At 43.2% G+C, this 107305-nt stretch overlaps 1 protein-coding gene across 5 annotated transcripts; it reads left to right on the top strand.

Annotated features, from left to right (window-relative positions):
• The first annotated feature begins 14565 nt into the window (after positions 1-14565).
• RNF112 (ring finger protein 112) lies at positions 14566-106666 on the top strand. Of its 5 annotated transcripts, none has more exons than XM_033944374.1 (13): positions 14566-14700; positions 23942-24268; positions 28641-28856; positions 29777-29899; positions 41741-41845; positions 50403-50453; positions 54449-54505; positions 63827-63913; positions 71407-71503; positions 74936-75051; positions 91213-91263; positions 91579-91605; positions 105981-106666. In XM_033944374.1, the coding sequence occupies exons 2-13, from the start codon at positions 24005-24007 to the stop codon at positions 106371-106373; spliced, it is 1587 nt and encodes a 528-aa protein (XP_033800265.1). In that variant the 5' UTR covers positions 14566-14700; positions 23942-24004; the 3' UTR covers positions 106374-106666. The 5 variants fall into 5 exon arrangements, with proteins under 5 accessions (XP_033800265.1, XP_033800261.1, XP_033800262.1 ...); XM_033944370.1 differs by having other exon boundaries at positions 91579-91653; XM_033944371.1 differs by lacking the exon at positions 14566-14700 and adding an exon at positions 14919-15071 and having other exon boundaries at positions 91579-91653.
• The last annotated feature ends 639 nt before the right edge of the window (positions 106667-107305 follow it).

The following is a 107305-nucleotide window of genomic DNA, read 5'->3' as shown; positions in this document are numbered from 1 at the left end:
ATAATTGTGTGGACCAACCTATATCAGAGAATATTAAGGAGCTATATGTTGTGCACCTAACACAAGTTTTACCACATGGTAAACATTAACGTGGACCTCTTTTCTGCTCCAAAAATAGCAGAGTACAGTAAAAACCCTGCTTTAGCTCTTACTTCTGGAGTCAGTGGGATCTGGGCATGACACAAGCAGGTGGAGGAGTGACTGCGACAGCCAGTGCAGAAGTTGGTTCTACAGGCTATCTGTCACAAACACCAATGGCTAGGGTTACTACATGGCTCCAGAAAAAGAAGGACAGATTGAGGCAGTCCAGATTTTAGAAGTAAAACCTGGATTGGCTCAATCTGTCCTCCTTTTTGCTAGAGCCTTATGGTAACCCTACCAATTCCATGCCTGCGAGTCCACAGCCTCAAGAGGAATGCTAAGTGCGACTGCTTTCAGGAGTCCAGTATTGTGGCTGCTTTCAGTGGAGGTATGGCAGTGCTTCCCCCTCATTTTTAATCCGCCAATGGTACAAACTTTGACAGTTCTGATGATATAACACCCCCCCCCCGATACATACCCTCCCCCTACCATCAGCCCCCTACAGGACCTAACCAGGGGCCATCTTCTATGGGTATTCTCTTGCTGCTACCACTAGGGGGAATCCTTCCATATAAAGTTTTTATTTGGAAGAATGCACCCTAGTGGAAGTAGCATGAGATTACTTGCTAGGAGGCATAGTGGCCATTTGGGTATAAGCAGAGGGGACCACTGAGCTACAGAATCTGAGCCCTTGGTGGGTCCACAGGGCTCAGAGGAGGGGGAGGTGTGCCTCAGGGGGGGCGAGGGGGATTGTGCCATCTGCGGTCCTTATATGAAAGAATGCCCCCTAGCAGTCATATCATGAGACTACCACTAGGAGGCACGGTGGCCACTTTGGATCCTGGCTGGATGACAGGCAGGGATGACCTGGCAGGGAGCAGAAGAGGAGGACTGCTCCCACTAAGGATCACTGACCTAGACAGAAGACACCCCTTAGCCTAGGTCCTGAGTTTCAAAAGTTAGGGGAAAGGTGTGCCTCTGGAGGGGAGAGGGTCTGGTCTCTGGAGGTTGTGTCATCAGGGGTGTTGAGGTTTATGCAATTGTGGCAGGGGAGGGGAGGAAGATGTGTTGGGAGGAAGTGTGACTAGAAAATCACACAGGGACAGATATTGTGCCTTTCCCTGCAAGCTTTGTCCACATCAACGCCTCATCCTGGCGAGTTCTATCCCTGTCCTTGTGAACTCTGTCTGATCCCATCTGCACAAGCCTCAAACAATTATGATTTTATATTTAATCATTTTTTTAAAGTATAAAAAGAAACAATATTCTGTAGAACTGTCATTTTATAAATCACAAACAATACAGAACAAGGATCAACAAAACCCCTACCTCCCTTCCCCCTTCACAAAAATTCCCTCCACTACTAGGAAACTGAACAAGCCAAATTATTACAGAATGCTACATAGAAAATTCATGCTAACAGAATGCCTCAGTCATACACAGAGAACACAAATGCCAAATACATAATAGCTGGCTGAATATGATATACATAAATTAGACCAAAATCACAAGAAGCCACACCTTGTATGTAGTACAGCACCAAAGAAATAGAAAGCTCCATTTCTTCCTATAGTATGCAAAATATAAGATTGCACATGCTAGGGATGGTGTTAGGGGAGTGCAACTAGAACAATTGCCCCCGGCCAGAGACAGCTCTAAGTCTGCTGGACGCTGAAGGCAGCATGGCCTGACAATGAGCACGGGAGTCCCCTCCCAAATTTATGCCCTGAGCCCCAGCTATGTCTAACACCAGCTCCGGCAGAATACACATTTCAAATCTGACATATTGTAATCACAAAACAGAAAATAAAATTCTTTTTTTCTATCTTTTGTTGTCTGGTCATTTTATTGTTCAAATCATGTTCGTCCCAGACTCTGGATTCTGTTTTCTTTTGCCTTCTCATAACTCACTCGCCAGAGTCTCCGAATCATTTGACATTTCTTCTTTCGCCATGCTCATTATCCATCTCTCATTTCTGTGTACCTGTCATTCCTCATGTTCAACATCTGCCTTTGCTGTGTCCCTTATACTTCCCTTTCCAGTATCCCCTGAGTCTATATCCCCACTTTCATCATCACAGTTCTATGTCCCTATCTCCTAGCATCAGTGTTCCTATGCCCTCCAAGTCCAGCATCTCCCTTCTGTGTTCCTGTTCTATCAACTTCCCTGTGTCCATATATCCCTCCCATTTAGGCATTGCCCCTCTATGTCCATAAACCACCCCCATGTGTTCTTGTCCCTGTGCTCCCCTCCATGCCCATCATCTCTCTTCTGTTTCTGTAAACCTCCCTGTGTCCAGCTTCTCCTCCTTTCCTCTCTACACCAATGTTTCTCTGCCTCTCTCTTTCCTCCCTCCCTCCACTGTGTATTCAGTATTTCACTCCCTCTTCCTTCATCCCCTTGATTTGGCATTTCTCTTTCCCTTCCCTTTTCTGTCCTCTTCCTGCAGGTCCAGCACCTCTCTCAGCACCCACAAGAGTTCAGCAACTCTCCTTCTTACCTTCCCTCCAGCCCCCCTCATCTGAATCCAACATCACTCTACCTTCCCTCCAGTCCCCCTCTTGCAGTCCAGCATCTCTCTCCCTTCCCTCTAGCTCCAACCCTAGGTTTAGTGTGTCTCATAAGAACATAAGAATTGCCGCTGCTAGGTCAGACCAGTGGTCCTCCTGCCCAGCAGTCCGCTCATGCGGCGGCCCCTAGGTCAAGACCAGTGCTCCAAATGAGTCCAGTCTCACTAGTTTAGCATCAACTTGTCCAACTTTGTCTTGAAACCGTGGAGGGTGTTTTCCCATATAGCAGACTCCGGAAGAGCGTTCCAGTTTTCTACCACTCTCTGGGTGAAGAAGAATTTCCTTATGTTTTTACAGAATCTATCCCTTTTCAACTTTAGAGAGTGTCCTCTCGTTCTCCCTACCTTGGAGAGGGTGAACAGTCTGTCTTTCTCTACTAAGTCTATTCCCTTCATCATTTTGAATGTTTCGATCATGTCCCCTCGCAATCTCCTCTTTTCAAGGGAGAAGAGGCCCAGCTTCTCCAGTCTCTGTACGGCAACTCCTCCATACCCTTAACCATTTTAGTCGCTCTTCTCTGGATCCTTTTGAATAGTACTGTGTCTTTCTTCACATACAGCGACCAGTACTGGATGCAGTACTGCAGGTGAGGGCGCACCATGGCTCGGTACAGCAGCATGATAACCTTCTCCGATCTGTTCGTGATCCCCTTCTTGATCATTCCTAGTATTCTGTTCGCCCTTTTCGCCACCGCAGCACATTGCGCAGATGGCTTCATGGACTTGTCGATCAGAACTCCCAAGTCCCTTTCCTGGGAGGTCTCTCCAAGTACCGCCCCGGACATCCTGTATTTGTGCATGAGATTTTTGTTCACAACATGCATCACTTTGCACTTATCCACGTTGAACCTCATTTGTCATGTCGATGCCCATTTTTCAAGCTTGATTATGTCACGTTGCAGATCTTCGCAATCCCCCTGTGTCTTCACTACTCTGAATAACTTCGTATCGTCCGCAAATTTAATCACCTCACTCGTCGTACCAATGTCCAGATCGTTTATAAAGATGTTGAAGAGCATGGGTCTCTCTCTTCCTTCCTGCCTCCTCCATGGGTCCAGCACCTCTCTCCCTTCTCTCCAGCCAGCCCCCCCCCCCTCCCCACCTAGCAGGACCAGCATTTTTTTCTTCCTTTCTTTCCCTCCAGTCCCTCCCCCCCAGTTCCAACACTTCTCTCCCTTCCCCCCAGCCATTGATTCAATGCCTCTCTCCCACTTCTAGCCTCCTAAACATGGGTCCATCTCTTCCTTTCCCTCCAGCCCCCCCCCTTTCGCGAGTCCAGCACCCTCTCTCATCTCTCCAGCTCCCCCACAGGTGCGGCAGCAATGGCAGCATAACACAGCAGCCTCTCCCCTGTGGGTCTAGTGGCAACAGCACAGCACCCCTCATGGGTTCAGCAATGGCATCAGTGGTAGCACAACATCGCTCTCCCCTGCAGGTCCAACAGCAGCAGCAGCAGCACCACCACCACCACCACTACCACATTATTCATAATACCTTATAGAGCTGCTGCCGCTAACAATGATCTGGAGCCTGCTCTGGAGCCTTCCCTCTGATGGAGTCCCTCCTGATGGTGTTACCATGGGTTCCCACATGTCCCTGTGCCATTCTCTAGTGTGCACCATCACAGGAGTGCTATGCTTATTTCTCTTTGGACCAGCATCATATTATCTGCAGTGGCAGATAGCAGGGGTGACTACACTATCTGACACTGCAGGTAATGCGGTGCCCATGCTTTGGCTCTTTGCTCTGTGCAGAAATGCAGGGTATGCTGCCTGAATTTATTGCATAGGCTTTGCTCTTACTGCACATTAACTTGTGTGGTAAGTGCAAATCCTTACTACACTTTAGTAAAAGAGCTCCCAAATCTTTTGAAAAAAAAAGATTTCAAACCAATCATCTTATCCCTTTCAGAAATATCTGCCACATCAAAGGATCTCTCCTCCATGATTGTCCCTTGACTCTCTTAGTAGGAAGGTAATAGCGATTAACAATGGGGCTGCTATTCAGCCCATGCGAACAGCAGTTTGTAAGCCACTGATAGTTGCAGGCTGAATTAGGTCCGGATGTTCAGTGCCAGGCCATGACCAAGCATTATTATTGAATATCCAGGTCAACACAGCTATCTTGAAGTTACCTGGTTACCAGTGCCTGGGTAGCTCAGCAGATAAAGTTAGGACAGCCTTTTTGCTATCCTAGCTTTATCCACTTATTCAGTCTGCTAACCAAATAAATACAGGTATCACCACTAACCACTAGATAAATCCCAGTTCCACCCCTGAACTGTCCCAGCACTGCCTGGATAGTGCCTCGGTGGTCAGAGGAGATATTCCACTAACTGCCCAGTTAAGTACTGCTAAATATCCCCTCCCGATGGGGGCTCAGTGAGGTTTAATTGGGCATGAACCCTCTTGAAGACCAGGCCCAATAAGAATATTGTCTTTAGTAATGACAAGACTTTCTTAAAATAGTTCTCTAACATAATTTCAGGTGACAAGTGTACAGTACATAAGGAAAATTTAAAAATGCAGATTATTGAATCTAAGTTGATTGTTCATTGCCTTAATCTTTGTTTGAATTATTTTATCTTGCCTGGGGGCAGATTTGAATGATTTTATCCTGACTGAGTAGACAGGTCTTTCCTGTTAAATTATGGAGGTTTTTTTCCTTCCTTTAGTTTTGTTTTAAGATTGTAGGCCGCCTAGGTCTTACGAAGTATGGTGGTATATCAAATTTTTAATAAATATACACAATCCTTCCAGTAGCCCCAGCTGCCTGCATGGCAGAAATCTGAGGCTCCAAGGCCACAAACTGATTGATGTGGGAAGAGGGAGCACTGGCGGTCAGGCTGTTCATGCTGCTGCTGTTGTAGGAGGTCTGAAAATTGATGTCTCCTCGGGGGGTTGTCAATCAGGAAGTGCTGCACAGGGGGATAGGAGGGATGTAAGGCTGCTGCTCAGGGGGTTGGGAAGGAGGGAGGGATGTAAGGCTGCTGCACAGGGATATCAGAGAGAGGGATGGATGGAAAGCTGCAGTACAGGGGGATGGGACTTTTTCCCAAGTCTATTAATTTATCAATAGTTTGTCCCAAGGAATCATATAATTGAGCTACTGAAGTCTTTAACATACCCTCGGTTCTTGTTACAAATCTTCAAATATCCTAAAGAGCAATAAGAATTTCCTCCCCTCCCCCCTGAGACTTGATCTTGGAGAATCCTGGCACTTAAGGAAAGCAATCAACAAAGGTTCAGATGTAGTTCTCTGATCTGGGGTGTTCATTGGGCACTCTTCATTCTACAGGGAAACCAAGATACATGCTTTCAGGAAGATGGACTAAGGACTGTTTAAAAATTCTGGGACAGAACCAGCTATGGTCCAAAGATCACTCATTCATTTTGCCACTTGCTTTCACTTCCACAAACTCACAGTTCAGTCCCAAGTTTGTTCTGAACCAATAAAGTTTACTGAAAATCTTTGGTAGTCAAGGCAAGAATAGTGAAATCATTAAGGATGGCAAGTACAAAATAGTAAAAAGGCACAGTTCACCTTGGTTTATCCCCTCCACCTTAGGGTATGAAAATTCTCCCTTTTCTCTCTTATTGGATGAGACTTAGAATTTTAATAGTCAAGGGCAGAAGGATTCCTTTTATAATTTACATGGGGGAGAGTAGGGAAAACAATTACCCTAGAAGGGAAAAATAATAGCCTCAGATTTAGATGCATTTAATTTCAGGCCATTAGCTGAAAACCAGTCTGGACAGCAGTGATTGCTGAAGGTGATTGAAAAGTTAAGAGGAAGGAGGATCTGAATGTCATCAGCATAGATATAGAAGGAAAGTTCAAGACACTGAATAAGAAATGCAAGAGGAGTATGAGGGAGTAGGTGATATTGTGTGTTCCCACAAGATCACTCACTTACTGAGACTAAGCTACCTTAGAGTAGGTAGTCACATCTGCTGCATCAGAGGGGCAGAGCTCACACAGGGAAGTGATTAAATACCTGAGGTAGAACAGAGGTGGGGCCCTGAGTCAAGAGCTCTCTAAGGCAGTGTTCTTCAACCTTTTTACACCTGTGGACCAGCAGAAATAAAAGAATTATTTTGTGGACCGGTAAACTACTAAGACTGAAATTTTAAAAAAACATTTCAGCCCCGTCTTCGCGAGCTCGGTCCCCACAAACCATCTGATCCCATCTGCATAAGCCGTAGTTATGATTTTATATTGAACATATTTTATTAAAGTATAAAAAAAAACAATATTCTGTACAATTGTCATTTTATAAATACAAACTAGTCTTTAAGCCCGTTACATTAACGGGTGCTAGCATAGATGTGTGTCTCTGTATTTCTTTTTTCCTTTTTCTTTCCTTAGCTGCTTTCTGTCTGTCTGTTTCTTTCTTTCTGTCTCTTTCTTTCCTCGGCTAGCTACCACCACCCCTTGCCTGCTCCCCCTGTCCAGCAATAGGCCTCCCTTCCTGTTACCTTCCCCCCGTCTAACAGCACCTCTTCCCTGCTCCCCCTGTCCAGCAGTAGGCCTCCCTGCCTGTTACCTCCCCCCCCCCCTGTCCAGCAGCAACTCTTTCCTGCTCCTCCTGTACTGCAGCACCACTTACCTGCTCTCCCTGTCCAGCATCTGGCTGTTTAGAAGAGGAGGGCAGACAGAAGAGCAGCAGAGGGCCTTAAAGTTCTCTCTGGCTGTGGATAGGTCTGCCGCTGCCTGGAGGAGCTGAAGAGCGGCTACCCAATAAACTATCTACTATAATAAAATGCTAAGCACACATGCGCACTCCTACCTGCATGTTCCGTGATCCGTATGTCCGTGGCAGGTAGGAGTGTGCATGCGCGCTTACGGTTCTATGAGCTTGGGAGGAAAAACGGCACCACACTCGCAGACCCCAAGGATGTTCTCACCAAAGTAATTTTTAAGTTCAGTGGTAAGTTATGGAATTTACCACTGAACTTAAAAATTACTTCGGTGAGAACATCCTTGGGGTCTGTGAGTGTGGTGCCGTTTTTCCTCCCAAGCTCATAGAACCGTAATCGCGCATGCACACTCCTACCTGCCACGGACATACGGATCACGGAACACGCAGGTAGGAGTGCGCATGCGTGCTTAGCATTTTATTATAGTAGATATACAGAGCAAGGACCAACAAAACCCCTGTCTCCCCTCCCCTTCACATATATCTCCTCTACTATCAAGAAAACTGAACAAGCCAAGTTATTACAGAATGCTACAAAGAAATATCATGCTAACAGAATACTGCAGTCACACATGACAGGAATAGTGTTAGGGGAGTGCCCCCTGGTCCGAGAGAGCCCTAAGCCAACTGGAAACTAAAGAAGTACTGCCTGGGCTTTGCAGTCCCCAGTTATGTCTCTAACAGGATATATATTTCAAATCTGATATATTCTAATGACAAAATAGAAATAAAATTATTTTTTTCTACCTTTTGTTGTCTCTGGTTTCTGCTTTCATCTTCTATTCACTCTTTTCCTTCCAGCGTCTACCCTGTCTTTTCAATCCAGCATCTGCCCGTTCCATCCACTGTCTGCCCTCTCCCCCTTCCAAATGTATCTGACTTCTTTCTATGTCCCTCTTCCCTTTCCATCTCTCCTTTTTACATCATTCATTGCAGCTTCACTGCTTTCATTTTTATCTCTCCTACACCAGATCTAGCATCTTTATCCCTCTCTCATTTCTCTGCTGACCCCCTTTCCAGCATCAATCTCTCTCTACTTTCTCATTCCTCTCTCTCCCCTTTCCCTCATCTGATCTCTCCATTCCACCCTGACCCCTTCCCCTCCTGTAATCTCCCTGCCAGCTGTTTCCTTCCTTTTTTCCTTCTCCCTTCCCTCCTCCCCCTATCCAACAGTAACTCTCTTCCCATACCTTTCCCTCTTCCCCTCCCAGCAGCATCTCTCCTTCTACCTCCCTCCAGGTCTAGTAGCAGCTCACCCTTTATCCAGCAGCTTCCCAGCCTCCAACAGTGGCTTCCTCCCCTTCCAGCAGTTCTCAGTACTTGCCTGCAGCAGCGATTTACTTAGGAAGCCTTGGGTCCGTTGCCGCCTCTAAGCAAAGAGGAAGTTGCCGGTGAATCACTGCCCTGGCAAGTACGAGAGCTGCTGGGAGGGAAGACAGCCACTGTTGAAGGCTCCCCTTGATCTTGCTCCCACGCACGCTGACCATCTCCCGTCCACCTGCAGCTCTACGTGCAGCTCTCTCCCTTCCACCTGCACCTTCCCCGCGGCCTTCTTCAGCAACTCAGCAGGGGCGGCCATCTAGACAGGCTGCCGACGTCAGGACCTTCCCTCTCTGAGTCCCGCCTATTTTGTTTCAATTTCCTGTTTCCGAAAAGGCGAGACTCTCAGAGGGAAGGCCCCGACGTCGGCAGCCTATCTTGATCGCTTGATCGCCCAAGGCTGGTTGGAACAGCAGCCTTCCGCCATTACCACTGCAGTCGGCAGGAAATTTAACCGCCAACTCGATCTCGCCGGCCCTGTGCAGACCGGCAGGAATTTTCTGCGGACTGGCACCAGTCCATGGACCGGCGGTTGAAGAACACTGCTCTAAGGGAGTGGCACCTAAGGCTACAGTACCTGAGGGGAGTGCAAGGGAAGAGAAGTAGCCAGAGATAAGTGTTTCCCTGGAGTGGGAAACTGTAAGCTGTTAAATCAGCTTCTTGGAGTTAATGATACATGGATAGAAGACTGACAAGATAGGAGAGAACCTTGCAGGATGTTCCTAAAGTATATACATTTGGGGCTCCTTTTACAAAGGTGCGCTAGCGTTTTTAGCGGACGCACCGGATTAGCGCGTGCTACCCAATAAACTACCGCCTGCTCAAGAGGAGGCGGTAGCAGCTACAGCGCGGGGCATTTTAGCATGCTCTGTTCCGCGCGTTAAGGCCCTAACGCACCTTTGTAAAAGGAGCCCTTGGTGTGTGTCCAGAAGGGACCTGAGATGACATTAGTTGCCAGAGTGTGTGGGTCTAGCTAGGAGCAAGCCCCATGAAGAGTACTGTATTTTATTTATTTATTTAATTCATTTTCTATCCTATTATCCTCCATGCGCTCAGAATGGGTTGCAAGTTAACATATATAGCATACAGATAAACGGTTTACAATTGCACAAGAATGCTTTTCAGCCACCCATCCAGTACAAATAAGGCATGAAATAGGGGTATTAAGGGCTGAGGACTCCATACCTGTCAGTTTTGAGGCAAAACGAGGGATTTAGAGAAGTTGGAGAACTTAGAAAAAAAATTGGGAAATCCAAGATGGCCACAGCGTGTTTGAGGCCAAAAAAATAGTTTTCAAATGTCACCTCAGGGCTGACCAAAAATTTAGAAAATAGGTCTTTGGTCTCCTTCCTCTAAAATCCTAACTGCAGAAACAGTTAAAACACACTTTTCAAGACACCCCCCAATTTTCCACATAGGCCGTCACAGCCTATACTCACAGACTATGTGCTAGGGAAATGGTGCTGCAGCCTGCTTCAGCTCTCTTAAGGTGTAGCTGGATCTAGAGAGGTTCTCTGCCTCAAGCCGTAGGTCAGCTCTGAGCAGTAGTGGCTCGTGGCCAGTAGGGGGTGATGTCTGTGGGACGGTAATGGAATGGACATCAGGACATGATAGTGCAGTATTTTATCGAATTTTTCTAAACAAGAGCCTGTTTTTCGTATGATTCTGGGTAACTCTAGTTAGATACAAGCATATGTGTTAGTAAAGGCCACGCCCAATAGAAGCGTACGAAAAATTGGTGAATAAAAATCTGAATATGGATGTAACCAAGGCCAGAAAAACACACTATTAGGCTAGATCATAAAGGAAATCAGGATTAAGAACTCCATCTTGTATTAAGAATTCCATTTTGGGTTCTGTCTTCTTTGTTCTCTCTGCTTTTCTTTGTTCAGTTTTCCCGCTTCTAGCCTCGTGGTTCTAATTGATACCAGATGTGCCTTAGACTGGGTAGGCAGAGCATATTAGATTACGTATCCCAAACTGAGATATGAGGTATTAAATATGAATGAAATACATAGAATGAATGAAAATACATGGTCTGAATGGATGTGAGGCCCCAAGCAAGTGCTGAATGTGTGGTATGAATGGATTTGTAAAAGAATTTGTATTAAAAGTGAAAGGGTTTATAAAAAGAACACTAAGGAAAAAATCCTGGACGCACCATCAGGAAATAATTAGAGTCAGACACATATCAGTCTCTAGCATAGAAAGGGGGAAAACAGCCCCTCCTTTTCCTCTAAGGCTGACCAGGTTTTTTTAGGTGTAACATGAAACTGTTAGTTGTTCAAATCAGGCTGAGAATATCTCAGTACCCTTTTTAACAAATGCTGATTCTTTTAATATACCTTGTTTGAAAAGGACAAAAAAGAATATTGGATATGTAATAAAATGTTAATGTATATTCAGAAATGAATGTAAACAAAACAAATATGATTTCTGAAACTTTTAAACATGTAGAGGAATTTTCTTTGTCTAACTTTTAAGACCACCTCTGTTAGTTTTGATTGGTCCACACAGCCAATGATGTCATACTGAACTTACGGTATATAATGAGGAGCTTCGAAGTATCGAGTTGAGCTCGTTATCAGAAGGCCAGCATTTTGGCAACTATAACGACCTCCCGCTAACACAACTATTCTTTCAACTATTCTTTTGAGTTTCATGATGAAAAAATAAAAACAATAAATAAATGCGTTATGCATTCATTTTCCATATTTTTGTTATTTTTCACACCTTGAGTGAAAGCTAGCAACTTAATTGGCAACTGCAGCTTTATGAGTGCGCTGGCGTCCAATGCCCATGCTCAGCTTCCGTGCTGAGATCTTCAGGCTGCCAGTCAGATGCTAGAGTGTCATGGAAAAAAAAGGGGGGGGGACAAAGTTGGCATCCTAAGCACCCTGAAGAACTGATATTGATGCCTAACACCCTGCATTCAAGCTCCTGACCAAGACAAGAAAGTGAGGAAGTGCTGAGGGCCCAGAACCCTGAGCTCCACAAATCTTCAACAGGCTGGCAGTACTGGTTCCCAAAGGATACACCTGCCAGCTGAAGACAAACAGCTGGTCCTCTTTAAGCAGGCAGTGGAGTCCCTTGAATCAGGATCTGCGATACTGCACAAAAAGTTTGTGAACAAGACGAAAAGCTGAATAAAGAAATAAACAGAGCAGGTCAGAAAGATACCTTCATGCTTGCTGCAGAAGGAAAAACTGAAGGGGACAGCAGAGAGAAAAGAGTGGTCTCAAACACAAACCCTTTGCAGGGCCACATTTTGGATTTGTTGGTACTGTACTTGGAGGGTTGCAGAAAAAGCACAATTACTTACCATAACAGGTGTTATCCAGGGACAGCAGGCAGCTATGCTCATGTATGGGTGACATCATCCGACAGAGCCCCGATGCTGATGCCTCACAAGCAGACTTGCTTGAAGAAACTAGAAGTTTCGAGTCGCCTGCACTGCGCATGCGCGAATGCCTTCCCGCCCAGTGCACAGGGCGCGTCTCCTCAGTTCAGATAGCTAGCAGAGAAGCCAATCAGGGGAGGTGGGTGGGTTGTGAGAATAGCTGCCTGCTGTATTTGGATAACACTGTTACGGTAAGTAACTGTGCTTTGTCCCAGGACAAGCAGGCAAGTATTTTCACGTATGGGTGACCTCCAAGCTAACCAGAATGGGATGGTGGGAGTGTTGGCAATTTAGGAGAATAAATTTTGTAATACTGTTTGGCCAAACTGTCCATCCCATCTGGAGAAAGTATCCAGACAATAATGAGAAGTGAAGGTATGAACTGAGGACCAAGTAGCAGCCTTGCAAATTTCCTCAATAGGTGTCGATCTGAGGAAAGCTACAGAAGCTGCCATTGCTCTGACTTTATGGGCTGTGACTTTACTGTGAAGTGGTAATCCAGCCTGGGCATAGCAGAAAGAGATACAAGCCGCCATCCAGTAGGAGATCATGCATTTAGAAATTGGATGTCCCAACTTATTTAGATCGAAAGAGACAAAAAGTTAAGGAGCAGTTCTGTGTGGTTTGGTGCGTTCCAAGTAGAAGGCCAAAGCACGTTTACAGTCCAGAGTATGAAGAACTGATTCTCATTGCTTCTCTACATCCTTCTACCTTAGATATAGCTCCAGAAAAACAAGTTCAAGAAATCTTTAATAATAAAACCCTTAGTTAGCGCCTGTGCACTAGGATTGAAACTTCATGCCTCCGCATGCCAGTACAATAGAACCGCCGAGCAGGGAAGCGTCTCAGCGCACGATAAGGGTACAGATGACTAATGAAATGGTGAAAGGTGAGGTGTTGGGACTGGGATCAGTGGGAGGCAGGGTCCGGGCATGGTAGAGGCGGGCCATGGGTGGGGTCAGGGTCAGGGTCAGGGTCTAGGTGGGGCTGGGGTTACAGAGATGCAGCTTTTGGGGCAATCCACTGGCAGCCTGCCCAAAGATTCAGTGCAGTGGCCAGGGAGGAGGTAGGTGGGGGAGTCAGGAGCTGAAGAGAGTGGTCTGAGGATACCATTGGGTTTGAATTGGTGCCGGGTACAAGAGAAAGGGTAAAAAAGGCAGCAAAGCTGGGTGGGGGTGGAATATAGGGACGGGAAGAATGGCCTTGGAGGCAAGGGAAGGAAGGATAGATAGGGATAGGAGGCAGGGTCCGGGCATTGTAGAGGCAGGGCATGGGTGGGGTCAGGGTATAGGTGGGGCTGGGGTTACAGAGATGCAGCTTTTGGGGCAAGCCACTGCCAGCCTGCCCAAAGATTCAGTGCAGTGGCCGGGGAGGAGTTAGGTGGGGATAGTCAGGAGCTGGAGAGAGTGGTCTGAGGATACCATTGGAGGGTGGGGTTTGAATTGGTTCAGGCTCGTGGGGTGCAGTTGGGTGAAGAGGGTTAAAGTGGCAGATGTTGAAATGGGGAGGGGGAGAGTTGCAGTACTGTGGGGAGGGGCAGGGGAGAGATGAGACAGAAATTGGTCCTGGGGTGGGGTACAAGAGAAAGGGTAAAAAAGGAAGAGAAGCTGGGTAGGGACAGGAAGAATGACCTTGGAGGCAAGAGAAGGAAAGATAGATAGGGACGGGAGGCAGGTAGAGGTATGGGCATGGTAGAGGCAGGGCATGGGTGGGGTCAGGGTATAGGTGAGGATAGGTGAGGCTGGGATTATGTGTCCTCTTGTTTATCTTCACAAATATTGTAACCCTACCTGTATCGAGAATGCATACCAAAGAAAGAAACTCTATTAGTCTAATAGTGATACCTATTGACTGGTTAATGGCTAGCATCTATTCTAGCACCCGTTAATGCAACGGGCTTAAACACTAGTCAAACCATAATTTGTTTTTTTGTTTCATTTCATATATATATATATATATATACACCATACGGTTAGCAGATAGCTCCATATACTACAGTGCTGTTGCATTAAGACGTTGATGAGGAACATATGGGACAACTGTTCACATTTTAGTCTAGTGGTGTGGGCCAGAAGCCTGCAACTACTGTTTTCTTTTCCACTACAGAGCAGCCCAAATAGCCCTTTGGCAGTTCCACTGATTTCCATCTTACCTGGGACCCCTGATGAAGGCGTGTTTACCGAAACATGGGCCGTGTCCGGTCCCCTGGTGTGTTTCAAGCTGTTGTTTTTAATTGCATTTGATATAATAAACTGAGCCTGCATCATTGTATGTGCTTCAGCAGTTTTTCTTGTTTTGCTTTCGTATCCTCCACTGCAGACTTGGTTGGTTCTTCTCTTTTGTGTTTTCTCCGTTTATTACTGTTTTCTCACCATTGCCTGCCTACTGTATTCCTAAAAGATGGAGAGGGATTACTGAAACAGACTGATCGAATATAGAACGTTTTCAAACGGCAGGAAATATTAGTAACTCCATCCTCCCTACAACTCTCTGCTCACAAGTACACAAACTGGAGGCTAATGGGAGATGGGCGGGACTGGGCAGAGAAAAAAGCGTAGCGAAACCATTTTACGGCAGGAAATTGTTTTTATTTTCTTGCAAAGGATATATAGGCCAACAAACCACAGGAGGTGAGTGGGAGATATATATTTTGGGGAATAGCTCAACGTTTGCAAGTAGCTTTGCAGAGCTGTTTTGTCTTTATCTGATCAATAAAAAGACTCCCCCACACACACGTCTTTATATTTTTTTTCTTTAATTTTAACCAGCTTTTTGTATTATTTTGGCAAATCTTTATTTAAAGTTTCCTGAATCTGAATCTATGAGAAAAGTCAGATGCAGCTAGGAAAGAAACAAGGAACTTCGTTTGTTTTCTTCCTCGGTAGGAGGACTTAGCAGCTGGATATCCACAGCACTTAAAGACCGCTCTAGACACAGTGGGTTAAGAAATTGGTTGATCCTCCCCTTTCATGCGTAAAACAGGTGATCTGAACCTAGACAGGTAACTGAGAGACACGTAAGCAGAAACTCTTTTCTCTAACCCTCCCCAATACATTTTCGGACTATATTTTAAGATACAGTCTTTGTGTTTTCCAGTGACTATTTGCTCAAAAAGCAGGCGACTCTGTAAGTACTTTGTACTTCCGGCATCTTTAAAAGTGAACACGCCCCTAGCCAGTAAGTTTAAACTTTATTACCACGCAAAGCTGAAAGCTTGTCTGTTTTTAAAAGGCTATTTACAGAGCAATCTCTAGCTTCAGGTATTTGCCTCAGGGAGCATATTTGATGGGTGCATTGCTGGCTCAGTTGGTTGCTGTGCCTTGAGCCATGTTGCTCAGTCACCTACCCACCTCTACATCTGCATCAGTGTGTTTCTGCCCTGCTTGTCTTTTCTCACATTCAGACTTATGGTGGTGCCAGTAACCTTGCAGAGAAGAGAGCACAGCAGTGAAAGCAAAACACAATCTCATCTTTGTGAAGGCGCCCTTGAGCTTTTGCATCCTGAGCCAGTGCCTCACCTGGCCCATGCCTTGAGTTGGCCCTGTGGCTGCCCAATATTGGTGCAGTGGAACAGCTAACAGCTGAGTGACGCTTTAAAGATGTGAGCATGATGCAAAGTCTTTGAGCATCTGTATGTATTCAAAACCTGTCATATCCCATATTGAAAGAATGTGCTCTTTGCAAGAGGCTGGATGCAGCAGGCCTTGAGCATGTTTTTAGTGGAGCATTTATAATAATAATCTGACCGAAGGGTTCACTCATGTACTTCAGAGTTAAGAGCCACCCAAGCCACCTGTAAATTATTTTTAGCAGCCATAGTATGTGTCCTCATCCAAATCTGTTTTTCAAAATAAAATACCTCCCTAGTATATACATGCCTCTTGCAAGCTACATAAGCAATAGTCTAATCCCGGAGGACCATTTTAGCTGTCTCCCAGAGCAACAAGGGGGGTCTGTCATATGTTGAGCATTATCACTAACTAATGTTGCCACTTAGTCACCAGCAACGTTTGAAATTGAAGATCCCAATACATAGGGAGCCCGGAAACCACCACTTACAACCCCTCAACTCAACCAAGATCCTCTGGAGCTCCATCAAAAGTAAAGCATGGTCTGAAAGCATTGGGCTGCCAATGTGCATCCATGAAACTCGGAAGCACCACCTCCCCAACCAACATATAATGAATACCGAACATAGAGTGGTGCGCTTGGATGGTGTAGTTGCCAAACATCTACCAAATGAAGAAGGTTACAAAAAACATTAAGCCCATTAGCTGTCCGAAAGTCTGATGATGGAGTCCCATTCTTATCCACACTGGGTTCCATAACTGCTTTAAAATCCCAGTACCACCAGGGACAAATGCAAATAAGGCATGCACACTGCCACAACAGCCTGAAAAAAATGCCATATAAAAAAGATTAGGCCTATAGATAGTCACCAGTACCAAATCCAACCCCTGGATTTTAAGATGGACCAAGACAAGTTGCCCCTGCGGATCCCGCATCATAGTCAAAACGCAGACATGTAAGGCCTTGCTGATTAAAATCTCCACCCTTGCACTATGGGTAATCCCTGATGCATAAATGACCTCCCTAATCCATTGACTTAATTTTTCATGTTCAGAATCAAATAGATAGTTTTCTTGTAGGCATGCAATAAGAACATCCTATTGGCACTACCCTACGAACATCTGAAGCAAACTTCTCTATTGGATCTTACCATCAAGATGGTGTTTTTGGTGGCAATTACCTCAGCTCAACAATTGTCATAACTACAGGCTTTGTGATGCTGAGATTCCTTCCTCAAAATTTCAGATTCAGTCCCATCTCTCTTACCGAAAGTGGTTTCCAGCTTCCACATCACTCAAGAAGTGTGCTTGCCTGCCTTCAATCCCTCGAGATCGAAAGAGAGTGATTGGGTGTTGAAATTGTTGGATGTGTGTACTCTTACTGTGGGATCTAGAGGTTACAAATGAATTTCGACTGTTGGATCATTTGTTCGTATTGGCGGAGCTGCCCGTAAATGCCGACCTGCCTTAAAAGTGTCCATTTCCTGATGGATCCGTATGGCTATTTCTTCAGCCAATATCAGAAGTGGAAAGCATCTGCCTGTATCTGTGAAGGAGCACTCCACTAGAAGCGCTTCATCATGGGCAGAATCTTCAGCAGAAAAAAATCTGTAGAGAAGCCATTTGGTTCTCTCTGTATATGTTTACAAAGTTTTACAGGAAAGATATGGCAACCAAACAGGACTCCACATTCAGATCATCCGTTCTGTTAGCAGGCTCAGTTGTCCCACCCTAATGTCAAGGGACTGCTTTGATAAGACCCACAGGTTCAGGAAGAATGTCTGTCGCACTAGAAGGAAAGATTAGTCCTATCAGATGGTCATTTGCATGCTTACTGCCTCGATTGTGCTGGGGCATCGGGACATTTTGTTTCTTTCCTTTATCCAGTTTTAACAAGGATGGAGGATGCAACTGCCACGTGGATAAATCTAGGGGGGTATCTGTAGAATCTTCCACACTCTTGGTGCATGTTGCGCTCAGGTTGGTGACTTGTTTGTTTTCACCTTATGTATTGCGAATGGGTAAGTTTTGTTTTATCTGTTGTATGTTACTGATATGAGCAGAACTGACATGTTTCTGGGGGAGTCCCTGTACCCCTCCCTATTCTGTTTCCTCTCCAGAGCTGACCATCTGCTTTGGTAAGAACTGAGGAATTGGAGGACAACCCAGAGGGATGGGAAGCGGAGCAAAAGAATGCTAATGAGGCTCTCTACAAGAGTTCTCGCAAGAAAGGATTGACCAGCAGGTTCAGGAATAGAGTGTCTGTCAACTAGAAAGAAGATTATCGAAGTAAGAACCTATTCTTTCCATTTGGTTCAAAGAAGAGATATTTAACATCAAATAAAGTAATTAAATACTAGGAAGGCAATTTCAAAGATAAATTAGCTCCTAGAAACATCAGGAAATATTTGTAACTTTTTTTGCTACAGGATTGATAAGGTAGGATGTGATTGTTCTGGATTTGCTTTTAAATTGTTTACTTTGATTTGTTGTTCTCTTCTTCCCATGATGTGGGCTATATTGTTTCTTTAATAAGTGTTTGGATATACTTAAATACCTAGCCTTACTAGTTTTGATAGTTGTTTGGATTATTACAAAAATGGATGTAAAACATGGTGCAGAGGTGGGTGTTAGATTTATATAAAGGATCTTGTATTATGCTTATCTGATTTGGATAAGAATTATGAGGGACGTTAAATAATTTATCTACCTCACTAGGAAAGAAAAGTTAAAAAAAAATTTGTTTTTATTTTTCAATATAGTCTCCTCGTAGTTCCATACAGTTCATCCATTTTTTCTGCAATGACATTAACCTCTTTGAAAAGAGTTCTTCTGTTTGATCTTTAGACTAGGATGTCACAGCTTCCTTGACGTCTTCATTACCTGCAAACCACTGTCCACAGAGAAATTTCTTCAAAACTCGGAACAGGAAATCCAAGGGAGCCAGGTCAGGACTATAGTGTGGATTGTTCAGCTGCTGAAACCCACATTCTTGGATGGCAGCATGCGGTTGTTGTGATATGTGTACCGGTGCATTGTGAAGAAACAGAATGCCTACTATGAGTTTTCCTCGTCTTTTCTCCTTGATTGACTCCCATAAAGCGATCATGGTGTTGGCATTAACTCTCCCCGGTTATGGTTGTTTTGTGTGGCATGAACTCCAGAGTCCTCCGTCATCCCAGAAGACAGTTGCCATGAATTTGCCTGCTGATTTTTCTGTCTTGAACCTTTTTGAGGTGGGAGATGCTTATGCTTCCACTCCACTGACTCCATTTTGGACTTAGGATCTCATCTCCAGTCACCAAATGATGAAAAAAATTCACTTGGTCTTCATGGAGCATCTCCAAGTTCTCCTGACAACAATGGATCCTCGTGGCCTTCTAAAATGACATCGGCATTTTTGGAACCCATCTTGCACTAATCTTGGATATGGCCAAATTTTTATGAATTATTTTCCAAACTGTACCTGCCCATTTTTTCAGCTATTTGGGAAACCTTAATTTGTCTGTCAGACAAATTTAAATCCTTGACTTTCTTGTACATTTCTGTGGAAGTTGCTTCCACAGGCTGTTGAGTGTGAGGATCATCTTCAATGAACTCTGTACCCCACTTAAACTACTTGCTCCAAATTTTTACTTTATAGGATGATGGAGTAGACTCACCATAAACTGCAGATCTCCTTTGGCTTTTTCCCTTTTTGTGAAAAATGTTATCACTAAAACGCTGCTCCAAATCTAGCAGTTTCTTTCTTGATTTGCACGAGGACTCTCCTGACATCCTGTCTCTTGGAATGATAGACTCACACTGAGCTGTAACTGTGCATGAGTAACCTCGAGACATGTCACAACATGCACAGACTTGTTTCAACATACTTGCTACTTTCTTTCATACTCGGGTAGATAAATTATTGAACGTCCCTCATAAGTCCTACAAGTAGTTGAGCTTCTATCCTTGCAGTGTGGACTAAAATTTGAAAGGACATGGTCTATAGATGCAGAATGCTCTATTATGTAATGCACTAGTGATGACTTTTATGCATCTTCTGTGGAACAACATCGTCTCATCGTTGTATCTGATCACATCTAGTCCTGGTGCCTATGTTTGGGTTTTTTCCTGCATGGCAATGGGTTTTTGTTGACATGAAAATGGCCTGATTAATGGCAATGAGATTAATGACGTATTATATCAGATATAGATGGGAGAAGGATATATTCTCTATATCCCTTTCTGTAGACTCACACTTCTAAGAATATAAGAAGTTGCCTCCGCTGAGGCAGACCAGAGGTCCATCTTGCCCAGCGGTCCACACCCGCAGCGGCCCCTCAGGCTTAATTGCCTGAACAGTGCCCCTGACTAATTTTGTAACTGCCTCTAATCCTATCCCTATAACCTACCTCTACTCTTATCTGTACCCCTCTATCCTTTTGTCCTCCAGGTACCTATCCAAATCTTCTTTGAAGCCCTGTAGCGTGCTCCTGCTTATCACATCCTCCGGTAGCGCGTTCCATGTGTCCACCACCCTCTGGGTGAAAAAGAACTTCCTGGCGTTTGTTCTAAACCTTCCCCCTTTCAATTTCTCCGAGTGCCCCCTTGTACTTGTGGTTCCCCATAATTTAAAAAATCTGTCCCTGTCCACTCTTTCTATGCCCTTCATGATCGTGAAGGTTTCTATCATGTCCCCTCTAAGTCTCCGCTTTTCCAGGGAGAAAAGCCCCAGCTTCTTCAGTCTGTCAGCATATGAGAGGTCCTCCATACCCTTTATTAGCTTAGTTGCTCTTCTCTGGACTCTCTCAAGTACCGCCATGTCCTTCTTGAGGTACGGCGATCAGTACTGGACGCAGTACTCCAGGTGCGGGCGCACCATTGCACGGTACAGTGGCAGGATGACTTCCTTCGTCCTGGATGTGATACCCTTCTTAATGATGCCCAACATTTTGTTTGCCTTCCTTGAGGCCGTGGCACACTGCGCCGACGCCTTCAATGTTGTGTCTACCATCACCAGTGTTCTCTTTTTGCGGGCGTCTCTCTCACTCGCACATCTCTGTTAGTCTCTTATATCGCTCTCCAGCCTTCACCGTCTCTCATACACACATCTCCCCCCTCCCTGTCTCATTCTCATATCCTCTTCCAGTTTTCACTACGGTACTTACTCTTCTCACCCTGCAAATAGTGCGTTTGCTACCTTCCTGTTGCTGCCATTCTGCTCTCTGTTAGCTTGATTAGCGCGGTGCGAGAAGTTGGGGCAGGTCTTGCGAGATTCTAAACCACGAGACCTGCCCAAACTTCTCACACTGCGCTACTCAAGCTAACAGGGAGCGGAATGGCAGCAACAGGTAGTAAACGCGCTATTTGCTAGACTTGCCGAACTTCCTGCACTTAAGCGGTCTAACAGGCTGGGAGAGAGAGATGGAAGGGTCAGCGGTAGCGGGGGAAGCATTTCAACTAGGGCTTATTTTGGGGTAGGGCTTATATTAAGACCTACCCTGAAAATCATGCTATTTTCGGGGAAACACGGTACTTTTAGGACCCCTGAGGAAGGAGTGTTTTTCAAAACACAGACCATGTCAGGTCCCGGTTTGTAATGCATATTGGATCATATACTTTGGATACATACAGTTTATTGATTAAAGACTTGGTATCTTGTACATCATCTCTGCAGCTTTCTTCTTTGTTTGCTGTTTGACGTATTACTACAGTTACGTTGGATTTTTTTGCTTGTATACACCATGCAGCCCCATCACTCTCCCCTTTCTCTCAAATTCTGCTGCCTGCATGAGCATGGACCTTGATGGCTACACACTTTGGTGTGTGGTATACACTTCAGCCTTGGCGATACTGCTGATTCAGTGACCTGCTCTGTATGTGCAGTGAAACTGCACTGACAGGGTTGAAGTTAGGAGCATGACCCTTCCTACGCAGGGACCCAACCCCCAACCGTGCATCACATGTTGTACTGACGCTTGAGCTGACATTTGTCACAGAGTTGAAACAAATGAAAAACAATGAAACACAATATTTATAGTAACTCCCTCTCAACATTGTTAACACCAGTTAGTGAGGCTGTCTTTGAAAGGATAATGTCTCACAGGATCGATCCATAAGACCTGCGCTGCCCACTGTTGGTGATGGGATACCGGACAGGATAGAGCTTGGACCTGCCTCAGTTTGGACAGTTGTTAGGGTGACCATGACCATCATTGCCTAGACCAGCGTGGCACCAGAAGCTGCTGGATGAGACCCACTATCAAGAACAGCACTTGAGATTGGGCATGTAGTTCCTGTAGCAAATTTCAATGCACAAAGGAGATTTGCTGTAGGTGCTGTTGGACCAGGTCATGGATGGTGGGTCCAGCCAAAGGGCCTGACCCAGCATCAGGGGTATGGGTCTCTCTCAGGGGAGAGGGAGGTGTCTCATTTGCTACCTCCTCATGCCCCTCCAGGAGAGACATGTCAGCCCACATGTCTTCCTCCTCCTGCTCCTCCCCTTCCCTTGCAGATGGTTCCTCTTGCTTCCTGGGAGATGGCCTCATGCTCCAGAGGGGAGGTGGTGGCAGCAGCCAGTTGCTGAACTCAGCATCAAACCCATACACCCAAAACTTCAGAGTTCCTCGAGGATCAATACTATCATCAATTCTATTTAATCTGTTTCTTGCCCCTCTACTGACCCTTGCACAGTCTATAGGTATCACAGTCTTTGTTTCACAGTCTTTGCACATGCTGAAGACATACAACTCATTCATCCCATTCGAGTGACATCCAAGAAATTAATAAAAAATTAGACAAGCCAATGGCTCATTGAAAACATACTTTCGCTCAGCATTACCAAAACTAAAGCACTCCTTTTTTCTAGCAATGACAAAGAAATTTTAAAGAATCATGTTTGCATAAGAGCGATACCAAATAAAATGTCAGTCTTGGAAAGTCCATGTTTATTATTTGTCATTTGTTCCCTATTCATATTAAAATTTTTAATGTACAACGCTTTGTATTCCAGGAGAAGCGTTTTATTAAATTTTAATAAAGTATGAAACATCTATGATTGCTTTGGGACAAGGCAGGCAGAGTTGGTGAAAGGCACTTAAAACAATAGAGTACCCAAGCCCAATGACCCTCTGAAATGTGATCAGAAGGAAATACTTTCCACAGGTTTTCAAATATTGGGATTTCAGAGTTTCACAGACTTTAGTTTTCTTGATAAATGTGCTGAAATAGGTTTCAAAGTCCAGTATCTAATATCTAACAAGGTGCTTCTGTTCACAGGAGATTTAATCAATTGATTGTATTCACTCCTGTTTAATTATTTTGAAGTTTTAATGTAGAGGGAGATTCAGCAGAATATTTAAAGCAAATTTAAAGATAATTTGTGTTAAATATAGAAACTTCAACTCACAGATTGTAGTTATGGTTTCTTTGTTTTGCAGTTTCTAATCACGATATCCTTTGATGACTTGATTTGATGAAGATCACGGAAAGCTTTTTGTTGTAGATGCAGCTCAGAACAAAAGTAGAGAGAAATTGTGCTTGCTTGAAAAGTGCAGGGAGGCAAACGGTTGCCTTTATCCAATCAAAACAGATAAAAATAACTAACCCCTCCCCTTTTACAAAACCATAGTGCGTTTTTTAGCGCTGGCCATTGTGATAACAGCTCCGATGCTTATAAAATTCCTATGAGCATTGGAGCTGTTACCAATGTAGCAGGCACTAAAAAAGTGCTACCTTTTGTTAAAGGTGGGGAGGGTAGTGAAAGAAAGCTCAAAATAAAACTTAGGACTGGTATGCCAACATAGACTGAGCAGATGTACAAATTTGGCCAGTATAAAAACAATTTAACCTGAATCATAAGAGCCTGATGTGAATACAGCCTCTGCCAGCCCACTCTATGTTAAGGTACGATATATAACTCTTTGTTGTCCTTACTGGTGCATGATTTAAGGAGGAGCAATGGTGAACCCATAAGCTGTTGTTTTCCCAAGAGGAATCAGTGAAGAAAGCAGTTTTCTAAGGGGTAACAATATTATAAAGCTGTAAATCTCCACAGAGACAACATTTCTATAAAGATGATTGCAACCAAAATACTTCTTTTAAAAGATCAGGAGCTGGAAAATGTAGGAAAGGGAGAAAAAGCTAGGATTTTAAAAGGAAAAATGATTTTTCCTTGTTTCCAGAGACTTGGTTGGGGATGAGGTCATAAAGGAAGGGAGCATGACTGTGACCAAGGAGATAAGATGATCTGTTTAAGAAAAAAACAAAAACAAAAACATACAATACTTCCTAAGCTTATTGTTCCATTTTTTTTTGACAGTAACTGAGTGGATTTTATTCCCTGATGGAAAACTGAGCAAACTGTATCCAAGTTCTTTTCAACATGAAGGACTTTGACAGGCTGCTGGAGTCCTTGTCTGAGGAGATCACTTGCTGCATCTGCCTAGAAGTATTCAAGGATCCTGTGTCCATCCAGTGTGGCCACAATTTTTGCCGAGCATGCCTGGAGGAACATTGGAGTTCTGGCAACTACCGATGTCCCGAATGTCGACAGATCTGCCAGGGGAGACTCATGTCAGCTGACTTTCGGCTGAAGAGCCTAATGGATAAGATCAAGCAGGCTGAGAAGGAAGAGAAGTCATCTTTGGTGAGTCTGTCTTATTTACTCTGGCTGGTAAAAATCCACTTCCCTTGGAGTAGTCAGTCGTCATTAAGTTGAAAGATGGTCACTGTTCCTATAAAACAAACTCATCCAGTTTCCATTGCATTTCAATAGAGCATTATGACACAAAGGGTGACCACATCAGATGACTGAAGATATGGCAATGGCAATTAACAGTAGGAAGGTACTATGCATAAGCAAGTATTAACCAACAGAAAAGCAAGTTAAAAAAATAGCATGCTTCCAGCACAACACAAAGTTAGTGCTTTGTAGTATCTCTTTGTGTTTCAATATGTCTAGTGTTCTCTAGCACCAAAGAAAATAAACTCTGTCGCAGAGTTAATTAGAATATCACATACAATAAAACCTTGGTTTACGAGCATAATTTGTTCCAAAAACATATTTGTAATCCAAAACACTCATATATCAAAGCAAATTTCCCCATAAGAAATAATGGAAACTCAAGACGATTTCATTCCACAACTCAAAAACTTTAATACAAAATACTATATGTACTTGTATTGCAAGACCTTGCTCATTTAGAATAGAATAGAAAAGAATAATCACTACACTCCCTCAGCGTCAGAGGGAGAAGAACCATTGTGATGAAGTGATGCGTGTATACTGTATGTACTCGTATTGCAAGCCTTCTCGTTTAGAACAGTCACTACACTCTGGCAGTGCCAGAGAAAGAACTATTGGCTTAGTTGTGATAATGTGATCTGTGTATACCGTATGTACTTGTATTGCAAGACCTTGCTTGTTTTTAAAGTTAAAATTTAATAAAATGTTTTGCTTGTCTTGCAAAACACTTGCATACCAAGTTACTTACAATCCAAAGTTTTACTGTAATTCTGAGGAGAAGGAGGGTTAATCTGTCAAGCATTATTAGTGCCCCATTTCTGCCTACCTCTTTCAGAATACAGTTTATGTAGGCTTTTTTTCACTAATAAAGCAAGTTCTTTCATTCTACAGTGTTCTCAAAACATGCAGCTAGTTCCCAAAACAAAATGCTATCAGCTATAATACACGCACACCTGTCAGCTAATGGTTGAGACAATATTCATCTAAGACCTGCTGATTTCATTGTACTAGAGAAGCTGATGCATACAATTCTTCATTGTTTGGTGTGATCCCCCTCCCCCATGCTATGCCTGGGCTTTACTACCGTGTTTCCACAAAAATAAGACACTGTCTTATATTAATTTTGGACCCAAAAAAACACACTAGGTCTTATTTTCGGGGAAACACGGTAAATAACAGCATTTCTACAGGAAGATAAATATCCAGTTCTGGTTTTTGAACTTACATCTCCCAGGGTGCAGTTGTGGGACCTGTGGTCCTCTGTCCATGTAGGGTTGGCACTGATGGCACCAGAATCAGGAAAGTGCAGCATCTTTGTATTTCGCCGAACCCCCGCTGACCCTTCCATTGTCTGGCGCATCACTGTGATGTCATCAGCAACGTGGCACACGGAACGCCCCGGCGGGAGAAGGCCGCAAAGCAGCCTGATTAGATTGCTGCTGATGCTGCCATTCGCAAGGTATATCCGTCTTGTGGTCGGCGGCGTTCTAATGGGAGGGAGAGATGGAAGTGTCGGCGGGGGTTCGGAGGCGTGGTGAGGAGGGGCGGGGGAAGCACTGCTGCCAGCAACTAGGGCTTAATTTTGGGGTAGGGCTTATATCATGCTAGGGCTTATTTTTGGGGTAGGGCTTATTTTCGGGGAAACGGGGTAATATCAACAAGTTCTCACTTTGTGTGCCATAAACAATATTAAGATTCTGACCCTTTTATTCTTTAAACATGGGCTCTTATGGGTGGTAGGGGGGATCTATTCCTTCTCACGTACTAGCTGTAAAAGGATCACTTTCTCAACTACCTTGAATGTAAATGGTAGATTTGATACAGGGTAGCAGCTAGCTGTAAATGTAGGGTCAAAACTACCATTCTTAAAGTTGGGTGGGTGTTGGCCTCTTTCCAAACTTCTGGTACCTGACTTGTATCCAGATTGGCAATTATCATACCAATAAACCAAGGATGGGGACACAAGTAAGGATGGCAATGGATTGAACTAAAGAATGACATGGGGAAAAAATTTGTCTCCGTCACCGCCTCGTCCCTGCAACCACCATCCCTGTCACCGCCCCGTCCCTGCGACCACCATCCCTATCACCGCCCCGTCCTCGCGACTACTGTCCTCGCCCCGTCGCCATCACCACAACCACTGTCCCCGCGATCACTGTGCCCGCCACGTCCCCACGACTACTGTCCACTCTCTCCTTCCTAATGTGAGGAAACATGAACGATCACGGATCGCTTGGTCCAGAAGCACCCTCCTGCCCGATCGCCGCATCCTGCCATCTCCCTCCCTCCACCTCAACTTAGGTGCCTGCCGAGTCTGACTTTAATTCTTCTCCCAGCCACACGCTTTCGATAAGCCACGCGCACGGCTGCTTGAGCTGTTGAATCTTCTCCTCTGACCCAGCTTCCTGTTTCCGGTTGCATCAGAGGAGATTCAACAATTCAAGCAGCTGCGCACGCGCGACTTATTGAAAGTGTGCTGGCTGGGAGAAGAATTAAACTCAGATTCGGCAAGCACCTAAGGTGAGGTGGAGGGGAGGGAGATGGCAGGACGTGGGATGCGGTGATCGGGTGGGGATGCTGGACCGATCGATCCATGCTGGCTTCACTGCAGAGACGAGACCATTCACCGCTCCACGGGGCGGTGAATGGCCTTGTCCCCGTCCCCGCAGCGACCACTAATTTTCTCTTCCCATTTCGGCGGGTACCCGCGGCTACTTGTGGCTAGCCGCCGGTAACAACCACCGTGTCATTCTCTAGATTGAACCACAAAGTAGTAGCCCTCTTAGAAGTCAGTGCACATATACCTTACCTTAGGTGAACATAACCATTTTATTCAGGTCAAGTTCATGTTTCCTATAGAATTTCCTAATTGCTGTTACTATTGATGTAGCATCACATGCTTCCAACTGTAGCATCCCACCAAATGATGTCCTATACTCATTTGAATTGACTGGCCGATACTTAAAGTAGAGTATTAAGTACTAAGTATTAAGTACTAACATAGTATACTAACATACTTCGCCATGTGCTCACTGATATCTTGAACAGAGAGCATGGAGATATTTATCTTAATGGCCAGCACAACACTGTCGACAAGAGCCTTAATTTCATCAGGACTGGAAAGCTTCCGTTCATTACTAATTTGCCTGTTTTCTTTTTGGTTGGACATTCAAGCAACGTTAACCAGTCCCCCTCTTAAATTCAAATTTTTACTTCTGAGTTTCCTAATACTGTCGGTATGAGATATACTTGATAGATGGCGTTTCAGAAAGTCCAGTTTCCAAACATCATCCCATATTTTTCCAGTAGAGAATTTTCCAGTTGCTTTGGCATCTTGACAATAACAACACACAACTCCATCGTCTTCGTCATAGGTAAATATTTCACATAGTCGAACACGCATTATATTTCGAGATTCCGGTGTCTCCGTTTCAACAATTTCTTCAAGCCATTCAGACCTAAAAACTGTTGCAGCTCTCTTGCGTTTTACACTTTTCACCATTCGCGGTTTAGACATTTTAAAAGTTATATCTGGTTGCAATTTAATAAATGAATACAGTTATACAACCGCAGTACCACGGTGCACACTACGATTCCACGAAATAAACAATATGACGGAACTTCAGGAAGTCAAAGAATTGGAAGTGTTTCATATCCTATGGGCCAAAGGCTATGGCCCTATGGGGCACGTGACGTGTCAAGTTCAACTGCCAAAGATAACGGAATCATGTGAATGACTTAAAATTTATATTATAGCGCTTCAATAAATGTGATAAATGGGAAATCGGAACACTGGTCTTCTGCAACATTTCATTTTAGGCAAAAATTTATTTTTTTGTGCATGCTATTTTAATTTGTGTGCGCGGGTTCGGCAAGTTGTGTGCGCGTGCACAAGTGCACAGCTTAGAGGGAACATTGATTAAGAGCATGCTTCTGGAACGAATTATGCTCGCAAACCAAGGTTTTACTGTATATGTGTTTTGAGCAAATAATAAGGCAGCCTTTTATGATTTTTTTTCTTGCTAATATCTGTAAAGTTTGCAATCTGTAGATGAGTGAGGTTATCCCAACTTTGATTTCTGAAGTGAAGTAATGCAGGAGCCACAGTGTAGGACACGCTGCTGCGTCTTCTACTACTACTACTTATCGGTTCTATAGCGCTGCCAAATGTCGCAGCACTGTATATTAAATCTGTAAGAGACAATCTCTGCTCGAAAGAGTTTACAATCAAATCAAGACAGACAAACTGACTCTATCCTTGTTTGTCTTACAGGTGAGGGTTGGTGGATTGAATGACCATAGAGAGCCACTGCAGCTCATGGGAGTTGATGAGGATGGGAGGTTAGAGGTATGTGAGGAAGCATTACAAAGATGCCTGAGGAGAGAAGAAATGAAGAGCTATCCCGTCTGTCTCATCTCCATTGCTGGAGAGCAATGCAAAGGCAAAACATTTCTGCTGAACTATCTGCTAAGGAGGTTACGTAGAATGGTAAGAGGAAGGTGAAAGGAAGAGGAATTGGAGGGGGGAATTGAAAGGATGAGGAGGTAGAAGAGGCAAAGATTGATATAGAGAGATGAGATAAAGAAAAAAATGGATCCAAAAACATGTGGGAGGTATCAACTCTCGTCTTGCATTTTATTCATTGTTGGTGCTGGCTGTGAGCATCTTATCTTTCAAAGGTAGGCAGCTTGAGGGTTATGTAGATTTTGTTACGTTTTGAAGGGGTGGAGGGGGGTCATGAAGTACTTACAGGTCCTCCGGGACCATTTTTGTTTGGAGGCTACCGATTATTTCCAAATCACTATAATTCCAAAGTAAAGAAGCCAAATTTCAATCTAGACATGCACTGACAAAAAAAGCTTCAAAAACAGTGTGAAAGCAATGTGACATACACATTATTTGAGGGAGGAAAAAAGCCACAGAACACATCAGGAGCTAGTTTATACTTTTGTCTAGAATAGGTACCGTATTTCTCCATATTTAGGCCATGGCCTATATATGGGTTTTGCAAGCCGGCCCAGTGGGTGCGGCTTGCATATCTGGGGCGGCCTATACAGCATTTTAAAATCATCCCTCCGCCCTCCCTTACCTCCCTCGCTGGCGGTGGCCTCTTTGAATCGCGCCACCAACGTTGCAGAGCAGGAGCGATCTTTGCATCTACAGGCTGGCCCCACGCTGCTTCCTGTATGGCTTTGCCGTCAGTTCTCATGGGACTCGCGATGGATCCAGTTTTTTGATGTACTGATTTGATGGTATAATTTGTGGTGTTTAATTAAAAAACAAACAAACCACCCTTTAAAGTTAAAAAATGGATCAGAATTAAGTAGAGAGATGAGAAGTTGAAGGAGAGAGATTCAAGAGAGTAAGAGGTGGATAAGTCAGCATTGCTTACTCTATTTTTTACACAGGAACAAGGTGCTTGCAATCAAGTAGTGATCCAGGATGTCTTTGAGTGGCCTGCACGGACCTCTTCTAATGGGGGTATGTGGATCTGGAGCACTCCCTTTCTGATAAGCCAAGGTAATAAGAAGGTAAGGTGGGAAAAAGTGAACAAATTTTCACATCAAAATCACTCCAAAACTCTTCCACTCACAATGGCATAACAAAGGGGGGGGGGGGGTCCACCCCATGTGCAGCCCATAAAGGGGTGCTTCCAGGTATCATCAGGGTACCTTTTCCGGCAGTGTTCACAATTCACTGCTCTGCTGACGTCAGGCCTTCCATTCTGCCTGTCCTGCTTTTACAGAAGCAGGAAGTAAGTGGGACCATCAGAGCAGAAGGCCTGATGCTGGCAAGAGTAGCAAGTTGTGAAATGCTGCCATGACAAAATGCAAGTTTTTGGAGTGGAGGGGAACACAGAAAGAGAGCCATCTACTGCATTTCTTTGAAGGGGTGAATGAACATGTGGATAAAAGTGAACCAGTTGATATTGTGTATTTGGCTTATCAAAACGCATTTGACAAAGTACCCCATGAAAGACTTCTGAGGAAATTAGAAAGTCTGGGATTGGAGGTAATGTCCTATTATGGATTAAGAACTGGTAGAAAGACAGAAAACAGAGAGTAGATTAAAATGAGTCAATATTCTCAATGGAGAAGGGTAAATAGTAGGGTTCCCCAAGGGTCCGTGCTGGGACCGCTGCTTTTAACATATTTATCAATGATCTAGAGATGGGATTAACTAATGAGATAATTAAATTTGCTGATGATACAAAGTTGTTAAATTGCGATTCTGGTCACCACACCTCAAAAAAGATATAGCGGAATTAGAAAAGGTACAATGAAGTGTGACAAAAATCATAAAAGGAGGAATGAGTGGAGATCACCACAGTGCTGGATCCTGGAAATTCTGCAGGAGAGGTACAAACTCAAGTTCATCCAGATCTTTTTCTTGACTCCCCAGTGGGGAGGCCAGAGAAGGCGGCAATGGTGAATAATAATAATAACAGTTTATTTATATACCGCAAAACCGTGAAGTTCTATGCGGTTTACATAATTTAAAATACATTTGAAATACAATAAAAGCAGAAGGAAATTAGAGAGTAAGAACCAATAGTTAAAAACCCTAAATAATTACATAGTATAAAAGTTTTACAAATTAACTACCTAAGTACTTCAGAAATAAATGTATTTTTAGATGTTTTCTAAATTCCCCATAAATTTCAGTAAAAATGAGCAAAACAACAGTCCAGAGATTGCTGGATAAAGAAGCCACGGAGCCCATTCTGGAGGCAGACTCGAGCTCTGGCAGATACTTGATATATTTTATCGTGCCAAAAAGAGGCTCCGAAAACTGCAGACTGATCCTAGATCTTACGGCAGTGAATGTGGCCTCAAAATCTCGCAGTTCTGAATGGAAATGGTGAGGTCAGTGATTGTGTCAGTGGTACCAGGGGAATTTCTGTCCTCTGGATTTGACGGAGGCCTATCTATATAGTCCCATTTTTCCAGAGCACAGGAGATATTTGAAGATCCATGTATTGGAACAGCACTTCCAGTTCACGGCTTTGCCCTTTTTTGCTGGCTGCAGCACCTCAGACCTTCACCAAGGTGATGGTGGTGGTTGCAGCTCACCTGTGCAGAATGGGCATTCAAGTCCATCTGTTTCTGGACGATTGGCTCATCAGAGCCCAGTCCAAGGAACACCAGGCAATTCACCAGGTTGTCCAGTTGCTGCAGAAGCTTGGTTGGATGGTCAACTTTCGGAAGAATCACTTAGTTCCGACGCAAGATTTGGAATATTTGGGAGTCAGTTTCTCCACGGGAGCAAACAAGGTATTCCTCCCAGAGGCACGCAAGGAGAAACTTCTCCAAAAGAGCCAAGACTTTGAGAGCAAGCCTGCTCTGGCAGCCTGGCAATTCTTGCAAGTTTAAGGTCGATGGTTATGACCATGGACGTTGTGCTCTGTGCAAGAGCCCACTTACGCCTGCTCCAAGAGGTGCTCCTTTCCCTTTGGTGCCCGCAGAGGGATCCGCTGAGTCAGTGGCTCCCTTGGATCACGGAGGTTCATCACAGTCTAGTCTGGTGGTTAAACCCTCTCTCTCTTTCCAGGAGAGTTCCCCTTGGTGATGGACTCAACCTTTATGGCTGGGGAGTGCATTGTGAGAGATGACCAATCCAGGGATGCTGGACCCCTTCCCGGAGGAAGTGGTCTATCAATTGCTTAGATGTTTGGGCAATTCGCTAGGCTCTCCTGAAATTTGAGAGTGCCATGCAGTGCAAGACGGTTCAAGTCTTCTCAAACAATGCAATGGCAGTAGCCTATGTCAGTTGCTAAGGAGGTAACTAGAGACAGTGAAATAAATACAAAAATAACTTTCCCAAAAAGAAGAAAAAGTGCACTGGAGATACTCTATGAGTAAGACCACGTACACTCCAGACAAGAAACATGTCAATATGACAGTATTTGTGTAAAAGGGGAGTTGTCAGTGAGAAACAGTGCTAACCAGTGCCTGTTTGAGAATGATAAACTTAAGCCTAGTAAGACTTTATATGTTGCTGTAACATCACATCATTAAACTCCTCCATTAATAAATTTAATCTAATCCAGTATTTCTGAGTCACACTGTGCCTAAATAGGTTCAAGGCAACTTACAATATAAGGAATTGCAGATGTATATGCTACATATTACAGCAGTTTGATGAGGATCAAGTTATGAACAAAGAAATGGGAAATGGGGGAATAGAGGTTCCATAACTGTACTGGTATAAAACTTGGGTTAAGTATGGGATTTAGTGATATTAGGTATTTGAGTTAGTTGTTTATAGTATGTATGCTTTCAGAGAAGATTTCAAATATATTTATTGAATTTTAAGTAACCAAAACAGAGATACAAAAAGAAAAAAAAAGAGCATAATGAACAAGTGAGCAATGAGGTTCAACCGAACCAACCAGATAACAGAAGAATGCATAATACAGAATACATATGATATGATGTTAATAAATTTCGTTGCAAAAGAGAAAAATCACAAGAAAACCTGGAGGCTCAAAAGAACCCACTGTAGAACCTGGAGAGGAGAAAGAGAGAAAAGAGGGAGAATAAGAGAAGGAGAGGAGAAAGAAGTAGATCAGATAGAAAAAGGAAAATGGAAAAGATGGACCATAATGAAGTAGGAATGAGTGAAGAATATTAAGTAAAGAACAGGGGGAAATGAATGAGAGATACGGGGTGGACATCCCATGCCAACCTACGATAATAGTTAGAGAAGAAAAGGAGAGAGAAAGTTGGACTGAACAAGATCAAAAGAAAATAGAGGAAAGACAACGGTTAAGGAGAGTAGTGTCGGATAGGTTCCCAAATCTTGGAGACACGCTGCAATCGGTTTGTAAATTCAGCAGCTTTTAGTTCATAAGAATGGATCATGAGAACTGTGTTCCACCAGAAAACAACATTAAGCAAATCTGCGGATTTCCAGTTGTGCAGAATCATTTGAATAGTTAAAGCGATTAAGATATTGAGAAGAGCTTGTTGACTGGTGGAGAGGGGATCCGACACAGCTAACGCTCTATAAAGCAAGATATCAAAGGAGAAACCCAATGAAATAGGGAGAATGCGTTGAATAAGACGCCATATTTGTGTCCAAAAGTCCTGAAGGATAGAACATGCGTAAATCATATGATGAAGGTCCCCTAACTCCGAAGCACAGTGCCAGCACCTATTGGAGTCCCTAATGCCAGCCATATACATCTTGTTGGGAGTCCAGAAAACTTTGTACACAAGGAAGTAAAGCGACTGAGATAAACTTGCAGAAGCTGTTGGGCGAATTATTTTGCTGAAGTAATGGTCCCAGTCCTGATCAGATCCGCGCCAAGTGGAGTAAGAAAACCATACATCCGTAGATCTCTTGGATCTAGGGTACAAATGTGATCTGAGTTCTTTATAAAAAAGGGATGTGGTATGACCGAGTTTTAGCGCTAAGTTCGAGGAAGTTAGGAAAGGAGAGGTGTTGTCATATGAAAATATGGATGGTGAACATTTAAGTAGACAGTGAGAGAGTTGAATCCAATGATAGCATTCTGTTGTAGGCAGGTTGAACCTGTCCATGAGTTGAGCAAAAGTAAGGAGTTTACCATTGTCCATAATTTGATTTAAAGTCCATATCCCTTTATCAATCCAGGAACTCCAGTGAATAGGGCGATTACCAATACAAAAAGAGGGGTTGTACCAGAGAGGAGAGCCGTTCGTGTTGCGTCTATCAGACCCGGAAATACGATCAAAATGTTGAATCGCTTGGAGGGTGGCATGTATGGTGGTAGATTTACGAGGTAATGAGGAAGTAGAAAGGAAAGACAAATTAGATAATGGAATCGGATGGACAAGATGCTGTTCGATTCTAAACCAGGCGGCCAGTTCGTTAAAGAGATTAGGATCCGATGTCCAGAGTGAGCTATACCACAGAAACGAGGCAATATGATAGAGAAAAAAGTCCGGAAAGCCCATGCCCCCATTTTCTTTAGAGGCTTTGAGAATTTTAAGGGAAATACGAGGTGGTTTCTTACACCAGAGGTAAGCTGAAAGCTTCACTTCAATAGATTTATAGAACTCCTTGGGGGCTAATCTAGGGAGCATGGAAAGATAGTAGTTGACAGTCGGTGTGATAGTCATCTTGATAGCCTCAAGACGTCCCCACCACAACAAGGAAAGAGGGGACCATCTCTTCACCAATGCATCGATCTTGGATATTAAAGCCGCTAAATTGATAGACATCATGGTATCAATATCAGGGTGAAACAGGATACCGAGGTATTTTAGGGAAGAGCTGGCCCATCGAAACGAGATAGGACCACAATCAGCCAGTGAAGTAGAATCATTAAGAGGCATAACCTCAGATTTATCCCAGTTTATACGATAACCGGAGCAGTGTGAAAAGTCAGACACTATTTGGAGAAGAACGGGGATGGAAGAGGTTGGTTTCGAAAGGAATACCAGTAAATCGTCAGCGTAAGCTAAGGTTTTAATTTGTGAAGAGCCCACAGGAATGCCTATTAAATGCGGATGTTGGCGGATCGCCAATAGTAAAGGTTCGAGAGCTAGGTTGAATAAGAGGGGTGATAAAGGGCAACCCTGTCGGGTACCTCTGCGGAGAGAGATAGGGGTAGATAGAGAGTTGTTGATCCTTAGTCTAGAACAAGGCTTATTGTAAAGTAATTTGATCCACTGTATAAAATCTGGGCCGCAACCAAACCATTGGAGAGCTGCAAATAAGTGATTCCATTCGACCATATCGAAGGCTTTCTCTGCGTCCAATGATATAGCTATCATTGGTTCAGTGGTGGAATGAGCAATGTCTAGAACAGAATGGAAAATACGTGCGTTATCACCAATAAAACGTGCTTTCATAAATCCAACCTGATCCGGATGAATGAGGTTGCCCAAGATCTTATCCAATCAGGATGCTAGGACTTTAGCTAGTATTTTACAGTCAGTGTTGAGTAAAGAAATAGGCCGATAATTGGCTACCTGTGTTTCATCTCTCCCCGCTTTAGGTAAAACAATAATATGCGCTTCCGTGAAACCACCTTGATCATCAGGATTAGAAAAAAGATAGTCAAAAAGACGTTTCAGCCAAGGAATAAGATCAGTAGAGAAGGTTTTATAGAATTCAATCGGAAGTCCATCAGGCCCTGGTGATTTATGTGAGGAAAGGGAGTTTATGGCTTCAAGAATCTCAGTTTCTGTAATAGGAGCCCCAAGACAAGAAGCCTGGGAGCAATCCAAAGAGGGATGGAATATGTCCTGGAAGAAAACAGAGCTAGAAATAGAAGAGGAATTGATGGACGAAGAGTATAAGGCACTATAAAAAGAGGTGAAGAGCTGGGATATGGAGTTATCGTCCGTAACGGAGGCGCCGTCTTCACTCACTAGTGCGGCCACTCTAGATCTTTGCTTACGATTAGCCAAGTAACGAGCCATAGAACGACCAGCTTTGTTGGCAGACATGTAGGTGCCCGCTTTGGATACTAAGAAGTCCTGTTGAGCCCTAAGCCGGGATAAAATGTTATATTCGACCTTTTTTTGAACTAAGTCCGGGGACATTTGAGTAAGATTATTTGTGATCTGCTGGCGTTCCAATAAAGAGATATCCTTCTCCAAAGATTCCATATTAGAATGGTCTGACCTACGCTTCCAAGCAGAGAAACTGATTACTTCACCTCTGAGGGTCGCTTTAAAAGCTTCCCATATGGTAGCATAGGATTCAATGGAAGAAACATTATTAGTAAAAAAGTCCGCGATAAAGCTTCGGAGTTTATCTTGGAAAGCAGAATCCAGGAGAATGGCTGTATTGAGCCGCCAAATTCGGTTGGGGTGTGTATGTTGTAATTCCACATGTAACCCAATGGGGGCGTGATCTGAAAGTATGATAGGATGAATGATAGCAGCACGAATCGTAGGGAGAAGAGATTTAGAAATAAGAAAGAAGTCCAGTCTAGAGTAAGAACGGTGAGGGGCAGAGTAAAACGTGAAGGATCGTTCACCCGGATGTAGTAATCTCCACGGATCGCAAAGGCCAAGATCTTGAATAACGTCGTGAAGTTCAGAACGCATTTTAGAGGGACGGAACTGTGAGTGAGAGTGCCTGTCTAGATTGGTGTCTAACGGAAGATTAAAGTCCCCGCCGAGTATTAAAGGATGATCGGCTACATCTAACAGTACGTCCCTCAAGGATTCCATGAAGGATGGTAAGTCAATGTTTGGAGCATAGATGTTGACAATAGAGAAGCACAAGTCACCGAGCTTGACTGATATTGCAATCCATCGGCCTTCAGAATCCGACAGTTGATGTAAGATGTGAGCTTGTAACGAAGTCTTCATAAGAATGGACACTCCTCTTTTTTTATGGAAAGCAGGGGAAAATGCATGTGTAGCAAACCCAGGAATACGAAGCTTGGAACAGTCTATGGGATTCAGGTGAGTCTCCTGTAGTAAGAGAATGTCATAATCTTTCATTTTAAGATAGTCTATGATTTTCTTGCATTTGAGAGGTTGGTTAATACCGTTGACGTTCCATGATGCTAATTTAAATGCTTTCAGAGAAGACCGTTTAAAATTTTTTTTCTGAATCTGTTGTAAAATGTTTCCATCTTAATGTCAGTAGTTATAGCGACTCCAGTTTTCTGGTTGATGTTGACCAGGAATTGATAAGTAAGTTTGAGTGGCTGTGTGGTTTTTGCATATAGAATTTGGACCATGATAATTTGAAGGTGGTACAAGTTTTGACAGGAAGCCAGTATACATTCTTATAGTAAGGTGAGACAGTCATTTTTTTAGTTTGAATATTAGTCTGATTGCTGTGTTTTGTATCATCTATAGTTTGTTCAGAAGAGTAGAATTTAGATCTATATAGACTGAGGGAGTTGCAGTAATCCAGCTGAACAGTATACACCAGGGCTGCCTAAGTCCGGTCCTCGAAATCTACTGGCAGGCCAGGTTTTCAGGATATCCACAATGAATATGCATAAGAAAGAGATTTGCATACTAAGAAGGCAGTGCAGCCAAATCTCTCTCATGCATATTCATTGTGGATATCCTGAAAACCTGGCCTGAAAGTAGATCTCGAGGACCGGACTTGGGCAGGCCTGGTATAAACATTTGCGTTAGTACAACAAAGTGGCGCTCTTGAAAAAAATGTCAGATAAGTCTTTGGAGTTATACACCCTATCATACGAATCACAAGTATCCAACTTAAGGAAGAAAACCTTTTACAATATGAGAAAACTTAAGACTCGTGATTCGTATGATAGGGTGTAAAACTCCAAAGACTTTGGGGATGTAGTTGATCTTCGGTATGGATCTTGAGGTTAGAGTAATGGTGGAAGGAACTGTGTTTACAGCGTTACAAAACCATAGAACTTTGGTTTTGTCCGTGTTTAGTTTGTTTGTTTGTTAAATTCGACCTAGGTCTGTATTTTGTCTTTTCCATTTGATATTATTAGCATTATATCATTAGTCACGATCAATTGGGGTGAGTAGAAGAAAATCATCTGCGTATGCATTCTCAGTGGTAATTTATGGATGCGAAGGCTGGACACTACAGAAATAAGACAGAAAGAAGATTGACTCTTTTGAGCTTTGGTGCTGGAGAAGGATTTTAGGCATGCTGTGGACAGCCAGAAGAACTAACAAATTGATTCTGGAGAAGATCAAACCGGCTAAGTCACTCGAAGCCCAAATGATGAAGTCATGATTGTCTTATTGTGGTCACACCATCAGAAGAAAGAGATCACTGGAGAAACACATCATTTTTGGGACGATCGAAGGAACCAGGTGAAGAGGGTGACCTGCAATCGGATGGCTGGACACATTGAAAACAACCATGGGGATGACATTGGAGGACCTTTCTGGACTAACATAAAATTGATTTCTTTTTAGATATGCAATTCATCAAGTCGCTAGGACTCGAACACCATTTAATGGCACCTAACAACAACAATAGTGGTGCTCTAGATTTGGTTTGCTGGGTTTAATTCTGGAAGTGTATGATGATAGTTTTGTTGACTTCTTATTATACTTTTTAAATCTTGTTTTGAAAGAAGTCTACTAATATCTGTGCATTGAGTACCACAAACTTACCCTAAAACTGAGGGTGATTTTGTGGTACACATTAGGAGGAATAACTTTTTGATGTGTTATTGCTCTCTATTTCAAGAGTGTAGTGGGGGGTTTTGGCCTCAGCAATATGGAATTTGTATTTGTTGATAGCTGATCTCCACACTAATTTGTGTTCTGGAAAATTTCTCTTTTGCCATTGTCTTTCAGATCTTCTCCAAGACTTTTTCTGCTTTTAGGGCATCTGTGAACCAAGGTGAGGACTTGGTTGATTTTCGGTTTTTGCAATATAATGGTTCAATTGTGTTCCAGCTATTGAGTGAAGCTATGAGGCTGGTTGTAGTGGTATCTAATGTTTTGGAGACCTTGTTCCAGAATTGGCTGAGATTAATCTTACTTCTTGTTAGAGGTTTCCCAGTGGTGGTCTTGATAGTATCTTTTTTCTTATGGAGGTTGAGGCTGAAGGATAATAAGTAGTGGTCTGGCCACAGGACTGTTGTCCAGTTAGTTTCTGTTATAAGCATAGGTGGGTTTGAAGATATGAAGTCCAGGATATGACCTTTGTTATATGTGGGTCCTGATGACTTCAAGTCTAGCTGGCTGTCCAGTAAGAATGTGTTGGAAGTTGGTGGCGATTATGTTATCCTGAGACTCAGTAGTATGTTTATATCTCTTAGTTTGATAAGTCTTGATATACTGACAGGTTAAATCTGAGATGATTTCTTGTATTTTGGGGGCAATGTTGGAAGAGGGTCCTGGGGATCTGTAAATTAGTAGCAATCCAATGCTGCTAGAGTATATGCTTGATTTATCTTCTAACTTGCATATCATATATTCTAGTTCCGGTTGCTGCAAAGTTGGATAGTGAGATTTGTGAGGAACTTTTGTAGACCAAAGCAAACCACCTCCCTATTTGTTTGGTCTCAGTGTGTGGATAATGCTGTAGCCTAGTGGACATAGGTGGGGGAGTTCTGGACTTGCAGATTATTTTAACCAGGTTTTTGTGAAGAAGGTAAGGCTTACACTATTATCTGAAATCCAAATAATTTATTCATAACAAGTTTAAAAAAAAAGTAATCTTATCTGGCAAGATGAAAAATGAATCGACGCTGTCCGACAGGACCCCATTTTGTAGCCGCCTTCAGAGACTAACTGCTTCTTATATGCCACCAAAAATGCCATCATTTTCTTCCATTCAACAGCAGGCTTGTATAATGTGAAATCCCTATAAGCCCGCTGTTGAATGAATGATGGTGTTTTTGGGTGAAATATAGGATGCAATTAGTCCCTGAAGAAGACTACGAAACGGGGTCCTGTCGGACAGCATCAAGATTAATTTTCCATCTTGCCAGAAGTCCCACTGCACGGTCAGAAACAGTATTTACTTATTATGACAGGAGTTGCCATTCAGCAGATTACATTTAATTGGAATAGATTAAATTATAGTTTTTGGTGGAATTCATTATGTCATATATACAAGATGGAAAGAATGTTAGCCTTGCAGAAAGGTAATTTTAATAACTTTCAGGAGGTTTGGAGGCCATTAATAGAATATTGTAATGAGTAGTTATTGGATTATCATTTTTCCCTAATAGATATAATTGCAAAGTATGGGGGGGTGGGATTTCTGATTTGATATTAAATGATTAGATTAATAGGACAGAATATATAATATATTATATGATATATGTACTACATATGAATTAGTAGGATTGGGAGGGAGGGTTTAAATATTATGGTTTAAGTTAAATTGGTAGAGAATCAAATGATATCGTTTAAGTTTAAATGTTATTTTATGATACACTTGTAGTAAGATGTAAAATGAATAAAGAATTTAAAAAAGGAAACAGTATTTACATGAATACTCGATAATGCTCAGGTTCAGTCCTAAAGGGAAAACCAGGTTCTAAGGCTCTTTGTGAACTGGTTCCATGATACCTGTAGTTTCACTAGGGAGTTAATTCCAGGTCACTTACTAAAGTCCTCTTAGAGTATACCACCTTGTAGACAATAGTCTGCCATAAGAAAAGATGACCTTGTGATGTAAATTATGTGAAGCTTTCTGACCCGAGGATGCATATTGTAACTCCTGAAAACTAGTAAAATTTAGCCCAGTGAAAGTGACACCTCATGTCAGGAACATCCATTATGTGACTACCTTCTTGAGATTTTTTTTTAGCAAAAACCTTTTTTGCCTAATTAGCTAATATACTGTATATACTCAAATTTAAACTGAGATTTTTGGGCTAAAAATGGCCCCAAAATGGGGGTTGGTTTATATTCCTGTTAGTGCCTTCTGCCTCTCTCCCACATCTGTTGCAGGCCTCCACTTGGTCTGCAATAAGACCTGGTAGACCAGGACAGGAGGGATCCCTCCCAACCAACTATTAACTATTCCTGTCCCAACCAACTATTAAAAATTATTGCCTCCCTTCCACTTCCCCAATTAGTATAAATACTACCTTTAAAATCCCTGGTGGTCTAGTGGTGACCCGGGGCAGGAGCAATCTTCCTATGTTCCTGCCCCGAGAAGAACTGCTATCTGAAAGGCTGCAACAGTTCTTGCGGCAACCTTACGAGTTCCTGCGGTCTCGTGGTTGCCATGAGAACTCCAGGGATTTTAAAGGTAGTATTTATATTAATTGGGGAGATTGGAGGGAGGTGAGATTTCTTAGAGTTGGGCAGGACAGAACCACCAGGTCTTACAGCAGGCCCGGTGGAAGCCTGCAAGGAATTGGAAGGTAGGAGGGACAGGGTGCAGAGCCTGGCAAGGCAGGGAAGGATGGGGGACAGGGTGCATAGCCAGGGAGGGAGGGAGGGGGGCTGGGTGTAGAACCTGGCAGGGTAAGGCACTTGAATATAAACACCCCACCTCCCTGGTTTATATTCGAGTCAACCTTTTTTCTTATCAAAGCAGTTTGCAATATTGTAACAGTATCGGGTTCAGTAACTGAAACAAACATTACAAATGCACATAAATAATACAAACATATCTAAAAATGTAAACATTATTGGATCAAGAGAGGTACACAAGGAAAAGGGAACGGAATTACCTACACAAAAATTTTAAACCATTAGATATTGTATGTTAGCCAGAGATGCAAACACAGCTTTTAATTTTTTAAACTTCTATCTGCTCCCCTCTCAGTTATCTTTTTCCATTCTACAGAACCTTAATATAATTAGCCTTTCTTCATAAGGGAGCTGTTTTATCCCCTTTGTCATTTTTAATGTTTTCTTGTTATGCTTAATGTCTGTATTTTCTTGAAGACGAAGGGTTCTTCTTTGTGACATTTTGTTCCATATCTTTGCTTTTCTTTGCAGACTGCAGTTTTCCTGGTAGACATGGAAGGATCTTCAGTCATTGCAGGAAAAGGGGATACCAGGTTGAAGCTTGCAGCCTTCGGCACCCTGCTTGGCTCTTATCTGGTGAGTAAAGAGAAGTGTAAGTGGTTAATTTGGGGCATCTCCAGTTTAAGGTCCTGCTGTGCTCTTGTATTCTTAGCTGATTCCATAATACAGTTGCCCACAGCACTGCTCGAAAGCAAGAGAATGAATGGCCTTTATGATAATAACAGGTTCAAATGATAAGGCCAGTCTAGCAATTTGTATTGCAGTGCTTTTGGTTAGAAGACATCAGGACATGAGTCAACCTTTTGCCCAGTAGTTTGTTTGCATTCTTAGAGATTCTGACTGTTGGAAGTAACCATGAATCTTTATTTTAAACTACATAGGGTTTTTCCTTTGTTTTATAGCCTCTACTTGTCACCAGATAGTCAAGCCATTGAAATGGTGGTCTTTAACCATGGATCACAGAACACACATTTTTTTCCAGGAATATATATATATTTTTTCCAAATCTTTATTCATTTTTACATCTCACAACAAGTGTACAATAATATAACAATTGATTCATATAGATCACTTGAAAATCTTTTCTATTATCATCATAAATACATAGATTTAAGTCCCTCCCCCACCCTCCCCTTCCACCAATAATATAATTCAAGTATATTATACATATATTATATTCAAAGATACTGCAAAACCAATAATATAACTATACATCCCCCCTTTTTCATTTTTATAACATACTTTTTGTGCAAAAACGGGGTCTAGTCATTTAAAATGTTGTCAATGGCCCCCAAATCTTTTTAAAATTATTATAGTTCCCTTTTTGTATGGCAATTATTCTTTCCATTTTATATACCGTATATGGCAGAGTGAGTTCACCAAAAGGTATAATTAATTATCCCAGGACAAGCAGGCAGATATTCCCACATATGGGTGACGTCATCGACGGAGCCCCGCAGCGGACAGCCTCGAAAGCAAACTTGCTTGAAGATCTCGAACTTTCGAGTGCTGCACCGCGCCTGCGCGCGTGCCTTCCCGCCCGAACTAGGGGGCGCATCTCCTGAGAGGATCCTCAGTTCGTTTATTTCCGCGGAGACAAGAAGACACGTTTTCTTTCTCTGCAGCATTGCCTTCTCATCACCGCGGCTGTTTCTTTTAATTTAAAGTCGGTCGCTGTGTTAATTTTATCTTCTTTTATTTTTCGTGTTTAAAAAAAAAAAAAAAAGTATATTCTTTTTTCCTTTTCAGTTCGGCCGTCGAGCTTTGGGCCTAGGCCTAGGCTCCTTCGTTCGACACGGACTTTATTTTTTCCATGTCCCGGCCTCTTACCGGGTTTAAACGTTGTCGACAGTGTAATCGGGTGATTTCGGTCACCGATCCCCACTGCCGTTGTTTACAGTGCCTGGGTTCCTCTCATTCCCCAGAAGATTGTCATCGCTGCTTTACCCTCACTCCACGAGCTTTTCGGCGGCGTTGTGCTCAATTTTTTCAACTTTTCGGTATGGAGCAATCTTCGGAGCCGGCCTCGACCGTGGCGGCTGCACCGGTCTCGAAGGCCTCGACTCCGACGACCTCGACACCTGTGGTCTCGAAGGCCTCGACCCAGACTCCGGCTGGAGTTTCGGTCTCGAAGGCCTCGACCTCTTCTACTTCGGTTGCCTCGAAGACGACGTCTTCCACGAAGCCTTCTACGGGGGGTAAGTCTCCGAGTTCCCTTTCAGGTGCCGTATCCAAGAAGCCACCAGAGTCCTCGGCACGACCACTTTCAAAGCGTACCTCCAAGATAAGGGAATACTCACCTTCGAGGTCGCCCTCTTCGGAGCGTACTGCTGCACATACGAGGTCAGAACCTTCTGTCTCGGTGCCGATGCTGGAGGACATGTTAAAATCTATCCTCACCACTCAGATTAATTCTTTGGTGGCTCAACTGGTCCCGTCCTCGACCTTGCCTCGGGCTGACCAGCCTGTTACTCAACCGGAGCTTCCAGTCTCCCGAAGCCGATCCCGGACACCGAAAAACATTTCTTCATCGGAGTCGTCTCCGGGCTCACCTCCTCCGAAGCATCGGTCGAAGCATTCCAGACATGTGGCCTCCAAGCTTCGGAGGGAGTCTTCGACGTTGGATACCGAGGCTTCTTTGTCTCGTTCTTCGAAGGCGAAGCAGGGTTCTCACCATCGAGCCTCCACTCGAAGCCCTTCTCGATCCAGAACCCCATCGAAGCCAGTTCGTCGAGACAGTTCTCCACACACCTCGACTCATTCTGTACCACGTACACCGGGTACTTCTCCATCCAGGAGTCTGAAGAGGAAACATTCTCTTACTCCACTTCACAGTACAGCTTCTTCTCCTACTGTGCGTATGGAATCGGACATTTCCACATACTCTAGAGAAAATTCTCCATCCTACTCAGTACAACATAAATCTCGCAGTGGCTCTCCTGAAGAATCATCTGACCCAAAATCAGTTTCTTTTGCCAAATTTATTTTTGATATGGGTCAAGCTCTCAAGCTAGACCTTCATTCAGACTCTAAATATACTCCTGAGTACTTGGCGGATATGGAGCTTCCCCATCCTCCTAAAGAGTCACTCAGATTGCCTATGACTCCTGTTCTCCAGCAGACCTTCACTCGCAATATGGAGACTCCTTATTCTATCACTGCCATCCCATCTAAATTGGAATCTCGTTACAGAACGGTTCCATCTAAAGGATATGAAAAGTCTCAACTTTCTCATCAATCTCTAGTGGTAGAGTCATCATTGAAGAAAGCACATCCCTCCAAAATTTATGCTTCAGTTCCTCCTGGTAGGGAAGGCCGTACCATGGATAAATTTGGTCGACGTTTATACCAGAATTCTATGATGGCAAATAGAGTTCTGAATTATAATTACATTTTTACGTCCTATTTCAATCATTTTTTAAAGATTTTGTCTTCCTTTTACCCGGATGTCTCCACCAATCGTCTATCAGAATTTAAGAATATCCTTAAGACTCTTTCTCAATTGAGACTATTCATGCTACAAGCTTCCTATGATGCCTTTGAACTCTCGTCTAGAGTCTCGGCATTTGCAGTAGCCATGCGTAGATTAGCATGGTTACGGATAGTGGACATGGATCCTAACCTTCAGGATAGATTGGCTAATCTTCCTTGTCAAGGAAATGAATTATTCGATGACTCTATTGAGGCAGCTACAAAGCGTCTTTCAGAACATGAGCGCTCTTTTGCTTCCCTCATCCGTCCAAAACCTAAACCTGCACCAACTAGAGGTTTCAAACAAACTCCACGTCGCTATCCACAGAAAACAACTCCTGCTTTTTCTAGACCTCCTGCTCGTCGGCCTCCTCCACAACAACGACAACAAAAGTCACAGACCCCTGCTAACACTAAGCCTGCTCAGTCTTTTTGACAATCTCAACTTGAGCATTCAAATTTCTCTGTTTCCAAATTCTCCCCTCCCCATAGGGGGTCGCCTGTCCAATTTTTATCATCAATGGGAGCTCATAACATCAGATCTCTGGGTACTTACCATTATCAGAGAGGGATACTCTCTTCGACTCCTTCAGGTGCCTCCAGATCGCCATCCAAGAGAGTGTCTTTCAAATCAGTCGCATCTTCCTCTTCTTCTTCAAGAAGCTCGGGCTCTTCTTCTCCTGCGAGCTGTGGAGGAAGTTCCTCTCTCCCAAAGGAACTCGGGATTCTACTCCCGTTATTTTCTAGTTCCCAAAAAGACGGGGGATTTGCGACCGATTTTGGATCTCAGAGCTCTCAACAAATTTCTAGTCAAAGAGAAATTTCGAATGCTCACTCTGCCAACTCTATATTCCTTGATGGATCAAGGGGATTGGATGTGCTCCCTCGATCTCAAAGAGGCCTATACTCATATCCCCATTCATCCAGCTTTTCGCAAGTACCTCAGATTCCAAGTAGGAAATCTTCATCTTCAGTACAAAGTTCTCCCCTTCGGACTGGCTTCTTCCCCCAGAGTTTTCACAAAATGCCTTGTGGTTGTAGCTGCAGCTCTTCGCAACCAGGGTCTCCAAGTATTTCCATACCTAGACGACTGGCTCATCAAGGCTCCCTCTCTTTCAGGGGTTATTGTAGCGACCCAACAGACTATTCTCTTTCTTCAAAGTCTGGGATTTCACATCAATTTTCCCAAATCTCAACTGATTCCTTCTCAGTCTCTCCAGTTCATAGGAGCAACTCTGGACACTATCAAACTGAGAGCATACCTTCCACAACCACGTCAGGATGCACTCCTTCAAATTTCTCAACAATTCTTCCAACTTTCCACTGTTCCAGCAAGGAAAATGATGGTTCTGCTCGGTCACATGGCCTCTACAGTTCATGTAGTTCCTTTTGCCAGGCTTCATCTTCGCATTCCTCAATGGACACTGGCATCTCAATGGCAACAATCAGTGGATCCACCAACTCGACTAATTTCCATCACTCCTTCATTAAAGAAGTCTCTCCGTTGGTGGATGCTCTCTTTGAATCTTTCAAGAGGTTTAATGTTTTACCCTCTTCCTCATCAGAAGGTCCTCACAACCGACTCGTCAATGTATGCCTGGGGAGCCCATGTGGACGGTCTTTGCACTCAAGGGCTCTGGACCCAAGCAGACCGGAGGTGTCCTATAAATCTGTTGGAACTCAGAGCGATATTCTATGCTCTCAAAGCTTTTCAGCATCTTCTTCACGACATGGTGATTCTAGTACGTACCGACAACCAAGTAGCCATGTATTATGTAAACAAACAGGGAGGGACGGGATCTCACTCCCTCTGTCAAGAGGCTCTGAAATTGTGGCAGTGGGCGATTCTCCACAACATCTTCCTCAGAGCAGTTTACATTCAGGGTCAACACAACTATTTGGCGGACAAATTGAGTCGTCTTCTACAACCTCACGAATGGACACTCAATTCTCCTACTCTTCGCCAAATTTTTGCTCGTTGGGGGACTCCACAGATAGATCTGTTTGCGTCACCTCTCAACTTCAAACTGCCTCAATTTTGCTCCCGCATCTATACTCCTCAACGTCTCGAAGCGGATGCGTTTCTACTGGACTGGAGGAATCAGTTCCTTTATGCTTTTCCTCCGTTTCCTCTGATTCTCAAGACTCTAGTCAAGTTGAAATCAGACCGGGCCACCATGATTCTGATAGCTCCTCGGTGGCCCAGGCAACCTTGGTTCTCCCTTCTACTTCAACTCAGCACCAGGGAGCCCCTACTTCTACCAATATTTCCTTCTCTACTCACGCAGAATCAAGGATCTTTGCTTCATCCCAATCTACAGTCTCTACATTTGACAGCTTGGTACCTTTCTCTGTAACAGACTTTTCTCAATTCTCTCCGTCTGTACAAGATATTTTACTTGCTTCCAGAAAACCATCCACTAGGCAATGTTATGGTCAAAAGTGGACAAGATTTTCTGCTTGGTGTTCTACACATAATTTACCACCCAGATCTGCTTCATTGACATCAGTTCTGGACTATTTACTTCATTTATCACAATCTGGACTTCAGACTACATCTATCCGAGTCCATCTTAGTGCTATAGCTGCTTTTCATCAGCCTTTGGAGGGCAAATCCCTTTCTGCACATCCTATGATTTCTCGTTTTATGAAAGGACTTCTCAATCTACATCCTCCTCTTAAACCACCTCCTGTGGTTTGGGATCTCAATGTTGTTTTAGCTCAACTTATGAAATCTCCTTTTGAACCACTTGACAAAGCTCATCTCAAGTATCTCACTTGGAAAGCTGTGTTCCTGATTGCTCTCACTTCTGCTCGTCGTGTCAGTGAGTTACAAGCGCTAGTGGCTGATCCACCTTTCACAGTTTTTCACCATGACAAGGTTGTTCTCCGTACTCATCCTAAATTCTTGCCTAAAGTCGTTTCAGAATTTCACATCAATCAGTCTATTGTTCTACCTGTATTTTTTCCAAAGCCTCACTCTCACCCAGGAGAGGCGGCTCTTCATACCTTGGACTGTAAACGTGCTTTGGCTTTCTACCTGCAACGCACTCAGATTCACAGAACGTCTCCTCAACTTTTCATATCCTTTGATCCAAACAGGTTGGGTCGTCCTATATCGAAGCGTACCATCTCCAACTGGATGGCTGCTTGCATTTCTTTTTGTTATGCTCAGGCTGGTCTTCCTCTACAAGGTCGAGTGACGGGCCATAAAGTTAGAGCTATGGCGGCATCTGTAGCTTTCCTCCGATCGACTCCTATTGAGGAAATCTGCAAGGCTGCCACTTGGTCCTCGGTTCATACTTTCACCTCTCATTATTGTCTGGATACTTTATCCAGGAGGGATGGCCATTTTGGCCAATCTGTTTTGCATAATCTTTTTTCGTAAATTGCCAACTTCCCTCCATCCCTTTTTACTTAGCTTGGAGGTCACCCATATGTGGGAATATGCTGCCTGCTTGTCCTGGGATAAAGCACAGTTACTTACCGTAACAGTTGTTATCCAGGGACAGCAGGCAGATATTCCCACAACCCTCCCACCTCCCCTGGTTGGCTTCTTGGCTAGGTATCTGAACTGAGGATCCTCTCAGGAGATGCGCCCCCTAGTTCGGGCGGGAAGGCACGCGCGCAGGCGCGGTGCAGCACTCGAAAGTTCGAGATCTTCAAGCAAGTTTGCTTTCGAGGCTGTCCGCTGCGGGGCTCCGTCGATGACGTCACCCATATGTGGGAATATCTGCCTGCTGTCCCTGGATAACAACTGTTACGGTAAGTAACTGTGCTGTCTGGTGTAACCTTTCCAATTGCTGGTGATATGCTGAATGGCAACTCCTGTCATTATTAATAAAAGTTTGTTATTATCTGATGAAATTTGACTTTTTATTCTCATAGATGTTCCAAATAAAATTGTGTCATACAAAAGAGTCACATGGTTTTCTAATAAACAATTAATTTGAGACCAAATTGAATTCCAAAAGGCCATGATGCAGGGGCAGAAAAATATTAAATGATCAAGAGTCCCTGCTTCCAGATTACAGTGCCAAATTCTATTAGACTTAGAGCTATCTAACTTTTGTAGCCTAACTGGGGTCCAAAAAGCTCTATGCAACAACAAGAACCAAGTTTGTCTCATAGATGCAGACACTGTACATCTCATTCTCCAAGACCAAATTCGTGGCCATTGAGATGCAGAAATTTGATACTTAATCTCAATGCTCCAAATGTCTCTAAGACCAGTCTTTGGTTTTTTATTCATATATCCAGATATCAATTTATACCACTGTGTGGCTTAGTGTCCTAAAAAATCCGCCTGAAAGCACAAGAATTCCAGACTATACTGACTATTGAAAATTTTCCATTCAGGGAACCCCTCCTGAATAGCCTGCTTCAGCTGCAACCATTTAAAACTTTGTGATTTGTTTAGACCATATTTATGTTGCAACTGTGAAAAATCAAGCAGTTTACCATTGGAAATAACATCATTTAAAGTTCGATTTTAAAACCGCCAATTTTGATCTTGGAGTTTAGCCAGATAGATTGATTTAATGATTTATGTATTGGGTTAGGTGATAAATTGCTAACAAAACGTAATGTTTTCCATGTGTCAATCAATATTCTATTCTCTTTATATTTTCTAGGCATTTTTATACTGAGAAGATGAGATAAATGTAAAGGAAACATGAGTCGCCATTCCAGATACAACCAATCTTGGGTGTTTTCCATGAGCTCTGGGAGGACCCAATACATACCCTGGCATAAAATATAGGCCTGATTATACCTATAAAAGTTTGGAAAATTTACCCCCCCCCCTCCACAATTGATTTTTGTAGAGGTACTAAAGCAATTCTAGGCATTTTACCAAGCCAAACAAACTTTGTAAGAATACCATTTAACTTTTTATAAAAGGACCCCTGAAAAAAAACTGGTATCAGGCAGGCAGGCCTCCCCCTCCCCAGCAGACCCCCCAGGCAAGCAAGCAGGCAGGACCAGCTTCTCCCTACTCCCTATTTTTAATTCGGCAGGGCAGGCAGGCAGGTCCCAGCCTCTCCCTCCTCCCTCCCTACCCCACAGGTAGGCAGCAGGCAGGTCCCAGCCTCTTCCTCCTCACCCCCCAGATAGGCGACAGGCAGGCCCTGTCCCTCTTCCTCCTCCCTGACGCCTCCCGCACGTATCTTTTTTTTTTTTTTTTTTTTAACTTCTGGATGCGGCGCCTCGCTGAGAGCGGCGCACCAGACTGGCTGCCTGGTTCCCGTCGCTTCCTCCGAGAACTGCCGGCTGCCTCCTCTTCCATTCTCTCATGTAGTGGCACACCAGGTTGCTTGCCTGGTCCCGCGCTGCTTCCTGCAAGAAGTTTTTTAAAAAAGGTAACACGGGAGGCATCAGGGAGGAGGGAGGCGTTAGGGAGGATCAAGAGGGCCAGGGCCTGCCTTGTGCACTGCGTCCAGCAAGGGAGGTGGGCCGCATTAGAATAAAGTAACGGGGGGGGGGCACGCTTTGGGTATTTGCTACATAAGATGCACCCTAATTTCCACCCACTTTTTTGGGGGGGAAAAGTGCGTCTAATGGAGCGAAAAATACAGTATTTCACAAATATACTTGTGGAAATGTATAGTCTGGAGAATGAGTTTATGAATTAAGAACTTCTTCTGGGATGTTCTTTTTGCAGATCTTCAGTTTTCCTACAAGTATAAGGGAGAGTGACATGGAGTCTCTTGAGGTAAGAAAGTGTGTATGTGTCTATATCTAGGTATGTGAGCTTTGCGCATTGGTATTTTATCATAGCTATTAGGCTGCAAGAATTTTAGACACACCAGTGGTGTCATCCGAACGTTTTCTACAGTATTCTATCCAAACTGAAGAAAGAGGCAGCCCCCTGCTTTGAGACCCACCCATCCTTACTCTTGAGTCTAACTTTATTCTTTTTCTCTGTCCCCCCTTACCTCATGTTCCCTCTTCCCCTTATCCTTTTTTTAATATTTATCTCATTGTAACTACATACTCCCTTCGCTCTTTCCTCTTGGTGTCATATCAGTTACTTATGTACTATTTTTGAATCCCTTTTAATATTCATTTTATATACTGTTTTTATTTTTAAATATATACAGTTGTACCTTGGATTACGAGTATAATCTGTTCCAGGAGCATGCTCGTAATCCAAAATGCTCGTTTATCAAAGCGAGTTTCCCCATAGGAAATAATGGAAACTCGCTTTGATGCGTCCCCCCCCCTTGCGATCCGGCACCCCCCCTGCCTCGAACCGGCATCCCCCCCGCCACGATCCGACCCCTTCCAACATGATTGGGCACCCCCCGACACGATTGGGCACCCCCTGGACACGATCCGACATCCCCCCGACACAATTGGGCACCCCCCCGCTGCTTCTTACCCTCATCTGGGAACTCTAGAAGATCGGACTCCTCGTCTGCTGGGCCTTGAGCATGCTCAGATGCTCAAGGCCCAGCAGACGAGGGCCGATCTTCAAGAGTGCCCAGATGAGGGTAAGAAGCGGCGGGGGGGGTGCCCAATTGTGTTGGGGGGGATCGGATCGTGGCGGGGGGGGTGCCCAATCGTGGCGGGGGGTTGGATCGTGGCGGGGAGGGGTGCCCAATCGTGGCGGGGGGTGCCGGTTCGAGGCAGGGGGGGTGCCAGATCACAGGGGGGTGGTGCCGGATTGTGGGGGGGGGGGGGTGCTCTTAAATCGAGCCATGCTCAGTTTCCGAGGCACCGATTTTGAAAATGTTTTGCTCGTCTTGCAAAACACTCGCAAACCGGTGCACTCGTAAACCGAGGTACCACTGTATAGCATTTTATTGTAAACCGTTTAGATATATTTGATAGACGGAAACCAATAAACTTGAAACTTAACTTGAGACATTGAGCCCTAAGCTCAACAAGGAGGCCTCCTCCTACACAGACTTTTCCATCAGCAGGACTTAGGGTCAGATTCTCAAAACTAAAATCTGCCTTTAACATGCTCGCTAAACCAGTTCCAGCCGGTTTAGCATGCATGTATTTTAGCGGCAGATTATCAAAACGTCTCACCAAGGTCTTTTCCGAGTTTTCTAGCAGTCTCCAATACTGCCATGCAAATGTAGTACAACAAGGTAATTAATATTAAAATGATCACTCCCAGCGATTCTCTATAATCGCTGAGTGATTCTCTAACCTTGTTGTGCCCATTTGCGGCCAACATTTACCGACAGGTCTGAGCTGTTCTTGCCAATCAGCACTCAGGCACTGACAGGAAAGTAAGGTTTTACAGCTCAGACCTCCCTCCCTCCCAAAATTAAAATAATAATAAAAAATCCAAATTGAAGATTGGCAGGAGAGATGCCCACTCTCTCCTGTTGTGTTGCACCACTCACTCCCACCACAGAAATCGAGCCCCCCTCCTCCACGTCAGCAGGAGAGATGCCTTCTCCCTCTCACTACCAAAATCAAGCAACACTCCCCATACATACGCCCCTCCCCTCCATGCCTCTGTCCCCCTCCCCCCTTACCTTACGAAGGATGGCCGGAGGGATGCCTACTCCCTCCATCATTAAGCCCGCCTCTTCAAAATGGCGGGCCTTCACCTCCTCGGTGCATCCTGGAATGTGCCGGGGAAGGGCCTAAGTCTCTGATTGGCCTAGGTTGTTTAAGACTCTTCTTTTCATGTCAAAATTTTCAGTTTTTTATTATTTTTTATTTTGGGCCTACTGGTACTTTTTAGCCTGTTCTTAGGCCAGGAGTGTTGACTCATTTTTGGTAAACTTTCTATTCATCCTCCCCAGACCAGTGAGTCCTTTGACCTTGTGTCCATGGTTTTTCTGCCTAATGGCTTCAAGAGGTGCACTCCATGCCACAGGACCATTTCAGGCAAGGATCCACATAACTGGTGTGTCCTGTACCTAGGTCTTCAACATTGATGCAGTTCTTGCACTCTGCCCTCATAATTTCCTTTGCCAATATTGGTACCAACACTAGCATCATTAATGTACCTTTGATCAACTATGGCTTGTGACTTTGACGCTAATGCTTAGCATTGATCAATGCTGGTACTGACGGCGTCAATAACATCTTTATAATTGGTGTCTACTCTGAGGTATGCCTCGACAACCGACATAGACTGCACCTTCTGTACCCTTGCCATTATCTGTACTGGCACCATCTCTGCAAGAACAGCTGAGAGTGCTTTTGCAGAATAAACTAATTGGGATGTTACAGTTGCACTCTATGCAAGTTTCTGCATTGATACACTCAGTCTCAGCACTTTCCTCAAACTCCATTGGGGCATTGATCTTGGACAATACGACATCGAGCATCTAAGTCAAGGAGGCTTTCATCTGGGGAGCACAGAACATCATCTCGATGCTCCTCGATATCAATCTCAGTGCTTGTCTCAACGTTCTACATCTACAAAGGCTGACACTGAAGAGTACAACTCTGAGCTCTCACCATGCTTTTCTAGGGGCTACCATGACATGTCTGCAGGTGAAACCTACGGGATTCTGTCTGATCAATCTCCACTTCTTTGATGAAGGTCGCCTCCAGAAAGTCTCTCTTTTATAAAGTTTATCAGATAAATGGGGCAGGCGCTTCCAATTGATATGAAATTTGAGGTAGAGCCCAAGGGGGGAGGACCCCGAGGCACCTGAGCCAGTCAGGGCCTTAGGCTCCTCCTTGTGCATCACATGATGCAATGGGGCGGGGCCTAAGGCCCGCATTCGCATCGGGAAGGGCCAATTAGAAGGAGCAGGAGGACTTTGTGGTTCCTCCTGTTCCCACCACTGGAGGCCTACGGAGCAGGAGGGACTGAGCACCCTTCCTGCTTCCAACTTTTAGGTACAGGGGGAATGTCGGGCCGGGCTGGGCCGTGGGTGGGCCGGACCGGGGTGTGTGTGTGTCGAGCCGGTCGGGGGTGTGTGTGAGCCAGGCCAGGCACACATGGGGGGGGATGTTTGGCACGGGGGCACTTTGTCGGGTAGGGGTAGGCCTTTTTTTCTTTTTTTTTTATAGTTCAATAAATAATTACTATAGGCTTTCTCATCAGTTGTTACTTTTTTTTTTTTTATAGGCTTGATATTTTGCGGCCCATTAAAAAAAATGGGGAAAAAAAAGCTGGCAGAAGCCCTGACAGCAGTGACAGGAGGCTGCTTCTCCTGTCACTACTGTCAGGGCTCTCCCTGACTCAGTCCGATCCATGCAGTCGGTTGGGGACCTGCCTCCGATCACTCCCATTTGCATGAAGATGGTTGGTGAATCGGTCAGCCTTCCTCCTGTCGCACACAGATCGGACACAGATCTGAAGGTTAATGAATCTAAGCCTTTGTCTTCTAGAATGTTTAGATGGGGCAGGAATGAGGTAGATTTCATAACTTGAGCCTTTTCCAGCCTTATACAACCACATAGCATAAGAGCAACTAAATGTTATTTCACATTTAGGAGTCTTGTGAAATTTTGTCTATTTGATCTTTATCTGTTAAGTAGATAGGTCATATTTGATATGTTGATTTAGCCAGCTGAGTTTATTTTGGTGGTAATGTAACTAATGGGATTTTGGCCCAATTCCTTCTTTTGTGATCCACCTTGAGCTGCAACTAGGTTAAGTGAAAAAAAGACCATATTAGATTAGCTACAAAGGTTTAAACATTACTGCTAAACAAGTGACTCCCATGAAATACTGGAAGAAGAAAACCTAATTAATTTTTTTCTTGTTTGTCCCATTTTCAGTTGTTTTTTCAAGTGGCCAATAAACTGGAAAAATCATTCTCCTTGAAGCCAGTTCAGGTAAGTGCCCATTTTCTTCTGCTGCTCTGACTTTCTTATCCCCCTCTTTTCCCACACTAGGGCCTCAGGTCCTCATATGAGACAGACCCCCTAATTCTATAAAAAACACTAAAAATTGCACACACAATTTAACCCCCCTTTTTATAAAACCGTAGCATGGTTTTTAGCGCCGGCCGCGGCAGTAACAGCTCTGATGCTCATAGAATTCCTATGAGCGTCGGAGCTGTTACCGCCGTGGCTGGCGCTGGGATGAGTAATTGAAAAACTAATCAGAACTGATAATTGGCATTTTAACAAGCAATTGGTGCTAATTAGAATCAATTACAAATTAATGTGTGCAAATTCAGGTGCAGGTCAAAAATGGGAGCAAAGAAATGGATGGGTTATGCATGTGTTAAAGAATAAAGGCAAATATAGAAAATATGGGAGATTAATCAATAAATACTGAATTCTCCAATGAACTATAGAATTCCTAGGATTTTGAAAAGAATAAAGGCATCCATGCCTAAATTTAGGCACAGACATTTGTGCTTTGTTTTTGTTGATGCAAATGACTGCACCTAAATTTAGTTGCGGTTCCTGGGGGTAAGCACTATTTTCAAGTTTTATTAAGTCTTGATATACTGCTTGACCTTCCTAAGCGGTTTACATAATACAATTTTAAAAATTGAAGAAAATTAAAAAGGGATAAGACATACATGATTAAAATATTTTAAAAGGAAAACTACATGAGACATAATAGGGAAGAGGGTGGGATTACATTGCCTAAAATAAAAAAATAGAAGGGGGGAGGATAAAACCTAAAGTCACATGGTTAGATAAGATTAAGCTCTGGGTCTAAACCTCATACGCGTATTTAACAAGGAAAGTTTTGAGGTTGGACTTGAAATTATTAGAGTTTATTTCCTGCCTCAAAGTTATTGGAAGAGAATTCCAAAGCGAAGGCACTACTACTGAAACACTGCGGGTTGTGTCATAGAATAACTGTCTAACAGAGGGAATTGTAAGAAGATATTGTAGTGATGATCTAAGCATTCTTGAGGTTACGTATGGATTCAAAAGTTTATCCATAAACTCGGGAGAATGGTTGGTTCGCACTTTGAATGTGAGAAATAGGATTTTGAATGTAGTTTTTTGGGAAATGGGCACCCAGTGAGCCTTTTTCAGAAGCGGTGTTACGTGGTCAAATATTTTAGCATTAAAGATAATTTTTTTGCAGTATTTTGAATTATTTGAAGTCTCCTGATTTCTTTTTGTGTAATTCCCTGATAGAATGAATTATAGTAGGCTAAGTTGGAAATGACTAATGAGTGAACAAGAATAGTAGAGATTTGGAATCCAGAAGTGATGTAAGAGAACGGATCATTTTAAGTTTAAAGAAACATTTTCGAACTACAGAATGATGTGTATGTTAAAGGAAAGTTTGTTGTCCAAAACTACTCCTAAGAGTTTAATTGTGGATACAAGTTGGATCGGGGCTGATGTGATGCAGATCGGGGAAATGAGGGTTTCATTTCCTTTGGCTGGAAATAGCATGGCCTTTGATTTGCTGATATTTAAGGAAAGTAGGTTCTCAGAAAGCCAATTACTGATAAGATTCAATTTTTGGTTAATTTCCTGAATAGTTAACTGATTATGTGATTGGTTTGGATGGAGAAGCTTTATATTGTCAGCGTAGGCAAATACTGTAAAGCTGATAGATTGCGCAATTGTCAGAAGAGGGACAAGGAAAAGGTTAAACAGCATGGGTGATAAAATGGACCCTTGAGGAACACCAAAATTCTGCATGAAGGGCTTTGATGTGATATTGCCTATCAGAGAAGTAAGATTGGAACCATTTCAGAGCGGTCCCAGAAATACCTAAAAATATTAGGCTATTCAACAGGATTGAGTAATCTATTGTATCAAGCTCAGCCATTAAATCCAGCAAAATTAGAAGTACTAATTTCCTTTGATCCAAGAAGTTTCTGATTGTAGTGATAAGATCTAGAAGAGAGAACTCAGTGGAGTGGAGTGGTCTAAAGCCGGTTTGGTTAGGGTGCTTAGCGTTAGTTTGCAGGGGGAAAAAAGGTGTCAGTTGATTAAATACAATCTTTTCAGTTAGTTTAGCCAAAAAGGGGATGCTTGCTATCGGGCGATAGAAGTTATCAGGATTGACTCTTGGTTGCTTCATGATCGGTCTAATGTGAGCCATCTTCCAGTGATTGGCATAGTGCCAGTGGAGAGGCTGCTTGATATCAGGCTTTGGATGAAAGGACCAAAGATGGAGAAGTATTTTTTAAGTAAGAATGGTGGCAGAGAATCAGATTGGTTAACTGACATTTTTATAGTTTGAATAGTCCTTTGGATTTCAGTCAGGGAAGGAGCGTTGAAAGAGACGAAGGTGCTAAAAGTTGGGCCTCTCTGGCAAAGTATCACGATGAGTTGTGTTAGAAGAGAGAAGACCGTTACAAACAGAGGAAATTTTATAAATAAAGTGATCTGCCAGATCTCGGGCTGGAGGGGTTGGGGCAGATGCTATTTTGCCATTATTTCCCTTGGATGTAAGATTTTTCGTGATGGTGTATAGTGCAGAATTTTTGGCAGCTGCAATTTTCTTGCTGTAATATGATTTTTTGCTTTCCTGAATCATCTTTATGTAAGATGATGCTTTTTCTTTATAGAGATTAACGGCCTCTTTTACAAAGCTGTGCTGCGCTAACGGCCCCGAAGCCCATAGAGATTTAAAGGGCTTCGGGGCTGTTGCCGCGTGGCTTTGTAAAAGAGGCCGTAAGAGTTGAAGATGAGCAGCAGTGAAGCCAACACCTTTCAAGGGAGCGAGCTTGTCGTCTGAGCAAGAATAGCTCTGGCATAAGCCACTGAGTTTTTTTTTTCTCCGTAGAAAAACTTTACGCTGTAATGGGGCTACTATGTTTATGAGTTTCTGGGTAGCATCTACCCATTGCTTTGTCTGTTCTTCCATTGGTAATGAAGTAAAATCTTCAAAGTGGAGATCAAGGGACTCTTGATAGGTTGGCAGAATTTAATTTTCTAACGTCCCTAAAGCTAACATTCGGAGCAGAGGGCTTAGGAATGAGGACGGGACTAGATATGTTAAATGTGATAAAGGCATGGTTGGTCCAGGGGAGCTGAGAGATACCGAAGAGTTGAACATCTTGAGCTAGTGTGTTAGAGAGGAGAACCATGTCAAGAGGAATGTGTAGGCTCGGAGAATAGTTGGGTTAAGGACAGGTCAGAGGTAAGAGTTAGCAGGTCTGATGTGTGAGGGTTTCCGAGATCGTCAAAATGGATTTTGAATTGATTAGTGAATGAAGAACAAAAGTCAAGTAAGAGTGATTGTAGAAGGAATATAGTCTTTTGAAATGGGTGGAGGAAAGTATATGAGAAGGAAATCAATTGGGGTGGACGCTGACAGCGAGAAATGCAGGGAGTCGAGATGCTGACTGTGAGAGTTACTCTCGAGTTTAATTCTTAAAGAAGATTCATATATAATTGCGACACCCTCCTCTCTTCCTGTCTTGCCTATTTTGTAGGAAATAGGCAATACCCAAGTGGCATGCCTGAGAAAGATAGGCTTCCTAACCGTCGCTTAACCATGATTCCATAATGCATAATATTTTGAGCCAGCACGTAATAATCGGGTCTCTAACTAGGTGAAGTTTACTTTTGATGGAACGAACATTCAGAAGGCCTAGGGAGGTTGTTGTCGATGAGCACCTGAAGGGGGTTGGAGAGAGGAATTGGTTTCAGGGTCCGATCTCCAAAGTAGGGCTTCCGGCCATCCCCAGAAGACTGGGATAGATTTGTCTGCCATAAAGCTGGGGAGTGATAAATGGTCAGGATGGAATTGGCCCAGAGATAGTATGAAAAGAATTGTCCAAAACGACAGCATGATGAAACACCCTTGATTTGTGCCCTCAGTTTGCACACAAAGGAGCGCACTAAGGAGCAGGATAAGCTCCTTAAGTGCGCGCCAGAGGCGTGTGCCTTTGCGGCTTGTGCAGCAAGGGGTTCTAAATTTAAAGAGGTCGTTATCCAGTGGTCTGTACTCTAGAACAAGGGTAGGCAATTCCGGTCCTCGAGAGCCAGAGCCAGGTCAGGTTTTCAGGATCTCCACCATGAATATGTATGAGATGGATTTGCATGCACTGCCTCCTTGAGATGCAAATCTATCTCACGCATATTTATTGTGGATATCCTGAAAACCTGACCTGGCTCCGGCTCTCGAGGACCAGAATTGCCTACCTCTGCTCTAGAAGATCAGAAGGAGCCTAAAAAGAAAAATATTTAACTTTTAAGCACGGTTTAAGAAATAGCATAGGATAGGAGGTAATGTCCTTTTATGGATTGAGAATTGGTTGGAAGACAGAAAACAAAGAGTGGGTTTAAATGGTCAATATTCTCGATGGAGAAGGGTAAATAGTGGGGTTCCCCAGGGGTCTGTGCTGAGAACGCTGCTTTTTAACATATTTATCAATGATCTAGAGATAGAAATAACTAGTGAGATAATTAAATTTGCTGATAACACAAAGTTGTTTAAAGTTGTTAAATCACAAGAGGATTGTGAAAAATTGCAAGAGGACCTTGTGAGACTGGAAGACTGGGTGTCAAAATGGCAGATGACGTTTAATGTGAGCAAGTGCAAAGTGGTGCATGTGGGAAAGAGGAACCTGAACTATAGCTATGTGATGCTGGGTTCTGTGTGAGGAGTCACTGCCCAGAAAAAGGATCTAGGTGTCATTGTTGAGGATACATTGAAACCCTCAGCTCCAATGTACAGTGGCTGCTAAGAAAGCAAATAGAATGTTAGGAATTATGAGGAAAGGAATAGAAAACAAAGATGAAAATGTTATAATGCCCTTGTATCGCTCTATGGTACTGCCGCACCTCGAATACTGTGTGCAGTTCTGGTCGCCTTATCTCAAAAAAGTTATAGCGGAATTAGAAAAGGTACATGTGTGGTATTTCAAGTGATGTAATAAGTTAATCTGTTATTATTTTCTGTACACTTGATGTAAATATAAAATGAATAAAGAATATTAAAAAAAAGAAAAGGCGGGGTACCCTTCCGGACTCTCTCACTTCTGCTCAAATAGTTGTGCTATTGAAGCCCCATAAGGATGCTGCCCTTTCTTCTTCTTACCGCCCTATTTCGTTGCTGAATGTGGAGGCCAAATTGTTCGCCAAGGTTTTGGCTAATCGATTGGCTTGTGTTCTTCCTGATTTGATTGCTTCCCCTCAGGTGGGATTTGTGCAGGGGCGCACTAGTGTGAAAAACATTAGATCCATATTGGCTTCTTTGGAATTTGTGGAGAGGACCCATCTATCTTCCCTTTTGGTCAGCTTTGATGCTGAAAAGGCCTTCGATCGGGTCTCTTGGAACTTTTTATTTGAGGTTTTAACTCGGTATGGCATAACGGGTTTTTTTCAGGATGCGGTTCGGGTGCTTTATCATTCTCCTACAGCCTTTGTTTGGGCCAATGGACTTTGTTCTCCTTCATTCCCCATATGTCGTGGCACGCGTCAGGGCTGCCCCCTTTCCCCATTGCTCTTTGCTCTGTCGTTGGATCCTTTGATCCGTGATATTCAGCTTAATGGAGCTATTTCGGGTATTTGAATTGCTTCTTCCGAATTTTAGATCTCGGCTTTTGCGGACGATCTCCTGGTCCATATCTCGGATCCCATAGTATCTCTTTCCAATCTGATGGCCACTTTTCAAGAATATGGAGATTATTCTGGTTTTAAGCTTAATCTTGACAAATCTCTTGTGTTGGCCACGTCCTCGCCTTTGCGGGACTCTTGGCCTGGGCCCTTTCCTCTTCAATGGGCTTCCTCTTCGTTTTGTTATTTAGGGATCTTGTTGACGCCTCGTACTTCAGCGTTATATCGCGTCAACATTGATTCTTTGTTATGTTCTTTGGCTGAGTGTTTTGCTCGTTGGTCTCCTCTTCCTCTGTCCTTGTCGGGCAGAATCCATTTGTTTAATTTGGTCCTTTTTCCTAAATGGCTTTATACTTTGCAATTACTCCCTTTATGGCTTTTGAAACAGGATATTGCTAAATTACATTCTATGCTTTCTCGATTCTGTTGGGGGGGACGACGACCACGGGTGGCGTTGCGTTACCTGTTTGGCGCGTGGGAAGGTGGGGAAATGGGGTTACCGCATTTTCGGTTATACAATGCTGCCTGTTTGATGCGTTATCTGGGGGAGTGGCTTTCAGATCGCCAGGATTTTACTCCGAAATCCTATGAGAAGGAATTTTTTGCCCCTTGGCATATTCTGTCCTTGGTGCAGACGCCTCATTCTGCCTTACCAGTGCCACTTTGGGGAAGTTTGTTGTTGCACTCTCTACGCATCATCTGGTCTTATGTGTTGGACTCATGGAATGGTACTCCCTCGATTACTAGATACTTACCTATTCAGGGGAATCTGCAATTCAGCCCCGGCATGGAGAATGCTAGTTTTCGTAAGCTGGCGTCCCGGGATTTTACATTGCTTGCCCATGTTCTCCAGGCTGATGGTTCTTTAATGTCCTGGGATGCTCTGGTCCGGTCTGGTGTTTTTGCTGTGGGAGACTTTCTTGCGTTTCGGCAACTTCATCATTATATTCGATCTCTCCCTCGAGCCGCTTTGGCATTTCCTATTGAGGACAGATTTGCGGCACTTCTGGATCCATATTTGGAGGCTGGGTTTACGGTTTCGGGTCTTTATAAGGATTTCCATCGTTTGTTGGGACCGACTGATTGTGCCGTATTACACGCTCGTTGGTGTCAAGATCTGGGGATAGCTCGGGAAGCTTTGGATATCCCTTCCTTGATTACAAGAATCCCGGGAATGTCTGTTAATGCAGATCTCCGTGAGTGTCAATTTAGGGTACTTCATCGGGGCTATTTTACGAAAAGTCAGTTATATTATTCGGGTTATACGGACTCTCCTTTGTGCCCTAAATGTCTCCAGCAACCCCATTCGTTTATCCATGCCTTTTGGTCCTGTGTGAAAATCAAACGTTTTTGGAGGCAGGTTTTATCTTATGTGGAGCGTGTTTTAGGTAATACGCTTCCCTTTTCGGCAGCTGGTCTCTTGCTGGATAAGTATGAGGCCTTCTGTTTATCTGATTTGGGTCAGCGGCAGTTTATGAGACGGGTGGGAGTCTTGGGGAAGAAGGTGATTCTATCTGTTTGGATTGGAGATACTTTGCCCTCTTTTTGGGCTTGGAGGAATCGTTTGCATGCTCTGCTGCTGCTGGAACGGAAGGATGCGTCTTATAGCCTGCGAAGAAAGCGACAATTTCTTCAGATCTGGGATTCTTACCTTTTTTCATTATCACCACGGGCTCGAAGTGACATTCTGAATTCATTGTAACTCTCTCTAAGACCCGGGCTTGTTTTCATCTTTGAGGGGGCACCAGGTATACTTATCTTTCCCCCCTTTTCTTTTCTTTCTTTTTCTCTCTTTCTTCTCTCTTTTTCAGTGTTGGAGTTCACTCTTTGTCTTTGGCAGTGGGTTATCTGAGTCCAAGCCTACTGCACTACAGTTATTTCTTGCTTCAGACTAGGGGGTTTGGGGTAGGGGTGGTTTGGGTGGGATTGTTGGATCTGATATTATGTATCTGATTGTTCTCTTTTGTTATTGTGGTTCTTGCCTGTTGGTTTGTCCTCTGTTATTTGATAATAAAAATTGATTCAACATAAAAAAAGAAAAGGGACAGAGAAGGGTGACAAAAATGATAAAAGGGATGGGTCGCCTTCCTTATGAGGAAAGGCTAAAGCGGCTAGGGCTCTTCAGCTTGGAGAAAAGACGGCTCAGGAGTGATATGATAGAGGTCTATAAAATAATAAATGGAGTGAAAAGGGTAGATGTGAATTTCTTGTTCACTCGTTCCAAAATTACAAGGACTAGGGGACATGCGATAAGTAGTAGCTTTAAAACAAACTGGAGGCAAATATTTCTTCACACAACGTGTAATTTAACTCTGGAATCTGTTGCCGGAGAATGTGGTGAAATCAGTTAGCTTAGTGGGGTTTAAAAAAGGTTTGAATAATTTCCTAAAAGAGAAGTCCATAGGCCATTATTGAGATGACTTGGGGAAATCCACTGCTTATTCCTAGGATAGGCAGCATAGAATCTTGCTACTTAGGATCTAGCTGGATACTTGGGACCTGGGTTGGCCACTGTTGGAAACAGGATAGTGGGCTTGATGGACCTTTTGTCTGTCCCAGTATGGCAATTCTTATGTTGTTATGTTCTTATGGCACTTTTAAAGTGCCAATTATGTAGGTGCAATATATAGAATTCAGTCCACAATGTACTGCAGCAACTCCTATTAAAAGCTTTATTATTATTCATCCAGGTGTTAAAGATAATCAGAGAAACATTGATTCCAGTGCTCTCTCTATTGCAGGGAGGGACTGGTACTTCAACATGGTAAATATGAAACAAGAATTGTCTTGATTGGTAGCCTGTTGGCTAGTGCAGCAGACTAAGAACCAAGGAAGCCAGGGTTCAGATCTTACTGATATTCCTTGTGATTTTGGGCAAGACAGATAACTCTCTATTGTCTCAGATACAAACCTAGGTACTTCCTTGCCCCTGAAGGGCTTACAGTTTATCAGATCTTAATGTGTTTCACCTTATCACTGGAAAAGCATGAGTTAAATCCATATATTGTATATGCATGTATTTATATATTTAAAAGTGAACCAACCACTGCCTACCAAATGAACTGGTACCTGATCTGAAAGCCACTGATTTGATTTCATATTATATTACAGATCTTTGGGTAAATGTAGTTGAAAATTAAAAATGTATTTAAAAGGTCAAATTGTTTGCAGCTTTTATAAATTATTGGTAAAAAAAACCCCAAATACCCCCTTGTTCTTCTGGCTTAATTTTTACGCTCTCAAATACATAAGTGTTCTGTCCATGACATGTAGAAAATCATGTGAAGTTGCCTTCTTTATCCAACGATGTTGTCACTATATGAGCACTTGACATTCATTGCAATAAAAAAAAGTTTTAATAGATTACTAAACTAAGGGCTCCTTTTACAAAGCTGCGATAGAGTTTTTAGCGTGCGCAGAATTTTAGTGTGCGCTAAACCCGCACTACACGGCTAGAACTAACGCCAGCTCAATGCTGGTGTTAGTGTCTAGCGCGTGCGCTAAAACTGCTATCGCAGCTTTGTAAAAGGAGCCCTAAGAATTTACCACAGATACTCTATGGTGAGTTGCAGTTTTTTTGCAAAATTACCTTTGCAATAGGACAGTTGTTTAGACTTCCATGTATTTAAATTTTGTCATGTCTTGCTTGATCTATTCCAGCATTTGGATATCCTAGTGCAAGACTGTGGATTTTCTACCACCTATGGTCTAGAAGGAGGTCAGGAATTCCTAAGGGACATAATGCAGGTATACAACAGGCTGATGGGAGTTTGATTTCTTTGCAGTGCCATCGCCGTTCTTTTAGCAGGCCAGACTTTAAACAATCATTGCCTGTTGCTCCCAAGTCTGAAACGAGCGCATTTTTGGAGAAATTCTTTTTTTTTTTTTTTAATAATCTTTATTCATTTTTAGAACTTACCATAAGTGCATCAAAAAGTAACAACATTTTAACTTGGATACAACACTTAATATTCTGCAATAATCCAATTTATAAAGCTTATCTCCTCCCTCCCATCCCTTTCATAACAAAAATAAAACACAAATACCATATAATAAATTCTTTCCTGCCATTCCATACAATTAATAAAAGACCAAAAAACTACCCCCCCCCCAAATCTTGCACTTGTACTATTAAGGGAAAAATGGTATCTATTCATTACAATAATTTGTTAAAGGCCCCCAAACATCTTGAAATTTATTAAAATTCCCTTTATGTGTGGCTATTGTTCTTTCCATTTTATATATGTGACACAACGAGTTCCACCAAAAACTGTAATTAAGTCTTTTCCAATTTTTCCAATTACTTGTGATTTGTTGTATGGCGACCCCTATCATAATCAATAGAAGCCTATTGTTCTTAGATGAAATTTGGCTCTTTTCTCTCATTGACATGCCAAATAAAACAGTATCATACAATAATGCAACCAGGTTTTCCAATAATCAATTTATTTGGCCCCAAATTGATTTTCAAAAGACCAAGATAAATGGACAATAGAATAATAAATGATCTAGAGTCCCTGCTTCTAGACCATAATTCCAACATCTATTAGACTTAGAGCTATCTATCTTTTGTAATCGAACTGGGGTCCAAAAAGCTCTATGTAAAAGAAAAAAACAAGTTTGTCTCATAGATGCTGACACTGTACATCTCATCCTCCAAGTCCAAATTCGTGACCATTGAGACTCAGGAATTTGATGCTTAATCTCAATGCTCCAAATATCCCTAAGACCAGTTTTTGGCATTTTTGGAGAAATTCTATAAATGATGCCTAGGTTAGGCGCCTACATCAGCACCTAGCGGCAATTCTGTAAATGGCGCCTAGCGGATCAACAACTGCCAAGCAGCACCTAGGAGTTCGGTGCCATTAAGCACTGTTTATATTCATAGTTTAGCTTTTCTCAAGGAATTAAAAAATGCCATTAAGACCTGGCTCTTTCAGCCAGTGTTTTGACAAGTAAAATTACACTAGTGGCTAAAATTGTGGAAACGCCTAGCATTTTAGGCATTATTTTAAAAAAAACATGGCTATAACATCATAATTGTATTTAATGCTTAAATTTTCAACTAATAATAGAAACTGTGTAATCACTTAACAAGACCAGCATAATATTGTGCACATGCTGTTCATAAGCTACCCAAGCTAATAATGATAATTTGTCCAGTTATCTGATGACTTCATCAGTCTCACTAGTAGTGCATTTGATATCCCTTAGCCTTGATTACTGCCTCACATTTTCTTGGCATGTTGGACACAAGTCTTTGGAGATCAGATGTTATTATATGGAACCAGGAGTTGATTATTGCTGCTTTCAGCTCATGTTTGTTGGATGGTTGCTTTGCCACTACTGCTCTCTTTAATATGGCCCAGAGGTTCTGAATGGAGTTGAGATCTGGGCTGTTTCCTGGTCAGTCCAGCAACTCAACCTTGTTCTTGTTGAACTAGGTGAGGAATTTCTTAGCTGTGTAACATGGGGCGCCATCCTGTTGAAAAATGAATGTTTTTTTTTTTTGTTTGTTTTTTAATCATTTTTATTATTGAGGTCAACCAGAGAAACAAGTGAAATACAGTAGGATCAGATGTAAACAGATGCATCAACAGCAGAGAACATAGTAATAATAATATAAAGACCACATTATGAACAGGAAGAAGGAAACAACGAGAGGCAGAAAACTCCAAACCGCTCTCTCAAAACACACCAACCGCTAAAACATCCCAGTTCCCCCACTTGACCCCAGAAGTTTTCAATGTATAGAACCCAACCTGAAGAACCCCCAACTCAAGATGCAACACCCACACCAATGGTTGACTGGCACCAAAGATGTTGCTGGCTGAGGGCAGGATCCTGGACTGAAGGGACCTCCTTTATGTATTTGTCAACATTTTATCACTCCATCAAGCACCAGCAATTGACTCACAATATCTCTGGACATGCAGCCCCATACCATCACTCTCGGAGGATGCTTCATAGTGGCAGTAATACACTCTGGCAACTAGTCCTTGCCCAGTCACCGACAAATATAGCAGACAGCATCACTGCCAAATATGGAGATTCAGGTCTCATTGCTTCCACTGCTTTGTGGTCCAGCTGGCATGCTCTTAAGAACATAAGAAGTGCCATCTCCGGAACAGACCCTAGGTCCATCAAGTCCGGCGATCCGCACACGCGGAGGCCCCGCCAGGTGAACCCTGGCATAGTTTTGGTCCCCATATCGCTCCAAGCTTCTCGTAAAGAAAAGAGCATCTAGCCTACTCCTACCCATGTTACTTCATGCCACTCATAAGGAGATGTACATCTAATTTACCTTAAATCCTAGAATGGTGGATTCCGCAATTACCTCTTCTGGGAGAGCATTCCAGGTGTCCACCACTCGTTGCGTGAAGCAGAACTTCCTGATATTTGTCTTGAACTTGTCCCCCCTTAGCTTCAGCCCATGTCCTCTTGTCCGTGCCACATTGGACATTGTAAATAATGTTTTTTCCTGCTCTATTTTGTTGATTCCTTTCAGTATTTTGAATGTCTCGATCATATCCCCTTGTAGTCTCCTTTTCTCAAGGGAGAACAACCCCAGTCTCTTAAGTCTTTCCTCGTAATCCAGGTTCTCCATACCTTTCACCAGCTTTGTTGCTCGTCTCTGCACCCTCTCTAGCAGTATGATATCCTTCTTTAGGTATGGAGACCAATGCTGGACGCAGTATTCCAAGTGTGGTCTGACCATCGCTCTATAAAGCGGCATTATGACTTTCTCCGATTTACTCGTGATTCCCTTCTTTATCATGCCTAGCATTCTATTCGCGTTCTTCGCTGCCGCCGCACATTGCACCAACGGCTTCAGTGTCCTATCGATTAATACTCCCAGGTCCTTTTCCTGTTCAGATTTTCCCAGAGTTGCACCTGACATACTATACTTGTGTTCCTTATTTTTTCTGCCTAAGTGCATCACTTTGCATTTTTCCACATTAAACTTCATCTGTCATTTATCTGCCCAATTCTCCAATCGGCTCAAGTCACTCTGGAGTTCTTCACTGTCCTTCTGCGATTTGATGGCCCGGCATAGCTTTGTGTCATCTGCAAATTTGATGATCTCACTGGATGTTCCATCCTCTAGGTCATTGATGAAGATATTAAATAAGATGGGCCCAAGTACTGAGCCCTGGGGCACACCGCTAGTCACATTTTCCCAGTCCGAGAACTTCCCATTTATGCCCACTCTCTGCCTTCTGTTCTCCAACCATTTGCCTATCCATCTTAGTATATCTCCTTCTATTCCATGGCCCTGCAGTTTCCTGAGGAATCTTACATGTGGAACTTTGTCGAACGTTTTCTGAAAATCCAAGTATATAATATCCACCGGTTCTCCATTATCAATTTGTCTGTTCACTGTCTCAAAAAATTGAAGTAGGTTCGTCAAGCATGATTTCCCTTTCCTGAATCCATGTTGACTGGCTTTCATCAGGTCGTATGTGTCTAGGTGCCGGGTTATGTTATCCTTGATCTGCGCCTCAACCATCTTCCCAGGGACCGACGTGAGACTCGCAGGTCTATAGTTGCCCGGTACTCCTCTTGATCCTTTTTTGAATATTGGCGTGACGTTCGCTATCTTCCAGTCGTCTGGTATCTGCCCTGTTTTGATTGACAGATTGGCAAGTTTTTGGAATAGTTCTCCGATTTCCACTTTTAGCTCTTTCAAGACTCTCGGATGAATTCCATCCGGTCCAGGGGATTTGTTGCTTTTGAGTTTGTCGATCTGGCGGTATATCTGGTCCAAGTCCACGTCTACTGTGGTAAGGATGTCCTCTGTTACTCCTTTGAACACTTTCACTGCTTCACTTTCACTGTTGCAGTGTCTTCCTTTGTAAAGACAGACGCAAAGAATGAATTTAGTCTGTCTGCGATTTGTTTGTCTTCCTTGATGTACCCTTTCCTTCCCTGGTCGCCCAGCGGTCCCACCGCCTCATTTGCGGGTTTTCTCCCTTTCACGTACTTGAAGAAGGGCTTGAAGTTTTTGTCCTCCTGCGCTATTTTCTCCTCATAGTCCTTTTTGGCATCCCTCACTGCCCTGTGACACTTCTTCTGATCACCCTTGTGTATGTTCCAAGTTTCGATTGTTTTCGTGCGTTTCCATGCTTTGAAGGAGTCCTTCTTTTCTTTTATGGCTTCCTTCACCTCTTTAATAAGCCACGCCGGCTCTCTTTTGCCTTTGGTTTTCTTTGCTTTGGATATCCTCGGAATGTAGAGGCTTTGTGCTTCCGTGATAGTATTTTTCAGAAGGGACCATGCCTGTTCTACCGTTTTGACTTTGCCCATTTTTTTCTTGATCTGTTGTTTCACCATGGCTCTCATGCTATCATATCTTCCCCTTTTGAAGTTTAAAGTTGTGGTTGAGGTTTTTGTACTTTTCCCCTTCCCGACATCGAGTCTGAAGTTGATGTCGGGAAGAGGAAAAGTACAAAAACCTCAACCACAACTTTAAACTTCAAAAGGGGAAGATATGATAGCATGAGAGCCATGGTGAAACAACGGATCAAGAAAAAAATGGGCAAAGTCAAAATGGTAGCCCAGTTCAAATGTTTACGATGCTGAACTGCGCTGAGGAAGGGCTTTCTTTCTCGCAGGCTTGCTTTCACCAGTCTCCAGCGAACTGTCCAGCTTGATACTCCTTTTTTTTTTCATAATTCTTTATTCATTTTCAATTTGAACAACAAGTGCACAAAAAATAATATTACAATAAATTATTCCACAATATCACTTTGATATCTATACATAAAATCTAGTGAAGCAATAACCCCCCCTACCACCCAACATTCATCATATATTTCAATAAAATACACACATATTATAAATCATATTATAACATATTACGTAAAATTATTTCCAACTCCCCCCCCTTTTTTGTGTGCCAAGGAAGAAAAAAAAGAAAAAGAGAAGAGAAGAAGTGATGTCTATTCAGTACAACATTTTGCCAATGGCCCCCAAATTTTTATAAATTTAGCATATGTCCCTCTTTGTACTGCTATTGCTCGTTCCATTTTATATATATGGCATAATGTATTCCACCAAAATGTATAATTAAGGTTTCTGTGATTTTTTTCCAATTGTTGGCTATATGTTGGATGGCTACCCCTGTCATAATTAATAAAAGCTTGTTATTCTCTGGTGATATTTTACTCTTTTTCCTCATCATCATGCCAAATAACACTGTATCATAAGAGAGTGCCACATGATTTTCCAATAGTGCATTTACTTGAGACCAAATTGAATTCCAAAATATCTTAATATAGGGACAATAATAAATTAGATGATCTAATGTCCCAGGATCCAGATTACAGTGCCAGCATCTATTTGACTTAGAACTATCCAATTTTTGTAAACGAACAGGGGTCCAAAACACTCTATGTAAACAAAAATTAGTCTCATAGATGCTGACACTGTACATCTCATTCTCCAAGACCAAATTAGTGGCCATTGAGATGCAGAAATTTGGTGCTTGATCTCAATGCTCCAAATGTCTCTCAGACCATTTTTAATACTCCTGTTTCAGCCGGTGACTTATTGATGTCAGCAGCAGTTTTAATTTCTGAGTCTGTAAAACCATTCTTGATATCTTTCAATCAGTCTAAGGTGTTGTAATCTTTTTCTGGCCCCTTCTAGCCTTGATTTTGATGCTTCTAGTTTCTTCAAAGTGCTTGCAGTTTCAGTACCCTGGCCGATGACACACCTTGACCAATTTTGGCTGTAATTTCTCAATAACTGTAGCCTCTTTTTCTTAAGGTTATGGCTGTTGCTTTTTATTTTTGGCAACCAGTCAAGCCTCTTCTGAAAAATTTAGCATACAGCTATAATTTTAGTGTATTTAGTTGCAGCACAATTCAAGGCAATTAATGAAAAATAGCAATTAAAATTTTATCATATTGCACAACGGGCCTTTAGAGAACACCTACAAGTTGTGACAACATCAGAGCATCAAAATCAAACACACAAAGAGCTTGCTATATACTGTATGCGCTCAAAATCAAAGCAATACATATCAAAAGAAACAAGACCTTTTTGAAGTCATATCACTAACCATAATAGTGATTGAGTAAAGTAAAGTTAGTAAAGTCATTACTAACCACAAAATAAACAAAATTACTATGCAAATATTAACAGTAATGTTTATAAACAAAGTATGCTTGTAAATATCATACGTTGAAGATTAAAATAAGTAACTGGAGCAACAATTGAATAAAGTTCTGCAATCTCGATAAGCTTGAAGTGTTTCCACAATTTTGGTGTTTCTTTCCTGGTACTGGATGCTTAGACACTCCCATTTAAGGAGTACACTTAAGTGGTTTGTGAAAACCTGTCTCCTTATCTCTTTGTGTGCATGGTTTTGCTGTCCTATCATATATTGTAATTCCTTTCCTGTTCTTTCAATAGATTATACACTTCTCAGTTCTGCTCACCAGCAAGGGTGGTATAGAAAGTTTAAATAAATTGTAACTGAGATAAGCAATTTAGCCTAGTAGGTCATTCCAGATTGAAAGGCCTGTGCTAAAACAAAACTGACTGTGGACAGTAACCAAATTTTGGGTTAGGACATAGAAGAAAGTGAAGTGAAATGAACATAAGGTAAAGGAAGGTAGATGAACTATTGAGCTTAAATGACAGAAGTTAGAAGAGCAAAAGGAATGGGGAGGCCAAAGGGCTTGGACAGAGAAAGAAATCAGTAAATAGAACAATACAATTTTCGGTGATCTTCGTCATAATGCATTTGGGGACAGACTTGAAGATCTCAGTATGTATACTTTGGAGGAAAGGCGGGAGAGGGGGAGATATGATACCTATGTAGCATAAATAGGGATAAGGCCACTTTCAGTTGAAAGGAAGGTTCAGAGAGAGAGGTCATGGGATGAAGTTAAGAGGTGATAGACTCAGGAGTAATCTAAGGAAATACTTCTTTACAGAAAGGATGGTAGATGCATAGAATAGTCTCCTGATAGAGGGGGTGGAGACAAAGACACTGTCTGAATTCAAGAAAGCATGGGATAGGCTTGTGGGATTTCTTAGGGAGAGGAGGAGATAGTGGATGCTGCAAATAGGCAGACTAGATGGGCCATTTGGCCTTTATCTGCTATCATGTTTCTATGTTCCTAATAAAGGGAATGGTGTCTTGGGACAGAGAGAAGGCAGAAGAGGATGAGATATCTTGAGACACACCAAATACAGAGTTGTGAAATTCTCTTTTGTTCTGTTTATAGAAACTGCAAATGTGTTCTAAGTACCCAAGGACTCTGGAGATGTTGAAGTACAAATCTCGCTGTTGTCTCCTGCCCTCTCGTGTAGAGGACACACAAGGTAAATCATATTGCAAATTTTTATGATTTTGTGCCTGTTTAGAAATTGCCCATGAAGGGACAAGCCAAAAATGTCACACAACTTCTACTATCCAGTTGGTTCAGCTGTAAAATGCTATCAAAGACAATGTACCAAAAGATCAGAAACCCCTTCCAACCAGTCACTGATCCATGTATTTAATACATTGACTGTGATGCTGGTTTTCCAAGATGTGTCCTTGGGAACTGGAAAGGGGTTTGTTTTTTTAAAGCATTTCCAAATGATTATCATAAAGATTAAATATTTTCATGTTTAAACAATTATTGAATGCAGTCATCTTTTCAAGCAGTGGATTATCGCTGGATGGGCCATTTGGCTTTTATTTGCCATCATGATAATCAACTCTTGATTCCATCCCTGCATTTGGTTTTTGTAGTGTGTGTGTTGTCGTATGTGTCCTCAGTACAAAGAGAAGAGCAATTACAATCTAGGAGAATAATAGATGATTAAGGAGTTCATCAGATTTGAAGATTTATTATACGAGTTAAGTCCCAGTTTAATAACAGATGATTCCTGGCATGCTGGGGCTGTGACAGAAGTCCACAAGCAGCATAATATACATAAAAAAATAAAGTTGTTAATAATAATAATAGTTTTTTTTATTGATTTATTCTTTTTAACTTACGGACCCTGTGACCAAGCTGCATTAAGTTAAGCTAACACAGTTTTTCAGCTGTAAGACAATAGCACTGTCTACTGCATTAGAGAGCCCCTGTGTTAAAAATCCCATGTTAGCAGCCTGATGTGGGACTGGGCAGGTGGAAGGATGGCTTTCCAGAACAGCTAGTGCACTTTCATTAACTATATACTATAAAGATTGCTGATAGTACAGCTGAATTTGCTACTGCCTCTTGAGGTATGGTGATGGAAGGTTGATATGTTGACACTTTTTAGGTGGGGTACAGTGCTGTGCGGGGTGGAACTGGAGGCTTAGGATCAAGGGGAAGGGCTGTACCATATGGTATAAGTGCCATAAACTACACCACAGATTGCAAAATTGGCATCTACATGTGTAGTTGCTGTCATTTATCCCAGGACAAGCAGGAAGCATATTTTCACACGTGGGCTACATCATCCACGGAGCCCGGTATGGAGATTGCTAACTTTAACTTCTTTAGAAGTCTTGAGACTTCCAGTACCATACTTGTGCGAGTGCCTTCCTACCCGGCGTCAGCTCACAGGACCATAATTTCTTAGTTTTCCAAGGAGCTAAGAAGATATGTGACTTTGGAGTCTTTCCTATCATGCTATTTTTTCTAACTTTTGTGCCTTCCCAGTGTATTTTTCTACTTCCTTTCTTTTATTTTCATTTGTAGTACAGGCAGTCCCCAAGTTACAGATGCCCAACTTAAGTATGACTCGTACTTAAGAAGGCAGGTTTGGCTTCATTTTATTTCATTGAGCAATATTTCCAGTGGCATGCACTCCTACACTTCTCCTGTAGCAGATTTAGGAATGATACATGGCCATATTAAGAACAGTGTGTGGTTGTGCATGTACCTTAGAGGAAACACTGATAGGTACAGTTGGCCCTTTTGTCAACTGGGAGTAGAGGTAAGCAGCAAGAACCTTAAAATCTACAAGTTCTGAGTTACATGCCAATCCAACTTAAAAACAGCCATCAACGCCATCAACACATCATTCAACGTCGGCTTCCACAGTACCAATGCCAACACGATCTGGCAAACAGGCTAAGAAACAATCCCGTGCCTCACCATCTTACCACACATCATCGGCATCTCCAGCATCGAGTAAGTCAATGCATGCCAAATGACACGAGCTCTCTCGCTCTCCATCTCTGCAGGAAGTGTCTCCTCTGAGGCATGTCTCTACATCGAGGTCACCAATGCTTAGACACCTTGCACTACCAACAGTACCATTAACTCCCTCGGTGATGGCAAAAGCTAGAAGGATGCTAGGGTGCATAGGGAGAGGTATGGCCAGTAGGAAAAAGGAGATATTGATGCCTCTTTATATGACTCTGGTGAGACTTCATTTAGAATATTATGTATAATGCTGGAGACCGCACCTTCAAAAAGCTATAAAAAGGATGGAGTCAGTCCAGAGGAAGTCTATTAAAATGGTGCGTGGTCTTCATCATAAGGCTTATGGGGACAGATTTAAAGATCTCAATATGTATACTTTGGAGGAAAGGCGGGAAAGAGGAGATATGATAGAGATGTTTAAATACCTATGTGTATAAATAGGCATGAGACTAGGTTCTTTCATTTGAAAGGAAACTCCAGGGTGAGAGGCATGGGATGAAGTTAAGAGGTGATAGGCTCAGGTGGAATAGTCTCCTGGTAGAGGTGGTAGAGACAAAGACTGTGTCTGAATTAAAGAATGTGTGGGACAGGCAAGTTGGATCTCCTATGGAAAGAAGGAGATAGTGGATACTGTGGATGGGCAGACTGGCTGAGCTATTTGGCCTTTATCTGGCATCATGTTTCTATGTTCTATAGCCTGGTTCCAAGCCCCCTCTTCTATGCTGCACAGCATCATCAATCTCTCTTCCCTCCCCCTCCCCCCCCCCCCCCCCCCCAATTTTTATTTTTCATCAGCCATGATTCCCAGTCTGTCCTATTTGATCAGGTGCTTAGGTTTGAGGATACCTTTGATTCCTAGTGGTAAGAACATAAGAATAGCCTTACTGGGTCAGACCAATGGTCCATCAAGGCCAGAAGCCCGTTCTCACGGTGGCCATTCCAGGTCCCTAGTACCTGGCCAAAACCCAAGGAGTAGCAACATTCCATGCTACCAATCCAGGGCAAGCAGTCTTGGTGTGTTGGTGGGAGATAGATGGAAGCTAGTTATGCTGTTGGGAGGGTTCTAGGAGAGGAAAAGTGGTTGCTGGAGACATAATTGGGCAAGGTTGAGGGAAAGGGGGTGCTTTTTTGCTGTCTAGAGTTCTGTCAGACTTTGTATTTGTGCCTTAAGCTACCACTTGTGCGTGCCTCAGAGCAGATATAAAAGCCAACAAAGGAACTTCTCCTTTGGAGCATATGCATCTGTTTTGGACCCATCCAAACCTCATCCTCTTAAATCTGTGTGTGATTTGGATTTCCATGAGAATATAGTAGTTTTCTAAAATTGCTATTTGAAGATATGGCCAATCTACATGCCACTATTTACACATGGGACTCCTTTTACAAAGGTGCGCTAGCGTTTTTAGCACACGCATAAGATTAGCGCACGCTAACCAAAAAATTACCACTTACTTAAAAGGCGGCGGTAGCGTCTAGCGCGTGTGCTAAAACCGCTAGCGCACCTTTGTAAAAGGAGCCCCTGGAATTAATACTAAAATATGGGCCAAAGTGTGATGATTTTGTCTTTTAAATGTGGCTGCTGCTGGAACTAGAAACCTCTCTGAACCTCTTTTCTATCCCACTTCAGATATCGCGGAAGATCTTGGTAAGATGTATAGTAGTCTTAATTCTGCTTTGAAATACACCAAGGAGGATGGTGATCAAAATACACTCACACTTGAACAGTTAGCAAAAAGGATTAAGGTATGGAGTAAGTTTATAGTCTTCTCTGAAATTCTTGGCTTACTGCTTCTGCTGTAAATTCTTTCATTGTTAACACAACCCCAAAAACTTTATTTCAGGTATTACATTAAAAACTGAAAAATCCAAACACAGCAACAATATATACTGTTAAAAAAGAGGGGAAACAACCAATAAATTAAAAAAAATTAATCTTTGAAAAAATTGCTTTCAGATTACTACTACTACTTATCATTTCTATAGTGCTGCCAGATGCATGCAGCGCTGTAGATTATCCACAAAGCATTTCACTTAAAACTCTTCCTTATTGATTTAGGATAGGCATTTAATATTTGTTTTTTTCAGCATGTTCTGTGACATCTTTAAAGTATATGTAAAACTGCTATTCATCGTATTACTGTAAATATTACTACTTTTATTGAACAGAGCCAGCATATTAGATCTGATGGATTGTTGGTTTTATGTTTTACTTTGGACTCCTTTTAGAAAGCCACACCAGTGGTTTTAACGCACGCACCGGAATAGCGCGTGCTAGCCGGTAATCTACAGACTGCTCCAAAGGAAGCAGTAGCGGCTAGTGTGTGCGGCATTTTAGCGCGCGCTATTCCATGCATTAAGGTCCTAGCGCAGCTTTGTAAAAGGAGCCCTTTGTCTTATGTTTATTGTTGTTGTCCTATATGTGTGTTGTTTTTTCTGGTTTTATTTTCCTCCAAATAGAGCCCCTCTTAGAAAGCTGTGGTAGCTGCACTGAAGCCTATTCAGTCCTTTGGGCCTTGATGCATTTACCATGGCAGCATCTGTACTGTGGCTTTATAAAAAGGGCCTTTAGTACTGTGGATATGCAGCATTCTTTCTAGTATGCTTTTTGTGTTTCAACAGTTGAGTCCCTGGAGTCAGCTGTTGTCCAGTTTCATTTTTTTCTGCTCAGAGAAACACATTTTTCTGGTATTTTCTACTAATTTTTTTTTTTTTTTTTTTTAAATAATTTCAGAGACATACTAAAGGTCCATCAAGCCTAATATCCTGTTTCCAACAGTGGCCAACCCAGGTCCCAAGTACCTAACTAGATCCCAAGTAGTAAAATGGATTGTATGCTGCTTATCCTAGGAATAAGCAGTGGATTTCCCCAAGCCACCTCAATAATGGCCTAGACTTTTCTTTTAGGAAATTATCCAAACTTTTTTAAAACCCTGCTAAGCTAACTGATTTCACCACATTCTCTGGCAAGGAATTCCTGAGCTTAAATACATGTGTGAAGAAATATTTTCTCCAGTTTGTTTTTAATCTACTACTTGGTATATGGATCTGATACGCCTCCAGAGAGGCAGATCTCTCAGGCTGCCAGTTCATCCTGGTCTCCTCAGCCAGGGGTAAGTTCCTATGGAGTGCTTTGGTCTTATGGCATGGCTCTTGAGTGTATAGCCCTAAATCGTAAGAGTTATTCGGAGGTAGTTGTTGCAACTCTCCTGAGAGCAAATAAGCCAATGTTTGTGGCTTATGCAAAGACCTGGAAGGCTTTCCAGTTATGGTTTGCTAAGGAACAGGTGGAGCCTAAGAGGGCTCCCATCCCGGTGATTCTAGCATTTCTGCAGGCCAGTCTGGAGAAGGGTCTTGTCTCTCAAAGTGCAAGTGGCCAGCCTCTCATGCTTTAGGGCTCGGAGAGATATGCGGTCACTCGTGTCTCACCCAGACATCACACGGTTCCTGAGGGGGCGCTCAGATTGTGTTCCCCGCTATATAGACCGTTTCTGTCTTGGAATCTGAACATTGTTCTCAAGGGTCTCTCGCGCGCTCCATATGAGCCCCAGTCAGACACTACTGTAAGGTTTAGCCCCCAAAATGTAAGGTTTTGGAGGGGTAATGTTGAAACAAAGGCGGCCTTACAATCCGCCAGGTCTCGGGTTTGATACCCTCGTTGAAGATTCAGTAGGAAGTAAAATCAAATGACAAGCACAGCCAGAAGTTATTACATAAAGAATATAATGTAGAAATAGGCTTAATATTACAGAAAGGCAATCTTTGGAAAGATACATAAGCTTTACTGGGTTACAAATGGACAGACAGAAATAGACATAAGCTTTACAAATATAGAGTGGATTCAGGGACTGCTTCTGTGCTCTTGTGAATGAGAGAGAAAAGACAACTTCCTGAATAGGTGCTGTGAGGACAAAGAAAGAGAGAGAGGTAGAGAGAGGGTGGGGGGTGATGTTCCAGAGAGAGAGTGGGGTGTTGCAGTGAGGAGGCTTTTATAGATTGGAATCTTATTCTAAAATAGAAACTAAAATAGAAAGGGTTCCCTGATTGGCAAAATCTCAAAAATCAGTATAGCTTGCCATGCTTATGCTTCCAGGCTGATTTCCTAGGACATCAGGCCACCAAGTGGTATAAATTAATTTATGAATAAAAAACCATTGAGATTAAGCAACAAATTTCTGCTACTCAATGGCCATGAATCTGGTCTTGGAGAATGAGATGTACAGCGTCGGCATCAATGAAACAAACTTGTTTTTTCATGTTGCATAGGACTTTTTGGACCCCAGTTCAATTGTAGAAGTTAGATAGTTCTTTTTTTTTTTTTCTTAATCTTTATTCATTTTTAAACTTATTATAAGTGTGATAACATATCCATACAAATAACCATAAATATATCACTTAATAATCAACAATGATACATATAATATTCTCTTATCTCCCCCCTCCCCACCCTTATCTGTCATATAATCAATACTTATACAACATGTAACAATAAAAATACCCTCCCTCCCACCCCATAATTGAACTTATAAATTTAAGGGAAACAAGATTTTTCTAATCATTACAATACTTTGTTAATGGCTCCCAAATATCTTGAAATTTCCTGAAACAACCCTGATGTATTGCAATAAGTCTCTCCATTTTATAAATATGACATAAGGAGTTCCACCAAAAATTATAATTTAATCTATTCCAATTTTTCCAATTATATGTAATTTGTTGAATGGCAACCCCAGTCATTATAAGTAATAATTTGTTATTATTTGTAGATATCTGACTTTTTGCTCTCATTGCCATACCAAACAGCACAGTATCATATGATAATGCCACAGGGTTATCTAATAAACAGTTAATTTGGTCCCAAATTGATTTCCAAAAATTCATAATGAATGGACAATAGAATAGAAGTTAGATAGTTCTAAGTCTAACATCACTGAAATAGGGACGTTGAATCATCTGTTGTTTTATTGTCCTTTAATACTTAATTTTTGGAAATCGATATGGGGACAGATTAATACCATATTGGAGTCATCGATTCCGTTGACTTATGATGTAGTCATATGTGGGACGTTATTAAATCTTAAATCCCCTTTGGACTGATATAAAGGCTTATTATGACTGGGATAGCCATGCAGATGATTACTCGCAATTAGAAAAATTATGATTGCCTTAATTTTCCTTTCTGGTGGGCAAATTTATGCTTATGCTATAGGTATGAAAAGAGGAATGCTGATATATTAGGGCATAGTAATGCATTTAAATTGGTGTGGGTCCCCTTGAAGTCTTTTATCACTTCATCATAATTGTCTCTTATTTTTACTTTTAGTAAATTTCTATACACATCCAGGGTAGGGTGGGAGGTTGGGTGGGGAGGGTTATTTCTTTGTTGTATTCTTTGTTTATATATACATGCATAAGTAATAGTAGGGGGGATTATTCTTTATGTAATTGTATTGATTGAAAATAAGTGCTTACTGTTATGGCTACTAGATGTATAGTGTTCTGCACTTTTTACTGATTTGAAAATTAATAAAGATTAATAAAAATAAAATAAAATAGAAACTATTGTATTTTCCAGTATCTTTCTGTTTATAATTTGTAAACTGTTTGAAACAATGGTTAATTTAATTGATAAGGAAGATGTGATACTTGCAAGCCTGGTATTCGTCTCTGGCTTCTTTGTCCCATTCAAGTAGCATATCTTCTTGATAAACAATCCAGTCTGGCTGGATGCTTAAAGTATGTGAATTCTGTGCAGGAGCATTTAGGGTCTATCTGCATCAACATTCCATAGTCAGATTGATATAATGTCCCATAGGCCTCTGCTGACATTGGTTAGGCCAACTGAAAATGCTGAGGCTGACAGCTACCCGCTTGGATCTTACAGTCAAGACCATGTTCTTGGTTGCTATAATTTCAGCGAGATAGATTTCAGAGTTACAAGCTCTCTCCTGTAGAGAGCCATTTCTCCAGTTTACCGAGGCCGGTGTTTCGCTGCAGACAGTACCTTCCTTTCTGCCAAAGGTGATTTTTGCCTTCCACGTCAATCAGGATATCTGCTTATCCGCATTTCACCCACCAGCTTGGCCAAGCAGGATAGGATTTTGCAGAGGCTGGATGTGCACAGAGACCTCCTCCACTACCTGGAGAGGACTAATGGCTTGCACCACTCTGACCACCTCTTTGAGCTGACCATTCATTCGAGATGGGGCAAGCCAGCTTCCAAGGCTTCAGTTGCCAAATGGATTCATATGGTAATTTCTTCTTCCTACATTGCCTGTGGTCAACAGCCCTCTGTCTTGATTGCAGCACATTTGAGTAGAGGCATAGCTGCTTCCTTGGCGGAGACCCGGGCTGTTTCTTCTGATGAAATCTGTAGAGCAGCCACCTTGTCTACTCTCCATACCTTTGTGATGTTCTGTAGAGTGGATGTGGCGGCTTGAGAGGACACCGCTTTTGGGTCCTCAGTACTACGGGCAGGCTCATCTGTTCCTCCCTAGACGTTTGCCACTCCTTTGGTACATCAGCTACAGTATGGAATCCCATGTATTTGCTACAGAATGGAAGATTAGGTTCTTACATTGCTAATCTTCTTTCTGTTAGAAGACATGGGATTCTGTACGCCCCACCCTGTTCGAATTTTGATTCGCCTGATTTCTGCCAGTGTCTGTCAAGGGACTTCTCCTTTTCTTTGAGATTAAGAAGAAACAAAACTACAGGAATATGCAGGCAGCTATTCCCTTTGTCCTTAGGGGCCTCCTAGTTTCGCCTAGCAGGTTGGTTCCTAGCTACTCTTGAGATTGATGTGTCCACTATGGTTAAACTTTGAACGTTGTTGCTTTTCAAAAGTTACAGAGCAGAGCAGAATATGGTTTCTGGAGAAGTTCCCCATGCATCTTTTTCTCTTTTCTTCTGTTTCAGTAGAGTTCAATTACTTTGTACTAACTGAAGGTTGAGCTGTTCTCCAGTGCAGAAGGGGAGGAGTCTGAAGTTTGAGTGACACCCATCTGCAAAGTTTGCGATTAATGGGAAGCAACAGCTCCAGTATTGGATCCCATGTCTTCTAACAGAAAAAAGGTTAACAAGGTAAGAACCTAATCTTCCAGTCTGGACATCACTCTGTGTGTGATCTTTATCTTTAGTATATAAAAGCAAATCTATATTGCTATAGCATGTCCATTTGTATACTTTATTTAAAACCCTTTTTGAGTATCTTCTGTCTAATAATTTGATTTTCAACTTCTGTTCTTGCTGTTTTAAAGATGCCTATCACCACAATTGTGTTTAATTCTTAACATTTGGGAATAAGGCAAACTGTTTTTTATATGGTTTTTGTTGAAAACTTGAATAGGGCAAAAATGTATTCCGATGAGTAGGTTTCTCATGAATTTTCTACTGAAATCACTTTGTGTTTGCAAAATTTCTATGTCCAAAGGAAAATAGAAAACCAAATTGTATATGTTCTTAAATTCATCAAATGAACCTGTCCACAAGACGAATACATCATCGATGTAGCATTTCAAACTGTAAATTTTATCAATAAAAGGTGAATGTTTTATCTACTCCCTTTCGATTCTTATCATCCAAGGTCTGACAATTTAAGTTTGTGAACTTGCTTCTGCACATTTATATTGGCTACACAGTACAAACAATTCAGTAAGGTTTCATAACCTTGGTATATCAGTGTCTGACAGCTGTGTTCATATCGATGTGCAGTGGTGTCTTGCTGAGTGATATTCATTATTGATGTTGCATGTTTTTGTGTGCCATCACAAGAATGTCGGAGCTTGAATTAGAGCAATGAACAAACATTAAATTTCTTGTTAAACTTGGCAAGAGTGGAAGTGAAATCAAGGACTTTTTAGTCCAAATTTATGGCAATAATGTCATGAAGAAAATGGCAGTGTAGAAATGGATTAAATGTTTTTCCAGTACAATACGTGAGACAGTAGGGTTATTTCCCTATAGCCACATGCTGCTGCAGAAGGAATCCATTCCAGATTTTTCACTCTGTCTCTGTTGTATTTCACTATGCTCTCTAGCTCCACCTTCAGTTAGTACCCAAGCACGTAGAGCCACCCAATACACATGAAGTAGAGGCAACTGTAGCAACAGGCTCAAACCAACTGTTCTTCTCAAGAATTAACTCAACAGGCAAGTTAAACACCAACACAGACTTCAAATAAACTCAGAAAGTACTCCCTAATAAAGTGAGCATGCATGCCTGCAGGAGTGTTTCTACTGCTCTCCCCATTTTATTATTTTAATTCAATCTAATTTTGTCCCCTTTTGGGTAATTTAGTGCTTGGAGTAAATCTGAAGCTTTGCCTGCTCGAGAATTCACAGACTTTGGTCTGTAGCTGACAGGCTGATCCCACTGGGTACCTGTTAGCCAGCCTGCATAGTTTCTCTGGAGATCAGGGCAATTCCTGAGGTGGTCTCACTTGTTAATCAGGGGTCAAGCGCAGGCTGTTAAGCACCATTAGGAGGCTCGTCAGGGTCTCACAGGGTGGGTGGTGTAGTGTTAGAGGATATGCAGGACCGCCATATGTATGTAAAAAACCCATTTGCCTACAACAGTGTTCTCATAATCCCCTGAAGAAGGCATCTTCAGATGCTGAAACTGGGATCCTAGTTGGGACTACTCAGAAGACCTGTCTTACAAAGATAGGTCCTTGTTCATAGACTGTTGACTTTCATAGAAAGACTCATCAGATATGATAAATACTAAACCATAGAATGTGATTATATAATAAAGTAACTGTTTGGATGTTTTAGGACATCTCGTTTGCCTCTTCTTGTTTGGTTGTATTGCTATATTTTTGAGGCAGATTGCTTCTTTATTCTTTTGTTTTGCCTTATCTCCATTATGAATTTTAGCAACAGAAGATAGTTATTTTTTCTGCATTTGAGCATGAGAAAATCAAAACTATTAAGCATTCTATTACATCTACTCCAAAGTCTGTATATATGGTGATCAATCCATTCCCACAAAATGGACTTGCAGAAGTGATAACACTTACAGCTTTGAGAACCTCTCATATAGAGGCAGAGCACTGTCCCCTTCCAGTTTTTCTTCTGCAAGTGAACTATGCAGAGGTGTTTCTGATCGTTTTACTTAGTTTTTTTTTTCTCAGTTTTTAAGTTCATTTTGCTGAGGTGGCGGTGCCCTGAGACCCCTTACTTGGGGATTCTCTGCCTGGAAAAGGTATCGGGTTCTGCTGAGCCGTACAGCAGCACCACGGGGCAAGCCTTCAGGTGGACCTGAGGAGCCAGTGTGCTCTATGACTTCAGGGCTTGGGATTTGTTCCCCTGAGAGCCAGCTTGCCTTCTAAGTTTCTCAGTGGCTTGAGCACAGGCTGTGGGCACCCGGTGTAACAACCCTCAGGATATCAGGATGCCGGCTGCATAGTTGTTCACCATCGAATTTTCTTTTTTTTTCTTCCAATTTTCAGGTTTTCAGGCCTTTGAGTTTTTTTCAGCCTGTTTCCTATCTGTAAACGTAGATGCTTTTTTGGCCTGGATTTTACTCAACCTCTCCGGGACATTGAGCCTTTTGACCTTGGTGATTTTTCCATTGATGTCCAAGGCACCTAGCAACTTCAAACAGTACACTTAATGCAATAGGATCATTTCAGGCACTGACCCACACAACTGGTTTGTACAGTATCTAGGTTCTGACTATCGAGGTATTTCCTGCACACTCTGCTCCCATATGCAGAAGAAATCACTTAAAGCCAGAAAATTGCAGTTTGAAAAACTTTTCAGTAAAACTTCAAGAATTGAGCTGGAGACTCCAATCCTGACACTCAGCCTTGATCTACTCCAGCATCAACACTGTTACCGGCTGTGTTGGCAGCTCAATCTACTTATTTGTCTTCAATTTTACCAGCTTCAGGGGAACCTTGTAAGCAAGCTAAGCAGCACAAACATGTCTCCTCTACCAAACATGCATCAGCATCGTCTCAGGCGTCCACTCCATTGACGCATTCCAAGCATCGACACACTGAAGATAGATTGTTTCCAAGTTTTATTGCTGTTTGATACACCACATTTCAAAATGATATCAATACGGTGTACAATGACTATATTATAAGCATAAAGGTAATAAGAGAAATGAACAACAAAAAATAAGAATAAGATGAGAAAAAAGGGGAACTACAGTATTGATAGGAGAAATGAGAAAAATTGAGTATTGCCATCTTTACAGTTGATGTCTCAGATGCATGCCTTAGCATCGAAGTCCCTGACACCTCGACAACCAACTATCCAGCACCCAGTGTATCCTTGCCAGTATCAGTACCAGCGTTATCGCTGCAAGATCAGCTTCAAGTATTGCTGCAGCAAGAACTAGCTGGGTTACTGCAATTGCACCCTGTGCAAATGCCTACAACTTCACTCCCAGCTTCAGTCTAGTCTGAGCAACAGCCACGGTGTCATTGCAAGCATCAATCTCGGACACCCCATCATCATCCAGGGAGCATAGCACTCCAACCTCTTCTCGACGTTCTTCATCACAATCGTAAAACTCGTCTCAGTGCTTTCTTTCAAGAAAAGCTGATTTCTTATGCTTTCAGACAGACTTCCTGGGACACCAGGCCGCACAGTGGTATAAATTATTATCTGGCTATTTAAATAAGAAACCAAAGACTGGACTTAGAGATATTTGGAGCATTGAGATTAAGCATCAAATTAATGCATCTCAATGGACACTTATTTGGTCTTGGAGGATGAAATGTACAATGTCTGCGTCTATGAGGCAAACATGGTTTTTCCTGTTGCATAGAACACTCTGGAACCCTGTTTGTTTACAAAAATTGGATTGCTCTAAGTCTAATAGATGTTGGCATTGTCATCTCGAAGCTGGAACTTTAGATCATTTATTGTTTTATTGTCCATTCATTAAGGCTTTTTGGCAATCTATTTGGGATCAAATAAATTGCTTGTTAGAAAATCATGTAGCATTGTCATATGACACAATTTTATTTGGCATGTCTATGAGAACTAAATGTCAAATATCTGCTAATAATAACAAGCTTTTGATGACATTGACAGGAGTTGCCATCCAACAAATAACATATAATTGGAAGGATTGTAAAAGGCTGAATTATTGTTTCTGGTGGAATTCAGTTTGTCACGTGTATAAAATGGAAAGAGCGTTGGCAGTTCAAAAAGGTTATTATAATAAATTTAAGGATGTGTGGGGACCATTATTAAATTATTATAATGAATAATTTACACTTTTCTCAATTTTAATACACATGTGGATTTGGGGTGGTGGGATTCTTGGTTTTCCAATATTAATATATATATGAATGACATAAGATATTATTTTCATGTGGCATATTTTAGTTGTATATGAATTTGGGAGGGGGTGGGGGTTAAATCTTCTTGTTTTAGGATATTGTAGATTTTCAAGTGATGTTGTACTATAATTGTTTGATATTTACTGTACACTTGATGTAAGTTATAAAATGAATAAAGAAATTAAAAAAAAAAAAAAAGAAAATCTGACATCGAGGACTCTGAATCTGATTTGTCATTGCACTTTTTTGACGATCTAGAGTTTTCTGCAGACAATCTTTCACCATGATGCAGATCCCTACCTGAAAATCTGACCTTTATTAAATTTATTAGACAGATAGCTCAAAAACATTAGAATGGAGTCTGAAAAGGAGCCTCGTGCAGAGCTCATGGAAGCGTTTGACTATGAGGAATGGCTTTTAGTTTAGTTTAAGGATTACATCAAAGATACCCTTCATAAACTCATGAAGGAAGCTCTGTTTAAAAACTGGGAGACACCTCTATCTGTCCTGGTAGTTCCTCATAAATTGGACTCCTTACAGAATACAAACTTGTCCTGGATTTGACAGAACTCAACTTCAACACCAATCCTTAGTGGTTGAGTCAGCCCTAAAATGGGCTAACAGCTCCTGCACATATGCCAGCACACCACCAGGCAAGTTTGGCAGGCATGCATTCCAAGCCACAATGCTTGCTAATAGAATACTCAATTACAATTTTTGCATGACTTTTTATTTAAAGTCTTTAATGAAATAATTATCAAACTGACAAGATGGCAGTCTAAGCTTTTGGCTCACACAACCCTATAAAGAAACATCATCTTCCTACAATATAGCGCAAACGCAATCCAGATTTACTGACCTTAAATCTGTGATACTGATGGCTACCAACAAAGAAGATAAAAGACACAAATTGGATCCTCATTCGCCAACAAATCAGTCATCTGATAAAATCAAGGAGAACACTGCTTCAGAAATTCTAGATGAAATTAAATCATTGTGAGATTTAATGTCTGAGACCAAAGACGACACGGCTGAAATCAAAGAGGAATTAACGAACCTCACAGTGTAATTTACGTAATTTAAAACCAGAATGGAAACCTTAGAAGAGAAAACCTTGACTATAGAAGAGAATATCAAGGCCCTGCAACACCATGTGAAAAGAATACAGACTCTGGAATGTGATCTCGAAGATGCTAATATGCCCCAGGAGAAAAAACATCAGACTTCTTGGTCTGCTGAGGGCAGAAAAGATAGTAACTTGATAACTTTTTAGGAGACCTTCAGTACTACAACTGCAGTTCTTGAAAGATCTTGAAATTGAGCACGCACACAGAATGCCATCGACTTGCCAAGCATGAGATAAGCATCCTAGGCCTATCATCTTCAAACTGTCTCCCTTGTTATCGTAATTGTTCATGTTAGCTCCCCAGGTTATAGATTTAATTTTTTTATGTAAACCACTTAGGATTGTTTTAAGCAGTATATCAAACTGAAATAAACTTGAAACTAGATATCTGCATATGACTGAAATTGTGCAAAAAGCTAGGTTGCTGGCACCGCTGAGATTTTAGAGAAACACTGTGTTCTTCGCATCTGATTTCAATAAAAACACCGTTTGTGCTAGAAAATAGCTCTTGGCATAGAGGGGCATAATCAAAAATGTGCCTGTCTGTGCAAAATGTCCACAAACACAGCAGGAAAAATGTCCATTTTCAAAGCTGCCAAATGTCTGTCTTTTATTTTTGAAAATAAGCAAGGTACCTGTATAAGTTTTGGTCCTCAGGCTGTCTACCTTTTTTGTCCATTTTCTAAAATAAAAGCATCCACGCAAAAAAACATACAAAAGCAAGTTTTGTAGACGTACCCACAAGCTACCTTGTCTGATCACGGCAGAAGGAATCCCCATCAGCTGAGCCACAGAACTAGAGAATGACACAGAGACAAATTTGTCCCTGTCCCCACAGGAACTCAATTTCCTGTCCCATTGAGTTCTTTTCCTGTCCTTGCCCCATTCCTGTAAGCTCTGTCCTCATCTGTACAAGCCTCAAACATTTTATAATCATAAGTGTTTGAGGCTTGTGTGGTTAAGGCAGAGCTTACAGGAATGGGATAGGGACAGTGCCAAAACTCGCAGGGACAGGAAGTTGAGTTCCTGCGGGGACAGGGACAAATTTGTCTCTGTGTCATTCTCTCCACAAAACCCTATACCCCTCCCCGACATACCCATGATATCCTGTACTTCCCCCTCACCTCCCGACATCTCCCTCACATCCTGACATTTCCCTGATATCTCGTACCTCCCCTGACATCTCCGCCCCGCCCCCACATTATCTCAACATTCCTGGCACCCCCCTCCCCCACATTCCCGGAACCCACCCTACCTTTGGAAGAGCAAATGGCAGGAGGGAAGCTCATGCCCTCCTGCCTATAGGACCACGTGCTGCAATGACGGGGCTTCCCCCTCCCAGTGGTGATTTTTAGCCAATCAGAGCCTTTGGCTCCTCCCAAAGCATCTTTGGAGTGATTTTGATGTGTGCTACATTACATAGTGACGAAGGTTACAGACAAGGTTTCTGAGGCAGGCCAAAACATGGGAATGTCAAGCATCGCACCTATAAAGTTTTGAAATAAAAGTTGCACACCTGGATCTTGGTACATCTCTGTTTGTCTTTTCATGTCTGAAGTTGTAGAGCTCTTCTTCCCTGCTTTGCTTGACACACTAAAAGAACTCAAACATGAAATTGCTGACCTGCTGTTAATGATCTGTAACCTGTCACTAAAATCGTCTATAGTACCTGAAAATTGGAAGGTGGCCACCGTTAATGCCAGTTTTTTAAAGGGTTCCATGGAAGATCCGGGAAATTACAGACTGGTAAGCCTGACTTCAGTGCCGGGCAAAATGGTGGAAACAATTATAAAAAATAGAATTGTGGAACAACTTTCCCTCTAACCCTTTGGGTTTCATCAGGCTCATGTTTGTTAACTATAACCCTCTTCCTAGAGGCATGATCGTGACAACTAAGGAGTCCCACATGTGAAAATATTATGCCTGCTTGTCCTCAGAGAAAGCAAAGTTATTCAACTGTAGCAGATGTTCTCCAAGGAAAGCAGGCATATATTCTAACAACCTGCCCACCTCTTCTAGTTGCCTTTTAGCTATTGTAATGAATTGCAGGTCCCACAAACTGATATCAGACGAGAAAACACCTGCACGTGCACGGTACGGGCGATCCTTAAAATTTAAAGTGACAGTACACTTTTGACTATCCATGCCTGGTTCCTTGGATGACATCACCCACATGTGAGACTATTTGCCTGATGTCCTCAGAGAACATCTGCTACAGGTGAGTACCGTATTTTCGCGGATATAACGCGCGCGTTATACGTGATTTTACGTACCGCGCATACCCCTCGCGCGTTATATGCCTGAGCGCGGTATACAAAAGTTTTTAAACATAGTTCCCACCCCGCCCGACGCCCGATTCACCCCCCCAGCAGGACCGCTCGCACCCCCACCCCGAACGACCGCTCGCACGCGCTCCCACCCGCACCCGCAATCGGAGCAAGAGGGAGCCCAAGCCCTCTTGCCCGGCCGACTCCCCGACGTCCGATACATCCCCCCCCCCGGCAGGACCACTCGCACCCTCACCCCGAAGGACCGCCGACTCCCCAACAATATCGGGCCAGGAGGGAGCCCAAACCCTCCTGGCCACGGCGACCCCCTAACCCCACCCCGCACTACATTACGGGCAGGAGGGATCCCAGGCCCTCCTGCCCTCGACGCAAACCCCCTCCCCCCAACGACCGCCCCCCCCCAAGAACCTCCGCCCGTCCCCCAGCCGACCCGCGACCCCCCTGGCCGACCCCCACGACACCCCCACCCGCCTTCCCCGTACTTTGTGTAGTTGGGCCAGAAGGGAGCCCAAACCCTCCTGGCCACGGCGACCCCCTAACCCCACCCCGCACTACATTACGGGCAGGAGGGATCCCAGGCCCTCCTGCCCTCGACGCAAACCCCCCCTCCCTCCAACGACCGCCCCCCCCCAAGAACCTCCGACCGACCCGCGACCCCCCTGGCCGACCCCCCCACCCCCCTTCCCCGTACCTTTGGAAGTTGGCCGGACAGACGGGAGCCAAACCCGCCTGTCCGGCAGGCAGCCAACGAAGGAATGAGGCCGGATTGGCCCATCCGTCCCAAAGCTCCGCCTACTGGTGGGGCCTAAGGCGCGTGGGCCAATCAGAATAGGCCCTGGCGCCTTAGGTCCCACCTGGGGGCGCGGCCTGAGGCACATGGGCCAAACCCGACCATGTGTCTCAGGCCGCGCCCCCAGGTGGGACCTAAGGCTCCAGGGCCTATTCTGATTGGCCCACGCGCCTTAGGCCCCACCAGTAGGCGGAGCTTTAGGACGGATGGGCCAATCCGGCCTCATTCCTTCGTTGGCTGCCTGCCGGACAGGCGGGTTTGGCTCCCGTCTGTCCGGCCAACTTCCAAAGGTACGGGGAAGGGGGGTGGGGGGGTCGGCCAGGGGGGTCGCGGGTCGGTCGGAGGTTCTTGGGGGGGGCGGTCGTTGGAGGGAGGGGGGTTTGCGTCGAGGGCAGGAGGGCCTGGGATCCCTCCTGCCCGTAATGTAGTGCGGGGTGGGGTTAGGGGGTCGCCGTGGCCAGGAGGGTTTGGGCTCCCTTCTGGCCCAACTACACAAAGTACGGGGAAGGCGGGTGGGGGTGTCGTGGGGGTCGGCCAGGGGGGTCGCGGGTCGGCTGGGGGACGGGCGGAGGTTCTTGGGGGGGGGCGGTCGTTGGGGGGAGGGGGTTTGCGTCGAGGGCAGGGGGGCCTGGGATCCCTCCTGCCCGTAATGTAGTGCGGGGTGGGGTTAGGGGGTCGCCGTGGCCAGGAGGATTTGGGCTCCCTCCTGGCCCAATATTGTCGGGGAGTCGGCGGTCCTTCGGGGTGGGGGTGCGAGTGGTCCTGCCGAGGGGGGAGAAGAATCGGACGTCGAGGGGGGGCATCAGGCTTTCAGGATGGGGACAGGACTTCAAGGGGGGACAGGCAGACCTTCAAGGGGGGACAGGACTTCAAGGGGGACAGGCACGGAGAGGCGGGGCAGTGCACCGAAAGTCAGGGCGGGTGAACGGTGAGTCGGGGCAACCAGAGGAGAGTCGGGGCAGTGCACCGAAAGTCAGGGTGAGTCGGGGCAACCAGAGGAGAGTCGGGGCAGTGCACCGAAAGTCAGGGTGAGTCGGGGCAACCAGAGGAGAGTCGGGGCAGTGCACCGAAAGTCAGGGTGAGTCGGGGCAACCAGATGAGAGTCGGGGAGGGCGAAAGGAGAGTCGGGGTGGCCAGAGGAGAGTCGGGTAGCATGCGCGTTATATGCCTGAGCGCGGTATAGAAAAGTTTTTGTACATATCATCGTGATTTCTGCGCGCTATACCCCTGTGCGCGTTTTACAATGGTGCGCGTTATATCCGCGAAAATACGGTAACTTTGCTTTTTCTACCTTTTTTTTCTGGACATTTTTCCCATCATATTGAAGTGAAAGGCTATTTACTTTACCTCACCAGATGTCCGATGTGATACAAAAAACCTCAAAAATAAAACTCCACAAGATTACAGCAAATAACTTTTTATTCTAGTAATTACTATTATAGCAGCATTTGTCAAATCAGAAATAAATCAGTTTGGACATATACAATGGAGAGAAAAAACCTCATATGAACAGTGCCGGCATCTTTCTGTAAGCATGGCACAGTCTCTCTAAAGAAACTGCCACAGCATGGGGGTTTTATATAGAAACTATCTTTTTCTAGCAAGACCTTCCCGTGGCTAGGAATTTGTATCACCCTATTGGATAAACCAAATGCCTATCTAACCCTCTCCTAGTCCACGCCTCCATTCTTCCCTGGGGGACCCTGGACAGGCAAAGCTTCTAGAACTTCTTCTTCTTGAAGTTTCCATTTTTCACACGGGTACAGCATCACTTTATCAGTTCTTAGGTTCCCGGATGGAATGTTCTGCTGAATGGCATTTTCCTTTCAGCACTGTTCATTGTCTTTCCAGCACTGGTTGGTGTCTTTGAGAAATTTCACAGGAAGAAATACACACACTCACATGCCACACATTAGCATCTCAGCATCTGAACTGAAAACAGTTGATACAAGTCCGTGACTTTAGCAACTTCAGCAAAATATAGGAATAGGTCTCACAACCTGTAAAAATCTCCCATAGGCTCCTGTCATCTATCTCAATATTGATCCTAATTTTTCTTTTCTGCTTTCCTGTCTGTATTCTGCTCTTTCCAAGAGCTGCTGTCCATTTCTCATTTCTCTTCTTCCTCCTCCATCTGCTTTAAACTGCTTCTTCTAAGGAGGTTCCCCAGCAGCAGTAGTAATTCACAGCACTATCTTAGATGTATATGTTAAAGTAGCCCACATTTTTTTGCACACAGTATAGACTATTGAAGATTGCTCTCAATAGGCATTCTTCTCCTGAAGGGTTATAGTGTTATATTTTGTCACCATAAACCTCAAGTTTTGACATTAAAGAAATAAGTTGCTTTCTGTGTTATATAATCTAATAAACTCTTGTCTCATTTGATTCCTCCACTAGATATTCACAGAGATTCTGAAGACAAGCTATGGATTTTCTAGTCCTTTGGAGGTAACTCTGAACCCACTTTCCATTATATCTCTTTATGAAAAGGAACACACTGATCCTTATGTGGTAGTCTGTTTTACTGGAAGTAGGGGGAAAGGATTTTGCCAGACATCTTCAAATTAACACCTGAGATAAGTCCTTTTATTTGCTGGGTGAAAACCTACTTGTTTTATTTTTGTTTGTACTACTGATGCCTGAGAAGATGAGTTAGAGGAGGAGTCTGAAAATTAGAGCATCTTTGAGGAACTGGATAAGATTGGAAATCAGACTAGAATAAGAAAAAAATCCTCTTTTAATATTGCTCTTTTCTGCCTACAGATGGGTATCACTATCCATAACTATAAGGTGAGAGAGATATTCAGGAGAAATTACAGACACTTTCTTAAGGAACAGGTGAGTGAGATTTCAGCACAAAGAATTTAAAAATAAACCTGAATCACTTTATTTCCCTATCCTGTCATCATAATTCCCGATTCTGCCACTTACTCTGTACATTTATGGCCTTGGGACAAGTTGCTTTAGGAGAAATTTTCAAAGGTTGTAAGGTTCTATGTAGATTTTTTTAAAAAAAGAAAAAATTATGCTGGTTGAACCTGTATAAGTAGTTTTCAGTAAACTTTCATAACTCACATATTTTAACTTTTTACCACATCTATAAGAAGCATTCTGGAGGATGCTTGAGAACCATAATTGCAAATTTTGGGGGTATTTTGGTTCATGCAAGCTGAAAAGTATCCTCCAATTTTCACATGAAGGCAATGAGTGTTTTGCTGCCTGCCACCAGCGTTATTCCTGGATATTCAATGTCAGGCCCTGTTCAGGTTTCAGCATTGAATATTCTTTTTTTTTTTTTTGAGTCAGCTAACACATAACCATTTAAATCAATATTCAGTCTTTGAGCACATAAGCCAATTGCTTGGGACTCTTATTTATCTGACCCAATTTAAGCAGTTTACTTAAGAGGTGGTCATTTCTTATTCCATGACTTTACAACTGACTCTGAACTTAAATCATCTAATGTGATGCTGGAAAGGAGGCAATAAGAGGAAACCTTGAGAATAAATATAATCTAAACTAAACTAAACTAAGCCTTAAGTTTATATACCGCGTCATCTCCACAGAAGTGGAGCTCGACACGGTTTACAGGAATTAAAAACAAAGAAAGGAACTCCAATGGAAGGAAGGAGGGTTTGGTAAGTAGGAAGGTGAGGGGGGAAGGGAGGGGGAAGTTACATTTTGGCGAAAAGCCAGGTTTTCAGATGTTTTCTGAAGTGTTGGAGGGAGGTCGAACACCGGAGATGGGCAGTAAAGCTGTTCCATAGCTCGGTGATCCTAAAGAGGAGGGATGTTCCGAGCTTTCCTGTATGAGAGATGCCATTTAGAGAAGGGAAGGATAGTTTGAATTTCTGAGTGGATCTGGTGGAATGAGTGTTCGAGAGCCAAGATAAGGGAAAGAGGGGAGGAAGGATGCCGTGAAGAGATTTGAAGGTAAGACAGGCACATTTGTAACGAACCCTGAGGAAGACTGGGAGCCAGTGAAGCTTAGATAGAAGCGGGGAGACATGGTCGAATTTGCCTTTTGTGAAGATAAGTTTAGCTGCGGTGTTCTGAATCCGTTGGAGTCTGATAAGATTTTTCTTTGTTAGGCTTAGGTAGATGGAATTGCAGTAGTCAAGTCTGGAGAGAATGATGGATTGGACAAGGACAGCAAAATGATGCTGGTGGAAGCAGGATCTGATTTTCCTTAACATATGAAGATTGAAAAAGCATTTTTTTACTAGGGAGTTGATGTGGTCGTTAAAGGACAATGTAGAGTCAATGGTGATTCCCAGAACTTTGCTAGAGTGCTCAAGCTGTAGATTGGAGCCAGAGGAAAGAGGGATGAAGGAGGGTAGATGATCCAATTTTGGGCCAAGCCAGAGAAGTTTTGTTTTGGTCTCATTTAGTTTCATCTGAACGGAGAGAGCCCAGGATTGGAGATTGGTTATGCAGGTTGAGATGTTTTCAGAGAGGTTGGTGAGGTTCGAGTCAGTTTCGAGAAGGACAAGGATGTCGTCGGCGTAGGTGTAGAGTGTCGCAGTGGTAGAAAGTTGGAGGAGTTTCAGGGAGGACATATAGACGTTGAAAAGAATCGGGGATAGAGGTGAACCCTGGGGGACTCCGCAGAGCGGTTTCCAAGGAGAGGATGAGGTGCCATTCATGTTGACGGAGTAGGAGCGGTAGCGTAAGAATTTTGAGAACCAATCTAGGACTGTGGAGTTTATGCCAATATCGGAAAGTTGGAGGATTAGAATGTCGTGGTGGACAATGTCGAAAGCAGCAGAGAGGTCGAATTGAAGAAGGACAGCGAACTTGTTGCAGGCGTGGAGTAGTTGGACCTTTGAAATTAGGGAGGATAAAAGAGATTCAGTGCTATAGTTGGGTCTGAATCCATGTTGGAAGGGTAGGAGAATGGAGAATCTCTCAAGGTAGGATGAGAGTTGGGTGGCTATGATGGATTCCAGCATTTTGGTCAGAAGTGGAATGTTGGCTATTGGGCGATAGCTGGAAGGGGTGGAGGGGTCCAGATCAGCTTTTTTCAAGAGAGGGGATAGGGAAATGTGTCCCATTTTGGTCGAAAATAGGCCTGAGAGCAGGGCGGAGTTTAAGAGTTTGGTGAGAGATGAGATGGCCTGTGCTGGAATGTTCTCGTATAAGTAGGAGGGGAAAGGATCCAAGGTGCAGTTGCAAGATTTTAGTTTGAGGCAAAGTTTAGAGACTTGGGAGTCGGAAACGGGCTCAAAGGCAGTCCAGGATCTATCGGCTGGGATATGGTTGGCCTCGTTTAGATTAGGGGTGGAGGTAGTAAGCACCAGAGAGTTGTAGTCTGGGGTTGGGGGAAAGGAGCATCGTAGGGTGGTTACTTTTTCATTGAAGAATGTTGCTAGATCATTAGCAGATGGAGAGGAGGGGAGTGAGGAGGAGTCGTGTTTAGAGGATATGGAACGCCAGATATTGAACAAGGTGTTACTTTGGTTGTTGGAGCTACAGATTTTGTTGCCGTAGTAGTTCTTCCTAGATTTTTTTAATTCGGTGTTGTAGATCTTAATGGAAGTCCTCCAGGACTGTCTATCGGTGGGGGATTTTGATTTTTTCCATTTTCGTTCTAGTGTACGACATTTCTGCTTTAGATGTCTGTGGAGGGGGAGGTACCAGGGGGCTTTGCGGGTGTAGGAGACCGTTTTAGTGGAAAGTGGAGCAAGGGAGTGGTAGGTGGTCTCAGAGAGGGTGATCCAGTTGTGCCAGTTGGATTCGGGGTTAGGAGTTTTGGGGATGGTGGGGATTAGGTTGAGGAATTTGGCCCAGAACAATTCGCTCGCAATTTTTTTCCGGAAGGTAATAGGATTGGGGGAACGAGGGGGGGGTTCGATGCGGGACATGAAAATGGGGAGGCAGAAAGCCCCTAGGAAGTGGTCGGAGCAGGGAACGGGTTCCCAGCGAGTGTCGTCGATCGAAGTTTTGTATTCAGTAAGGTCAATGAAGCTGATGATGTCTAATGCATGCCCTTTTTCATGGGTTGGGGAGGGGGCTGGGGGGGGGAAGCCTAAAGAGGTGAGGAAGATGATGAGATCAGATGCATCTTTGTTGGTAGTGTCGTTTAAGTGAAGGTTAATATCCCCAATGATTAGTAATCTTTGGAATCTGAGGAAGGCGTTTGTAATGGTCTCAAGGACAAGGTCGGAGGATTTGTTCCAGGGGGACGAGGGTAGGCGATATAGAAGCAGGATACCTAGTGGATGCGGGTGAAGCTCATCGTTGACAGAGGCTAGCATGTATTCTAGGGGAGCCTGGCTACCCTTATCAAGGAGCTGGACGTCGAGGAATGATTTATGGAGGATTGCCAGACCACCTCCTTTCCGGTTAAGCCTTGGTATCCGTGAGAGCAGAGTTCATTTTGAGAGAAGAAGTCGTCTTTTGCGATCCAAGTTTCGGTGATGAATAAGAACCCGGGATTGAGATCTTCAAGAAGGTCCTTCAGAATTTGGGTTTTGTTGCACGCGGATCTGGCATTGCAGTATAGAGATGGGACTGGGGTGAGGGAGTCTGTGGTGGGGTTGGGAGGGTTGGCAGGGGGGATGGGCTTTAGGGAGGCGAGATTGATTCTTCGGGGGGTTTTTTTGGGGGGGTAGGTTCTGCTGCGCAAAAGCGTGGGGATTTTGGCACCAGAGTGGAAAGGACTGACAGAGATGGGGTTTAGCAAGTAAGGGGTTGGGGGGTTCAGGCAGAGGGAGATGTTGGAGGATGAGCAGATAAGGAGAAGAAGGATCCATAGGTGTGGCTTCATGGTGGGGGTTTTGAGGGTCTTCGGGGATGGGGAGGCGAGAGTAGCGGAAGGTTTGCAATTGAGGAGGGCGGGATGATTGGGTGGGACTGAAACAGTTGAAAAGAATCAGGTGGGGCTTAGCAGTTGGGCTAGGACGTAAACAGTTGGGAGGGATCGGGAGGTCCTAAGCAAGGGATGGACAGTTGAAATAAAATTTGGGGATCATTTAGTAAACTAAAGCAATTAAGTGTAATCAATTGAGTGGCAAAGCATAAAACAGTTGAAGAAAACAGGTAATCCTTGGCGGATTTAAACAGTGTACAGAGTCAGGCTTGAGTAGTGATTGTGGACTAGGGTAGGATGAAACTTGACAGGTGTGGTGAGACTTGATAGGAATAAGATCAAGAAGTTTGAGCTGCAGGAGGCCTCGGGTGACGGAGCTGGACTCCCACGCGGCCCGAGGTTCTCTCTCTGCAGCTGAGGGACGAGTCTCGCGTTGGGGCAGTTCCCGGTATCGATGGAGCTGCCCTGCAGAGTAGCGCTGGAGAGAGCTTGGTTGCAGGGGGTTTCGGGAGGCGGAGCTGGACTCCCACGCGTCCCGAAGCTTCGTCCCTGCAGCCGGAGGGTCGGACAGTGATGGGGTAGCTCCGGATTCAATGGAGCTGCCCGAGAGTGTAATTGAAAGTAAAAACCAAAACAAAGGTTAAGCCGCAGGAGGCCTCGGGTGACGGAGCTGGACTCCCACGCGGCCCGAGGTTCTCTCTCTGCAGCTGAGGGACGAGTCTCGCGTTGGGGCAGTTCCCGGTATCGATGGAGCTGCCCTGCAGAGTAGCGCTGGAGAGAGCTTGGTTGCAGGGGGTTTCGGGAGGCGGAGCTGGACTCCCACGCGTCCCGAAGCTTCGTCCCTGCAGCCGGAGGGTCGGACAGTGATGGGGTAGCTCCGGATTCAATGGAGCTGCCCGAGAGTGTAATTGAAAGTAAAAACCAAAACGAAGGTTAAGCCGCAGGAGGCCTCGGGTGACGGAGCTGGACTCCCACGCGGCCCGAGGTTCTCTCTCTGCAGCTGTTAAAAGATAAAGTGAAGCTGCAGGGGCATGACAAAGAAGCATGACAAAGTGGGTAGGTTGCAATCCTTGGGATCCCCTTGGTGTACCAAAGAGTTTTGAGGAGTGTTGATAACTCATGTCTTTTGGGACTTGAGTACTTTCTCTTGCCCTGTTTAATAGAAGAGGATGGGGTAAAGAAAGATAGAGGTTAAGAAACCTGTTTTGTCTTCCCCAACAGTAGCTGGCCCTGTAGACAAACATGTTGTTTACAGGAGGTGTCGAAGGAGGTTCTCTCACTTCTAATGGTGCCTCTTTATGCTCAATAGAACACATTATCTTACTACTACCACCTGCTTCTGCTTTCTTTTCTGGTATCACCAGTTCATCCGCAGTTCATGAGACCTGGATTGACCACCATGAGAACAGGCTACTGGTCTTGATGGACCATTGGTCTGACCTAGTAAGGCTATTCTTATGTTCTTATGAGTTAGTTCAGCTGTAGTGCCCATGTTATTGTAGGCCTCCCTGCTTACTCCAATGACTATAGTAGTGAAATCCAGGAATAGCAGAGGGAGAATGTCCTCTATAAGAGGTGTCTGTCTTAAATGTTTGAAAATTGGTTTTGTAAACAGAGCAGATGCTCAAGGGAGCTATCACCCCATTATGTTTTATTTCTAAGTTTACTGTGGAGAAACTTTTTGATTTGGGCCGTAGGAATATTGAGCTTGATAAAGGAAAGAAATTGAGACTTGTATACTGCCTTTTTGTAGTTATACAACTTTACTCAAAGCGGTTTACATACAGGTACTTCAAACATTTTCCCTATCAATCCCAGTGGGCTCACAATCTATTTAATGTACATGAGGCAGTGGATGATTGTGACTTGCCCAGTCACAGGGAGCAGCATGGGATTTAAACCCATAACCACAGGGTACTGAAACACTACACCACACTCTCCTATTACATTGTTGGACTATCTGATCACTGGCTTTCAGTCAACAAATATTCTTGTACAATTCCTCTGGAGGCTGAACTCGTGGGTTCTTGTATGTCTGATAGCTTCTGCTGCAGGACTACTAAAACTTATTCCCTCCCCTTTGGGCTACCTGCCCGGGAGCTTCCTGTCAAGCTCAGTTTTGATCCTGCAGCTTCATTGCATGGTTGAAATCAGTCTATTCTGCTCGTGATTTGTTTTCAATTCATAGTCTTTTCGGATTTATTTCGCGGGTTTGTCCATGTGCTGCAGATCATCCTTGTATAAGTGATCCTTCGGCGGGAGATCGCAGACATTTTAAATTTTGTCTACTTCTGGAGGGTGCTCTGTAAGCTTAACCTGCAGTAAGCCCTCTGGACAGCCTACAGATTGGATCGGGAGCCATCTCTCCCCTGGTTCGTCCACAAAGGAGTAGAGCGCAATCTGCTGCAATTCCGTGGAGGTTCGCCAGGATCGGAACCGCGCAGCGTCTCTTCCCCAATTTCCCTGAGGGGTCCTGGTGGTCATGATCTGAGGTGACAGGGAAGGTCAGAAGACCTGAAAAATCCAGTTTAATCAGCTCCTGAGGTACTGATGTCCTTACTTGTACTGTGTATTACAAGCTGCCATAGACTTTCATTGCAGCACATGTCTCTGTGGTGTCTGTGAGTCACAGAATTTGCCAATTTTGGGGGGTGCTCAAATCGGGTTTTTAGGGGGGTTTCCCTAAATGCCCTGGTCTCCCCCCCCACACACACACACCTGTAAAATCCTAAAATCGCCATTTTTCTCGTTTTCCTGTGTTTTTAACGGCCGCTTTTTAATCAAAATCGGAACCCGCGGTGGCCATCTTGAATTTTCTTTAACATTTTTAAAACTACATTTTTTGGTCTTAGAAGCTTCGTTTTTGCTTCAAACTTCACAGATGGCCACCTCAGGACAGAATGGCATGGATTCATGCTGTAAATGTGGCAGATGCCTGCCAGATTCGCAGCCGTGTATCATATGTGCTGCGGCCCATGAGGGGTGTGCACCATGCGTGGATCCCGCACTATCCTCCTCCAGGGAGGCCCTGCTTTCCTCCAATTCCGCCGGAGACGCAATTCCAGTGTCCGGGACGCCAAAATTGGACGAGGAAGGCATTTCCACAAAACGCAAGCATAGTTCCGGGGAAAAGTCTCATAAGTCTTCAAAACATTCCAGATCTGAGTCCCGCAGATCGGCTCTGGCCGCTGGGGACTATTTTCCAATGCAGTTTGTGAAAGCGGGATATGCCTGTGACTCCCTCTCAGACTCTGGTGCAGCAGTCTGTGCAGCCTTTGAATTCAAGCATGTCAGTCTGCTCCCTTACTGGTCCGCCTGAAAGCCAGCGGCAACTTCCTACTATTGCCTCGGTGCCTGCGTCAATTTCTGTGCCATTGCTGTCACATGGCTCTTCAGCATGCACATAAAAGCAAGCAAGCAATTTTATATCATTTTCATTCTATTCATTCATAGAAATTAAAGTCTAAATAATGCCAGTCACATAACAAAACAGGTTGTCTGCCGAGGGCTAGCTGCCGCTGCTGATCCTTTGCCTGTCTCTTTTTCCTGCCTGTGGGAATCTTGCCTGCAGGTGTATTGAGGCGCTTGTTGTTTTTGTGCCAATAGTTTGTGGATACTGTAGGGGACTCCGCCCACACCCCACAACAATACGCCAGAGGCCCGGCATCATACCTGGTATCCTGCCTCTCAGAATCGCTCATTCCTGCCCCTTCCCCAACACTCCTTAGAAGTGTGTTATATACTGGGTGATATCCATTCACCCTGGCTTTACCTGAATACACTTACCGTATTAGTTGTGTCGTGTGCTGGTCGTTGGTTGTTTTATAGTTCGCTTTCATTAAACATTTTCGGGCAGACATAACAAAATGTCAAGAATTTGGTGATTTTGGCAGGCTTTTCCAATTTTGTTCAAATTTGCCTATGCCTTGCCTTCGAATTGGTTCAAACCACTGTGACTTTTGCTTGCCTTTGCAATTTTATTTTGCCTAGCCTTTGCATTGATTCTACACTGCAATTTTATTTCACCTTGCCTTTGTGTTGATTCTACACTGTGCAGAATTTATTAAATTGCGTGTGGTGGTATTTGAATTTGTTTGGTGGTATTTGATTTTATCTGGTTTGCTGGACAGGTGTTTGAGTTTTTTTGATGATTATTTTGTGGTATTTGATTATTGGTGCCAGTATAATGAATTCTTATTTTTACTTTTAGAACTGCATGTGTGGTTTTGGCATCTCCAGTCCTTGTATTGCACATCATCCAGAGGTCTTCAGTTCCTGTTGATCTTTAATACTTTGGGACAGTGACAGTTTTGGACCAGATTCAGCCAGTGTTTATACTAACTTAGCAGATTTGGCCTTCTTACATCCAGCCACCCCAGTATAACGAAGATGAAAGAAGAGCAAAACCTACCACTTTCATGATGAATGGGAAATGGACTACTTCATCATGGTGAAAGACAAATGTTGTTGACTAATTTGTAATGCCCCAGTATCCTTGCCCAAACAGGGTAATCTGGAACGTCATTATAAGGCTCTGCATAGCAATACGTTTGATACTGATTTGCCACCCAAAAGTGAAATTTGTAAACTGAAGCTCAAAGAACTTAAATCGAAATTGGCTACTCAGCAACAGTTGACGGCGAATCCAAGGTCACATTCGGTCAATTCAACCATAGCATCCTTCAAGGTCAGCAACTTGATCACAAAGAAATTGTGACCAGTCAGGCTCCATGCCTGCCTTGGTCCCTGTGGTTTCCCTAGTGTCTACCAGGGGAGCCAGAGAGAAGCCCAGGTAAGAGCAAGCAGAATACCTATTATCCAGATCACCACCGGGGGAGCAGCAAGGTGCTCACTCAGGTAGAACAGAGCGTGTCTTCCTCCTTGAAAAGCCAGCAGTCCTAAACAAGCTGTTAGGAAGGTTAGGGAGGAAGCTTAGGGCTCTCCCTAATGAGGAGCTGCCTGGCTCAAGTGAGGGTATGCCTGTCTGCCCATGGAAGTGGATGAAGCTAAAGCCACTTCAGAGTTACAAGCAACTGATGAGGAGATGCCTATGAAGTTGCCAGCTGAACTGTCTGCTGAGGATTTGTGCAGCGCTTAGGAACTGAGTGGCAACCAGCTCTAGCTGAGCAAAAAAAGACTGAGTTTTTTTTCCTACTATTGATGGCTGGGTTCTTTTTCTGCTCCCAGTCATATTCATGAACTTCCTGGACTGTGCACTTTACTGAAAAGCTGGGAGTGTGGTGGGGAGAAGTTTGCTTCCATCTGGGTGGGAATTTTGACAAGCAGTGTTTTTCTAAGCAAACTTGTGACACTCCCCTTTGCCCAGCCCTGCTCCATTTTAGGCTGGAGGCTTTTTGTGTTTGTGCTGGGAATATTTGAATGAGAAAGACCACTGACCATTTTAGTAGCTGCTCTCTGGACTGACTTCATCCTGGTTCTATTTTTTTTTAAGGTGCGGTCTCCAAAACTGCACACAGTACTCTAAATGCCAAGTTTCCAAGTTTATTTACAATTTGATATGTATCAGGTATCTGGACGGTTTACAATTTCTAAAGTTAGAGGTTAAAAAAAATTAATTAATTAAAATGGAGAAACATAAAAACCAGACAAAGAGGAGGGGTCGGTGCTGGGACCGCTACTTTTCAACATATTCATTAACGACCTGGAGGCAGGAACAAAATGTGAGGTTATTAAATTTGCGGATGACACCAAACTATATCGCAAGGTAAATAACATGGAGGACTGCGAAGATCTCCAAAAAGATCTGACAACACTGGAAGAATGGGCCAAAAAATGGCAAATGAGTTTCAACATAGGGCAGTGCAAGGTCGTACATATAGGGAAAAAAAACCCGATGTTCATTTACAAAATGGGGGGATCAGCGCTAGGGGTGAGCGACCTTGAAAGAGACCTGGGAGTGATGGTAGACACAACATTGAAGGCGTTGGTGCAGTGTGAAACAGCCTCAAGGAAAGCAAACAAAATGTTGGGTATCATTAAGAAGGGTATCACGACCAGAAAGAAGGAAGTCATCCTGCCACTGTATCGTGCTATGGTGCGCCCGCACCTGGAGTACTGTGTTCAATTCTGGTCGCCGTACCTCAAGAAGGACATGGAGGTACTTGAGAGAGTTCAAAGAAGAGCAACTAAGCTAATAAAGGGTATGGAGGACCTCTCATATACTGACAGACTGAAAAGGCTAGGGCTTTTCTCCCTGAAAAAGCGGAGACTTAGAGGAGACATGATAGAAACCTTCAAGATCATGAAGGGCATAGAAAAAATAGACAGGGACAGATTTTTCAAATTAAGGGGATCAACAAGTACAAGGGGGCACTCAGAGAAATTGAAAGGGGAGAAGTTTAGAACAAACGCTAGGAAGTTCTTTTTCACACAAAGGGTTGTGGATACATGGAACGCGCTACCAGAGGATGTGATAAACAGGAGCACGCTACAGGGGTTCAAAGAAGCTTTGGATAGGTACTTGGAAGACAAAGGGATTGAGGGGTACAGATAAGAGTAGAGGTAGATTATAGGGATGGGATTAGAGGTAAGTTATAAAAATAAATCAGGGATCACTGTTCAGGCACTAGGCCTGATGGGCCGCTGCGGGAGCAGACCGCTGAGCAAGATGGACCTCTGGTCTGACTCAGCGGGGGCAACTTCTTATGTTCTTATGTTCTTAAAGTATATTCTCCAGGAACTGAACTTTGGTTCTCTGAACTGTGCTAACTTGAGTGCTGCTAGGAGCAGACTTGGGAGAAGGAAGTGTTATTGAAAAGCAGCTCTGTGAGAGAGTAAATCAAAGGGAGAACTGTTGCATTAGGAGTGAAAATCCTGAATGCTGCCAGAGTTTTCCTCTGGCCATTTTGTTTTGTACATTTATAAATTACAGTGTATTTTGAGCCATTCTGACTTTTATTTTTATTAGTAAATTTTATTTTGTTACCATCCTGGAACTGTGTTGGTGGTGATTGTATAGTTCCTTTAAATCCTGCAGGGTGACTCCTTTCTGAGTTACACGCCGGTGCAATTTTGGTCTGTGACCACTGGAGGCACTGCAGAGTCCTGGCCTAGGGCTCTAGTGCTGGCTACACAGAGCAAACCTTTCACTGAAGGGGAATTTGTAAAAGATTGTTTTCTTGAAGCAGCTGACAATCTTTTTGAAGGATTTAAAAATAAGAAAGAGATCATAGCTACTATTCAAGATGTACAATTGTCAAGAAACACCATCGTGTGGCAAATAGAAAAGATGTGTGAAGACACAACTGAACAATTATTGAAGGATGTTTCAAATTGTGTTGCTTTCTCACTCCAACTGGATGAATCTACAGACATAAGAGACATAGCCCAGTTACTAGTCTTTATCCGGATGGTTTTTGAAGACTTCAGTGTTAAAGAAGAACTACTTGGAATGATTTATTTAAAAGGGAGAACCACTGGTCAGGAAATATTCAGTTCTTTCCATTCTTTCGTGATAAAGTGTAATCTTCCATTACATAGACTTGTTTCCATCACTACTGATGGAGCAAGAGCAGTAAGGGTTTCATAGCCCTCTGTAGACAGCATGGCAACTTCCCAGATTTCCTTTCTTACCAGCAAGTTTTGGCAAGCAAGAGACCCAATACAAAGACTGTCATAGACATCACTTTCAAAATTGTAAATTCAGTTCATGGAAGATCACTTCAAAGACGGCTTTTCAATCTTATTCTTGATGAAAGGGCAGCAGAAATTATTTTGCACTCAGATGTAAGGTGGCTAACTAGGCACAAATTTCTGCAAAGATTTCATGATTTGCTGAATGAAATAAGAAGTTTTTTGAAGGAGAAGTGGAGATGACCAAGCAGAGTTGGAAGATGAGGAGTAGTTATGTGATCTGGCATTTCTCGCTGACTTTGTAGACAAACTAAGTGATATGAACCTTGAACTACAAGGTAAAAAGAAATGCATTGGTGAGATGATGAGTATTAGTGCTGCCCGATTCACGATTCGAATCGATTCACTGATTCGAATCAGGTGACTCGATTCAATTTCCCAAATAATCGGCCTCCCGATTCAATGATTGACCCTTCCCCCCCGTACCTTCCAAAAGCAGGAGCCACAGCGCTGCTTCTTGCTGGCCATCCGCTGCTGCTCCTGCTTGAGGGGGAAGAGTCAGTCAGAAAGGCCTCCCCCAGCTTCCCCGCTTTTACCTCCTTAAGGCAGCTTGCAGGCTCGTTGGTGTTATAGCGATCCCTGCATCTGCCCATCGTCTTCAGCGGCACGTTCTCTCTGCTACATCCTGCCCCTGCTCTGACGTCAGGTACAGGATCGCGGCAGAGAGAACATGCCGCTGAGGACGAAGGACAGCTGCAGGGATCGCTATAGCACTAGCGATCCTGCAGGCTTCTGTGTTAGCCTAAAAGTAAGAGCGGGGAAGCTGGGGGAGGATAAAGCTTGCGGGGGGAGCAGGCGTTCGTGGCAGGGAACAGGCCGAAGAGTGCCTTCATGGCAGGAGGGGAGGCCATTGTGGGGGGGGGCAGGTCTTCGTGGCGGGGAGCAGGAGAAAAGAGTGCCTCACTGCAGGGGGGCAGGTCTTCGTGGGCGGGGACAGGAGAAAAGAGTGCCTCACAGCAGGGGGGGCAGATCTTTTGGGGGGGTCAGGAGAAAAGAGTGCCTTGTTCTGTTATCCAGGAATTTGAAAATAGATTGTGACTTCCAAAAAATTGGAACAGCTGTGGAGTACTTGTCATACCCGTTCAAAGTAGATGAGGACATTAAAGAAACTGCAGCTGCTATCAGTAAAAATTACTCATTGAACAATCCATCTCTTGAAAACAAAATATTAACCCTTAAAAATGACATTTTTCTCAACACCCATGCTGAGCAAGAATCGTTTTGGAAGCTAGTACCTAGAGACAAATTTTCCAACTTGAGAAGAAGGAGTGAAGCTGTACGCTCCTGTTTTCAATTCAACTTATTTGTGTAAATCTGAAAATGACAAGAGTATACGTTCCAACATGACAGGTGAATATCTCCAGGATTCCCTGAGGCTGGCTCTCACGCAATATTCACCCAACTTCAAAAAGCTGGTGGATGAAATGCAAGCTCAGATGTCTCACTAATGAGCAAGAGTGAAATATTAAAGATTGTGCAAGATCAGCCTGGATCAATACTCGACCTAAATTTAACACAAATTGCTCAATAAAAGTTAAAGAAAGTTATTAAGACAGTTAAAGAAAGTTATTACTCAATAACACTTCAAGAAAAAATGTACTTTCCGGATCTTCGTCTCTGTTTTGTTTTTGCTTAATTTGCTTAACAGCTGATCCCATCCAAGTAAATGACAGAAGGTTCATTAAAAATGGAGGGAGGAGGAATCATCCAACTTTATTGGGTTAAAATTTAATTTGAAACTAATTTGAAACTAAATTTTCATGGTGGTAGATCACCGGCATTTTTGGCCGGATAAAGTAGATCACGACCTGTTCGAAGTTGGACATGCCTGCTTTAAAGGAAATTAGGCATCTACTTTCCTTTATAGAATATGCACAATGAGGTACCCTTTGGGTGCTTCTATATAGGTTCACTGTTACCCTCTATAAGAGCAATACTATAACTGGGCTCCCACATTTGCATGCCATAAATGTACAAAATACCAGCACTTCTGCGGACAAGTATATATTTATCCTCATAAGTGGCAGCAAAGTGGCTAAATACTATTCTCTTAGGACACAAGGGTGTAGAACTGGGCAGTGGCATGAGTAGATCTGTCATTTATATGCAATTTACAGAATACTGTAAGTTACATATGCCTTTGCTATATTTACATGACTTCAGTTATACCAGGTCTGTGGCTGATGTAACTGTAGGTGCATAAACATTAGATCCACCAATGCTGAGTTAACACTAGTATTCTATAATAGACTGGGCACCCATATGCCATTATTGTATAGGCTCAACTGCATGGCACTGGGCACCTAAAAGGGGGAGTCTAGTTACAGAATTGCTTCCTGTGAGGGCAAAAGAAAAGTTGCCTGGACCTACTCCTGCTCTCAGTAAACTTGTTCAGTGTAGCCTCATGAAGACCATTAAAAGCAATGTACTTAGGTGGGTGAATAACACTTTAGGCTGTGTCAGAAATGGAGCAGAGCTTCCTGATTTTGAATATTTTGATTTCAGGACCATATGCATTTAGGTTCTTCCAAAACAGCAAAACTATCTGCCCAAAATTCACCTTTTATGGTGTAGATATTTGCATAAATCAGCTTTTCAGATATACTTAATCAAATGGAGTTTAAAACCTTGAGTTAATCAAGTCCTTTATGACCTTTTGCAGTTTTTCTCTAATTATTTTCTTCATATATCTGCTCCATAGGATTTGCAGTATTGCTCATTCTTGAAGATTGTTCAGTTGCGTTCTGATGCACTGACCGATGAGCTATACCGCCAACTCCTACAGTTGTTGGAGGAAAGTGCCCGCCACCTACAGGGAGATGAGAATCAGAAGCAGCACCTCCTGCAAGAGATGTTGAATGAGGCAGAGGAAGAGATAGGTGGAGTTACCAGTGGATACACCCGAAAACGCCGTCGGACACTTCTGGCCAGTGCAGCAGCCATTCTGGGGGTTGCAGTAGCAGCCCCAGCCCTCTCCCTCACAGCTCTTCCATTCCCTGTGGCAGCCATGGTTGGGGGTATGGCCAGTCTTTTTGCTGGGTCCAGCCTGGGCGCAATCATTCGATCCCAGATAACTGACAGAAAGAAAAACTGAGTGGAAGTGCTGCAAATATCCTTACATTTCTCTATATCCTGGTCCCTATTAAAGCTTTCTGCTTGCACAGTGCACAAAAAGTGCTCAAAGCCAATTCTCCTTTATATATTTGGGGTATATTTGTTCCTAGAGTATTTTGACATAAGAAATGAATATTTTTCCCCCCAAGTACAGCAGTCCATCATGAACTTGTCTTCAATTCTTGCTTAATAAATTCTGAATAATTTTTATAGTACACATATATTTATATTGTGTATCCTGTAAGAAATAAAATTTATAAACAATGAAAAGGATTATTCATATCAGTATTTTGTAGTGCATCAAATTTCCAGATGCAGAGTTCATAAATAAAAACAGATGGTAACTGCTGAAGAGAGAAGGAGGCAGGCAGAGAAATGGAGTTTTCCTAGCTCCAGTAGAAATTTCAGAACAGGTCTCAGGAGAAGATTCTCTAATGTTTGCGGTAAAATTTGCGGGCTGCTATCATAACGATTTCAAAAAGACAAGTCATTCGTTTTTTGTTTTTTTTTAAATAATCTTTATTCATTTTTGAAAACACTTTCAATAAGTGAAAATATAGTTAATTAAACATTTTACACTTTAGACATCACTTAAAAATTTTACAAGATTTATACAGATCAATACCCTCCCCCTACCCAACCTAATCCTTGTCTTTAAGATATCTATAAATTTTATCATAGTTTCAGAAATACACTATACATATTTTAAACTTAAATTACACATATATAATCATTCAGATTTATTTATCAGTCCTCAAAAATTCCACCCTTCCCCCCAATTACCATCCTTAAAAATAATCAATGAAAAACCTTATATTCCAACCACCCCCCCTCGCCCCACCGGATGTGCATTTTATCTAACAACAAAAATCATAACTACAATAATTCTACAAAAGACGTCAATGGGTTCCA

Source organism: Geotrypetes seraphini, chromosome 5 (genome assembly GCF_902459505.1).
Source record: "Geotrypetes seraphini chromosome 5, aGeoSer1.1, whole genome shotgun sequence".
Classification (NCBI taxonomy): Eukaryota; Metazoa; Chordata; class Amphibia; order Gymnophiona; family Dermophiidae; genus Geotrypetes; species Geotrypetes seraphini.
This window is presented reverse-complemented; position numbering and strand designations above follow the sequence as displayed.

Excerpts from the sequence above, each read along its gene's own strand:
- RNF112 (XM_033944370.1), top strand. The coding sequence starts at position 24,005 with ATGAAGGACTTTGACAGGCTGCTGGAGTCCTTGTCTGAGGAGATCACT. Across the intron at positions 71,504-74,935 it reads TCGTGTAGAGGACACACAAG|ATATCGCGGAAGATCTTGGT; the intron begins GTAAATCATATT and ends ATCCCACTTCAG. Across the intron at positions 75,052-91,212 it reads AGTTAGCAAAAAGGATTAAG|ATATTCACAGAGATTCTGAA; the intron begins GTATGGAGTAAG and ends TTCCTCCACTAG.